Source organism: Idiotropiscis lumnitzeri, chromosome 3 (assembly GCF_059441095.1).
Source record: "Idiotropiscis lumnitzeri isolate Australia: NSW breed Sydney's pygmy pipehorse chromosome 3, RoL_Ilum_1.0, whole genome shotgun sequence".
Lineage (NCBI taxonomy): Eukaryota > Metazoa > Chordata > Actinopteri > Syngnathiformes > Syngnathidae > Idiotropiscis > Idiotropiscis lumnitzeri.
In genome coordinates, this window is record NC_142393.1 from 20861930 (window position 1) to 20983825 (window position 121896).

Consider the following 121896-nt stretch of genomic DNA (forward strand, 5'->3'; position numbering starts at 1 on the left):
TCCAGCTCTCTTTCCACACCCGACAAGGAGGACATTCATTTATTTATTATTCATATTTTTGCCAACTTTCTTCTGCCAGGATCTCCACATGGCCAGGGGCAATTTTAAATAATTGGCTAACTAGCAAGCTAGTGTAAGATTCAGAAATTGGTAAGAACGTGTATTGAGAAACAGAAAAGTGAATTCTAATTGAATTCATATATTTAAGTTGCAGAATTATTACTGACACATTCACTCATTTTAATATTACCGTTTGCGTCACGTAAGCGGTTGCGTTGATCAGTCGAATCTGCATTTTTCATTCACTTGCGTCAGCCTAAATTCTGCTCGCTCCTGATTGGGTAGTTTTAGTCAAGCGACGTGTCGGAAAGTGTTGTTGTAGCTACCATGGGAAGAGTTAAAGTATGGTTTAAGAAAAAAAAAGTATCTAACCTGTAATGACCGCAGTTATATCATTAGCCACTAGTTGGCAGTATTTCCTGGTGTGTGTTAGGTTACGAGACGAACAAGCGTATATGCAGAGTAGACGAGAATACGAGTTAGTAAAGAAAGAGACACCAGTTTGCAGCATCACTGTTGCTGCGTGACTTCTTGTATAATAGAAGGCAGAACATTACATAACCTGCTCTCTCAAGAGTGTCTCACCACTGTCATCAAACGTAACGTGGGTTCGTTGGTGGATCATTTCATTAACAGTGCTTTTACGCTTCACGCGGCAGCTACAACACCACTTCCTGGAACACCTGACTAAAACTAAGCAATCAAGAGCTAGCCGATTTTAGGCAGATGCAAGAGAATGAAAACTGCCGATTCAACACATCTACTCAGCTGCTTGCACAACACGAACGAGAATATTATAACGTATGAATGTGTAAATAATTAATTCTTTGTCATTTCTGAACCTTACTCTAGCAAGCTACTTACCTACCTACAGGTTATCAGTCCATGGTGTATCCATTCTCATGCTCAAACACTAAAATATGAGACACAAAATGAATGCTTCTCAATTCATATCAACTTTACTCCAGGAGTGCTTTGAAAAACAACCACAGATGTATAGTGCTGTGCATCATGAAGATAAAAGCAAAATATGACATTTTCTCCTAGTGTTTATGCTGTGACCACACATCAATAAAACCCCCAAACACTCACTTAATGTTCAGCAGTGAAAAATGGCAGGCTCAACTATTGCTTCCATGTTATACACTGCATGTATTATAAACCTGCCTGTCATATTTAAAATGCAGTATCCTGGGTACTCTGGCTTGGATCAAGTGAAAATTATCAATGCAAAACTGAAGACAGCAGAGCACTTAATACAGGTTCCCATTATTTATTGTATTTTTATTTTTTTATATATTTATTTTTTTGATAAAAAGATGGCTCTCCCTCCACTGTCCCATTGGTGTTCAATTTTTGAAAGAAAACTCAAACTATTCAGTGGACCCATTAGGAAGGAGCCAAATAGACAAACCTATCCCAAAAACCTTTCCACAGGGTTCATTTTCAACAAACATTGTAATTCATTGAGAGACCTGAAGCTGTTGTCATTTCTGACCATAAACCTGACAACACTTTTTCATACAACCATAAAGCAATGGATAAAAAAACAAAAAAACATTTGAAAGCAGCGGAGAAGGATGAGGATTTTTAGGACATTGTACACACATATTAATATTTTAATGGCCTAAGCGGGGGTCATTGCACATCGCGCCAGTGACAGCCACATAAATCAAGTGCCATATCAAGCAGGAAGATGCTCCTGAAGTGCGGCAGACTGTTAATGAGAGAGAAAATGTGACCCTCTATGCCGGCAACACACATAAAATATCACAGGAATTGCATTTGCATGGCCTTATTCTTTGCAACATTTATATGCAGATTTTTTTCCTTTTTGTGTTTTCATAAAATACCCAAAGGTCTGGACTTTCATGCATTTTGCAGAGCCAAAGCACCTGGGCTCTGATTTCAACGTTTTCTTCCTTACACAGAAAATAATCCATGGCTTTGCTCTTACCTATTTTGTTGGCTGAATGGTACGTTGTGTTCCATTCCGAGCTTTCGGAACATGCATTGTATTTGTGCTCCAGTACTCCACTTCAAGGGTTCTCCATTGAACTTCCCAACAGAATCTGAATAAGAACACTTCCCCCGTGCATCACTGAGGAAGATTCTGCAGCGACTGACCAGGATAGGTCCTGAGGATAACCACTTCCCTGGAGATGTTTACCTGCGGTGTGTTATTTCAATATATGCTGTTTTAAGAAACATTTTCAAACATCATATTTTGTGATAAATGTTGCCCATGCAGCAACCAAGGGGATGGGCCCACGGAGGCTTCATCTTTCTGTTAGCCATTTTCAAGGTTTCTTCCGCTTTTTTACCTCCCAAATATACCCTTGCTTGGATGGAGTGGCAAAACCAGGGGATGATGTTGATTTATTTATTATTTATTTTTTTTGCAACTAAGTGCGACATAAATAACGTTGAACTAACCAGACATTAAAGAAAGTGCCATTAGTTCAGCTAAACTATTTTTTCTTGGTTAAACTGAATTTGTTATTTGGCATTTTTTTTTTATTCTATATTATTTTTTTTTCTATATTAACAGATCCAATGATCAGATCCGAGAACAATATGCATGGCCACCATTCCCCTCTTGACAAGGTCAAAGAGAAGAACTTATTTTTAAATCGTATAAGGAATGTTTTATATTTACCTTGACGCTGTCTCCATTGTACAATACATAATTTTTATATCAGTGAATGTCAACCCCTTCAAATAAACGCTCTTTCCCACTAATCAACCTTGTAATTGAAAATGAAGATGTTACCGAATGAGAGCCATAATTACCACAGCTATCAGTCAGGGTGAGCTACTTCATAAAGCACTTGAGCTTCAAGTGCTCACAGCCTCCCTCTGGCTAATATGGCCCACCCCATGAACTAGGAAGAAGGTGTTCTTCATCAGAATACGGGTGCATTACAAAATAAAATGATCACCATCATCTTCATCCTCATGAGCGTCATCCCCATTGTACTGTGTAGCAATTTGCTCTGGTTTATTAAGATGTACTCCTACATACTCCAATATAACAAATTCATGATTACAGTCTAATTATTGCCAAATCATGGCCTCAATCATCTTGAGCATAATTTTCTATATAAGTCTGAGAAAAGCTTGTGATTAGTTGCTGTGTCTGTAACGCACAACCCTTTGGGGAGAGCAGGGACGGATGGAGGTAGAAAGTGTGCGCAGCATACAGATCATGATGCGGCAGCCTGCTTCCACCAGAGGGAAAAATACACCTGTAAACACAGACAGAACAGAAGTTGGAATTGCTATGACGCTCCATTGTGGGACCAAGTTCGGAAGAGTTTAACAGTCAAGTTGACAAAGCTTTCTGACCATAAATATCACTAAAACCGAAGCTCTGGCCGACTTTGTGAGTCGGTATTTTGAAGAACTCTCAACCCATCCCATTGCTGTGACTTTTAAAACCGGTGTTGTCACAGATTTCTCGAAAAAACAATCCGATTACTGATTATGCCTCAAAAAAGTTATCCAGTAACTTTACTGCTTACTTACTTGTCTAGGTATCTAAGTTACTTTAAAAGTAACTTATTTCTTACTTTTTACCGATTTCCTCCCTTTGCTGCCTCAACATAAGAATGACAGTCAGTTACTTTAATGATACTTTATTGCAAACTGAAATTCTACAGCAGACATTTTACATAGAAAGCATATATTGCATAAATTTTAAACCACCAGTGGTTGCATAATTCTACATGAATTGAGAAATGACATCATGGGAGTAATTTGGTGAGCACATCCGCCTCACAGTTCAAAGGTGCAGGGTTTGATTCCCACTCCGGCCTTCCTGTATGGAAAAACATGCATGGCAGGTTTAACGAACACTCTAAATTGGCCCTCCGTGTGGTTGAAAGTGTGAATGGTTGTCTACCTTTGTGTGCTTTGTGATTGGCTGGCAACCAGTGCATGGTGTACCCCGCCTTCTGCTCTAAGTCGGCTGGGATAGGCTCCAGCACCCCCTGCGACCCTCGTGAGGAGAAGCAGTGTACGTAATGAATGGATGTATGGAGTAATTTGCCACACTTAGTGTACTGTATATTTTGCTACAGAAGGCTCTTTATATTGTTTGGAACATGCAACAGGAAAATGTATGCCCCATCTACGAAGGAAAGATTAATAATTAATTTTAAAAAAAGCGGTGTTTCGATGGTAACAATATTATATCCACTTGGAGACATTTTCATTTTCACATTTTCAAACATAATTTTGGTTGTTGAAATCATAATATCAGCATTGCAACTTCTGGCATATGAATTCCACATCCAAAGCAACTTTCGTTTCAGAGTTTGCTGTCATGTCTTTGGTTCAGGTCTCAAGGACAGCACCGGCACTGTGTACTATGAGCTCTTCTTTACTTGATTTCTACAGGGGAACAGTATTGATCTTCGTTGCTGAATTAGCATTTCATATCAGTGTTCCTCATTTAAAATGGTGATTGCTGATATCTCACGCAGGACAAATGGTCGACTGGGGAATTGGAGCTGAGGGCGATACCAATCAGCAGCAGAGAGTTAACGAGCTTATCATCAAAATGTAAACAGCAGCCTGTGTGCGTGTGTGTGTGCGTGTGTTTTCGGTGTGTGTCACTTTCGGGCCTATCTTTCCTGGCTAAGTGTCATAGTTATTTATCAAAGGATCATCGGGAAGAGAATTACAAATGGCTGTATCGTCTCTTGATGTCAGAGTGTCTGCATTTAAGTATTATCGTCTGTCTGTCATACTGGAAAAACACAAAATTTGTCCTCAGAGCTCTGTGAATGCCACAAGGAAAGTACTTATTGATCAGCAGAAAAGCTAAATAAATTTGTTTCAAAGATCTGTTGTTCATTTAATTTAACTGAGAGGAATATAAAACATGGCTATAAGAAGTAAAGCCCATTTAATAGAGGCTTGTAAAGGTTGACACTTGTAAATAAATTGCCCATAATTTACATTTCTACATTTCACGGATTGTACCATTTAATGTAGTTCTGCAGCATGTTAATAAAATTAACTAAATGGCATCCATATTAACTATCATGCATTTTCTTACGACAGGGGAAGAGGGAACTAAATAAAAACAATCTGACAAGACAACTCGGAACACCTGGAGGTAGCTGATTGGGTAACACAAGGTATTGGGTAAACACACAGGTGGACACAGTAACCTAACAGAAAGACACACAAAGGAACCCAAGGAAAACATAAAATCAAATTCTAAAAAAAAAACAAAAAAACAAAATCAACAAAGCGAGACCATGACAACATACACTGAATTGAAAACCCTAAATTTCCTGAAAGTGCAGTGGTATAGTCTACTGCCTTGTATGCAAAAGAAGTTCAATTCCAAATCCGTAGCCACCGCCTGAACCAAGCCCAAGACCAAGAAAAACTGTGGGTTGGTTCAGGAGGGGCAGAGTTAAAACTGCCCCCCCAAAATATTCACATTACTTACTGTGATGACCCCTGATGGGATGAGTTGAAAATCCCACCAGTGAAAGTGACTGTGGAATGGTCATTTGTTCTTTGTGTACCCTGTGACTGATGCACGTCAACTGGGATAAGCTCCAGCTCAGCCGTGACCCTGCAGAAAATGGAGGGAAGGATTGAGGTTTGCATAAATTAATATGTAGAGAAACAGCATGTGCGCTTGACATTTTCCTTTCCTAGTCTGCGTGCGCCCCTGCCTGTTTTTCACAAGTTCACAAATGAAAGTTTATATATATATATATATATATATATATATAATATTAATAATACATAATATATTAATAACATATATATACTGAATTTCATAAGAGGCTCTTGAAGCACATCCTAAATCCATCACATCAAGACTGTGATAAAGATTAATTGAATAACATTATGTTAAATAAATATGCCCTGACCACAGGAGATGATATTAAGTAGGTGGTGTAATCAAGGGATAAACAAAGCAATGAGAGGGTTGATGGAGTGGGGGTGTGTGTGTGTGTGTGTGGGAATAAATGCTTAGAATTATTAGCTGTGAATCCTAGCATGAAAATACAATGTGTGCATAGATTTGGGCATTACAATTTATAAGGCAAAATGTTCTGATTTTCAAGCATTAATTCTTCACAAGGGGCTGGGGATCAAATCCCCAAACTCTGGGTTGGGAAACCATCACGCTACCATTGATCATCAGCCACCGCTCTGACTGAGCAGGGAAACTCACTTTGCTCCCAAGTTGAGGCTCTTTGGTGCCAGCGCTGGGCAGTGTGCGACGTGCCCCAGCACTCCACATCGATGGGAGCATCATCATGGTAGTATCACTCCAATCTTCTGTTCCGTGCGCTGGAGTTACCATGGCTGGGGTGCAGGGGTGGCTTGGCAGGCAACTCCCTCGTTGCCGTCATCCTCGCTGTTGCGCTTCTCCAACATTGTTTGTCTTTTTTCCAGCCAAAACACTCTCAACACATTCAGCTTCACTTAGAGTGCTTGCTGGGCTCTTGGGTCCTTGGCATTATTGGAGTATACGGAATGACTGAAACTAAATCGCCTTCCAATCAAAATACTCATGTGATCAGAACTCCATAAGGATCTGAAGACATTGGCTGAGAGGTCAATTTACTTGACCCGTTTTTTTAACGAGGATGGATGAAAACCCACGTTGGCCAGTGTTTAATCCGTCTTTTTTTTTTTCGTTTCCCATCTGTCACCAATCATCAGCAAATAGACGTCAGTCAATGAAGGACGGAGAGGACGGAATTCCCACCTCTGACTAAAGCTGTCTCGCCTTCTGAAAAGTAAGAAAATTCCATTAATAACTGCAAACTTTAGGGTCAGCAGTTGCTGAATGTTTCTGCATTGATTCCATCGGATAGTTCAACTTGCATGCATGTTGTATGGTTCTTGTGAGGTGATCTCATGTGGAATGTAAAAATAAAATAAAAAAAAACTACAGTGTCCTTGATTTGATGAATGCAACTATGCATTATTATTTATTCGGATTTCATAAACATTCAAATTTAGATATTGTACTCTGTCAATGGTTTTTAATTATCATTATTTTTTTAGGTCACTTGCACATAACTGACCTCAGACGAAGCACTAGAGTATCTTATGTCACTTAGTCACTTATGGCTGGTGATAAATGTGTACAGAACGGCTCAAGTCAGTCCAAAAAAATTGAAACGTGTTAAAATACACTTAAATAATAAAAATAATCCATAAGGTTAGTTGTGGTAGGGCTTTGCAGTGTGTATATAAGGGGATTATGGCACACATGAATTTGCTTCTAGAGCAGTTTGAGCCCAGCCCATGAGGGGACACAAGAGGGGATGCGGAGTCCTTCACTTTTCAAATAGCCTAGTGTTAGTACTCACTTTGTCTGACTTTGGCAGTCTTTCATTCCATAATAAGATATGAAAACTAACAGTGTTCAAGTCAATAATATCACCACATCACTATTTATATCTACAGACTTTCTGTCAGACATTGTCGCTGTGGGCTACATGTAGATATCTGTCGCTGTCATCTTTGTGTTATTTTGTATCGTATCATCTTTGTATTATGCTGATTTTTTTGGGAGGGTTGTGAAAGAAAAAGAAGAAAAAAAAATCAAGGATAGGTTTCCTTGGATTCCGACTGAAAGAACAGGTTTCATGTACCGACTTATTTTTCTATACTCACAGGCAGTCCAAATACTGTAATTCCCTGCTCGTTTGCGCTTGAAGTACCCTCCCTATTTCCATCTCAGCACATTTTAATTAGACATGGAATCCTTCATTTTTGGGACGTGAGAGGATTGAGAATTTGAAATGAAAGAGAATATTGTAGCTATTGGCATAGAGTAGCTCTAGCCAGCTATGAGCTATGAGTTCCCTGTGCACCTCTGTCATTCTCTCAGGCTGTTGTGTGCATACCGTACGCCAACAAAGAGATGTGGAATACGCCGACCAAATGTGACACATTCGTAACCGGTCCACAGAATAAGTTGTGATGTGACCGTTGCATAAATTAATCCGCTAACTAAAAATAACTCTGCTTTAAAGCAGAATTGCCCAGAGTCACGTTAGAAGTAAGATTGCCATTCATGGAAAAGTAAACCGGGAGTCGATGATTGTCAGGGGAAGTCCAGGGGACCAAACAAGGACACGCTTGAGGCTTCCAGCGGTCAGCTTGAGTGAGCTGACGCTTGGAAACGCCCCTGGAGAACGCCGACAGATGCTCAAAATGATAAAGGCCCTCCGGCAAATGGTCTGAGGCAAATTATGGGTCCACTCAAGTGGCTACGGCAAGAGTGGTGCAACAGTGCCAGACTAGTCCCATTTGAGCTGCTTTCATTCTTAGAATCATTCGGGACAATTAGCACCATTGTTTACTCGGTTACATTCCTCTTCTTTGTTGAATTTATTGGCGGCTTACACGGTGTCATGCTGGAATGATTTGGAAGCTATTTTTGTAACTGATGCAACTACTGTATCTGCATCCCGCCTACACACACCACGGTGGAAATGCAAGCCAAATACAGGTTTACTGCTCCCAAATGCAATTATGTTTTTATGTGGAAAAAACGGTGGGCACCACTTAAACAAAGAAAATTGTTGTCAGTTATTCTCTGGTGTGAACATTATAATCATTATTTTCCCCAATTTTATTTGTTACGAAATTCTTCTAAACGGCGCAGAAACCAAAGATCATTCGTGAAATAATTATTTCAGGTAGCAGGAAGGAGTCGTAATACGGATGAAATTGTTTGATTTTGTATTACACATTTGCGCAACCACTCGTAGCTAGGTGTGATTCATTATAACAGCTCATGTGGTAGATATTGTCGGGCAGGGCTCACCAATGTGGGATGGCAGGCACCGTGTAGTCCCCAAGGACCACATGAGCAGCCTGCGGGTCCGTTCGAAAAATTGCTGACCAATCACGGGGCATTGTGAGTTTCTATGTCGGTTTTCAGACTTGGATGCGTTATTACTCTCCGTCTATAGATAGAAGATGGTTCTGGCCTCTTGACTTTTCCTTATTCATTTTATATTTCATTTATGTGGTGTAATTGTACGCTATTAAACTATCTAAAATTGTTACAAATCATTACTACTTTAACTACAGCGTGCCAGTTAATTTGACGGCTCTACTTAAGTTTATGCACATTGCGCTGCCGGGTTTCCACAGCAAACAGTGGCTGCGTTAAGAAGCACTGCTGGTCACCATGATCTATAAAAAAAAAATAAAAATCTTTCAGAATAGAATTGGCATTACGTCTGCTTCAAAATATTGACAAGTCTGAAGATGAATTGCTTGACGGAGACACAACGAGTCAGAGTATTAAAGTCCCCTTACCCTGGCCAAGAAGAGGTGCTTGTTGACATCATTCCCCTATGGAAAAAAGTGTCGCGAAGTGCGCTCGGGAAGGAGTTGTTTTGTGTGCAGTACTGCCGATTTACTTCCTCTTTTTCAAAGTAAATTGCAGTAAAGTCATTTGTGACATGTGTCCCTTTTTGTTAGGCCCCAAATCAGCTGTATTTTATTACAGGTGATAGCGAGATAGAGCCGCACAGTGCAATAGGTGGTGGACCAACCATTTCTCATTCATATATATGATATCATTTATATTAATAGATACTCACAACTGGATTTAATAAACAAATTATCTTTATTAGACATTCGAGCAAGTAATAATCATTTTAGTTCAAAATGGATAATGAGTGGACTGACCCAGTTGTTGTTATGAGAAGTCCACAGACAGAGAGACATCGGAGACTCTGGTCCAGCCCTTTCTTAGAAAAAAAATGAAGAACAAAAGAGTTCATTCAGAGCCAAAGACTAATATTAAGTTGCTACTCAATAGCTATTTTCATGAAAAACAAACAAACACAAAACTTTCCATATTTTCTGCTGAAAGTTTTTGCTTTGCAGATATAATAGGCCTATGTATGGAACGTAATTATGAAAATGGTACAGAAATGTCAAATTATGGATCCTGGTCTCATCTGCTGATCAGAGTGATTTAAGGTTCAGATCATTTGTTTGCTTTCACAGAGAACTAAGACAATTCAAAAGTATTCACATTTGACTGAAAATCAGAGGATTTGGACATTTCAAAACATTTTCTTTCTTTCCCTAGAGTGCTATGAATGCATTGTTGAGTTTTTTTCTGTTATCGTAATACCAGAGGTACTTAAATGTTGAGTGTCTCACACATATAATCACAAAGTAATTGAGAGCAGAAAAGCAAGACTATGCTGTGAATGGAGAAAGTGACGTTGAACAATTTCTTACATCAAGATTTCCTCATTCATGTGTTTAATTGTAAAGAAAAGTATAACAACTCCATGGGAATAGATCCACTAAGATCTATGGTGCTTCAAACAAGACATGGGATTTCTATTTATTTAATTTTATGATCGTTCGAGGCTATATTATCTATACAACATGGACACAAAATCCTAATATTATAATGGGTGCACAAAATACTAATTTGTGGGGTTAATTCACATGAACAATCTGTGTACGGGTGACGCGCGGGTAAGCAAATGGCGCACGTCAAACGCTGGAGACGTCAACATCTTCGTCTTTAAAGACAAGTGTCTTTTTGTTTTATGTTCTCAACATTACCAACTTTTCCAAAATGTCTTTATAGTTTATCACAATCCTAAATGAAAACGCAATCTTACTACTGTCTTCCTGTTAAAGAAATTGTGTTTATTAATTCCAGCCTCTACCTTCGTACCTAACGGTCCAGTGGGAGCTACACATTTTTGTTGAAGGGCCACAAATGAGCATTTTTGTGCAAATTGCAAAATGCTATTTTGAACTATTATTTCCACAAGAAACAGTTCCATGTGTCTCATTTTCAATGTTGAGGATGTGCTTCTTCAAAGGTCTTATGTGCACCGATTTGCACCCAAACCTAGTCGTAGAAATCAGCCAATTGATTGCTAATTGAATTGATTGCTTTTGCTGCAATTCAGTAAACCTATTTGTCTATTGCACATTTCGCATTTGCTTGACTGTCGAGACAAACGCTTGTATTGAAACTTAATATATTTGTGTTTTGGCGCTTCTGACTCGCCGTATTTCCGCCGACGTGAACGCCTCACTCCAACACGGAAGTAAAAGTTCTAAACATGTCGGCGACAGGCAGCGTCTACAAACCTGTGAGCCATGTCATATTTGACATGGATGGATTGTTATTAGGTACTTTGCAAAACTCGTTCACACTCGAAGTATTTATTAGTTTTAGTAATACAGAAATGCACTGTCAGGGTTTAAGGAGTCATTTATTTGGAAGCATGCGCCTGTTGTCCAACCTTATAGTGTGACAATTGGTGACTTAATACGTATCACGTTTTTCCTTTAAGGAATGGATCAGCGCGCCGGTAATATTTCACAAAATCCTCTCAGTCGGGAAGTCAAACGTTCCTCATTCGAGCCATACGAATAAATAAAAAATACCTTATTTCATTTTTAATTATTCTAATGTTAACTGTAATTTTTATATACTTCAGTTCTAAAACTTTTGTGTCACAAATCCATACTATTTGTCGCGGTGGGTGTCATTTTTTTTTTTTTTTTTTACAAATTATTGACCAATATAAAGTGTTACAAAAGTCTTCTTTTCTATGAACCAATGTTAATGATTGAACAAGCATGCAATTTTTTGGGTCTGCTGAAAAGTGCTAATTTTTTATGTACAAAGATTCCGCTGGACATTAACAAAAAACTACTTGTTTCATTGTATTAGTTTTCATGTGTGTTGTTCAAAGTAAATACATTTCTTTTCATGTGTTCTGATTTCAGACACAGAGCGACTGTACTCTGTGTCCTTCCAGGAAGTGTGTGATCGTTTTGGAAAGAAATACACATGGGCAGTGAAGTCCAAAGTGATGGGTTCAAAAGCTTTGGATGCAGCACAAACAATCCGAGACGATCTTGAGCTTCCTATTGCAGCAGAGGAGCTTCTTACTGAAACCAGAAAAATCCAAGAGAGGATATTTCCTTCGGCCAAACTTATGCCAGGTTTGTTGAGTCTTTTTTTTTTCTTCTCCATTTTTTGCATTGGTTTTCTGATCGTGTATGTTCGCCTGACACTTAAGTAGGCAAAATTTTACATGATAATTTAGAGTTGCATCGATTAATTGACAACTAATAAATGATCAAATTAGTTCATTAGTGTTTTTGTAATCGATTAATCATTTAGACCTAAAATTGAAAAACAGGCAAACATGTTAACGGGTAATACAAAAATGCAACTTCTCCTTTGCTTTCATATTAGCTATTTTGATAGCAGTGCAAAATGCATCTTGTTTTTTTTTTTCCGAACCAAATTTTCACAAGTCACCAACCAGTTACATCGTTGGTTTAAGCTTGCAGACAAGAACAAATTCTGGTCGAGTTCTTGGTTTATGTGTACTTTCGAATTGGAAGAGGACTAGGGCCGAGAGTGATGACATTTCACAAGAAGACATGGACGTAAGAACGGACAAGAATGCAAATTGAGAAATCGCTATTATGTAAATTGTAAATTGTTGCGACTCAAAAGCAGAAGCTCTGTTGCAAGACAACACTAGAAAGCCTGGCAAGCCCCTGCTAGGCTTTTTCAATAGAGATTTTTCACTCTTGATTTAATATTCCAATATATGAATATTGTAACATTTCAATTTTAATTCATTGCACAATTTTAGACCTTTTTTTTAAAAATACAATGCCTTTTCAATGTTGATCTTATATGCACTTGCTGGAACTGATTAAATTACCTGATAGAATAATCCAATTCTTAATCTGAAAGTATTGTTGAATATTTGCTGGCATTCATTATGAAAGTTGTTATATTATTATATATTTTTTTTATTTTATTATGAGAGACATTTAAGTCTCAAGTTAATGAATAATGGAATTGTGTGTTCATAATTGCCAGTCCTAGAAAATATTCTGATGGTCTCCTTTTATGTTATTAATTATCTTTAAAAAATCTGTAAGATATGTGTTACCCCAAATTTCAGAACAGTAATTAAAATATGGTCGAATTTTAATTGATAATTTCTCAATGTTATTCGTATTTATTTCTTATGTTATGTTTCCTGAAAACCATATTGGCTGCCACATATTTCGCATTTAGTCAGAAATGAATCTAAGAATGTCATGGAACATTACTCGAGAATTTTTGAAAATTGGGGTAAAAATTAGGTGTTTTAATGTTAATTATTATTACTTGAATTGTTTAAAAAAGGGGATTACAATTGACTATTTCATACCTTCTGGTGTTATACCGTGGTGTAAAGTTTTATTGCAAGTGTCTGAAAACGGTCCAACCAAATGTGGCATTAAGTGTTTGATGAACTCCATATGAAATCCATCGTTGTCTTTTGAATTCTAACTTGGTTTGGTACAAATGATGCTGATGATTTCCTTCTCAGTTCCGGGGATACATTTCAGTTTTTCAAAAAAGATTACATTTTACTGCTGTGGTGTGATTTGTATGATTAGGACCTACTTTGGTACAAAAAAGAAAATAATTGAAACCATTTGCAACATTTCTTTCTTCAGTTAGCTTATGATAATCATTTTCCCCTTTTATGCTGCTTTTTAATAAGTTAAAGACCTTCCAGGTATCTTTGATGTGCATTTAGCATATCCTCCTATGCAGTTCCTAAGTAGTAACGTTAATTTTATTTTTGGGGAGTTTTCATCTAATTTCATCAGTGTCACAGAAGCATTCCTTCTCTGCTTGCAATGATGAGGTTGAGTAAGATGACTTTTCTCTTGAAAAGGAGTGGAGAGGCTGGTAAACCATTTGAAGAAGCATGGTATCCCTATCGCCGTTGCGACCAGCTCAGCAGGTGCGACGTTCAACTTGAAGACAAGCCAGCACAAAGATTTCTTTGCTTTGTTCAACCACATTGTACTGGGAGACGATCCTGAGGTGAAGAATTCCAAACCCCAGCCTGACTCCTTCCTGGTCTGTGCCAGCAGATTCAACCCCCCGGCTTCTCCAGATACTGTGAGCATTTATTTTCCAATTTTTATTCATCTAGGGGTGCTTGGATAGATCGACCACCTATCGTGATTGTCCGATTTTCATGGGAGTTAACGGTGATCGGCGATCAAATTCTTTTATGGCCTATCAATCACACTAAGTAACCAATTATTTTTAACCAATATGTACTGTAAACTTTTGCAGCAGTTTCAATTAACAATGATATCCTCATTTCTACAGAGAATTCAACACCATAACTTTGTTAATTGTAGATAACATGACTCAGTCAGAAATGCAACAAATAGCTGCCTCTACATATAACAGGTTTATTTAAACATCATTAGCTGGCTAATTTACTATTCAAATCCACTTACCTTATTGGGCTGATTCGTAGGCTGGACTAAAATACACCTCCAGCCTTTGTGAATAAAATCCTTTTTCTGGCCGGAGGTTCGGACCGTTCCTCCCCCGGGACAGACTGCCCATCTCTGCATCTGACTGTCTTGAAAAGCACTGCTGACATAAAATAAAAAAAAATGTATTATTAGTCTTGTTTTAGAGTGTATCCCTCCTATCACTGAATTATTCTGTGGCCAGCCGTGCCCCTTGTCTCTCCTGTACTCGTACTGCAAAACACTTGAGTCAGCTCTGCTGGTCACTAGACGATACATAACTTGAGTTCATGGGCTGGTTAAGATCTATTTTCAGAAACTGATTTTAGAGCTAGGAGGGGGGGGGGGGTGGCGGGCTTTCCACTTGACTTCCAGTGATCTCTCTTTAGGCATCAAATACTATTAAATAGTGTACACGAAAAGATTGACATTGCTAGTTTGATTGAGCACAACTTTGATTGTGACGGGGAAAATGACAACACAGGCTTGTGTGAAGGAAAAGATTATGGCATTCTTTTCATATCATCCTGACATTTGTGGTCTAATTGAAGAGGTAAATTTGTGGCATTTGGCAGCTCTGCTCTCACAGCCCTTCTTCATTCACTTTAAAGGATTTCTTCCTACTAATAGGTCTGCCTGTGGCACTGCACACCTGATTCTTTTTTTATCTGCAGACAGCCGTGGTTTGGGCTGGCATTTTTCTTGATGAGATATGAAACCACAGCTCAGAGGGGGAATCGACAGAGTGTTCAGTGGAATAATAAATGATGATGCGTCACTCCCTGGCTCAGACTATCTGACAAAACTAAGTGTGTTTCTGCGTGCGTGTCTGTGTGTGCGTCAGTGTGAGAGAACAAAGGTGCGGTGGGCACTCTTATTGGATTTTTCAAAAACTAACACGTTAAAGGAATGGAAAAATATGGTCGCTAATTGGAACAAACTACAGGTAAAAGCAAAGAATTTACAACTCTTCATCTCGTATGTACATGCGATGTTTTTAGTAGGTTTTTATTTACACTTAGGAATGTGTGTTGACTTGCGGGTATTGTTGCAATAAAAGAAATTGCCGAATACGTCTACAGTTTAAACATTTGTTTTATTTTATACTAATCAAAAGTAAATAGTAAAGCATTCAGTGACTGCATGTTTGATATTAATGTACTTTCCTACTTGACTCAATCAAGCATGTTTGAATGATTGAAAAGATCGGCAAATAAAAAACTCGATGAATTTTTAAGCAATTTTCATGCTTTGTTTTGTTGCAAACTACGTGATGCAAAAACTCTATACTCATGACCACTTCAACCACAACAAATATTAGAACGTGCCAATATTTGACATTTTATGGACGTTAAACGTCTTCCTTTCTATTGGCGCTCTCTCAGCTTCGATGAGGAAAATATTGGCATAATTGTTCTGATCATTTCAGAAGTTGGCGTGGTCATGACTATAGAGATCTGCTTGAATTTTGGTATTCTGAAGTTTAAATTGAATTGCACTGACCCAAACGTATGGACGTGAGTAGCTGTCATTCAGTCTGAACGGTTAGTCACAAATAATCAGCTCATACAGTGGCAGTTGCAATTTAGAAATATGCAATATTCCTCCGCGCAAAGCACATGTCACACAGTGCGATTTCATACATTAAAAAGCAGACAGGTGCAGGACAGAGAACCTCGCCCAACCCCCAGGCCACATCTCTCATTGAGTGCTGCACCTCAGTGGCCTCACAGATGAGTAACCTTGTGTAAGCGCTGCCATCTCAGTGAGAGAATAGAATGACAGGAAGAAATGAACTCTCTTCCCCTGATACCAACAGAGAGAGAGGGACATCTCAAATGCAGCATTGATGATGAGACAGGAGATTTTTTACCATAGCTCCACTTGGACGTCTGAGTAAGATTAATGAAACATAATAGCAAGTTCATGCTTACTCTGACACAGAGTGGAGCCAACTAGTTCTGCTCTTGTCATTAATCAACTTGGCGTTACCACTGGGAACACTGTTATAATCTAGCTGTTAAAATCAGGTACAATTAGTACAAGAACTTTTCTTTCCGAAAGACAAATTAGCCCATTATTGCTCGGGAAATCTCATCGTATTCACCTGCAATCTGCAGCTAATATACACTAGCGCTGACTGGTGTTACACAACCAATTAGGTTGGCTCTGTCACTATAGTAAAATGTAAGCCAAATCCATCAGTTTTTAAATCAGAAATAAAAGTTTGAATGCAAATGATTCATACATGAACACGTCATAATTCAGCATTTTACAAACGTAGGGGAAAAAAAATCTCATTTTAATCGAATGTCGGCCAATGGAACTACGCCATCAATAGACAGATTTGGATTTACTTTTTCAAATGTGAGCCCCGCTCCAGCGAAAATACACTGGCCAAATAAATTCTACACTCGTGGTGGACATGTCAGTCATCGTTCCGTCATTATTTCAGGCCGACCCAAACCGTCCGTCGGCTGTGGTGACAGCCACTCCGCCTTGCGAACGTTTTTCCACCAATCACCACACTCTGTATGTACTTGTCTTGTCGTTTTTTTTTTTTTTTTTTTTTTTTTTCTGTGTGTATTTGCGTGCGTGTGCATGTGACGAAAGTCCGTTCTCGATACCATTGCAACTGAGGAACTTAGACCTGCAGTATGATGCCAGCCTTAAAATGCAGCTGCCTTGTTTTGAAAAGCTTCGGTAAGAATGATCAAAAGGGCCTGATGAATTCACTTTTTTTTCTTTTTTTGCAACTCTCTAAAATATTCAAGAATGGGACGCCTTTGAAATAAGCTCTGACAAAATATTCTCTGTGAATGGCAAAGTGAAAATCCCGGCATTCCTCTCATCTGGTGCAAGTCAAGAATTGCGCCAGTGAGCTCGTTGTTTTCTACTATTTTTAAGAGGTATGAGAAGCTGAATGCAAGTAAACCACAATATATAAACTAGATTGTCAAACAAAACATTTCAAAATTCATGAATACAATTCAATCCAAATGTATTTTGAGAGAACATTAAAAACAGGTTTGACTAAAGTGCTGTTTGTTACAAATAAAAAAAAACAAAGGCTGTAGAATTAATGAAAATAAAATCATAGTGAAAATATTAAATATGATAAACTAAACTGAATAACAAAAGCAATAAATCGTAATAATAAATTGAAACTGGCAGCTCTTATGCATGGTCGAGGAATGCCAAGGAGAAGTGAGTTTTGAGCTTGGCTTTAGGCAACGCAAGACACTTTTATTTATATAGCTCATGTTAGACACAAGGGAACTCAATTTGCTTCACACAAGCTGAGACCCAACACTAACAAAAGTTGCTTGCAAAAATTAATCAAATGTACGTTGGCAGCATTTAAGCACATGAACAGAAAAGTGTAATCTTGGGAGCAGTTTGTTCCATATTCTGGATAAAAAAAAATGTAATTATGGTTTACCATTGAATTTATAATTTAGGTACTAGAGTTTCTACATACTCATAGAAACTTTAAACAAATAGTTTTTCCTCACAATATTGGTTTAATAAGCATGAGATTCCATTTGATGATATAAAGCCCCGCGAGTGGACACCTCCAGGGAATGTGATCCTCGCATGCAGCTGCACTTGGCTCATTGAGGGGAAGGAGAAAGAAGAGAAGACAGGCCAAAATTCAGATGTTAGGCGGTGAGGCAGGGAGACGCAATAGTTGCAGAATAGGTGAGGAATAACAAAATGCTTAAGTCTTAAATTGCGATTTAAACTTTGTTACAGAGATTGCTGCTCTAACTTGCTAACCTGCTTCAAACTTCTTTTTAGCGTAGCTCTTGGAGTCTCTAAAACAATGGTTATAAACCTTTTTTCAGTGATGTACCCCCTGTGAAATATTTTTTTTCAGCCAAGTACCCCTTAACCAGCACAAATCATTTTGGGGTAAAAAAGAAAAAATATGATGATGATAATGACAAGACGTAAACACGCCATCTGTGTCTGATTTATTAAAATTTAGAACTTTTCTAACTTCATTTGTATTGTTCCACAGAAAAAATAATCAACATAAAACGTCCTCTTTTGGATCATAGTAAGCATAAATCCAAATAAAACAATCTTCAACATACATCTGGAATTTTGCTCACTCTGGTCTGGCCTTCTTTTGCACTTGTGCCTGAGTTTTTTCAGAAAACTTATGCTTCCACCACAATTCCATTGTTTGCGACTTCAAGTTCAAGTTGGGTCAAATCATTCTAGTGTGGGTTGAATCTGAGTTTTTAAAATAATTAAATTGAATAACTTACTGAATATAAAATGTGTTTTATAAACTTTTATTTTCCTGAAACATTTAATTAATTCGATAATTATTTTTAAATAAATTTGTTTGTTTTCTTTACAATCTCGCGTACCCCCTGCAGTTCCTTCCAGTACCCCCAGGGGTGCTAGTACCCTCATTTGAGAACCACTGCTCTAAGAGAGCATCCCGTTGTGAGTGTAATGCCGGGGATGGCACATAAGGTCCTATTAAGTCAGCATGAGAGGAAAGTGATAAGCCGTGTAATATTATAAGATTAACAAAACCTTAAAGTCACATCTCAGGTTGTCCTGGTGCCAGTCAGTATAGGAGTCGTTTCATCAACATTTCTTGTCCAAATAAAGTTTTTGGTGGCAGCATTTTGTACCAATGACAGGATATTAACACTAGGACCAGAAAAGGAGCACAATGTAATAGTCAAGGAGATCAAATGCCTCTGCGTCAAAAAAAAAAAAAAAAAAAGCAGTCCATTAATGTTTTTAATATGTAGTTGAAGAGAGTGTGTTATCCATATTTTTGACTCCAGAACTTGCACTTGCTTGATTTTTGCCACAATCACTTTGGACTTGCATAAAACATGGAAGACTACGACTTGTAAATCGTGACTTATTCCTCCTCCCTACCCCCTCTTTATTGAGCCTATCATTAACGCTGGCTCTTACTGTATTTGTGGTCTCTGCAACAGAGAACAGCGATGGCGAAATGTTCCACACTCCTTGCGTGAGCCTATCCCCATGGCTTCAAAATCATTTACGGAATGTTGCGGACAATCTGTCACTGCCACTTACTTACCCGCCGCTGCTTGCGGTACACGCTTGATGCACGTAGTGTTTTCTTCAGTCTCAAACGGAACGACATAGTGGTGATTTATGTGCGTTAACACAGATGTAGGCGTCAGCTTGTTAACGTTTCAGTTCGTCAGCCGGGCAGGCTTAAGGTCGATAACTGCAATATTTTCTGCACCGATGAACAAGGCCGTTTTAGGCACAGTTTGAGTTGATTGTATTGACAGTGATATAACATAATGTATGTGATCTATCCATCTTAAAAAACTCACTTCATACTGAGAGGTGTTCTTAAAAATCCGTTTACCTAGATTAAACGTATCATTCTGATTATATTATTCCATCTATGACTATTTTTGGGTCTCTGAAGTACCTGCTTATATGAATGCACAAATGACGCTATTTTTTTTTTTAACTGTTCAGAGTTTTGCCAGATTGTGACATCACACTCTTATATCGAGTGGCATTTGTGTTGCACTATTCTTGTGCTTGCAACGTAATCAAAAGTGGAAAAGTTCAAGCAGTTTGAATGCTTTTGCATGCCTCTGTAGATAACATTGCCTCCTTGCAGTGTTGCTCTGCCCATAATTGGCTTCTCCCTGTGTGAAGATCCCTTTCTGCAAAATTTGGACTACACAAATCTACCGTATATGTCAAAGACAAAACCAAAGAGATGCAGTGTTGTTGGATGTACAGTACAGATCCAAGATGCGCACATCTCTCCAACACTTCCAAACCATAGAGGACATCACAGCAAATTGGCTTCATTGTATTTATTTTGTGATGGAAACATTCCAGCTTCCGTCTGCAAAACCGTCGTCGTCTGTGCCAGCCATTTCACGTGTGACTACCATAGCAATCTAGGTCAAGATAATGTTGGACTGCAAATGAGACTCTTGGTAAAAGATTGATCAATCCAAATTACCAGTGGCAAAGCTACAGATGATGGAACTGTAAGTATTAAAAATAATACCTGCAGTTTTTTTTACATGAGCTATTTAGCACTAGCTAACGCTAATAATTTGTCATATCAATGGCTGGAATTTCAACCCACACTGTCAGTTCTCCTATATATATATATATATGCATATATGTATATTTATATATTAATTTATTCATTCATAACTGACAGCCTCACGCTCCGCTCATGCCCGGGCGGAAGTTGTTCCTCTTCGGCTTAACTACCACGCACGCCGGCCGGTCTCCTCCAGAGCTCTCGCACGGTCCCGAACGGAGCGAAATGTCGCCCCGCTAGTGCCCGGGCGGAAGGTGCTACTATTCGGCTTAACTGTGACACACGCCCGCCCTCCTCCCCCGGAGCTTCCATTCGGTTAAACTTAGGGGCCGCTTGACACCGCCCGTGCCCGGGCGGGAGGTCCTCCTCTTCGGCTTAACTGCCACGCACGCCGGCCGGCCTCCTCCGGAGCTCTGGTACGGTCCGAACCGCGCGAAACGTCGCCCCAAATCGTGCCCGGGGGAACGTGCTCTTCTTCGTCCACTCTCCTCTTCGCCCACGCTCTTATTCGGCGCACGCCGGCCGCCTAACCGCTCCAGTGCCCCGTCGTGCCGCTCGGCGAAACTACAATGCCCCCGAATATTTTTTAAACCCGCGAAGCACTGAACCCGGGAAAGGTGAACCGCGAAGTAGCGAGGGTTCACTGTATATGTGTATATGTATATATGTATATATATATATATATGTATATGTATATGTATATATGTGTGTTTATATATATATATATATATATATATATATATCACTATTTGTATTAACAATAACTCCTCCTAGTGGCTGTTGACAATCTAATTCGACATACAAAGTGGGCTAAATAAATGGTTGCTATTCTGACGAATTTGTAAGTTTGCTCACCTCCCAAGAAATGAACAGTCTCTATGTTTAGAGCTGCTCATGGTAATAGTCCGTTGATGACTATCGCTCAAATATGCTTAAAAAGAAACACTATCCTAGTTGCAACCCCTGTGTATTTTATCAAGTGAAATATTTGATTCACAAGCAAAAATAATTGAGTTCTCGTGGTGAACCCGTGTTGGCGAGCACATTGCTATGGTATTTCTTTTAGTTGGTTCTCACATTTGCACAAAGCTCAGGAGAGCTTTTGGCTCACTCCACTTTGCCAAAATCTCTAAATCCGTCAAGTTTCTCAACTGCCGCTTGGAAAAATTCAGCTCCCTTCACAAGTTTTCTATTGACTTGGACTCTGTAGCGTGTGTGTTCTACTCCAGATGGTATGAGCTTTTTCTTGAACCATGACTTTGTTGCCCCGGTCGAATGTTATGCGGCATTGTCATGCTGGAAATCGTATCCACGAGCCAAAGGTTTTACTGTATATTGCTTAGTTCATCGGTTCCTCAATGCTGTGATGTCACTCAGTAACCTTTGCAGAAATAGCATGTTTCTAGTCGTCCACGCTTGATTATGGCCATTGTGTTCTTTGGATCATACTCTGTTTTTTCACCCGCCAAACACGGTGGGTTGCATGTTTGGCAAATACTATTCCTCTGTTTTTTTCTAATCACAGCACTTTCTCACAAGCCTTATGAGTCTTTTTAATGTTGACAGGCCAACCTCAGACAAGGCCTTTCCACATTCTTTCTTAAGCACGGCACTGAGAGCGCTCTGTCCATTTGGGCACCAACCACTTCCTTGTCCAGTTGCGATCAATTCAATGCCCTGAGAATATGATGGAGTGGATAAATGAAAATATTCCCAGGCAGGTTTAGCTGTTCCTGTCTTTTGCCATTTTCACATGTTCAAAAAAAATCATAAATTAATGAATTGATTGAGTCATTCATTCACTGATATTCCTAGACAACTGCTGTTGTGTTAGCTTAGGTCCCCATTTAATGGAGATCATTAAATGCTGTGTACTTTCTGATTTTTTTTTCTTTCGAATTTCTCATGCACAAAATCACTCCATTAGGCAAGGTCTTGCATTGAATTCCAGACCGAGGTCAGTGGAGGATTATTTTTTTGTTTTCTCACCAAGCTATAGATGTCATTCATTCCAGCCTTATAGAGGTATACAATATTATCCCATTATATTTTGTAAATTCTTTAGTATTGATTTCTTATTTCAATGGTTTTAGGAGTGATAGGACGATATGAAATTAATTATTAGAACATCTGCTCTTTGTAGACGTGATGAGTTGAAATCAGGAGCACCCACGTTTGTGTTTTATGTCAACCTCTCAGTTTATAGTGTTATGTATTTATTGCTTGTATAGAACTGTGGTGTATTTTTGACTGCTTTTGTCTATTACATTGATCACAAAAAAACATAAAAAAATGGAGGCTGTTTATTTGACTCATTTTTGTAACTGTGTAAACTCGGAAATCCAGCGGTGGCTCAAATAATTATATCCCCAACTGTAATAAGTGTTTGGCAACAAATGTTCACATTCAACATTTGTTAGTTTTATAAATGCCCCATCTTTCATTCAGCAATAATCCGTTAATCCCTCTCATTTAAGACAAAAAAAAAATTGCATCCAGTACAGTCGTTGGAGAGATTCCAGTCTGCAACCTGACTTTTATTGCGGTGCCTTTGAGCAAGAAAGCGAATGCATCATCTCAGCAAAGTTTGCATGACTCCATCATGCTGACATCTTGTGTTTGGGCTATACAATAGAATTGAAAATGAAATCATGCATTAAACATTTTGAATCAGAGAGCCTTTCTTGAGTTTGGTACCAAAAAGTCTTATACATTTTTTTTCCCTCCCACTATAGACTAGACTGACCTAAATAGAAAGTAAACTACAGTCGTGGACAATTTAATCTATCTGAAAGGCATGCTTTGGTCCGTGGGGGAAGCACGAGCACCTGGAGGACACTCACACAGTCTCGAGTTGAATTAAGCCGCGTAGTTTTTGCAGCAGGATGGCAACTAGAGTATGTGTATGAAATGGGCCGCAGTTCTGTTAGGCAGTTGGCAAAAACACTGAAAGCTAAAATACGTATATCGTGTCCGTCTCTGATCAGATGCATGATCGTACCGACCAAAAATTACAATAATTCCTGACAGAGTGACAGAGTGGCCTCGTTTCTGGAGAAGGTGCGTTCAGAGAACATTCCAAATGAACAATTTCCCGTCATTTCTGTGCTATGAACTTGATCATGGGTCAGGGACTGTAGATCAACTAGTAAATAAAAGTCAACTTTTAGCTCAGGTCTCACTAGACCTCAGTTTTGATACGGCACCCACAATATGCACCCTCCCTGAGTGCAGAAAACCATGTTGGCTGTTGGTGCCTCTAACTGGGCTTTAGAACCCTAGCTGGGAGTTCTAAATGTGATTTAATATCCGTGCTGGGAACCCAAACTGTGTTTCAAAACCTTAGCCATGCAGGAAACCTGGACTGTGTTCTTATGTATTCAAATGAATTTAGTTTTTCTTTTTTTAAGGCAATTATGTTTTTGGTTTACATCTGAAAGTTCCAGTTGACGTCGAAAATTGTAAAGGTAAAGCAAAAACCTCATTGCCTTCAGAAAAGAAAAAAAAATATTTTGAAAAGTGAAAGTTCTTGAGGGTTTATTTAATAATTAAAGCATTCGTTTAAAACTACATTTTGTGTTTATTTGTATTGTCCTGCTGTGACAAACATTCATAAAAAAATCAGGATGGGGCTAACACTGTTTTTCAGAAAATGGATGTCCTTCTTCGAAATTGAATAATGTGCAAAGTGCAATGGTAATTATCCAATAATACTCATTTTTACAAATTTTTCCAATAAAACTCATTGTTTAAAAAGCATACATTTAAAAGTTAAATCCAAAGGCTTCAGATATTTATGGGTGTACCGACCGTTTTATCATCTGAGTCATGGCTCTTGAAGTGCCCACAACGACTCCGATGAGTTTCCGTGCAGCGTATAAAAATGTAAACAAAGCCAATGGAGTCTGGCTGGTGGGGGCACCTTCCTTCAAATTGCATTTTTAATGGCTAGACCGCCTCCCCTAGGTCAACTGCACTCCTGTGAGAAATGTCAAGCTCATCAGATTGAAAATGGAAACGGTGCCTCTGTGTCCCATTTCCCTGCATTTGTTTTTGCTCTCAGCTCCGCCGTCTGCCTAATAGGCTTATGGAATAGTATAATTTGGTTGTCCTCCATCTTGTCTCCCCACACAGTGCTTGGTATTTGAGGACGCTCCCAATGGTGTGAGGGCGGCCTTGGCTGCGGGGATGCAGGTGGTGATGGTTCCGGATGAGAACTTGGACCCAGCTCTGACTCTGGAGGCTACGCTGAAGCTGAAGAGCATGGAGGAATTTCTACCGCAGCTCTTTGGCCTACCAGCGTTTAGCTGAACCTCAGGAACAACCCCCTCAAAAAAAACAAAACAAAACAAACATTGTCTCATCATGTCACTGTAAATCGTTGTGATATGTTTTGGCACTATCAGTTATATTTTATGTCATGTGGGAGATCTCAAATTTTAAGGGAACTCTTCAAAGCTGATGACATGACCCCCCCCAAAAAAAAATATTCGACTGAAGGTTATCAAGTGTTTATGCAGTTTAGCTTCTCCATACCCAAAGAGGAATAAACTTCTTTTGCCCTAAATACATTACACATAACTGATCCAATCCACAGCCCCGTTATAATTTGCACAACTATGTCACCCCGCCCTCTGGTTTCTAAGCCAGATACTTGAATCAGACATTATTGAAAATGACCCCTTTTTTTGTAGTTGCTTGAATACATCTATTTGGACTCTGGAGTGTCTGCTCACCTACCAAATGCCAAATTAAACCAAGTACATCTTTTGTGAGCTGCCTTTTTTATTTTTTATTTTTTTTGAAAAATGTGTCTGAGAGCAAGCCATTCAGATTTTTTTTTATTCGGATTTACATAAATTTGCTCACACCAACTTACTCTGCCCTTGATATGGCAGCTAGGCTGGGTTTACACGTATTTGGTCATCGTTCATCCACTAGTTTACAGCGCCAACGCAAATAGGTAAGCAGAGCTGCATTTAATATTGTTGGAGGCACACATTCGCTTAGAACTTCAAAGTAAGTCTCTGAAAAATAACATGTCCTTGTCAAGGGGAAAGAGTGAGGGCTATTTGTGTCTGGTGACGTGTACAATGCATACTTACACTAATTTGCAAGTGTAAATTGACGCTTTTGTGATGAAAATCTTATCCAAGCTGTATCAAGAGGCATGTGTGTTCCACAGTTTAGCCGCTTGTTTTGTTTCAGAGCTCAAAGTGCTGCCACCCTTAGTGACCTACGTGACTGGGTACGGTTATATCGGTGCTGTAGGAAAGCAACTCTGCTTTTATACATGTCAATTCAGAATATTTGAGTGTAGTCCCTGTAGTGCTGGCAACCAATAGTTGGGACATTTCCTTGCATGTGGGGTTAAAATGAAATGTCTCAATGTACTTTGCATGTCTCTTATCAGTTGTGCACATCCTCGTTTCTGACGCTTTTTGGCTCAACGGCAGGCTCATCTGGCATTCATTCGGAAGACCTAAGGCAAGTATGATTTCTTGTTTTATTTAACCATCATCGGAAAAAATATTTCTTTTTCAAACTTATTTGCATGTCCGCTTTTGACCTTGGCAGAGGTCTGCAGTTTGAGCTCAGGCTGTAATGCAGTCTGCCTCGCTCTTCGACACCGACTTGAAGTGGCCTTATTGAAATGCCAAAAACACAACTCCTGTCTTCAGTGTAATCCAGTAAAGAGACTGCAATTTGTCCTCAGCCTTTCATCTCTGCTTGTCCGGCCAGCCCCACGCCAAGCAGGCTTTTACAGTTCTGCCCGCTCCAGGAGCTTCCAAGGGCCACGGTGCCCTTCAGGCTGCTGAAATAGAATTTCGCCGCACTTCCATCCCTTTTCAACCTTTAATCCCCAAGGACGGCTAATAGTCTCTGCTGCTTTTTCACCTCATTCCCTGCTCACAAACACACACCAATACATAACACTCTGCATTTTTACTATGCTATTTGTCATGTATCTTTTGCTGCCAGCATCACACATCTTGGCCAGAGTACGTGTGAGTGATTTCAGAGCTAAAAGGGGTCTAATTTCGGAAGCTTTTAGTAAAGACATGACCTCATTGCATTTTCAATGCATTTATTTCCATGATCTTGCTTGGCATATTTCAGTGTAAAAAAAAAATAAAAAAATTCCACGCTACCCAAGACAAGGCACTGAAATAGCGTTTGTCTTATACACACCTTTGTTTTATAGCAATATTGTAAATACGATTGTTTAAAAGGGAAATTTCAAAAGCCAACAAATGCTGTTGACTGATCTGAAAGTTTCCCTGAAAACATAGAAATACAACAAACTCCAGGTTGTACACATTTATAACTGGACGTTTTGCATGAATTGCACATTGACAGTTTGAATTTAATGATGTGCTTTCGGCTTTAATGTAAGTAGTAATATGGCCTTCTCCACGTAGAAGTTACACCCAATGTACATGTTTGAGAGTCTTGACATAAAATATTAATATAATCCTCACTTTTGTGTACTTTAAAGAAAATCCAATCTCTTTTCATGCCATGTATCCTATCGGGCCGAATTTGAGCATAGAAGTCATTGATCTTGTCTTCTTGGTCAAAAGAATCGGATTCCAGAACAGGCCATGTATTTGCATTAATGAAGGCTTTTGAGTGAAGCTTGTGATAGTAAGATGGTCTTTTCCAGAGTATTCTTGATTTCTGTTAGTGCTGTGTAAGGTGTGTGTTTCTTCGCTAAGAAAAGCATTCCATGATCATTTGTCTTAGATGTCATGAAGGATGGGAATTCACGTAGGTCACTATCTTATACCTGTGTCTGCGGTGATGTGGACAAGAAAGGCAAAGCTCTCGATTTACAGGTTGATATATGTTCACTCACCTATGGTCATGAGCTGTGGGTCGTGACCGAAACAACAAGGTCGCAAATACAAGCGACTGTAATGAGTTTCCTCTATAGGGTGTCCAGTCTCTCTCGCCGATACTAAGTGAAAAGAATTGGTAATCCTGGAGGGGCTCTGAGCAGAGCCGCTGCTCCTCCACTTTGAGAGGAGCCAGATGAGGTGTCTCGGGCATCTGTTTGGGATCCCTTCTGGACACCTCCCTGGTGAGGTGTTCCTGGCACGTCTCCTGGCTGTCGTGGGAGTCCATCGGGATCCCCCCCTGGAAAGCCGAATGAAGTGACTGGGGAGAGGGAGATCTGGGCTTCCCTGCCAGGCTTCTGCCACAGCAATCCAACTTCAGATAAACAGGAGATTGATGGATGGATATTTTCCTGTAAAGACTTGCTGCCTTAAATGTTGCAAAAAAATCCAAAGAAACAAGCAAAATGCACACTAGAAATTAATCACACAATGCATGCTGAGCTGTCTGTATTTCCTGATTTTGAATGACAGGATCTGCACGTTCCAGTATAACAAATAAAGCTTTACAGTATTCACTAAACCAAAACACAAATTTCTGTCGTAAAAAGAAAGTACAAGCTCAAACGGCCATTTAACGGCAGTGAGTTGGAGGAGGACAATTTTAATTACTATTGATGCTTGCCTGGGTATATGGTATAATGTTTTCCAGCTGAGGGCACAAGCTTTGCTTTGTGTCAGCGCTTTTGAAAGTGGCCACAAGTGCATGCCCCCGCAGCACCGCATCTTGAAGCTACATGCTAAAAGTGCTGCTCCTTTTTTCTAAACAAAATTGGCATTCTGGGCCAACCATTCGACTCTTTTATCCCTAACTTAATTCTGCCTGACTGCAGGAAGGGCAGCCGAGGGTTGTGGTGTGGCAGAGATAGCTCCCTGACATGTTTCCCAGGCCCTTGTCCTTGCCTGTGCTTCGGACTGATAGCCAGGATTGGTTGTGGGACACATTCATCTTCAACGTCAGGTTTTTATATCCGCTTTTTATCAGCACTCAGACACTCTTCTTACAGGCAAAGTCGGAAAAAGCCCGGTCACCCCAAGACATTGTGTGCTTGACCTCGTTTTCAGATAGGAATACTTTTTTAGATGGGGGGGGGGGGGGGGCTTAAGGGTCTACGAAGCCCGTCCCCCTGACTATAAATGATTGGACAAGTTAAGATCAGATAACTTCGACAGGTCTCTTTCTTTACATTCCCATAAGTTGTGTCTTTTGTGCCCTATCAAAAGCTACTGTTACTTTATGAAAGAGGATGTCTCTTTTTGTACTTTTTCCCCCGCTACTTCCGTCGGCACCGGGGAACTCAGAGGGAGGTTATCACCTTACTAACGCAAATGAGGGATTAAGTATTCATTCTTTTTATTATAGCTGGGAACTCCACTGAAGCAATTGATGACACGAGTAATTTAACTGTGTTTGCAATGCAGTCAGTTCTTATTTCAATGACTTGAGCAAACTCCCAGAGATATCACTCTTCGTAACAGCAGAAGAAAAGCTAAAGTTTTGCATATCACAAACAGGCTTTTGTGGAGTTGACAAACTTTCTGTAAGAAGTTGCAGTGGATGCGTTTTATATACTGGATAAGGTACTTAAAGCAGGAAGGGATTTTATGGAGATAACGATGTCCGCAACATATTTTCACATTTTGAGATAAGACACTGCTATGCGTTTTGCATATCCTGCAAACATTCTCTTGTGACATAAATGGAACTCATTTCTCTGTTTCACTTATAAGAGAGTGCAGGGATATAAAGATTCATTTAAAATCGATTTAATGTCGATTTCAAATGCTTAAAACATGCAGCGATGTGAAAAAATAAACAAATCAATTCTCCACCACGTTAACCAGAGCCGCTCTCTCGGGTCCGCAGTAAACAAACCACACACATATATTGCATATATTACTTGACTTGGCAGTCGGGCTGCCAAGATTAGTGAACTAATCACGATGACATTGACCATCAAAACCGTCGACAATTTTGACAGACGATGCATCATTTATTTACATATTCAACTATTTGGCGCTAGGTTTTCCTCTGAAAAATGCCGCGTTTCCTGATGGCCGTAGAAGTAATCCGGGTCATCTGTGAAAAGGTATGTAGGTAATTGAGTTTCATGGCTAACCCGTGTTAGCGTTTGCACCAGAGTCTTGGTGTATTTCACAAAATTAGTTAATACGTAGTAAACCTCCCTTTCATAGCTGCATGGCGGTGATAAACGTGCATGTAAAAAGGAAGTACGTTGCGGTCGATGCCCGATTTAATTTCTGAGAGGAAAGAGGTGTCTGGAAGCTAGCTCGAGTTAGCACACACAGGCTCCCTTGTGCGTCTGATGGAACGTTACATGCATGTACTGTTTTGGAACACTAAAAATTGTAGTGAAATGAGTCGAGTTCACTGACACCATACAGCGCTTGTATCGCAAGCATTTGCTCACAAACAAAAAAATCATCCGAACAATGTGTCGTACCTTGAAAAACTCTTAAGTTGGGTCTCTGATATGTATCTTAAGGCACCACTTTATCTGTTCAGTTCACATCCAGTGCAGCGTGAGGAGCCGGGGTGGTGTGCACAACAGATTCCCCAAGGGCATTTCCACGCTGCCTGTGACTTCTGACACAATTTGCGCATTTTCATTCACAGACAGTTTTCAACGAACAACCAATCGAGCTAAAGAAATGAGCTTCTCTGTTCTAAAATTACCCCACCAAAAATTAATAATACAGTATGCTTTTTAATTTCAGCCCGTATAGGTCTGTTGAATTTGCAATGTTAGGCATTGACTCCTAACTTAATTTTTCATGTCTATATGATTTTTTATCTTACCTTCCTCTTATGACACCATTAGCTTTGTACAACAGAGTTCATATCACTAGATTGTTGTGAATTTGAAAGGGAGGGTGAAAACGAACACGAAATATTCCCTCACACTTTCAGCTATACTTCACTATCATTCATCTAATCACTTTGGATTTTTTTTTTTTTTTTTTTACATTTGTTTTTGTGGTTAATATGTACTATATTTATGTTTTTGTTCCACATACAGCAAAAAAATTAGGAATTATCTTGCGGTAAAAAAAATTTAATTGGATTTTCCTTAACATTGTTCTTCAAGAGATGCGTCTAATAACTGTAAACATAGCAATTAAAAGGGACTGGGTTGGAGAGGTACTTGTTGCTGTGTAGTCTTCGAAGAGTCCTGGTGTTGCTGTATTATTGAAAAAAAAAAATAAACACAAGTGTCAAATATATACAATAGGACTATCGGATCATTGTCCAATTGAGAGAAACTTCCCATTAAAATCCTTTTAAGTATGTTCGAGAGATTTCACAGTAAACAACTCTCCGCTTTAAGATCCACAAATTAAACAGCAAATTAAATTTGACATTCAGACATTTTTGAAAATGAATAAAAACTCCATTAATGATCTCTCACTGATATGGAAAACCTTTAAATGTTGACTCAACTTGGCATCTTCACAAATCAAAGAAGGCAGAAAGAGGAAAACAAATTAACAGGATTGAAGGGTTTGCAAATTTCACTATTGAATGAAAACAAAGACGGGACATTCGCCTGCCTCAAGATTTAAGAAAACAAGACGGAACGTTATCATACACCGTTGTCTTCAAAATAACACAATACCTTCTGATCCAGATTTAGTCAATCAATATTTTACAAAACTCTACAGTTCTGTAAAAAGTTGTAAATGTTCAAGGTTTTCTGTCATCAGCAAGCTTTGCCCATGTCATTTACTGTACCCTGAAAAAAACCTTCCCTCCCTTCTCTTCTCAATTTTTTTGTTTGCAGTTACCCCACTTCAATGCTGTTGATCCAGATTTATGACATAGCAATGATACTAAAAAACAGAGTGAATTGACTGAGATAGGGTTTGATAATGTGGAAGTTGGCTCCTAAAATGGATTATCGATATTTGTATTTTCAGACTGAATGGTGTAATTAAACTGTTCATCAGTGTCATAGTTTGCAATGGTTGGTCATAATACGGGAAAAAAATGTTGTCAATGTCTTGTATATGATTGTCTTTGTGTTGGCAAGTGACTAGATTGATGTCACATCATGTTCAGACGGCGTTTGCGTTAAAGTATTCTCTTCGGATATATGAGTGTTTGATGGGAAAAGCTGTCCTTGTACCGCAGCAGATTAACGATGATCTGCGTCTTTCTCCTCCCGGTTTCCTTGTACGATGGGCCCTCTCCAGCTTGATCACCTGTTTCGGATATAATTTTTCTCAACTTCATCCTCTTGCTCAGCCCAGGTCTCTCCTACTGCTGCCACTAATTTATCGATCACTAGTTTCTTGCATCTGGATTGTGCCTCTAGATATTTCATCAAATCTTCGACAGCATTCAGCTTTTTTGGCATTGTCAGGTTTTGTATCTTTTTGCACTTATTGTAGGCTTTTCATCATCTTCTGGTCTTTCTAATGAATCCCTTCTGGACTTTTAACCCATTATCACTTACGAAATCTTTTGAAGTTGTCATGCGGTTTTCGAGCATCACCTTGAACACAGCTCCGGGACAAAGTATTCACATCGGATTTCGCTGTCGCCTTTTGCACTTTTGGTGTCATTTTTTTGGGATCATTCCCTTACTCTCAACGTCTTGCTGATGAAGACCTCTTGCTAGTTACTGTAATTTGTTAGCTTGCTAGCTCGCTAGCTCTCACCGCATGGAAAGAAGAAAATGGGCAGATCTGCTCAAGCTGGGTCAACAGCAGGCATTGACAGTCTACTCTTTGAAAGAATGAAAGAGTGAAGTCCACGCTTGTGTGTGTGTGTGTGTGGCGTGATGCCGTGCACTTGAAAAAGCAATTCGAACAATTCTCTTCAGGCCATTTTTGTTTGTTCTCCGGCTCCAACTCTTGCGAGTTTGTGGAGTGTTAGGAAATTGTGAATTTTGACCTTCATACTTTGGCCGTCTCAAGTGTATCTTATTTCAAATTTAAAGCTTGTTCTGGAAAAGAGAATCATGTCCTTAACATCCAAATAAGACAAGTACAAAATTGTCAGACCACAAGAGCGGCGACTGGAAAGATATACTGATTTTACTTTTGACTTGTGCTGTACTCACCATCCTTGTCGGGTATCATTCAAAAAGGAAAACGACTCTTGCTCTGACAAGGAGATATCTTTCCTGCCACAATGACAGGACACACACTTCCACCTCCCAAAGAGTCACTTATCCTTGCTTTTAACTGGCCCTATCAGCTCTTTGCTGAGCAATCTAAAAAAGGCCCCATGGAGCTCTCTATCAGTCTGACCACACACTGAGCTGCACATCTGTGCTAGAGGGGCCTGCTCAGTCGATTGGAGTGTTTACGTTCAAGTCGATCTGCCAGAATGTCAATAGTAATCAAACCATAGCCACAGCCCGAATTTATCTCGAACATGTTTGTCATAGTTAGTTCTATAGCAGTCCAAATTAACAATGCTGGCCCTAAATTTGCCCTTTTGTATCTCAATGTCTCCATGGGCGAAAACATTTTATCCACTTGCACTTTGTGTTATTGCAAAAAAAAAAAAAATAAAAACACTCAGTGAAATTGCCATCAGTTCTACACAATGGCAGGACATTTTAAATTATAAATGTTTTGCTTTCCTTTTGTTCCAAAACAGAATTATTTTTGAAAGACTCAACTTTAAATTTGCACTAGCTCCCAAATGGGTAGAAAATTGAAAATACCGAAAGACCTTTTTTTTTATTGTCTCATGAAGCACTTTCCATTATTCTAGTTATGGTGGAAACAAAAGTATAAAAAAAATCATAATCCTTGGTTTGACTTGAATGGGAGATTTCCCTGGGACAGTCAAAAAGCCGCAAAACAGCAAAACTTAATCAAAAACACTGAATACAAAAACATCCACAATGAATAATACTGCTGTCTAATCCGTGGGGGCAAAAATGAAGTAATTTTTGTGGCAAGACAGAATTCAACCTATCCGTGTCACGTATCGCAAGAGACTTTGGTGAACCTGAAGCGCCCCCTTTTCCGTGGAGTCGAGTCAAATCAGTGTCAGTTTTGCATCGTCGATTAAAAAAAAAAAAAAAAAAAAAGGATGTCCCAGCCATCACTATGGGTGTTAAAGAACTATTCAGAAAGAGAAGAAACACACTAGAAGTTATGTGTAAAATGACTGCTTGTAAGAAGACTCCAGTTTAAATTTTTACATTTGACTGCCAATAGTGATTAACTTATTTATTTATCTGTTTGACAAATAAGAATGTTATAAAAAAAAAAAGAAGTGTTCCTCATAGTATCTGAATGTGTGCCTCCTTTCCATCTCATTCGCCTTCCTCTCATAAATTAGGAAGTGGTGTGGGAATGAGTGCTATAGAAAATGGATTGATGGATCTTTTTCATCAATATTAGTAATCAGAGATCATAAAGCCTGCTGTATTTTAGCGGCATACAATATTGAAATAGATTTTTTTGTGCAGTTTTTCTACAAACTTGGCCGCAATGTGAAAACGATCACTGACATTTGAAGACATCAGAACACAGACAACTTGACAATTTTCCTCATGTCTTTGTAGACAGAAGGCATTTCCTCTTTACTGTTCTTTACGATGTGAAGTATAATGTACTTCACGTCTGGGAGCTGCGTAGTGTAGCGTACAGGTGCCAATGTTCCTTCCAGCTCCTTAGATGCACACTCTGTGCTCCATTCTATCAAGTGTTCATTTGCAAGCTCGCCACTGCTCATGCATACCGGGAAATGCAGCGCGAGTTTGCTGAGCCAGCTGTCATGATAACTGGCCTCAGCGAATAACCTGACTATTCACTTGCAATCTTATTGATCACATAATCACTGCTGTACTTCTCCCTGACCTCACTTCTATACAGCCGGAATCTGTGATGCCATGTTCCCACGGGTGAAATTAGAACACATCTAATATTTTTATATGGACTCATAACTTTAGCCCCAATGTAGCCAACAACCTCCTACACACGCAACAACCTTCCCTCTGCCAGAACTTTATTTACCCGAGTAGGCCTGCTGAATTTTGATAAGAGCCTCTGCCTGGAAGAATTAATGCAATGCCTACCCAAGGAGAGAGTTTCAATTAGGGAATAACTTCGAATGGGCTGAATCCAAGCAAAATGCATCTCCACACTCTTTGATGCTTTCTGTATATTTCTGCTTGTGCTGGGCAATGGTCACATTTTTGAACAATTCTTCAGAAAAGAGGCTTGACACTGTTCAATGCCAATCACAGGTTAAGTTTACTATTAAAACAAAGAGAATTACACATTGCCCATTCAAAACAACCACATAGCTTTGCTTTAGATAAGTCCATTTAGATTAATTCTTCCGAACAATGCAAAACAACACAAACAAGCTAACGACTAGCATCAGTGCCGTGGTGTTATTGACAATTAAGGACTTGATATTGGAACACAAACAGTGGAGCAAAACATGTAAACACGTAATGTAAAAATATCCACTGGCATATATTCTTCATCCTGTGTGAAGAATGGCTAATTAATGCCTTATACTGAGAAGCTGAAGACCATCTCCACAGTAGATATGGATATGGATGTACAATCTGGCCCTCAGCCAAGGTGCGCTCACTAGAAGGAGCAGCACAATGTCCATTGCATTGAGAAACAACGAAATGTGCACTCTAAAAACGGTTGGGTAAAAACAAAAAAAAAAACACACTTTTGGGTCAAAAGTGGACCGACCTGCTAATCGGGTCAATTTGACCCACCTTCTTGTGTTGTTTTGTACGAAACTACCCATTTTTTTAAAGTTGGGTCAAAGTGACCCAAGTAGTGGATTTGTCCATTTTTTTACCCCAAATTGCGCTAATTCCACCATTTGTGTATGTTTTTATGAAGTACACATTTATAGAGTGCTATTTTCCTAATGAAAACACGTTACAAAAAAAAAAATGTTAGGGGATCTTGGAACAGATTAATGATTAATAATTCCATTTATTTCAGATGTAGATGCTGCAGTGCAGGATCATGGGAAATGGAGTCCTATAATCCTATAACCCCTTCATCTCACCATCGTCCGACTCCTTGAAGCGGCGTCTAATCACTCTAATTAAACCCCGACGATGCATGATGCTGTTAAAGATCTTCCCTGATTTATACATGAAGGCTCATTTCTGCCCAGCGCGACGGAACCGTTCAAGTGAGTTGCTCCCCCTGCATCAATTAAGCCGACATGGTTTCAGCATTAACGTGGAACACACACTTGTCATAGACACACAGAAAACTGCCGCTGATTGCTGCAAGGTGAAAATTAAGTCAATGAGTTGCATTCACTCTTCCAAACTTCTGTCTACTTTTTAGGAATTTCATGCGACCAGCAATTTGAGTTTATTAGGAGGACAAGCCTTAAAATTAACCAAATAGGTTGACACGTTTGTATGGACAGGAAATGAGCCACCAATATCCGAAATGATATGAAACATTTGCATCTCATAGACATTTTAAAGGAGTTGAAGACAAGCTTTTTAGGTCAGATTGTCGCTAAAGTTTAGGGACTTGTCTGGTGGAGGTTTCCTCATATGGGAAGCAAGAGAATATTCCACACTTCTTTAACTGGGTCAATTTTCAGTTGAAGTCAACCAGAGACCAAACTAGGCCGCTGGGAAGCCAGGAAAGTGTTCATGCTACAGCTAAGTGTGATGTATATTTCCCTATATTGCATTTGATTCTCACTTATAGTTCTGCTCTTTCCTGAACAGGAAGCAATTGCAAAATACAAAAAGTGAATTATCTGTTTAGAAGGCAATATTTGGCAAGTCCTGTGAGCGTGGTGATGTAGCAGAAGGTGTTTGTTCAAATTTAGTCACAGATAATGAACATTCACCAGCTGACTCTCTTTGTGGCCACAATTTAAAAGTTCTCCGGGGTCATAATAACATCTGTGATATGCTTGCCGAGACTTCTACACCTACATCTTTATGTGGAGCAACAACTGTTTTTACAGATCCTCAGAGAGCTTTTTGCCATGGGGTGTCATCTTGGACTTCTTGTGACTGGTATGAGAGTGATCACACCAAATTTAACACACCTGCTCCCCTTTACCACCTGGGAACATCTAACATTAACAAGGCACTTGACACTGGGGAAGGAAAATGGCTAATTGGACCCAAGTTTGGAAATTTTCACTTTCTTGTGTCAAGTGGTGACTTGAGATATGAGTTGAATTTGTCCTCAAATCATCCTTCCCTTTTGAAATGCATAATTCTCAGGAATGAAGTTGTAATCTTGTAAATAATGGCCTTGCAAACGCGGTCTGAGACCAAGCTGTGAATAAAAACTCTAAACTTGTCTTTGTATGTGAGCAACTGTGAGATGCTAGTTTGACAAAGGTCTTTTCCAAATCTTTAAGTCTTTGATGTACAGGTATCTTACGTTGTGATGTTGTGAAATGTCAAGCGTTGGAGGGTTCTGAAGTGCACTCAAGACCAGATATTGGTCAAGCCACCACCGTACTCTTTTGTAGTCAGTGATTTAGACATAAATGGCTGTGTTGAACTACGTTGATGGGAAAGTCGCTGTCCACTGATTTCATAGTAGCTAAGTGTCTTTTCTTTAGCGTTATTGCATAAAAAAAAGATTTAATAGGATAGTTACAAAAATGTGAGTTGAACTTTAGTCAGCTTCCATATAGAGTATCTAGCCGGCACCTGCCAACCTCACACTCCAACTCAGGCTTCTTGGTAGCCAGAGAGGTGACATTCCACATACCAAGAGCCAGCTTCATCTTTGGTCAGTGCTCAGCTCACTTTTTCTTTCTAGGCTGTGCTGGTTGGGAGCCCATGGCTGCTAGCTTTGCCAACCGGCTCTTGCCATCGAGTTTTCCCTGGGTCACTCTATTCGGGGCACAAAGCCCCACCAACTGAGAATCGAGGACCTTTAGGACACACACACCTCCACCATAATAAGGCGACGGCTCAAAGGGGGCGTAATACCAAGTGTAAGTTTTATTTGTTGTTGATTTATTTGACTTGTGGTTATTGGGATGTAAACATGACTGATGAATAATAAATAAATAGGCAATCTACTTTAGATGCTTTCCTGTGACATTCACAACCTTCGATGCATAAAACCTTTTAGTTTAACACTTTTTGTTTAACAACACTGTTTACAGACGACCATGCTAGTGGTTTAATTAGCCCTTACTTTGTATCCTTTGTAAAGACAAGCTATAAAATTATAAATGTTATTAAAAAAAAAAGGCAAGAGTGACATTTCTGATATACATCTGAACTGAAATTAATTAGGACTTAGCACGGGGTGGCCGCCAAATTAATTTTGCCTCGTTGGCACGAAATCAATAGTCATGTCATTGTTAATTCGCATGGAAAGATAAGATATTTGGAATGTTAGCTGCCAAAGGACAGTGGAATTGGAAATGGTAGACTTCATGCATGAGATTTACTGGTGTTATCCTCTGCCAAGGTTACCGGTCCAATTTTCTTTACACTCACCACCCATATGCAATGTGTAATGTGTCTTTCCTTTAAAAATATTAAGAAAAAAATAATAATTAAAAAAAGATTATATAAGGAACCGATTCGTCCCAAATTTACAAGTATATAATTTACTTTGCGTCACACAGAGGTAGTTTAGTCTTTGTTTAGTCACGGTAACTTAATACCATGAATTATGTGGAATGTCCATTGTTAAGGGAGAAATCTTAACACTTTAGTTGACACGAGAAAGGACCTGCACTTAATGAGACAGTTCAATTGCTACATAAATTTAAGAGACAGGAAAAAAGAAAAATCTTGGCTGTCATTATTGAGCATTTTGAAGTGAATCATTATGACTCTGTATGATAGTTAGCGGGAACAACAGACTCTACTCTTGTTTAGTCATGGACACGGTGGAGTATGATGAAATAATTCTTGTTCTGTGTACTGACACGATTACATCACTGTTTGTCTAATTCCATTCTAAACTAATATCAAAATAAATACCACGGTCCTGAACTCTGACACCTCGGGTTGCAGCTGGCAGAAAGGTACATTTAAAAGTGAGTCGTACTGTGAATCAGGCGGGCAACGTTGTCAAGGTGTCTGTTACACATTGTAATTATGATTCATAAAAAAAAAAAAAAAAAAAAAACGGACTATTTTCACTATGTTCCTCCACTACAAAAAAGCATTTCTATTTTTCTTCTGACCCTCCACCCCCACAGATGACAGGCATATAAAGTAACACATGCACTGAGGACATATTTCCAAAACCAACATTGATTTTAAAGCTATGAAAGCCGACTTTTTTTTCCCCTTCCAATACATGAATGAGGCCAAACACATTCTAATTATGATTCTGATGAAATTCTGCCCTGTCAAGTTGCATCTGTTCATTGGCAGCAAAAGCTTACATCATTGTTCACGTCGTGTTTATTTGCATTTCGCTTAGAATTGTTATGACTGACTGTCTCATTTGTAATTTTTCATTTTAATTCCAGTTATGAGCTAATGTAGGACTTGCAAATGTGCCGTGAAACCCTTGCACCATCACGCTACTACTAAGATCCGCCTGACATCCACTGAATACACACCAAAGTGTTTCTCTACCAAATATTTATTTTGGTGTTTTTGCAACAGCCCATTATGTATTTTGTGAGTTTCTGATTTACCAGGATAAGTGCTGGCAGACCTATATAAAAGGAAAATCATACAGGATATCAGTATGTTATATTAGTGACACATGATGATAAATTAAACATCAACATTATAGAAGAGGAAATTATGTAGATGGAATTGAATATGGCGACTAAGTAGAGCAGAAATAGAGATGTCGTGAAAAGTATGTATCTTCCACCATGTGTTTTCGAGGATGAAATGTCATCAAATGTCGCTCCTTGTTTTCTGCTACGTTTAGAGTCAACTCAGTTTCCGGTTTTAAGATGTTAACGACCAAAACTTAACATAATTTGACCTAGCGTAACAATTAATTTCTTTCTTAGGCATTTTAGCAGGCCAGCGTAGCTTAGGACATTACATGGGCGTCACATGCCGTTGCATTGGATTGCCTAAGCTTGTTTTAGTGACGTTGATTAATGCCTCTTAAATTGCCCTTGGCCGCCATTTTTTGTTATCTCATATGTATCCCAGCAAAGTCCAGAAGGATGGCGTCTGCCTGAGGCTGATTGGATACCTCCTGATATCACCTCCTGCTCTTCTGTCTTCAATGATAGATCAGCCAAACAAGGCCATTAACTTGATTTAAATTTCAAGAGCAACAGACTCACTCGCATCACATGTGGAGTTGGTTGCTCTTAGTGATCATTCAAATGACATGGAACTCAAATTAATGGTCCTTACACAATTTTAATTTGTTGGACTGTACCATAAAATGATATTTTGGCTCTACATTTGTCACCACCTCAGTTCTGATCGTGAAGTTGGGCTGTAAATATGGGCGAGGGTTCTGTAAATAACGGTAGCGATTGTTACAAATCTTCAGCATTAGAAACTTAACTGTCAGAAAAAAAATACAGCATAAAATATGTTCAGGACAATCGGATATAATTTATCACTTTTTATATGAGTAAAGGCTTCTTCACACTCCTGCAACGGCACGGGCGACAACGGCCGCATTGTATCACATGACCGAGTTGTTGTCCTGCAAAGCACGTTGGCAACACGTCTGCAACATGTGCCGTGTACAAATTGTTGCTGTGCGTAGGTTGCAAGCGTGCATTATGTCACGTACCGCCATGTTTAAAAACAGAAAACCTGGATCAGGTTGATGAGAGATTGTGCGAGGAGGTACGCAAATATATGCACCCATATGTACGCCATTGTTATTGCTTCGTTCCTTATTTTGCGAAAAAGAAATGGTTGGCCCTAACATTTAGAGGAAACGACTTGGAATGAAACTGCAGCAGATTTTCAGATTTGTGGCTGCGTAAGTGTGAAGGCAAACTGTGTGCGATATTGACGCAGTGACGTGCGCACTGGCATCACAGGCGAGAGTATAAAGAAGCCTGAATACCGTATTGGTGAGGCACTATTAAAACAAATAATACTGTGCGGAATTCTCCTGGTAGGCCAGGCTAACATAATTCCTTGTAAAGTGAAAATAAATCCAGTATGTCTTCCAAATTCAGTTAAGTCCTGCGGCATTATATTTATGCGATCACTCAAGTATCGTCATAAATAATTTAGTAGTTGTTCAGTTGGAGTAAAGAAAGAAAAAAAAATCAACAAGACAGGAAAAATTAAATCATATCAAAGCTATAAATATTTGCTCAACCCACAAAATGTGTTTTCATCCCAATTTCTCTGAAAGCGTGTCAGGTAGAATTGCCCTAAAAGCATGCTTGAATATCAGAACAAAACCGCTGACAAATTTAATAGCATTGTTGAATATATGTAAAAGAGAACATGCTGTATTTTTTCCACAATCTCAAACCATTTGATTGGCGCAACATCGATGCCTCGTGCAAATGCATGTTCCACATTTTTTACCATGAAAACTGAGGTCATTTTGATGTTGTGAGGGTTGTTTCATGTTGGTAATTTTGCATATTTGGCGCCCTATATAGCTACTTTTCTGACCATTTCTAGATGCTGTGTTTAAAAAAAAATGACAATGAAATAAAAGGAACACATTTTTGTACTCATATTGGAGACTTGTGGAAATTCTGAGAAACCCTACACACACTATTCCTGCAGCGCAAACAGATGCTGTGAAGCCAGACATGAATCGAAATAGGTGATTTTGGGTCGCATTATCCACATACTTATTTGTCTGGCGCTATTTATCACCCTGCTGTAATCTCATCATTGGAGCGGAAGCTACAACATAATAAAATAGTTACCTTTAAGCTTGAGATGCTGCATGGTTAGTGGGTCTCTGCTTGCTTTTTACAACTTTACCTCAGCATCTACATTTGATTGCTTATCGCCCGTTGCTTCCTGCGTCTCAGCTATAATGTTTTCATATCTCGACACCTAGCTTGCTTGTTCAAGACAAATTGTGAAAGGCTCTCTTTTATCTCAGGCTATATGAGGATGGTGTGAAGATGCTTCCTCTGTATTGTTACTCAACCTGTGCCCCCCCCCCTCGTATGTTTAATACAATTTTCAATGCAGCTTTTTAGAAAGAACTAACTACCTACCTACGGGTACTTTTCTCGACTGATTTGGATAAATTGACACCACATGGATAATATGGAGACCCCTGAGCTTAAGTAAATGATGATGCAGAGGAGATATTGCAATGGATGGCTAGTGATGGGTGTATTGATCGCAGCCCCAAACCCATCTAGCCATTCCAAGAAAACGTCCAATGGATCCAATAACCAGTCAACGAGGCCCATATAATTCCTTGGGTGGCTAATGACAAATCTACAGCCATATACTGCCTAGCCATGAGGCAGGCGATAGCATTTGTCACCAGCGCAAATTTTTATTATTTTTTTTTCAACCTGACTAAGATGCTCATGCCTTTCATCCGAAGTGCATATGGCTCCAATGTGCTTGTGCAGAAAAATGTCAGGACATATTACCATCAGATATGTGCTGGGTGACCATAAAGGTGCAAACCTCAGTGCAAACCATATATTTTTTTCTTTTCTATATTTCAAGTACAGTGACCAATGTACTGTCTTTATACTGGGTACATCAGTTAGCTATCAGATTTTGGGCAATTAAACACCCTCTATCTATCCACGCAGTAAATTTCCTAGAGTATATTTTACTTAAGATTATATTTGGTCCAAGTAAAATTTGAGTGTAAAATTTTTATCATAAAATTCAGCATAAAATTTACACTGAGAATTTTATGTTGATTATTTTACTCTCAAATTTTACTCAACTTACTGCGACCAAATATAGTCTTTTTGGAGTAGAATGTACTCTCCCAAATTTACTGTGCATCATGTATATATTATTCGTACAAGCCTTTGAGTTGATGCTTCATTAATGGATCGTCAAGTCTATTTTAAGTCATCCCCAAAATGTTTGATGGGTTTGAGTTCATGACGCTCTAGTTTTTCACAGCCAAGCATGCTTATTATTATGGAACATTTCAGTGTCTCTTCGACAACTAAAACAATAGCTTTCACTTATAAATACACAACACATCAAATGAGCACCGGACAGTCAGGACTCAGATTCAGAAGCCTTTAAATTCCTGGTGGCAATGTCTGTGTTACTGTAACAACAGTTTAATTATGTACGGCGATTGAGCATACACAAGCTGTCAGAAACACAATGGCATACAATCAAACACAATGAAATCCTAAATTATTTCTATAACAAAAACAGGATGGACTTTAGTCTGCCCTACAGTCAGTTGACACTCATTCACAATTTATTTACAGAACAAACGAAAACACCAACCCAATTTAAACTTGTGCCAGAGAAATGTCCACTGGACCAAGGCCAACACGGGCCCGCAACTATTGAGAACATAACTCGTTCTAATTCTGTCAGCGTCAGCAACAAAGACAATTTGAATATTCAACCGAGCTGAAGTTGAACAGCTCAGGCAGCGCCAGAGACAAAAGGAGAGGTGCGGCGACTGACTGCTCACATTACTAAATACCAGGCAGCCAGCACGAAAGGCAAGAGTGCAGCAGATTCACGGGATCCAATCATGCTTACAAGAACTGAAAAGTCGAAATTGTCAAATGCTAACGACATCACCTCTGTCTGAGTGATACCTGAAATGAAATAGAAAGAAAACATGTAAAGTGACTTTTGGGACTTCCTGCGGAAGACAATCTAAATCCATTAAGGTGACTCATTTCGTTCAGCACGTTAATGTTTCAGCAAGTGGCCAAAAGCACATATTTAGCGACGTCACTTGCGTAGTCATCGGGACACGTTCAAGTCAACAAAATTGGCTACTCTGTACAAGAAGACCACTGACGGCATGTTTTCTGACGGTTTAAAAAAGGGTAACGAGGGAGTTACCAAAGTTGGCCAAACAATGGATTTTCAACATGTACAAAATTTCCTTGCGACAAGAAAAATGGTTTGCGCTAAGGAAAACAAGATGCAAACGCGTATGCAATGTTTCACGAGTCTTGAGGAAAACAAAAAATCCGCTACCCTCGCAAGATTTCACTGCTCATTGAGAGCCTTTAGTTAAGTTAATTGTATCTTGGTAGTTTCATTACAATCCCACACCACTATGTGGCCATCAACAATTCCGAGGTGTGAATGTGAGTTTGAATGATTTGTGTCTCAGTGTGTCAGGCCTGTGATTGACTGGCGATCAATTCCCGGACCCTGCTAATCAAGCTAAATCTTCTGGGATACAGTCCAACATGTCAAAGCATTGTCTTTTCCTCTATTTACTGTTATACTCCGTCAAAACAACTGCTGTAAAAAAAAAAAAAAAAGTTCATTAAAACATCATTTGGCTAAGACAGTCAGGGCCTATAGTAGCAAAACTTATTGTATCGTTGCTGGAACACTATCGGAATTCTTTGATGATTCCAATTGGTTTTGTTTTACAAGAAAATTAACTTGTATCGCAAGGAACCACTAGAAATCAGAATACGCTGCGGAAAGGGCCCATCCATGGCAATGCCAGCGTTTTAGGAGGCAAGCCATGTTGTTAATGCGAGTGTACGTACATACACCACCTTAGCTTTGACCACGGCAGGCCGCTGTAGGAGCCCCAACTTAGTATTCTCCTATAACTCCTCTATTTGTCACTCTATCTATTTTTTCGTTTCACACTGATGATGCAGTTGTGACTTCGCGGACGCAGTGATATTCGCATCATTTTATGGTGTCGTCTCACTTCCCGCAATCATAGCATCTGCAAAGGCAGACCCGCGAGATGATTTTTGTCACTTTATGCGTCGTGGCCTGATTTCCCACGACTGTGGATTTCGTCTGAGACGGCCAAAATCACGCAGTGTAGAACAGGCTTTACTTGGGCTGTTTTATTCACACTTGGTCCACAAACCTAATGTCTGTTGACTATTTTTCCATAAACCCGCTTTACCTCCCGTTACATTTCACCATGTCAGCCACAGTTATATGCATCACGCTCCATGTGGCCAGCCTCCTCTCCCCTTGCCCTCCCTTGTTTCATAAGAGGCTTTCTGTGTCAGTGAATTCCGTGTGCTTCCAGTCCACGCACTAATCCCAGGAGTGCAGCCTTGTTTTATGCATGTCCTCTCCCAGTCACAATGCCCATAAATGGTCTCACGGTGAGGAGAATTGGGCCAGGCTGCTGCATGTCACTCACATGTGAAGCGCCGAGCAGCTGAATGGAACTGATGGTCTGCTGTGGGCTTCACCTAATGCCATTTATTATTCGCTCTCAAACCTGTTGAAATGAAATACATGTGACTATTTAAGCATAGTATGGAAAGTGTTTGCAAATTGTTGGAACGTGCTTTCTTAAAATATTACTTGTCGTTAATTCACAATCTTCCGCTACAGTTTGGCAATCACCACTAATTAACCCTTACAGTTTCGATACAAATGCTAAATTCAACAGCGGCACTCTCATTGTCCAGTGATAACAAATGGGAATCCATATCTAATTTCAATGGGCTATAGGTAACAGGGAACCTTCAGCATTCACATATTTCGCCTACTCTTAGATTTATTTTTTTCAAACACCTATCCTATTTGCAATTTTTGTGCTCAGATCAAAGCCTTGTCTAATATAGAAATATTGTTTTGGCTATTTAATGGCATCTTGATACCAAGCAACTATGTTGAACCAAGGGATGGTGCTTCATTTCGTCAGGCCACAACTTTATCTAATAAAAAATAAAAAAAACGTGTTTTGCCACAGAATTGTACCATTTATAAATTAACAATGGTTGGGTGTCCGTTACTTGCGGATTTTCGCTATTGGTGGCTGGAGGTGTCCCAATGCAACTTTTTCACTTCTGACGCCATACCAATATTGCAGCCTAGAATACTGTCCGATACCGATGCAAAATCAGACAATGAACAAACATGATAATGTACTGCACTTTGAATAAATGACTACAAAAAAATGAAAGGACCCTGAGAAATAATCCTAAAAAAGTCAATTCAAAACAATCGGATGAGATCAATATGGCCCCAAACACACTAGTCTAGACTTGCATTGGCAAGAAAATGAAGTTACGCCCATTTTTATGCCAAGCACATGATGTGCTAGTCTACCAAAATAGGCCCTCCTCCCTGAATTTATTTTCAACCAAGCTGTGTTTCATCTATTTAACGTATGTTTAGTGCGACTTTACTCGCAGACTGATCTTACTCCTGACATTAGTCTTTTTGCCCTGCTTGCGAGGCATACCTGCTATTTGCTAAATATATCAGCATTCTACACAATGTTCTGACACACACTGGATCATCTTGAGCGCTATCTTCCCTATTGAGGAAATTGCTCACTTTTGTGACAGGAAGACTGGCTGTGTTCAGAATCATATCCACTCTAACGTGCCCCATAGAAGGATTTCACCATTATCTAACGCTGTTCAAATTTGTACACAGTAAACCTGATCCCAATGATTCTCAACTTTTTTTAATCCAAGTACCACCCCATAAAATAATTAGTTCTCCATTTACCACTATAATGATTAGCAATATTTGAATTCATTAGTGTAATAGGCTCAAACATTTATCAAACTAGGTAAATAGGTTGTATTCTTAATGTTGTTCCAAGAAAAAATGTCAAAATGTAATGGTGAAAAATTATCCACTCAAATTTCACATCAACAAAGGCATACTATTACAAGGATGAGGAAAAAAATAACTAATTATATGACAGTTTTGATATTATGGGGTACTAAACAAAATATTACAAGTAAAAAACTAATGAGTAAATAAAAATTGTCAGGTAGAAATGATCTAATCCTGCAACAAATATGAAAAAAATACATGAGAAAAAAAAATCTGAAATAAACCACAATGCAATCATTTTACATGAAAAATGTTTAAAATGTATGAAAATCAACTCAAAATATGAGAAAAAACATTTTTCATTCGAAGAAATGCAAGAATTCAGGGTGTTAACTCTAGCTAAGTAATGATTTTATGTATTGCATATTCAAATGAATAACTGCAAGTTTAAAAAAGAAATGGTTCTTAAGGTTAAATGCAATTAAAATTTAAATATCACTGCACTGTACTTCGAAAGCGATTTATTTGCGTACCACGAGATGAAGCCCGCGGACCACACTTTGAGAATGACTGGGTTATCCAGTTTGCCTCATATTCGCTGAAACTGCTGCATTCATTAAAAGCGGCAATGTGAAGCGCCACTACGAAATAGCTCTCGGTTACCCCCTGAAGTCTGAGGTGAGAGTACGCAAAATCATCGAACGTCGAGCGCAGTATGACAGATCTACCCGAATCATCACGCACACTTTTACAACCCAGCAGCGTGCAAACGAATGTTCCCTGAAAGTATCATGGATTTTGGGGAAATGGGAAAAAAAACAGGAGATATTTAACTTTCATTTAATGGATTTAGCGCCCTTCAGTTCTTTAGGCCAGGGCCTTTTAAAAAGAAAATTGGCTTATAGTGCATCATTTACACTGGTTTCACTTTATTTTATTGTGAGCTTTACATTTTCTTGAAGCTGAAATAGACGTCTCATATTTATTTGACTGGGAAATCTGTTTAATGGGAAAATTGCTAAGTATTTAGGATATAAGTCCTCTCTATTGAAAATGACACTAAATATTGAAACTATATAAATGTGAACATTGGCTAAAAAAATAAGACACAAGGAGCTTTTAATTGGAGGAAATTTTAGTAATAGATCTTTTAATCGAATACCCCTGATATCTAGCTTTGAGCGATATTCAAATTTAGACCCTGTTTCCACGTCTCCTCATCACAACGGCAGTGTACGGTACTTTAGATTTATTTTCTAGCTTGCGTCGACCACCTTGAGTCTGTCTGGACTCGTAACCCAAATCCACCATCCATGCTCGTTTACCATGAGAAGGCCAAAGTCCCTTTGTATGCCGCGTGAGAGGCAAACAGCCAAAGGTGTTCATAAAGTGTCTAGCTGGGCTTCAGTGACTGCTTTAAGACTTGAATTTAATGCTTTTAAAATAATTTAATGCCGGCAACTCTGGGTTTGCTTGCTCTAAAGTCGCCACTAGCAGACTAGTTTGTTACAAACATCAGACATGCAGGATATATATCCAAGATACCGTGTCACCAAAATATCGCCCAACCTAATAACATATAAGTGGAGTGAGAAATCACAACACAGATGGAAAAAGTGCTTTGATTGTATTCATTTTGTAAAATAATAAGCATAAAATAACATACAATAATTAATTTATTTGTTCAAAACTTATTACGGAGGTCAACCAACTGACATTGATCTGTCATGTTGTAATTATGAGACCACAATGACACACTTAGCTTAGCATAACTGTGAAATTATAAAAAATATATTTTTTTATTTCACTGATATTGTCCACTATATAAAAATAAATATTGCAATTAGGGAGTAGGGAATAAATGAAGAATATCAAAAATTATTTCTCAAAAAGTGGCCTTCCTAACTTCCCGAGCCTTTTCATTTAATTTTATTTTACCTTTATTCATCCAGGTAAGGTGATTGAGAACAGATTTGTAATGCCGGCCTGGCAGATTTTTTTTTTTTTCCGCAGACTTTCAAACAAGGCTGCAAAAAGGACCCAAAAGCACGATTCACGTGTTTAAAAATATATATATAGATCAACAAGGATCTCAAAAGACAAAGTACAAACAAAAATCACTGCAGCAGAAGAAACAATAGTCTAAAGCAGAAATACCCTCCCTAAAAAAAAAAAAAAATCTCAACAAAACAGGTAAAAACAAAAAACAGAGGTAGTGATGATTATTCAATCTCAGCAAAGCAGAAAATAAAAATATGAACTCAGGAATCAAAAGCACGGACTCCAGTGACATGAAACAATATTTCTTACCACAACGGCTGATTCAGGATATGATCGAAGAAAAGACGATCTGACAAAGGCCAGGTCTATGTGCACGAGAGGGGGGAGTAAAACTTCTTGAAGCAAGGATTTCAGAACAACCGCTGCCAACGAAAACTAGACATGATGCTAAAAACCAGATACATTGATCCCTTCCAAATTCTTCTTCATTGATTTGAGGTATCTACGTATGGTATGATGCTATTGTAGTGTGAATTCATCTATGTTAGTTCTTCTGATGTGAAGGAAAATGTGTTTTTGTTTCACATGTCACACTGCAAAGGTCACAGTGTTGTCTTAAACAGTGCTGTGCTCAGAGGGCAAAAATATTGTGACGTGTCTCCACCAATAGCGAGCAAATTAATGGGCCGAATTAAAACGTTTAACGGGCCGCATGTGGCCCCCAGGCCGTAGTTTGCCCACACCTGTCCTAAGCGCCTGTGGTACATCTCACAGAAAGATAGGATAAAAAATGAGAGGTGTATGTCGAGCTACAAACATCAAGCGGTGTCAAAAATGTAGACGCAACGTGTTTGCCTCTTGATAACGCTAACCGTGAACCAACCAATAAGAAGACCGCATGAAATGATGGGAATAAAACCACATCCAATCCTAAATCCTCCTAAATCCTAATCCACTATCGTCATCGCCAAATACAAAGGAGATGAGAGCGAAATCAAGTCAGAACATTTCCGTGGGGCTTAAAGAAGGCCGGCATTCCAATGCGAACTTGCACTCAGGAGGTGATTCACCTCCCACTCAAGTTGCCCCTTTTCCCCAGCCACCAATAAGATCACACAGCTATATTTATCCCTTTTATTCCTTCTCTTTTCACCTAACATAAATACCACGATGGCAACATTGATGCTGTCTTGACAAACGCTAGAGGGTGAGTGTGAAATAAACTCCGTCAGACCCAAGATTGTGCTGTATGTTCGAAAGCAGTGCGAGCATTCAGCAAATTGATGAGCTAGCCATTTTAAGATAAGATGCCCTTTATTAGTCCCACAATGGGGAAATTCGAGATTCGAACCCAGGCCTCCTGGGGCTACTGGGACCTGAACGCGGCGCCTTAGACCACTCGGCCATCCTGGCACATCCAAGACTGGCAACATCAATCAGCACGGAACAGGTTTCTAGATCATGTTTTATTTTTGTCAACGGGGTCAGTTGGACCCTTTCGCTCCTGCACCTCATTTCCACCTAAACTATATGACCCAGCTATGCAAATACAGGTAATCCATTGAAATCATTGTATGGCTTGATGCAATTGCAGAAAAAAGAAAGATGATGCTGCTTGGGCAGATGGGAAGGGAATGTCACTGCAGGGCAGCTGGCAGGGCAGAGTTGTGACAGCCGGTGTTCCTTCCAGCTGGTGGTGACCCAAAGCAAACAAGACCTGGTCATCACAATTGTCATTTTCAATGTAAAAAAACAACAACAAGCCTAGTGGTTCATTCATTCCTAAAAAATATATATATATAATACAAGGGTTTTATTTGTTTTTACTGACAGCACTAATGAAAAGCATGTAACTGTTTGACCTTGTACAAGGTGACCCAAAATGTTTGCAAACCACACAAGTGCCAGTCATTTCTACATCTGATGATGGCCGGAAATTGCGACACAATTTCATTTGAGAACAATTCAATTCAGAGAATTTGAGCTCTTTAGTCCATGTGCTCTAAAAATTTGATTGACTTTCCAAAATGTGCTCCTAATGTCTACCTTGGCACGTGAAACACTCCTGGGTGAGTCACATTGTCAATAACATGACATCCTCCCTTGAAACAGTCCTGATCTTGGCTTTAATTTCTGCCTTCAAGTCTCTGATTGGCGACGGTTTGTTTTTAAACTCTTAACGATTTTTTTACCCATTCCATTCCAATAGATTCTTGATCCAGAATATGTTTCGTCTGTAGACACCACGAGTGACCTGCACGCCCGTTCTAAAATGTTTCACAAGTGATGGACATTGTGATTTCCTAGGAAAATTTCCCAAGCTGTCATTTAAAATTTCACTGCTGTAGGAAGTTATAGATATAATGTGTTGCAAATTGACATTCATTTTTTTTCAATCGTACTTTATAGTCTTTGCATAGGTTCACATGATTAATTATTGATAATAATTTTTTTTTTGCTCACTGAATACTGGTTCCATTTTAATAAGCACATTTGAACTGGCTCAAATAAAAAATTAATAAATCATGCTTGTGTATTAACCATTCTAGAAACGTCAAAAATAATTTTGTCAATTACCAGTGCTGTTAATTTAGGGTTGCTATTGCATTCGCCTTACATAAACTTGTGGTCTAATGCATTTTTCAGCGCTGTATATTTTGGGAGGGGTGCATTTTTCCATAGTTCAGCTCGGTTCATCTCCAAAGGTTGTTGTGCTTTTATTGACTCTCGTAATATTCTCGGCCTGTTAACAACCAGCCTGCCTAGTTGTCTTAGAAGTATTACTCTGTGCAGCAAACCAGAAGCATTTTCCTTGTTTTCTGAGGAAATGATCCTGCAAAGTGTGAAAGGGAAATCATTTCTGCCCTCAGTGCGTAATAAATAGACTATTCCCAACTGCTTTTAACTGCACGCACAATTTCACATCATCAATTCCATTCCAAACAGTGAATAGCAAATAAAAGCACCCTGTGAAAAGGTTTTGACGCCAGTTTACCAATGATCATGTCATTAACTTTGCTTTAAGATTAAATGCCGAGCATGTTCTTTAGTTTGAAAATCAATCAACTTCTTTGGGTTTCCTTCTTCTGATGTCTCTTTCACTCAACTTGCTTTGCACATATTTCATGTGCCATCTGCCAAAAATAGACGAGCCTCTTATCTTTAGCTGAGCATAGCAGAGAGTTACTCCTGGATCCCCTCAGATAATCTTGTGTGCCACAACACTGCGCAATTATGTATGCGAGTGTGTGTTTGTGTGTTTACATTAATTTGTTTCACTTGGAACAATAATCCATGTAAATTATTTTATTGCGTTCATTGACCTTCATAAGGGAGAGCATTATTTGGCCAAAAATGTGAATCACTGACCGCTACCATACCTGCCCAACAGTGAGCGTGGTCATGGCGACACTATCGTTCATTCTGGTGTCCATGCACGCAACATGCTTTGCATTAATGCGATACTGTAGGCTTTGGTGAAGTCTTTAATGCATTAAATGCACATGTTCTTCTCCATCCTTCCATCTGGCGCGATAAAATCATTTCCATCCAGTTGGCTAATCTATGTGCTTTCATCTTCAATCAAATCATTCGGCGAACGTCTGGTCTGCTGACTCAATAAACTCAATAAATTTGGGCACAGAGAAAAATTTTGAGTGGTCTGGCGTACAGAAAGATTTTGCTGGTTGATGCAGCATACAGACATTTGTTTGGTTTACTGCCCATCCCCTTAGGGTGGATGACCTGTCACCATCATCAATACATTTTTAAGGTAACTGATCACCCTTTTACTCATATTTAAAGGAATCGTCCAGGCAGGATGGTTCATTTTTCAACAATTTTTTTTTTTCAGGAAAGTTATATTAGTTTGCATATTTAATTTGATCAATTTGTTTTGGAGGAATCAATACAAAACCGTTGACCTTAAAACCGCCCTCAAGATATGAGGAATATGGCCACGCCCTCCTCGTCTCTCTCCCCAATGTCCTGGTGGCAGTCACTGTAGGGGCCGATCGCAATTTGTCCATTAAAAGTCATTGTAAATATGTCGCAAAGAATGTTAAAATAACGGGACCAAGCGTCCCCAAAATGTATGTGGACATCTCTACTTAGACACACTTTAAACTCTGAAAATATATCACAATGATTGGCCTTTCCATGACTGACTTAAAAAGAAAATGAGGAAATTAGCATCTTATGTTCAGTTTGTGTCATTTGAAATTGTACTAAGGCATGACAACCGGGGTTGTCGTGAAACTCGCTATCCTGACATAGATGCTCAAAGCAGCTGCACACCGCAACGCAAACGTTAATAAATAAATAAATAAATAACCTCCAAGGGTTGCCGATGAGATGTTCATCCGAAAATGAGGCCCACTCACACCGCGAGTGGCTGCAAGTGGTGGACGCGAACGGACTCAACGGCACAGAGCCGCATGGATGGTAAAAGGCTGAGTTTGTCACGCTCTCATCTCTCATCTCATCTGTTTAGTGGCCAAAAGCTAATTGCTGCCTTGAGCAGTGCAGTTAATTTTAACACCACAGCAACGGCTACTGTTATTTTGGTGGGGGGGTCAACATCCATGCCTCCTGAGACTTAACAAAACTTTAGCGTAGCTAAATGTCCGAAAACTACAACCAGTCACCACTGGGGTTCGTGTGCGCATTCATGCTCTTGTTCGCTTCAGGCTGTGTAAGTGAAAAAGCGAATGGCACAGTGTTTTTTATTTTGGGGAGTTGATCATGGTTTTTTCTCCTTTGAACTCATATTTGATCCAAAATATTGTGCAGAACACTTATATTTTCACAAGTTGAAGTGGACAAGAGTAGTAATGAGCATGTGAATTTTGGTGTTCATCAATCGTCGTTTTAGACGACAGAATAACCAAGGCAATATTTCAATCCTTTGAGGATCAAATGTGACATTTTCCTTAACATGTATGTTCCATTGGAACTGACCTTTTTCCTGTGAGGCTTTTGTTACGATTCAAAATCTCAACATTTTATGTAGCCTATAATTGTCACAAGGCTTACAGTTTTACATCAAAGTAAAAAAATATATGTTTGCGGTTAGTCAGACAGAACTAAAGTGCTCGTATTAGGACGAACGCGTGGTATTCTTATCACAGACGCCCAACTGCGGGACGGCTGAGGTACATTAGCTCGCGCAAAGTCCACTCAACTAGTTTTGCCTATCATTTTATTTACTGGACTGCTGATTAACTAAATTAAATTTTAAAAATTCAAGTTAATTTAAATGCAGGAAAAGAAACAACAGCGTAACATGAGTCCATGCATTATCAAATGCTGGCTCGCATCAGTGTCTTTTCCTGAGAAAAAAAAGAAATAAAGCTTGTTATTCTCTGAGGGAGAAACAACACCCAGGTGTTGAAATACTTTGACTTCCAGGCTAGGATGAAGCCACACGTTACATTTTGCATAATAACTGGGGTGGAATAAAGACAGGGATTTGAAGATAATTGCCCATATTTTGGTGATTGTTGCAAGATTCCTACCTATCTTTAGTGTGGCTATCACAATCAACAGGCAGAAGATTACCCCTCAGACAAATAGCGACTAATCCATTTTAATCCGGCACGGCATCTGTGCGACTGTGGCCTCCCACCTTGCCGTTTGCCATCCAACAGATCGAGCTCTAATGCTGCTCTAATGAACATTAGACATAGTTTGTTTCCTCACTCTGTTGACTCACACGGCCTGGAGACATGCGTGATTACATAGACTAATGCAGCTTATGATTTTATGTGATTAAACAGAATTCCTAAAACCAGCCAGTGAGAAGTGTGGTGCTTGTCGCAGCCTGCCAGCCGCTAATGGGCTCTCAGTGACCATCGCCAGTGAGCTGATTGCTAACGTTCATGACTGGCTTTTTGCATGTCAAGGTCATAGACTCTGCTGTTTTTCACTATCAACTGTACCAAATGTGTGTGAGAGAGATTAAGGAAGGCCGTATAAAACAGCTAAAAGCGCTTGAATCTCGTGAAATAATTTAAGTAATTTTTAATAGGTCAAGCTATCTGATCTATCTAATATGACCATCTGTAGGAATTGAAAAAAAAAATAGTATTGTGAGTTTTCAAAACATAGCTTGCAACTTTTGCAATTTTTTGTTTTGAAAAATGGCGGGTGGTGCCAGTGAACTCAATTCAATTTACTTCACAACAAGCAACAGTTTGGCAGATTAATCAAAAACGATGCCTCAAGACTTTTAATACAACTCCAAGTCAGTTCAAGTTTACTGTCATTATATTTAAATATATTTAAACCAACCGCATTACTCCGCTAGCTTTGCTCTAGTACGTAATAGGAAACACAGGCGGTACACTCTTGTTCCTCCTGAGGTCAATGACGATCTCCTTAGTTTTTTCTGTGTTCAGCTGTAGATTGTTTTCACACCAAGCCGTTAGTCTCTGGACTTCCTCCTTGTAAATTGTCTCATCTCCTTTTGTTCACATCGGTCCCTTGGTTGAATGCAGGAGCTTATGTTACTTTAGTCAACAAACTGTTTTGTCTTTGTCAAACTAATTGGTCGATGGTATTGCGACAAAGTCTTCCAACCCTGATTTGTATTACCCTTGGTGGTACATCCAACGATGACAGAGATGTTAAAAAACTCCCGTAGGTGGAAGAACTTTGAAAGCTGAAATCTGTGGTAAAAAGGGTGAAATGGAAGGGACGGCTGAGCTGTCCCAATGTTGCCAACTTAAGTGTCAGACGCATTGTTCTGTAGATGTACATGTACATGTACTTTGGCTGCCTGACAGGTAGAAAACAAGCCAGGATATCAGTGGCGCATCCACCTGCATTGCATTCAGCATCTCCCCAAAGAGCTTTACACAATAAAATGTAGGGAAGAAAAAAAAAGAAAAGAAAAGCAGACTCAGAATGAATTTATTATTTACGTTAGTACTGAAGCTGGACAGACAGATGCTTGAGGCAACGAGAGAATATGTGGTTGTACGGGTCCACACAGGGAACCTGCTTCGAGCATTTGCAACACTTTGGTTGATGACCACCATCCATCTATCAACCCCCCTCTTTTTAAAATTATTTTTATTTTTTTTTTCTTACTAGCTCTTACATTGTTCAGGGTTTTGGGTGAGCTGGAATGTTGTCAAGATTTGAATTTTGATATGAAGCACAGATGCAGTCCCACCAATGTGAGGGTTATGTTGAGGAGGTCTTAAGAACCATAAAGATTGGGCCAATTCGGGGGCCTCTGGTTCTGCCTCGTGAACCTGAGTCACACAATAGATGGACGGGCATCCAGGATAAGAAATGAGATGTCAACTTTAAATGCATTGGTGAGCTGTAAGTGCGGTGGCATCATTCACTTTGTGCTTGGACTTCAGAGATGCAGTCTCTCGGTGAGAATACTAGTGTGGAATTTTGTCTAATGTAATATACGGGGGAGGAGGAGGAATCATCACGGCTCAGGTCGTAACTCGACGGTTGATGGTTTGATGCTGAGCTCCTGTGACCATATTGAAGCGTCTTCAAGGAAGATACTGAGGCCACAGTTGCTCCTGAGGCCGATGTCATCAGTAAGTGAATAAGAAGACGCCGTTCAAGTGTTTTGAGTGCCACGTCGGTGGAAAAGTGCTACAAAAGTAAAAGCCCACAATGCCGTTTCCTGTTTACAGTACATTACTGTTCTGAAGCTGGCTTCTGGAGATCTGCCTGGTCATGGACTAGGGTTGGGCATTGTTTGAAACTGGATGAGCCAGATTCTGATTCCAGGTCTATGATTTGATTCTGGCTCCTAATGATTCTCGATTCTGTAAAAAAAAAAAAAAAAAAAACGTAGGCGCTTCCCAGAATGATTTTTGTGTAAAATCATGTGAATTTCTCAGTTGTTTAATTTCCTGTCCCAGCCACCCTTAGATGAGATACATTTTCGTTGCCCGTCAACTGTCACCTACTGTTTATATATATTTAGATATAGCCAACCCTATGAAGGGCGTGCCATCATGGGATCCATGCACACGTAGATTCGCCGTAGTGTTCTGCGCTTGCCGGGTGTTCTGCCAAAATGCATTTTGCATTATGCTACTTTACTTTGGCGTTGCTTTTGAAATACTAGCGCTGACTAGTGCCGAGTATCGAATATCAAATTCTGAGCTTAATTGAAACATCGATTCTGCAACCGAGTGCAAGCAAACACTCCTCACAATAATATACTTATAGACAGATATTTCTGTAGCCAAAAGCACACTCCACGGTCTTCCACACTCTGGATTAGCTATTTAGGAGAATTGCCTGGAGTACGATACACTATGATAGCTCTCCAGAGTCAAAATACATCCCCCGAAAAAAAAGAATAAATAAGACTACTTCCTCCACAAGAAGGCAGTACACCATCAAATTGAAATTGAAATGCAAAGCATCCATCCTTACGTTATCCATGGTGGCAGTCAAACGTTTTTTGCATTTCCTCGTAGTAGTGATATAAAACATCCTTTGATATTTTCTTTCTAAGAAGGAAGCCATCTGCTTCATCAACACTTGAGCTGCAATTTAGCCCAAAAATCTAGCAGAGGGAGACAAACGAGCACTTGTTGCAAAGCGCTCTGAAGCCTTCTCATTCATGTGTCAACATTACACTCCTGAATAATCTCGCGATCATGCCTCATTGGTCCTTTAGTGCCTTTTTGTGTCCTTTTACAGCCAGAGGCGATGGGAATCATCTGTGCCCAAATGCAGAGGAGAGAAAAGACCTCTTACCTTCTTTGCTTACTGCCACTGTTAGTCTTAATGGTCAGAGGCAAGCTTGTCGCTGGTGAAGTATTTAAGGCCACGCTGCCCTCATCCCCCGGCACTGCTGTAAGTCTGCAGGCCTGACAGCCTATTCAGTCAGCCACGAAGCGCATGGCTGCATCCTCCATCCATTCTTTCACAGCTGCTGGGTTCACCTGGGGCCTTCACTTTATCTCCATGAAGATGCAAGCTGACCATTGACGATAAGTTCTCATAATTGTTTTATTTGGAGGGGTTGTTTGTTTAATAATAATGTGGATACTCACATTCTCCCCTCGATTTTCGCAACTCTGAATAATCATGCCAAATGAAAATACGTTTTATCACCATCTGTGGCTCAAAGTACGCATCAAACAAATTTAGTAGGGAGCAAAAGTCCTTGCATGATTTTGTGGTTTGTTGTTCATGACCACATGCAGAGCTTTTACGACATGTTATGCATCCATTTTGATTATTCTGAGAATAATGGAATCCACATCAATGTAAAATTCTTAACGAGCTTTCATTTTATCCCTGGCTAAAAAGTGCGCTATTAAGAGTGAAGGAAGAGAGTGGAAATTAGTCATATTAGTATCTTGTGTTATTTTCTCAAAATTGTAGATGAAATATATTAGAACGGGCCTATTTTGTTGTCTTATTCTGTATTTTGTAAACACATATATTTGCTTCCTTATGTATATGTATATCCAAGCTTTAAACACTTTTAGGCTTCTGAGAAAAATTCAATCAGATTATTTTTATCATCCCCTCTACGTGAAAAGGGGGTACCACACTACTATCAAATGAAAAGTAAAAGACTTTTTATGGACAAAATTGCAGTTTAGCTATGCCTTTTTCTGCTACACAGCCATCTAAGGCATTACTAATACACTTATGATAATTTGATCCCATTAAAATATCAGGAACAATTACTTTTGACCTTGTGGTGGTGATGAGATGTTTTTTCACTCATGCCGGGGTGGATTGGACCTGTTTAGTTTTTATACGCTTCCCGCAGGCAGTATTATTCGAAAACATTTGGTTAATTTCCACTCTTAACACATTCCACACAACTTAAATTATCAATGAAACCTAATGAATCAGCTGTGCCCTAAAGAAATCGTGAATTGGATGACCGTCAGTTTCTTACTACCGCATTCCTGAAATAATAGTCCTTGGCTCCCAGGACCTGACAAAAAGTACTATAAACTCACCATCACAGTGAAGAACCTTGCCCTCGTCCTTTGATCATTTATTTCCCTCATAGTGGTGTTAATGAAATTGTTTTTGTTGTTTAATTTTTAATTTGAGTAACAAATTAAAAAAAACAAAATCTTAATGGTAACCGATGCTAAAGAAATTAGACCAATTACACGCATTTACTCCCCACGGCACATCTAGGGAAAAACTGTGTTGCACTCAGGACACATTTTGAGGCTCAGCACTGCGCTGGATAATTTTTCACTGACCCACAAACAACATAACGTGGCACAGTTGTCAAGATAAAAGCAGATTGCTCTGGATGCTGTAGTTATTTCATGCTACAACAAAGTAAAACAAATACTGTGGTGGCTATCGGTCGGATTGGGGATTTTTGACAAAAGTTTTAAATACTATAAAAGCGCAAAATCACACTCAATATAAAACTAATTCATTGGTCAAAAGGAACCGATTTCACGCATGATCATGTTATGCGACACCACATTTTTGATTGGCTGTCTTCTCCAATGTTGTGAACTACAACAAAATGAGTTGCTGAGCCTTTGTCACTCATGAAAACTAGTTGCCTGACCTTGCAAAATAATTGCGCCACAGTTCAGTCCCATTCAGTTACCTCGCTCCATGTGCAGTGGCAAGTGGTCTCGCTCCCTAATCAACATAGTAGAGCAGTAACTCCCAAGGTTCATATTTACTCGTGTTTCCCATAAGTAGAATGAGAGGCAAAACCTTCAAAGGCTCCTCTCCTGTGCAACCATATTTCAGATTTGGTCCAGGGGGCAGACAATCCCACCATTTAAGAGCAGACTTAAAACCTTGCTCTTTGATAAAGCTTTTATAGTCAAGGATGACTCAAGCTTGTCCTGAGTCATCCCTTAGTTATGCTGCCAAAGGCCAAGACTGCCGGGGGATCTTCTGTGATATGCTGAGCCCCTCTCACTTCCTCTCTTTTGCTACCTTTTCACATTCATATGCTGTCCATGGATGTCACTCAGCTCTCTCTGGAGTTATATGCTTTAAAGGCACAATATAAACTCAACCTGCATCTATTCTGCACATGTTGGGAATAATATGGTGTTGTAAGTTCAAAAGCAGCTGCCCTTTCGGGAAGGCGTTTGAGCATTTATTTGATATAGTAGTGCGCTTAATTGTCCACTATCTAAAACAAATAGAGAGCACTGGTTGTTACATATTACTGGTGAGGCATAACTGTGCTATAGTTGACATATTGGTGCTATTAGTACGATAAGTGACAGGAACAATTTATACTTGTTAACATCTGGAACTTCACTAATGGTTGTAGCGCGCAGATACAGCAAGTATATGGTTTTGCCTCACTAGTAACATGTCATTGTCCTACTGGTGCGGAGCGGTGGAAGGCAATGGTGGAAATAACATCACTTGTAAGACATTGTGGTGCCACTAGTGTGCCCTTGTAAACCTACTCATGTGCAGAAAAGTCATAATGTAGTGAAGGCAGTCATGAAAAACTGTCACTTGTAAGACGGTTCTTCTACTAGCGCACAGAAATGTCATGCAGAAGTGGAAAAAACATCAATACTAAGAGTTGTAATAGTGCACAGACTTGTCATACACTCCTGGGAAAACATGAGTACGACATGGAAAAAATACATGATTCCTTCACTTGGAAATTTGGCACAACCTAAAGGGACTCCAAATCCACAAAAATTAAAAGATTTTGTTTGTTTAATGGGCCAGCCGTAACAGTGCTCCAGATGTGTGAAGAATTTCTCCTTGTTCCCACCGCATTTACACAGGTTCTCACAAAAACATGAACATACTATTGAACATACTCTGCGTGCATGGAAATGAACAATGTGTAAGGGTTGATAAACTTCATTTGGTGTTGAGGGAGAGAGAGGGACAGGGAGAGAGGGAGCGAGAGGAGGAGAGGCAGAGAGAGAGAAGGGAGGAAGAGAGGAGAGAGAAGGAGAGAGAGAGAGACTAAGAGCGAGAGTGAGCAAGAGAGAGGGACAGAGCGAGAGAAAGAGAAAGAGAGTGAGAATGAGAGAGATAGAGAGAGAGAGATGATAGAGAGAGAGAGAGATGATAGAGAGAGAGAGAAATGATAGAGAGAGAGAGAGAGAGAGAGAGAGAGAGAGAAAGAGAGAGTGAGAGAGTGAGGAGAGAGAGCCAGAGAGCGAGAGACAGAGAGAGTGAGAAAGAGAGAGAGAGGGAGAGGGGGGAGAGATAGTGAGAGAGAGAGAGAGAGACATAGAAAGAGCGAGGGAGACAGAGAGGGTGAAAGCGAGAGCGAGAGAGACTTCTGCTTTCGCTATCGCTAATCTTGTCCCGCCAATGCACTGCCTGGCATCACAGTTGGCTCCATCAGTTTCCATTGCCGCTGCAGTGACTCACTGAAACATCATATCTGCGATAATAAAAGCGCGTGTATCTTCCATACGCACAAGAAAGCACGCCACAGGATTTATAAGAGTTGTGCTGTATCGTGCGCGCGCTTTCTCACTTTGGATTCGACAGCACCGATTTAGTGGACCTGGATTTAAATGCACGTCTGTCTGGACCTGCAGAAGGGAGTTAAAAGGGCTGAGGTAAGAATTTTCTGGACGAAGATGCGGAGCCTCGTTTTGACGCGCGTTGCCGTCATTTTCTGCGCTCCTCTTCTTTTCCTATGTCAAACTGATCTATTTACAGCACGCATATGCTCGTTGGGTAGCCTTTGGAATTGGCAAACGGAACAGTTTTCTCGAAGGCTTCACGCTGCGCTGGTGCACTTTGGTCGAAAACGCAGTTGCGGTCGCGCTCAAATCGTCCAGAAAACGGTGCATCGGCCAAATGATTGAATGACAGCGCAGGCGAGGAGACTCATCACGGGGGCGCGTACATTTATTGCTTGTGCGTCTCGCAGGACACGACGCGAGGTGCGTTGTTTTCTGTTTAAACCGGGCCAACGCAACAGCGCGTTGACTTTTTTTTTTTTTTTTGCATTGGAGGCGGAAGACAGAGACACATTTATGATCCCCCCTCCTCCCTCAAGTGTGTGATCAAAATGCAGGCTGGCACCCCTCTGCACGCACGCTTTTTGCCAAGCAACCACAAGATGGTGGTGTGTGAGAAGAGGGGTGATTATTTTTTGTCTTTTTTAGGGTGGGGGGCGTGTGTATATGATCTTTTTGATGCAGCACCCCGGAAAATGGGTTGAAGTTTCAAGTAGTTGAAATATTGGACCGCTGCCTCACCACCACTTTTCAAACGTTTATTTGTTGATTATAATTTGTCATGGGGAGATTCAATTTAGCACACTCTGCTGCGTATTTTGTGTTGCACACCATCGACAGAATCAAGGCACACAGATGCAGACATGCCAGGAGATAGAATTGAGGCGGCAGAGTGCTGCGCCTCTAGAGCTGGGTGTGGAGTCTTGATCAAGGACATCTCGACAGTTGCCAGGAAGCAACTTTAGCATCCCTCGAAAACATTTTTTTGTAAACATTTGTACACTGAATGTATAAAGTCCACACAAAATACGTATTTGTTGTTTAATCATTCCAGAGAACAACTTCAACAAGACTCTCGGTAATAATTATTCTTTACATTAGATGTCCGAATTTTCAGAATGTCTATGTAAACTCATCCCAAGCCTGGATTAAAATTCAATTATACTGTCCCTGTTCATTGTGTGGCGGCACGGTGGGCGACTAGTTAGCACGATGGCCTCACACTACTGAGGTCGTGGGTTTGATTCCGGCTCCGGCCTTCCTGTGTGGAGTTTGCATGTTCTCCCCGTGCCAGGGTCAACTGGATTCAATCATTTCGCCTCTGCATGACAAAAGTTCTTCATTTGACCAATTAGAATTTCCTTTAAATCACATTTCTCCCTGAACTCCACCTGATAGATGAGATCAGGGCCCAAATATCTCTTACAAAATTTTTCAGTTTGATTTATTTGAAGATAATTGTTGTAAACGTGCAGACTGCCAGCAATGTTGCGGTGATACAGCATAAAAACTTTTTTTTTTTTTTATTTGAGTGCAGATTTTTTTGGGAGTCTCTAAAACGGGGCCCAGTGACGCACTTCTGCCCGACAAAGGGTCAGTCCTCAATCCCTTCCCTCTATATATCAACTTGTGTAGTTATCGGCACAATTGTGACGTGCAGTTAGCTGGCCAGCTTTGGCTACATCCCGAAATGCATCTTCCTTTCTTTTGGGAATGTCAGCTTTAAAGATAATGATAAAGATGTCCTTTATTAGTCCCACAATGGGGAAATTTGAGGTGTTACAGCAGCAAAGATATAGATCACACCGAGTCGGCGGCGTAATGTAGCCGTTAATGTATGACATTAGCAGCAGACATTCATAAAAAGCATGCAAATATACACAGTATAAGCGTATCTAAGTGTCAGGAAACACTCCAAATGCCTAGTAAATAGTAAAAGTACTTGATCCGCCTCGTCGTCAGCCGCGAGTGCGCGCACATCAGAGTGAGAAAGACGGAAGAGCAAGAAAGGGAGTTATTTTTATTTTTCTAAAAAGTCCGACTTGACAACTGGAGTGCGAACTGGGGGCTTCGGACTGATTTGGCAGATTTAGAGTGCCTTGTTCTTGACCTTGAGTGCACGCACATCAGAGAGAGAAGACGGACGATCATCTGTTAGTGCAATTGCCCTGTTTTTGCAGTGTGGAAAAGCCACAAGACAATTTGGTGGGATATATTCCAGCCGCCAGAGATTTTTTTATATATATTTTGCAGCTCAAACATGTACGGATCCCCTCTGTATCAATGCCACACAATGAAAGTACCATTTCCGAGCGTGCCTGTCAGTCATGGTCCCTCAGAATCGGCTTCACTTTTCTACATGAGGGATTTTCATTGTATTTGAGAATAGGTGATGAGCTCAGATGCTAGTGAGCTTTGAGAAAAATTGATTTATGTGTTCTAACTTCCAGTGTTTAAAGCAAGAGGTAGTGTTTTTTTTTTTTATCACCATTATGGTTTACCTTTTTTTTTTTTTTTTAATTTGGAGAATCACACACAAACCATTTTCCCAATTTCCATTGTGGAGAGGTAGCGACAGTCAACGGATAAGCCAAGTAAAATTGCATATGATTTTTTTTCATTTTTCACTGTCCACTTACATTACTTATTGTCAGACCTTGAGTAGAATATTTTACTGCGTTCTATATTTAGTTAGCTTAGGGTTTAAGGGCATACAAAATCATCACCAGAGGTGGGCAAGTCACAAAATGTTACTGGGCCGTCATTCTTCATTTATCAGCGGCCTGGGACTGCGTCAGCCATCGTCTGTCCGTCATTATATGAGGGTGAACCAAACTGTCATCGACAGACCATCATGTTATTTTAAACGTGAGTCTGAAAAAAAAAAAAAATGAACGTGGCCATTTTCACGCTGAGCCAGTCTACTTTTTGTGACCAAATTAGCAGGTGATGCAGGGATGTGGCAGCTCTTTACGCTCAAACGGCCATAGAGGCGCATTGGTAGACTGCTGGACGTTCCGAGTGACGCAAAGTTTCTCTAAATTTTATTTAGGTTTGTAGACTAGATATTAGATGAACTAAAATGCAGATTGACCGGGACTCGGGTGAGTGTGAATGGTTGTCCGTCTATGTGTGGTCTGCAATTGGCTGGTAACCAGTTAAGGGTGTACCCCGCCAACTCCCTGAAGACAGCTGGGATAGGCTCCAGCACGCCTGCAACCCTCGTGAGGATACGCGGAAAGTAGAATGCTAAGAGTACTTATGTGCGTCAGGTGAATAATTGTGAATCAGTTGAACACAGAAAGAATTCTTAATACACTCAACCTCCCAGTTAAGTATTCATACTTGTACCACAATGCGGCATGATTTTAAGGTGGTTTCTAACGCAAAACGGAATTGATTGCAAAGGGAAAAACCATGTAGTCATAAAATGTCTCTTTTGTTTTAGTAGCTTTGTGATTGTGATTGCATGTGACAGACTTTCAAGATTACAGGGCTTTTTTTAATCATCTGTCTTCCATCTTCCTGGATTTAGCATGTCATTTTAAAAAGAACAACAAATCACTTGACCCATACTCAGTGCATCTGTCCAGACATTTGTGATTGTGCTCCCAGATTTGGAGGCAATTTAATTCTCTTTCGTTCGTCTTTCTTTCTTTCTTTCTTTGTCTTTATGTCTTTTGTTGAAATTAAATGAAAAAAAATGAAAAAGTCTGAATAAAAGAAAGTAAACTGGAAAACTCAGTTTGTGTTAAAATCCAAGTTAACCCGTGTGATTTCAGAAGTGGTTTATTTAAATCCACTTTTCAGACGCGTACAGATGTATTTTCATAAGCAATTTTAGTTGATGGTGTATGTAAAAGAAAAAATTGGGGGTGCGGGGGATTTTGCAAATAAAAGTAAATGCCAAGGCGCACATCTCACATGGCGTGGATTCACACGGAAATTTGAGATGGAGCTCATCACAACAAGTTGTGATTATAAGACATGATTGAAAACAAAGTCAATTTCAATCTCAAAAAAATATTGGCAGGAAAATCAACGGTAGCAACAGTTATATTTGTCCAGCAGCAAAGCACTCTTCCTTGGCTTAGCATTGCTTAGCTAGGGACAAGAAGTGTTGCAAACACCAGCTGGTCTTAACATTTTAAACAAGAGCTCATTCATTTAGTAGAATGCATCTTATAGCCACCCGTTCTTTTCTATTACTTCCGACAATACCAAAAGGTAAACACAGTCAAAATGAACCGTTGAATATCAGCTTCGAAATTCTAAATAAACACTACGCAGATCGTCTCGAGAGAATACCGTGACTCTTCATACAGTACTTGACTCCTGACTTTTTTCTGTCTTGGAAAATAACTCAGTGAAGTTGTTCCTCCTATGATGAGTGAAAATCTACCAAGGCTCTTCACCCAACCTCTGAATGCAGTGTAGCTGCACCTTTTTTGGGAGCCTGGAAAAAGCACAGTTATACTAAAGTCCATTACCTATGAGGTATGAGGTCGTGTGCAGTAGGGTTTATCAACTGGTCTCGAGCTGGAACCAAATTTTCCTACGTTCATTAAGTCTCGACCCATTTTTCTAAGTCAAAGCAAGCTAATGTATTATTCAAAAAGAACCTCATTTGACCACATTCTAGAAACCTCTGGTCATATTATACTCTCCCATTGCAAACATCAGAACGCGTTCATTTTTTGACCCGCTGTCTGTAAAACACAGAGAGCACACTCACATCCTAAAAGTGGGTCACGACCCGTCAATTAGAATTGCTGGTGTATAGCATAACCTGAGGGACGGAGGTTGCCTCCAATGGTAGCCTTCATTGTCTGGCACGTATCTAGCATGTTTATAAATGGAAATGTATCAACCAACACAATATGCTCAAACATAACGCCAGTGTCACAAAAGATATATTTCAAACCGGCAGGCAAAAATTAAAGAAGAATTAAATGTGAATAAATTCATTGTGGCTCCTTCTGGTCTGTTCGACTTGCCCACTGGGGGGCAGTGTAATACAGTCATGCAAACAAACTAAGACGAGTTCCACAACTACTGTATGTGACTTAGTACGCTGCAGTAACATTCGTCATTTTTTTCACAGGATCTATACAATATATGCCTGTGAGTAGTTGCCTGTCTACATGTGTTTCTCCACCGTTCATGTTCAAATATCCTTTGACACACGTGCCTTGTATGTATACCATGACATGTAAATGTGGGTAATTGTTAGCAGCTGTAGTTCAAAGTGTCAGTAACATTTTCCAGATAAGACCTGAGCAGCCTCAGGCGGGATCATGTTGTGATTGAAATGCAAATGACAATGCGCCCCTTCATTGGTATTCAGAAGACTCAGCTGTTATAATCAGTCAGAGTGAGAACAATGTACGCCATCCTCGTCCAAGGAGAGTTGCAGCAGTGGAGATGCGCACGCCTTGCATTCAGCCCCCTCACTCGCTCCAAAGGACAATTTATCATTATGTGCCACATTAACACAAATACTGTACAATGTCGGTTCATGAAAAAAACATTTACAAGCCTATTACCTTGCTTGGACAATGAGCAACAATTGCAACTGAGGAACGTGCCGCAGCATTCATCCTTTTTTTTACCTTTTGATGTGTTTGTGCCACCATGTGACACGCATGCAGATGTAGCAACCATCCTTCCTCTATATAGAGTCATCATTATATTCGCAAGGACTCAAATCAGCAGCAAATCATGGAAACTCAGTGGCTCAATCCAAACTACTTGAGGCAAGTAATCACCTGCTGTAAATATGCTAAAAGGAATAAAAACTCAAATAGTTACATACTCAAACATGTACGGACCAATAAATTGCCAATTAATCAATCCATAAGACATAAATATACGTTTTAAAAAATGTAGTCCCTGCCTCCCGAAGACGTGTTTATACGTCTTGGCCTTTTTTTTTTTTTTGCGTCCTAGCTCGGTCTTTTTATAGCATTATAGCATCGCAAAATCAGTCAAATTTCAGAAAAATGCTGGAATCGAGGGGTTTTCTCTAGTGAAAATTTCTGGGATTAAATGAGTCAAGTATGTAGGCACATTTTTCTTTCATCAAATGCTTCTAAATGTAGCGTGCTATCTGGATCACTTGTATGCTTCTTTGCGTGGAAAAGAGTAACATGACATTTTTTGCCAAAGTGACTCTAAACTGCGTACTGTAACAGTCTTATTACACTTCTGGCCCAGCCTGCCGAGAAAGCGCTTTTGGTGTTTACATGATTTGATTTTACTTGAATATCTGTCGTGGATTCCGCCTTTTGGAATTGGTCTACCAGGTAGCAACAAAAATTAGGATGGCAAGCTAATAAAGGGATGAAGGGATAGTTAAGTATTTGTTTTACAGCACATAACTGAGTCTGGAATGGACCTCAGGCTGAGTAAAAATTGTGTTCATTCATTCATTCATTGATTTGCAATACTGCGCAAATACAATGTCCATCGTGATGCAGGAGACAGCGCTTCCCATGTAAGCTTCAGGACAATCTCCAGACATCATATTTCATCAAGCCAAGTTCAAGCATGTTGAACCCTTTAGCCCCCGATGATGCTGTGGCTTTGTTCTTGCCTTCACACAGCTTTAAATCCCACTGGGAGGCTTTCAGAAGTGGAGCGTTTTGTCTGCCCATTAATGGTCTGCAGGGTTTTAGTAAAAAAAAAAACAAAAAAAAAACCCAGATGCTTTAACCCACACGCTCACGCTTAGTATGCCCCGTGCAGATTGACCAGGCGTCTGTCAAAAATAGAGCAGCTGCATATTTTTAGGGCAGAAGTGGTTGGTGGGGGTGGAGGGGGCTTCTGGGATTCTTTGCGAAGGCATCGTGCCACTTCTTGTGGATTCAAAGTAATTGTTTCGATTAGGCAAGGACAGTTGTGGTGACTGATGTTGATCTGATGTCAGACCCGGAATGATTCACCCAGCTGAATGGCTCTGTTTATCCTGGCATCCGTGTCAGGCACTAATCACATTCGGATCACGTTTGAAAAGGTACTGGCTTGTCCGCAAATGAAGTTGGATGTTAAATAGGATGTCCTGCCTACTTATGCAATGTCCTGCACTGACCTTGAAAATCACTTGTGAAGCATTTCATTAAAAAGTCAATGGTCTTTGGTGTGTGTGTGTGTGTGCTTATGGATTCTTACTCCCTTTTTTTCTTTTTTTTTTTCTTAATGAAGGAAACAAGAACGCCATTCATTTATCTCTGATAAGATGCCGATGCTGTTTTTTGTCCATTACTCATTTTTCCCTTCCTATTTCAGGCTCCCATCAAGTTGGAGCTGAGGCAACCACGTCCAAGATCTTCACCTCTTCTGGATGTCCGGACCTGAGCAACTCAGGATGGCAAATGCTGAGCAAGCCATGTCATATTGCCAGGACGCTGCCTCTGCCTTCCAGCTTTTAGCCTGAGGAAGAGAAGGAGACAAAAGGGACGTTGAGGAACCCAGCGTGGACTTCAACCACTACGGTCTTGGCTCAACACAGCGGGAGTATGTCTGCCAGCAGAGGCATTTCATGGATGTGCTCCATCATGGCTTTCCTGCTGCTCTGGATGGGATTCATGTCCATCTGTGCGGTCGCAATCCAGAGTCAACAGTTCCCCGTGGTCACCACCAACTATGGAAAGTTGCGGGGAGTGAAAGTCACATTACCCAATGAGATCCTGGGACCAGTGGAACAGTATTTGGGGATCCCGTATGCATTGGCCCCAACAGGGGAACGGCGATTTCAGGCACCCGAGCCCCCAATGTCCTGGCCCGGCATTAGGAATGCTACTCAGTTTGCTCCCGTTTGTCCTCAGTTTTTGGAAGATCGCTTCCTCCACAATGATATGCTCCCTGTGTGGTTCACAGCCAACTTGGATACACTAGTAACCTACGTGCAAGAGCAGAGCGAAGACTGTCTTTACCTGAATGTCTACGTGCCCACTGAGGATGGTAAGTGCAAATCTTTTTGGGGGGAGGGGTAGATGGTCCTTTAATGCTTGCATGTATTAGTTTAACTTCACCGAGTGGATCTTTTGCATCCACTATGCAAAAATGATGAACAGAATCCAGTTGTGCCCTGGAGCGATCACATTTCTTGGTGGAATTATCTTAAATTAGAGTTAATGTCAATACAAAAATAACCCACTTTTGAAGCCATAAAGCGAGGTGTCGGAACAACTGTGTGCTAGGGGCACATAAAGTAAATACTGCGCCGAGTTCCCTGTCCGCCCATTCCCATGAATTTAACAATGTTTGAGAAAGGGTTCAAAGGTTTACTAGACTAATTTACCAACTTCTCCACAAACAACTACACTCAAACTGGGTTACCCTCTTTGTCTGTTAAACAATCTTGTCATGTATGACCCTGGATTGTTAGTTTTCTGGTTGGAATGATTTTTTTATGCCACATGGAAGTCTGCCCGCTGGCATTTGTAGGAGGGCCTACAGGCAGAGACTATTAGCATAAAAACGAAGCCTGTCTGGTTGTGATGTTAAACAGATCTAGACATTTAAATATACAATCTAAAATGATGTCAGATAGTTTGCTATTGTTGCCTCAACCTTGTGGCAGGAAATTGTCAAATCAGATCAGCAGGGACTGAAAGGTCTATCCCAATATACAATAAGTGCTCCTTCACTTGCCATCATCTTTTATTTACCCCACCCCTCCCAGCGATTTGGCCTTTTGTAATAGCCTGTCAGTCAAGGTTCAGGGAACGAGTTCAGATGTGCCACATCTCAAGTGGCTTGACAGATTAAGTGACATATATTCTTTAACTGACTGGTGATTTGAAAGCTAAAGTCTACTGAAGAGCCAGTGCGGTGACCATGCTCAAATAACTGCTGTCACAGCCTGTCACACTAAAAGGCAAAAAAAAAGAAAAAAAAGAGCCGCCAAAGACAACATAAACTAGGAAATAATCGTTAAAGCTGGATTTACAATGAAGTTCTCGAGTTGCCAATTCCGATTACCGTAAGTGCCGATATCTGTCTACTTAGACTTCAAGTGACTCATATCCAACTAACCACGTGTGCAATTCATAATAATACAAATATGAAATGTTGCACACTGTTTAAATTCCCTGGACTTTCTCTTTCTCCCCACTGATCTAATGAGGGTAACCTCAGCATCACTCCACCAGCAATTATTTTCACAATTTAACGTAATAGATGCCCTGCAAGCAATTGTACACCTCACAATACAAAACCGCCAAAAACTCATTGGTTACATCAGTGGGAATGGCGAAATTTGAATGAATGACTGACTGCTTTTGAATATCATATGAACCTCTAGTGATTCACTCAATCAATTATGTGTCAAAAACAGCTTTAATACTAAAAAAGCAACACAAAGTGCTCCATAGAACAAGTCACCTTAGAAAAAAAAAACCCTCCTGTTCAACCTCAGTCTCTGATCCGTCATTCCCTGTGCCAACCTACACCCATTTGTCCCACGGGCAAGCAGTTACAAACTGAAATAATGATTAAAAGGCATAAACCCGACGAAACATGGCTGAGAACTCCACATTTGGAGCATATTTAATCTCTGTACTTTTGCTGTGGCTCAGATATAAAGAAGCAGCTTTTTCTTAAGGTATTCATGTGAGTTGTTTGAGCTGATGTACGCCTCGCTGAAAAGAGCAAACAGTCTTGAAGTGATCATATTTTGAGATACCATTTTGAGTTATTTGAGCAGACATGGATGTGAAGCTTCGGGGGTCAGTGTTGTCTCACTCTTTCGTGCTTCATTGTTTGCATCCACGCCGTTTCGCATTTTTCAAGGGATTTTTTTGGGGGGTGTTTTTACAGTAAACTCTCACTGTGCAATGCCCTCCCATGTGAGTAAGGAGACACAGTCAGGTTGCACTTTTTAGCTGTTTATTGAACATCAGGAAGCAATACATCTCACATGGACACACTCAGCCAGGAGTTGCGGTTTGTCACAGCTTACGCGTAGACATTCACACGATGCCCTCGCCTCTTTACCACGCGAACCTTTCTCATTTAATTTGACCTATTCTCGGGTCCTATGCCCGCTTTTTTACAGTGACATTAATGGTGATGAAGGCCTACCTTACTAATATAACGGTATCCCTGCGGAGGGCTTGGTCTTTATTTGACCACCGTCGAGTTGCGGCTTGTTTATTACCACGGTGACAAGTGGGGCAACTTGTTCAGGATATTAAAAAATAAAAATACGAGTATAATTGCTCAAACAGGTTGAAGACGAACAAAAATAGTTGCGATGCGTTTGACAACATGTCAATTAGAAACGGACGGAATGAATTGTGACGTTTATTGAACTCTAACTTAGTCATAAATAAAAACAACTCAGCAAATCGTCTTTGAGCAAACATCCTACTTGATTTGTTGTTCTAAAAATGTTATAATTTATATGTCAAAGTTGTTCCAATTTTGCCCCAAAAAATACAAGTTGTGTTTTCCACGGTGTGTACCTGGTTTTGGTACTCGCCCATCCCTAATTAGGGGGTATCAGATTTTTTGTTTTCCTCTTTCGACCATTTGACTCATTTCAGACCTCCTGAAATATGCTAATGTTTTGTGATCTTGTAATTCTGGTATGCTATTAGTTTAATTGAAGAGTCTCAATTGCTTATTTAAACGTAACCTACGATTAACTGGCGACAAGTTCAAGGTGTACCCTCTCGCCAAAAGTCTGCCAGAATAGACTCCAGCTTGATTGTGACGCGAGTGAGACGGATGGATGGAAGTAGCGTTAATAAAAATCTTAACACAATCTTGCTCAGGCTCGCCGCTTCACGAACAGCATCATGTTCCGGCCGCAATCGTGATTTGTTCAAATAAATCTCCTGAACCAAAATACGTTTTTTACAGGTGTTGAAGAAAGCTGTTCCTTCAATCAAAACAACCAACCTTTTTGCACTTTACGGGATATAGATAAAACACCACAGGAACCTCAGGGGAGCAAATTGAGATATATGAGTCACTGTATTTCTTTTCCGCTCATTTCTTTTTCTTTTTAGATAACCGCCACTTGAAGCAATTGGGTTGTTTTTTCGGGTTTAATGTCAGTGGGTCCAGGTTTCATTTTGCATTTAAATGCTCATTCCCAAACTCATGGTACTTCTGATTACAAATATGAAAAATGATACGTTGAATTTCTAGCCCATTGTCGTTCTTATATATGTTCTCTGTTCTAACAGTCAATGGGATGTAATGAAACAAAAATAAATCATACCGACATGGAAATAAGGTCAAACGGAGTAACACCCAAGTGCACCTTTGAATATGTCCGGTGACTCTATTGTTATTGTTCTTATAGTTATTGCTGACAATGACGCCAGATGTGCTTTGGACAAAATTGCAACTACAGGAAGCAGAAGAAAGAAGTTCAAATCTAGCCAGGGGTCCAGCCATCCCAGCCACTGATTGATTTGTTCATAGATTTTGTGGTGCCTCGTGAGACGTTTGTACATTGACGTGGATGAAAAGGGACTTACTTGATTTCAATATTTTCCAAAGGAATTCATCATACCAATTTTTGGTAATATTGGAAAAATGCTGCCAATCTGAACATGGGCACTGACAGGCCTCGTTGTTCTTTTCATAACTTAATCAACTTGCTGGCTCGGTGTGCAGCTATGACAGTCGCAACCTTTAAACACTGGACACATTAAACAAGAACGGTGGAACAATTGTTTTCTCATTTTAGTTTTGCATTGAACAAAGCAACGGAAAAATAAATCAGAGGGTTTTTTTTTTTGTTGTTTTTCCATCTGCACTTGGCTGCTCTCTCCCCTGCACAGCGCGGTAAACTGAAACATAATTTGTGCGTGAAGTGTCACAAATGCAATTGCACATTCAAATAACATCACAGCTTCATTATTGAAAATTACAGACATCTTGCTTTTTTTTTTTATCCTTTCATGTTTCTCCTCAACACTAGGAGTGAACTATCACACAAAATATGCAAATTTCAACAGTAATGATGGTGGCAGTGATCAAGGTATTTTTATTTTATCTTTTTGTCCAGCAAAAAAAAAAAAAAAAAGCCTAACAACATTGCATGGCAGAAAACCTCCTTCCTACTTCATGTTTTTTTTGTTTTTCATTCTTAACTTCAAGAAAGCAACATACCAGTGATCACATTCGACCTGTTTATGCTTCGTAAAATCCAAACTAAAACAGCTGTGCATGTTATTTTGCATTCTCGAATGGACAAAAGCAAAATTCTCATTTTCTAACCCAGCTCCACCTTGCATGATCGTAACACAAATTTCAGAGGTGTCTTTCTGCATTGTTCGGGGAGCAATTGAAGACGTTTTAGTTAAAGGTCACCCGCTACAGTAGGGAGATGGGCAAGTGCCCAGAAAAAGCCCTGACATTTCTGAATTGCATTATTACGGGCAGTTGTTGTTTATTTATTTTTCTTACTTTGGTCTGTAGAGACGATGCTCACTGCATATTTTTCTGCATGGGCTGGCACTACCAAGGAGACTCTGCAGGAAGTTGTCTACTAGAAACTAAACTTGCCTTGCATTTTTCGGGGGTCAGCTGAGCTAGCTCGCTAACGGCAATTTGCAACTCAAATGAAGGAACTTGATTGCACTGGAGAGGGGAGCTCTCTAATCTCGTTGCACACTTGAGTACAATGACAATAAAGGGATTTCTGATTCTGATTCTGATTCAGATTTTCGTGGCCAGCGGAAGACTAGTCTAACTGTGCATAGGTGAAGTTTTCCTACTTTTGGCCTCTACCCCGATCGTGTGTCTGTGTGGCAACCCCGCTGCCCGCCCATTAATTGTATTGTGTTTACATTTTGATTAACACACTCACACCATTTGTTCATGAAATCTACGTTATGTACGTTTATTACAACAGTACTGATTAGTATTACGCACAATTATTGACGTGTGCACACGTTTGCATGAACACATACAATTTGAAACAGTTCAAGGTTGCCTTTAAAAAATGTCAGCTATCAAAATATCCCCAAGGATCAAGAACTTAAGTACGCTTAACATCAAGCTTTAACACCTTTTCTTTTAAATCGCTTATGAGAGGTTGTCCTGGTACATCAAACTCCTGCAAAATTGCTTGCTTGTTTAAAGACACATTCAGAAATATTCTCAGGTTGATTTGCGTAATTTGACACAACAGGTTAACTAACACTTTAGAGAGCCAGCTTTGTATGCAGAAAATTCAAAATTCTTCCTTATTGTGTACTTTAACTGCCAAACGATTATTAAATATCACCCATTATTACATTGTAACTGACAAACTGCTTAAAAGCCTAAAAGAACATGAGTTTGTTTGAATACTTCATGTGAACCCCCCCCCGTGTGTTTTGAAGCAACCTCAAGGCACACAACACAAATAGATATTTAACAAATAGCTTCCGTGTTGCAGTGTTATAGCCCTTTCAGCAATGAATATTTTTACAAAAGTGGTGCGGGAACACATGAAGAAGGAGCCATTGATAATTCAATGGTCATAGATTTGAGGCAAAGTGCGACAAAAAAAATCTTTATTCTCTTTAATTCAATTTTAATATGTAATTACTTCATGTTTTTATAAAGTACAATCATAAAAAGTGCTATTTTCTCATTAAAAAGATAGAACTTCTTTGTAGTTTATGTTTGGGAGGGTGAAAGGGAATAATGGCATTTGAAATCATTTCAGTGGGGAAAGATGATTTGACAGACAAGTGGCGTTATGGGCTTGGTCACAGAACCGATTCCACCTCAAGGCTGTACAGTTATTCCATTATCACGAGAACAAGGAGAACAAAAGAACAAAATCTAAAATGAATGAAGACCATTTTGTTTTACTGATTATTTTGGATGACTTTTGACGTTGAAAATGTGAACATTTTGAAACCGGCATTACTGTTTCCGTTGAATTGAGCGGCGTTTGTGCCCACGTTATTCAGTGCCTTGACTTTTAATGCTTTTAATGAATGTAATTAAAGGTGAAGCCACAATTTTTTTGATTGTGATCCATGATATTTACAGTATTAAGCAAAATTCAGTCGTAATAAACATATCCATCCACAAAGGGTCCATATTCAGTCATCTTTTCATCTTACATCCATTAAATACACAACCGCTTTGATAGCCAAGGTCCATTTATGAGTGCTGGGTTACACCCAAGGCCCATTTAGCTGTGCGTGTTTTATTGCCTGTCAGTGGTAGAAGAACCAAATCAGCATAAATAGAAATGTCTCACTTATTGAAATACTCATGCACCTGACACAGGCCGGGCATAATGTTGATGTTATAGCCTCGGGCCTGTCATCAGATGAGGGATTTAGGACGATAAATTGAGCCTGTGTCTGCGGCGAGGAAAACAATTGAGTGATGTGCGTCTGTGATTATACAAGCATGTCACACAGAATGACAACAAATACTTTATACAGTGATTATGTTGGGAAATCCCTTTCATCCTTTATAGCAAAAGGCTTTGAAACAGTAGAAAGATGCGCTACATTTTTTTAATTGCGGACAATGACTTGCCACTTTCTCTTACATCTCTTAATAAAAAACTGGATCAATGAAGCGATGCCAGTGGTTGTTTTGCATACACAATGGCGAACGTCCGAACAGAGCTAGACTATGGACTATATGTCTAGCCTGAATGGAGAAGGAAGTTAAGCAAAAGGTTAATTTGCTGATCACTTGTGATATCGGAGGCACATCACGGACCTGTTGGACGTGGTCCAATACATCGATCGATGTTTGCGAGTAACCAGACGTGTGCGCATTGAGTGTCTGCATGCTACCGATGAAAACTCTGACAACGGCATTCGTTATGTATATAATGGAATGGAAATTTATTTTCGATCCGAAGAGCTTAGTGGAGGCTATTTAAATTCTGGGAGATGCACAGTGGAGAGCATCCTGACCAAGTGCATCACCAAAAAACCGCACAATACATCTGTGAAGGAGCCTTCACACCACAACACTACAGCCATGCCACAAAGGGGGCACAGAACATGATCAAAGGCAGCATGCATCCACAACACACGTCAAACCTCTCCCATCTGGAACAACGGCGTCACAGCCAGGACAAGACTAGAAAAATAGCTTCAACCCACACGACATCAGACTCCTGAACAAATGACACCACAATCTGTCAATCACACTGTGAAATTGTTTTCTTTTGTAATTGTGTTCATTTGAATCTTTACACTGTGCAAGCCTGCAATACTTGAATAGTTAAGTGCCTGCATCTCCATATAATATACATTTTTTTTTCTTTTGACGCCAACAAGGCTATATTACTGCCAAACCCAAATACACTATCCTTTTATTGGAATAGTCTTTGATTTTAAATTCTACTTATGTTCATTGCCCACCTCCCTTTTTCTTCTTAATATAGCAAATGACTCCTCTATATTCTTTCTGTAAATTGACAGAGACAACTAAAGTAATAATTTTATTGCTCAGTGCAATTGTTGTGTTATTATTGTATTATTATTATTTAGAATCTCTCTGTTTCAACTAACAACTTTAATGTTCTATCAAAATCATATTTCCCGCCATCGGATAGCCAGAAGCTTGACTGTACTCTGTTTGTTTACACAAGCTTGTAGGCACTTACACTTCTTGTCCCTACACTCATATGTTTGATTTGGGAACTCAAACAATCGCCCCAACATATTACTTCATTGCAGAACTCAAGGAATAATTGTGGCGGAAATCAAGTTGATTGTCAGATCTGGCTGGAGACCCTTCAGTTTGACAACTTTAGACTTAATGATTGCTGTCAAGGTAACTTATTGTAATTCAAAAACACAAGCCATACGGACTCAACCAACTCAGTTTGACAGAGGGTAGCACCACTTGATGGTACAGTCCACCTGACCTCTTGTCATGCACAGAGGCTGTACTGTCAGTCTCTTTTAGGGGAAAATTGCATTTATTTCCCTCCTGATCGACCCAAAAGTGAAGTGAAAGTGAAATGGCCCACTAGGGATTCCCCCCCGATTTTTCCCGTTTCCCACCTGCCACAAGTTGACACATAAGGAGGAACTGAAAGGAAATTCACACACAAGAATAAAAACCGGGGAAAGAAAAGAGACCTTATATGCGCCAGTTGAATGATAGCGGACAGGTTTGATTGACACTTGGCATCTTTCAAGTTTCACACCGCTTCGGCATTTCAGGAAAGTAGACCAATACAACCTAATGGCTGCTTTTTAAGGATTGTCTTTTTCTCTGTACGCGCACATGAATGCGCAACTGGCCCCTCCTCTATGAGCATTGTTTTTAAACTGTTGTTATTGATGCAGTCTGCGCTTAATTATTAATCTGTTTTTAGTATTATTTATTGATACATCTGTCTTTATTTTAGGTACTATATATTGATATGTCGGTGTTTTTTTTTTTTTTTACGGAGTTACATGAACTAATTTCTTTTTGTTCTGTTTCTTTCCTGCGCAATGACTATCAAGGTGATTCTGAATATGACATTTATCATGTGTACTTTTTCACCACCTGATGATGAAAAGACTTTTTTTTTCTGCCATAGTAGCCAACAGAAAGTAAACATCCCTAGGAATCTATCCACTAATGATGATGTTTTCAGACCTCAATTTATGAAAGGATTATTTTTTTTAATATTTTTTACATTGCAGCTGAACGCACTGATTGTGTTTTTTTCAACCACTTACTGATGGTACCACGCTCGGTGCGTGAAAATGGAAGCTCGGCCTTTGAGGGCTGAGGATGCTTGTTGAAAAACATACTGTGGTTGAGTATGAACAAAATACTGAAAACGATCAGCCTTTTCCTCTCCACTCGCAGCTGCCTGAGGCTTTGGGATCTTCTTCTTGGCATCTGCTCTCTCACTGGATACTGTCTCTTCTTCTCCTCTCAGCGTTTGACTCATCTGTATTGCACGTCATCGAAAAGAGTGTAGACACTGTGATGTCATGACTGCAGAGAGGCGCTCATCATCAAACAACTTAACACCATTATTTAGAATAGATGTTTGCGTTGCAATTATGCGGCTTAAAGAACTCTAGCATACTTCAGAATATATAACCGAATGTTGACGTCATTCTAAATACATTTCAGATAATGGATGGACGGATAGATGGATAAGTCCTTTGGTATTCACAGTGGATAGGGAGCAGCGGGGTAAAGCTGTAATTAATTGGTGCCCCTTCGAAAAATGTTTAGAGGGTTAGAGTTTTATATTTATAGTTAACACTGGATATGAGAAACTCCAAGTATATTAAAACTGACTAAAATCTACAAGCTAACAACCCAGGCAAAAGTTGACACCAATGTGCTACTTTCCCATTATCTGGATATTATTGTTGACTATCATCAAATGTTCTCCCATCTATGTGTTTTCTTGATGAAATAACTAAATGATTGTCTTCCTGTCCGCTATGCAGTCTTGGTTGTTTTTATTTTATTCAATTTTTTTTAGCAATGGCTGGGCCTGTCTTTTGCTCACACACACACACACACACAAAATCATTTTTAGGTTAAATGATTTTCATATACACTTGCTTGAAAAAAAAGTATGCTTGACGCGTATAGCAGCGGCCTCCTTCAATATTCTTTTTTTCTTCAGCCTGACATTTTCAACCTGTCCTGGCCTTTTCGTTCTGTCCATGCTCCCAGCTTCCAATTTTCACAGCTTCTTATTGGCTCTAACCAACTCTCGTTGAGATGGCAGAGTGCCAACTGATGGCACAATCCATCTGATTCAATGCCATACCGAGATGCTGCACTGTGAGTGTAACTCACTGCACAATTGTCTCTTTTTTTTTTTTTGTTCCATTTGCCCTAAAGTGCGAAGTGAAACTGAAAGGGCCCGCTGGGAATCCTCCTGATTCTTTCCATTTCCCACCTGGTAGAAGATGACATGAAAGGAAGAACTGAAACACTAGCACCAGACTCACGAGGAAAAGGTAGTAAAAGAGAAAAGAAAATAGGCCCTGCACAATGAAAAGCCTCTGAATGATTTTGGGCAAGCTGATCGAATGAAGGCTGGCGTCTCAAAGCCCTTCTGATCTTTTCTGGTTCCCTTCGAATTATATTGAAAATGCTGTCTTTATAATACAGTTCAAATATCCACATCGTGCGACAAAGACGACATCCATTGCGATGCTTCCAACAGGTTGTTTCTCAGAAAGAGTGGCCACTGAGTATTATCAGCAGGGTTCAAGAGATACATACTCGTAGAGAGACAACGGAAGAGCCAGAGAAAGGCAGAGAAATGGACGTCCTTGGAATATTATTGGCTATGTAAAAAGGGCATGTGCATTCAGACGTTGAGAGCTGGTCAAAATAAGTTCACCTTTAAAGGTTTTAGTGCATTTTAAGTTCTTTGTGAAATTTCACCCCAAAGCCTAATATCCCGTACTTTTGGTGAGCAGTGTAACCACCACATTTATAAAGTTTGGGTTGTGTAACATACTTCCTTTTCAATGAAGGTCACACTGACAGGATGAGAACATGATGTCCTAAGCCCAGCCACCTATTTTTTTCATAGCCATTAACATGTCTTAGATCAATAAACCATCATGAGACAAGCATAGTAACAGTCTGTTTGTCTTGTTTTTTTTTTCTTTTTTTTTCTCCACATGAGGAAGAGCTGGCCTTAACGGCCCGTGGCATGCATTAAACAGCTCGAGAAAATGACGACTCATTTTATTTTGTTTAATGCAAAGGACACGCTGTTTAATTCGTAATCACCACCAACCCATCAACTAATCACCAGGTTTAATCACAACTGGCCTAACTGCAAATTAAACAACAGGAACAAATGGGCCGAGCCGCAGAGGAGACAGATGTTGAGATTGTCGGCTTAAAGCGGTTGGGAATGCTTATCAGTCTGCAGAAGATTTTAAAGCCTCCGATCCACCCCATTGTTGTCATGTTGAAATTACTATTGTACAAAAGAAAAAAAAAAACGATTCAAACAAATGTTTTCTGTTCAGACTGCGTCGGTGTTGTTTTTTCCCCCTGCTGTTTACAACTGAATGCTATTACAATGGAATCCCAATTCTGCCAGTAAAAAAAAAAATAAACAAATGAAAAAAATACATTTTTAATGGCAGGAGCTCATTTATGCCACAGGAATTGTATTTTTTACTGACAGAAGCAGCAGGAAAACAAAATTAACTGCCTGTGGTCTTCAATGTCTAACTAACCTTAAATTTAGTTATGAGCTTCCTCAAGTTACACTGTTAGGAAATTATTATTATTAATATTGTTATTATAAGTAGTAAAATGGGTAAAAAAACAAACAAACGATAATCTTAGCTTTTCAGAGAAAAAGCAATGACGATGAAATATTTGAAGAAATTTGAAGAAATATGTCAACTTTGACAATTTCATTTTGTGTGTTACTGCTGTTTGCAATGGTGCATAAATTGTGTTTGCCCGTTTTTTCATGAACGTGTATCTTATTTGCAGATATTCACGACGAGAACGGGTTAAAGCCAGTCATGGTTTATATTCACGGTGGCTCCTTTATGGAGGGAACCGGCAACATGATTGACGGCAGCATCCTGGCGAGCTACGGCAACGTCATTGTCATCACAATCAACTACCGTCTCGGTGTTCTGGGTGAGTGCCCCATTTGGGACCTTTTAATTATTTTACTTATGCCTGATTGAGTCTTAACGTGACATTGGAAGATCAATTTAATGACTAATTCACTCTCACTATTTCACCAATGAGATGATCATTGAGTTGGAGGACGTTTATATGAGTGCAAGCAGTACAGACAAGAGACCCAACCCTGCTGTCAAGCTTTCTTTAATTACATTTTTCAAATATTTAATGACATCGTCAGGAATGGACTTTGAACTTCTGTGTTACTGCTGAATCAATGCCACTTATTTTACGATTAAAATTTACATTATTCACAGATGTCTGATGCACCTTTTATTGACTTAATTGTGTTAAGTCTGTGGTTTCTTTATACCGTAGCTGTTTACATGAGTGCAAGCATCTCACAGTTTAATGTATTGAAGTGAAAATCATTTCTCATTTTAGCCTAACGCCATCTTTATAAAAATGTTTTCGCTATCTTGAGGAGATTAGCATCTCTGTTGTGGCCATGGCAACCCTGCATCGCCCACTCGTTAACACCTCGCATGTTGTGTTAGCGGAAGTCTCATATTACGTTGAATGCCCATTGGCGTGATGTCAAATCTTCCATGGTGGCCCATGTGAGAAGCTTGCATTTTAAATGGCAAAAATCTACATTTTTTTTTTTTTTTTGTGCGAATGCTGATTTATACTCAAGCTATGCATTTATACTCATTCTGCACGACAATTCTGAAGGCGTAATTTACAAAGATCCCGAATAATAAATGCAAGATTACACTTACCTTTAAGGTTACACGTAAACAGATTGCACATGCTATTTGTGGGCATGATTTACTGAGATTACAATCTTTTAGTAGGTTCCCAAATAGCAGATGCTAAATTGCCTTTTCACTCACTTGCACTAAAAGGCTCCGCTGGAAACAGGTATCAAAAGGTCTGCAAGACTAAACAGTGGAGAATTAACAGTTGAATACTTCTTTGCAAACTACATCAGCACATTTCTCTGTTTATTATCCTCCTGCCGTTGTGAGTTTAAGTAAATGTAGTGCTTCAGACAAGCAACAAGTTGCTGCGGTATTTGGGAATTGTACGTGAGCACGGCTGCTCATCTCTCTCGGGAATTTTTCTGCTTTTGGTAGTGTTAGTTGTATTCACCATAAACATTTTAGGAGCGCACTACAAGTGCGAAATGAAATTTGAGGTAGTAGAATTGGAAGTGTTAGTGGAAAAGGCAAACCGGCATACTAATGAGTTACGGGAGTTGAATTTAAAAAAGAAAAATGAATTGTTTGATCATTCTTGGGAGGCCAGGAACTGCATGATGATGATATGAAATTCTCATTAGCATTAAAAAATGTTTTACATGAACGGAGAAGTTTTCCCGGTGCCTTTAATTTTGCCTGCGCTACAAACACGCAAAATCAGCCGGCCCAATTTGTCGCAGACTTGATCAATTGCATGCTGTACTATAATATATTCTGTATTTGCATATGCTCCTCCCACAACACATAAATTAACCTCATATTAGTTGACAGATGGAATCCTGGATTATCCCAGTTAGTTGATTAACTTCCATGTCAGTTTGCATTTGCAGCTGTCTTTGCATAGCAGGCCCGAAATGTGGCACATCACTGCATTGCCATTCCTCAACCAAGGCTCATCTCACTTTAATTCACTTACTAGTATTACAACACTTCTAGAATAATGAAAACTTTCTGCAAGAAGGATCATAGAATAAAATATATTAAAAAAAAAGCAATATGATTTGCCAGGATTGCAATATAAATGGTGTCAATTAAAAGATTACATTTTACTCAGATAATGTCCTCTTTTTCCCCCATCTGTGTCTGGCTGGCATTTACCCTTTCTTGTTGATGCAAGAGGTGTTCAGTCACAGTGACGCTAGTGTGCATCTCTGTGCGAATGCTAGTGCTGCTCTGCTCCGTTTTACTTGCCATTCATTACAAGGCAGAACCTGTCTGCACCACTCACTATATTTAGTTGCCTGGGAGCCAAGGGAAGAAGGTGTGCTGTGAGAGGTTTGCCGTGTGGAAATGGGGGAAAAAAGAGGAGAGATTGCAGATAAAAATACGGAAAGGAGGCACTGAAGAAAAAAGCAGAGAGGAAGACGGAATGCTGCAGGATAATGTGAAGCTTTGCATAACCTGCCGCTTAGACGCAATGCAAGCAGGGAGTAGATAAGCGGGCTTTATTGACTTTTAATTGACACTCAATTGAGCCACGGAGTGTGTTTCTCACTGGCTAGCATCATAGACAGGGACTGATGAGCATGGGTGGAGTTGATGCAGGGGATGTCAGTCACTGCACCTTGAATTCAGATCCAGTACATCTCGTGAAAGGCATCCTTTTTACCATACAAGGGATATGATGAAGGAACTAATGACTGTTGTCACAATTGAGCAATCTAGTGATTATTTACCAAATAAGTCAGGGGTGGGCAAACCTTTTGATTGGTGGGCCACAATGGGTTCTAAAATTTGACAGTGGGGCCGGACCAGGAGCAGATGAATGGAGTGTTTTGGTAACCTCACCTCATCAGAGAAATAAAAAATACATTTAATTTTAGATGAAAGTGAACAAAAGCATTAAAACAAAATATATGTCTTTGACACACCACAGTATTTAAAAAATAAAACATTAAACAAGGTTTATTCATTTCATTTCTTTCAAGTTAGGCGGGCCGGATTAAAGTTTAACGGGCCGCATGTGGCCCCCGGGCCGTAGTTTGCCCACGCCTGATATAAGTCAAGAATCGGTTGTGAAAAAACTTCCACTATTGCCAACGAGCAACACTTAGCATTCATAAGAAAAGAAAGAAAATCTCACACCTTCACGGCAACAAACAAACGGAGTAAGCCCCGCAGAGTCTTCTCCACAGGTGGCTAGCCCGCTAGCTAGTTGGTAATCATGCAGTAGGTCCTCGCCAGCAAGGACTTTTTGCAAAAAACAACCCTTTGGCCTCTGTATGGCAAGGGAGAGTTAAAGTGATTTGTTTTCAATTAAAAACTAACTTTACCGGAGTTGGAAGCGACAGACCAAACGCGCCAGCTTACTCTCCAGTTCAATTGGTAATTATTCAAATAAGTGAATGTGAGGTTTTGGGCAAGTTCAACAGCAAAATCATGAAGATAAATGCAGATATATACGCGCACTCTATTTTCTGTTTCGATCAATTGAATTTCATTTGTTGGTATGATGTCATGTCATTATTTGAGAAAAGTAAGAGGCGTAAACATTCAATTCTGTTCAGAAGTCCTTTGTTACGGGGGACGAATAGCAAATCGAGATTTAGATTGCGAGTCAGAGCTCTGCTGCCAGTGATTCTGAGTGTCAAATTTGCTTTTTTTGGTCACATTATGATAGTCCGAGTAAGCATAAATGAAGTATATCTAAAAAAATAATAAAAACAAGTGAATTTACAGTGAGATTGACTGGTGATTGGCAGCAAGAGGATGTGGTATGTTCATTCATCAAACAAACAGAAATTCTAAGACACCACACGCTTTTCAAAATTGATTGGGATCACACCTAGCTTTTTGCAAACCCTTTGTCAGAAGCAAAATGGCTGAGAAATCAGTCATCTTCAAAGTGCTTGCAACCAAAAACACTCGTGAAATTCATTTGCTTTGCAAGAAGTGGTCCATTTCCGTGCGCTATTCTTATCTTTTGGCCACTCAAAAAAAAACGTTGGCCTAAATGTGAGCAATGCCTCACCACACAGTGCCGAGGCATTACTCAGAAAAACGAGCAGTTCACGGGACAATCAACAATGCTGTTTAATGGTTGACTGCCACCTCTGCTTTCTTAAAATGACGAACCTCGCCGGAGATTGCCGAACATGAATTTTTGTTGTTAAGCACGTTGTTATGGGGTGAATCATGAATTTGGGTGGGTTGCGTTGAAAAAAACTTCAATCCTTAAAATAGTATTATTCAAGACGTAGTTGGACAAGTTTACTTCCAACTTGGTCTTTAAGATTGCTTGAGAAAACGATCCCTCGGCAGATATTAGAGACTCATTGTGCCATGGAGATTGTTAATGCTTTTGAAGATTATTGTAAGGGTAAAAACTCTAAACTTGCATGGGCAAAACTTCTCTCAGCTTTGGACAAGGGTACAAATATGATGTCATGCAGCTACTTCCATTCACAAGTTCTCTTGACAGTTCATTTTTAGTGCATGAGTAGATTGATTGAAGAAATTGACGTCTTTACATGGAGCGTCCAAGGGGCGCACATACTGTATTTTCAACACTGTTCAAAGTATTGCTCTGAAATATTATAAATGTGGAAGGTTTGAGTTCTCTTCACTCAAATTAATTAATTTATAAATGTAGAAGAGGAAGTATTGATTATGATGAGAATTCCTCTATCCCCTACTGGTGGTGGTCGCAAATTTTGCCATTTGTTTCAATTTAAGTTGTCCATCTGTGTTCTAAAGAATCATTACTTAAGTTACATTTTTGTTGTATGCAGTTCGAGCCTATGAAGATTCATTCTTCAGATATGTCAGGGACTCATGGCTCTCATTGCAGCACAACAGGCTTCAACTTGCTAGATAATGAAGAGCTATCACACTTCGCAATACTGTGATGCTGCAGGAACACCTTCGGATTCTGTCATTGTCAATGCATTCATTGACTTTATTTAATACGCATTGTCGTTTTTTTAGTGAGGACAAGCTGTAGGGAAGACAGATGGATGAACGAATGTTGCTGTGCACAGTGATTGACATCTCATTCAAACGAATGAAGGCAGCAGAGATTCAAAATCCAGTTCACTTCATTCAGGTGTGTAATCCGTAGTGCAGCGATGGTATAATTCAATTTTGCTACCATGTCCAAGGAAAACAGAATATCTGCTCACCCCTAATGTACAGAAGTGTACAGCTCAATTCTGAATTGTGTTCTGTGCTACTGTGACTATATCAAAATGCAAGAAAATGAAAACTGTAACTCAAAATTCAAAGAAAAAATACTGTAACTAAAAAAAATAAATAAAATGCAGCAGAGTGAACTGAACAAATTGATGGCGATTGGTTGTAGTTTGCAGGGAGAATATGCCCCCTAATGCTTGACTTTTTTTTAAATTTGATTTCATGTTTTGTTACGTTTGCCCTGTGTCCCTATTTTCACGTCATGTTACTCATGAGGTTTTAGTTTCCACCTATTGTCGTCAGCCTTGTTCCTTGTCTCTACCAATCCGTTACCTCCAGCTGCTTGTGTCTTGTCAAGGTGTGCCTCGTTGTCTCGTCAGTTTGCTTGTATTTAGTTCCCAGCCTGCCAGCACGCGTAATACGCCTTACCCTGTACAGGATACGCGGTGGCCAAGATGACAATGACATGACATGACATGACTGAATACTCTTGCTCCTCTGTCTTTCTTCCCTGCTTCCGTGTACTTGGGTCTACCTATTGCATCCACACCAACCCATCAAATATCCAACTTTGACTGAATTATAAAAGAAAGACTGAAGAAACCGGGGTACGAATACTGCATTCGAAAAAGGTGGGAAGCAAACCTTCATAATTTTCATTCATAATTTAAAAGCCGTTCCCAGCAGTCTTCGCGCAGTAGGAGCGGTACACCCTAAATTTGTTGCCGGCCAATCGCAAGGCACACACAGACAACAACTTTCTGACTCACAATCATACCAAGAGACAATTTGGAGTATTCAATTATCATACCATGCATGTTTTTGGAATGTGGGAGGAAACCGGAGTACAGTAAAAACCCACGCAGGCACGGGGAGGACATGCCAACTCCACACAGGAAGGCCGGAGCCCGGATTCAAACCCACGACTTCTGCACTGTGAGGCAGACGTGCAAACCTGGAGTTATCTTAAATAATTAAATTAATGTAATCATAAGTGAAGAAACATAAATTGTATGTCGATCATTAAATAATTAAATTGTGATTTGGCATTCACGTTCTGTGTCTCTATTGGGGTTGCCATTGTCGACTGATATCACATTGAAGTTGGTCAGTGAACTCAGAGTGACTGACTTCGAAACTCGGACATCCCAGTTCCTAGCGGGAAGACAAAATAAAGTCAGACTTCCTACCTTCATCTATTGCAGCATTAATCCAAGACGAGGAAATGAGGCACACCTGGCTAGAGGAACAGGGCTAAACGAGAACAGGTGGAAATGAAAAGCTAACAAGTAGACATGACATGAAAACAGGGACACATGGAAAGCATGACAAAACATGAAATAAAATTAAATCATACAAAACACAAATCATAACATTGTGATTTGGTTCAAAAAATATTTGTCTCTTTCGTGATCGGCTTATTTTGAGAGCACAAAATAGCAGCTGTTAAATACTTTTCACAGTCCAAGCACATACATACAATATTTGTATGAATAGCAATGATACATTACAAGATATGAATCAGCGTCATAGTCCCAATATGTTTTCTTCAATATTGCGAGGGAGTTCTGCTTTCTTGTACCGCACTACTCCCCAGCTAAACATGTTGTTTGCCTCCTTGTGATGTTTTCTTTTTCAAAGCATCTTCAGTCGCCACAGGGCAGGCACTCGGCCACCCCGCACTCTCTTCTTTCTGCTCCTTCATAGCTCCTCTGACTCTGCAAGGACAAAAGTGGCCGGCAGGAGGTCATGACCACTCCAACATTGTCTCTGCCTCACGGTGATGGACTGACAACAGCAGGAAATGTGCAGCCGTTGTCTCATGACAATTGTCACGGGCAGCTATCCACTGTGGTCATGATTCAGATGATGAGGTGATGCCTTGTGACATGACACAGAAAGGCTGCAGCTGCACTTCAGACTCGCCCTGTTTGGAGGGGAGAGCATGGCTGGCACACATGATTGGGATGAGGCTTGGTGCTTCTGCGGCTTTGGCAAAACAATCAATACTTCGACAAATGGATCTCAGTGTGTGCCTCAGACCACATGTGGTAAATCATGGCTCAGACTCCACACCTCTGACAGACCTTTTTCTTGTTTATGTTTGATTTTGTGATGCTTTCATTCGGCAAAAACACACTTATGTGCAGAGGATAGTTAACTGCTGCGGCAAATGAATTTCCTGCAATTGCGACATCTAACCACGGCAGGCTCATCTGTTGCCACAGGTACAAAGTGTTTCATCGCGTGTGTAATGAAAGGGAATAATAAATGGTTCTTGCAAATTCAACCTTTAAAAAAAATATCTACAAAAGGCAAAAGCATGTTTTACATAATTTGGGAATATTATTTATTGCCAAAAATTCAGCACAAGTACAATCCCTGTTTTACTTTTGAAGTTAGATCATTGACTTGGTTAGTCTAAAAATGCCTCAGCTTCTCTCCCCTGACGAATTTCGTCTTGGATGTGCACATGTTTTTTGGGTTGAAGGATCCCTCAATCAGTTTGGTTTCTTTCTTGGTTCCTTTAAACTTGCAGATAAAAGTTTTCACTAAACTTTTGATTTCATGTTGTCCATCAGTGGAGATTAATAGCAGAAGCGTGACCGTCTCTGAGTTTCAAACATGAGCTTGTTTGTTTGGAATCATGAGCAAGTCTTTCTTTCCTGAAGTGTTTGTCATTTCTATCACATTGGTCCTGGTTCATATTCTTCCTTTGAAAAGAGTGTTTTGCGTCTTCTGGTGTAGCCGCAAAAGGGCTGCGCCGATTCTCCCATCAACTTAAGTTTGTCATTTAAGCACCTTCATAAAATAAATGCAGTATGGGTGGAGCAACCCTGAAATGACAGCATCTCGTGTCAAATCTAACGGTATGTCCATTCTCTCAGAGACTTAAGCAGCTTTCCTCTTTACTAGCACCTATTGAAGGGGAAACATCATATTGCACGTTTTGATTCAATTTACTGCTTGCGTGCACATCCGGTGTATTTGAATAATCGTTGCTATTTTCTAAGTGTGTGTTTAATTTGTGTTCTAATTTCCCGCTAATTTATATCACACTATATGGCAAGCGCTTTGTTTCATCTCCAGCAGTTGTGAAATGAGCTATATAAATAAAGTTGTATTGTATTGTATTGTCAGTTGTTTATCCTATCCATATGTAAATGCGTGTAAATTCAATTGGAGATGTTGCTCCCCAGTACCAATGTTTTCAATCTACAGCAACAATAAAGGGATTGGCCTCGTTGTTCCAATGTGTTTAGAGGAGAGTGTGTGAATATGAGTATGAATGGGTTTATAGTCCCTCAGTGGCATATTTGCAGGACATCTGGGTTTTGCTATAATATGCTGTGATGTATCAGTTTTGTAGTCCTCACTTAGTTGCTTTCAGTGTCTGTTCAACTAAACAGTATCTCATCTGCAGTCTATAGCAGCTCAAATATTTTTCCGGACCCATTTTGTGTACTGCGTCTTTGGCCCTTAGCTCAGGTGTAATTGTGGAAAAAGCAAACTTAACTTCAATGCAAGTCTTCGTATTTTGCTTGTAATCAACTTTGATTTTTAGTACTTTTTGCATTCTCATTTAAGCATTACTGAGACCTCACTGCAAATACCACATTACCATTTTATTTTTCATAGCATACTCATCTGTGGCCTTTCAGCTGGGCAGTCTTAAATGACAGCTGAGGTAGGAGTGGTCATAAGAAACAGTAAACAGTACTGGGGCAAGATGACTGGCTTAGCGACTCAAGCGTGTCTGTGAATATGCAGATGTCATTGAGAGGCTTGAGGCTGGAAATTGCACTCCAGTTATGGCTGGAGAGTACATGAGCTCATGCGCACAAGCTCCTGCGATCCTTCAATGGACTTCCCGCAGACAAGATAGTACATCAACACAGCCAGGCCTTTATACTTGAAAAGAAGGATCTGTCATGAGAGGACGTTACAAATATTTCTGTCTGCGGGCTGTCACATCCTCTTTTTCTTCACCAGCCACTTCTCTCTACGCAGTCATAACTGCAGTTATCTCAGTTGCTCCAAGACCAGCGACTTAAATCTTTAATTAAATCCACACTTAATACATCTGAATACACGCCATCTGCCTTTCTTGTGGGTTCAGAGAAAAAAAAATGTCTCAAAATGACAATGTCATCATGTTTGCACACACTCATAAAAGCACTCATTGAAACGAACAATTTTCACAAAAATGGGGAAATTGAGTTCATACAGTGATAATTATCATAATAATAATAATCATAATAATAACATTTAAAAGGGGATTGTGCATTTCAAAAATTATTCAAAGTATTTTAGATCCCAAGATTGTCAATTCAAATATTTGTATTTAAGTTTTTTTTTTTTCTTTTTTGCACATTCTGGAATAATAACAACTGTCAAACAGTAGGAATGCCAGTTTCATTGTCCACAGTGGAATGAGTTTTACGTCGCCTTGGTTACAGAGCATGCCAATGACGAAAAAAGCTGCCGCTATCATCTTGACGGCTTCAAATCTAAGTGAAATTTTAAACTGGTGAAAAAGACGTGCCGTTTTATCTGTACAAGTGTTACAGTCAAAGTCAGACAAGACACAATTTGGCTTCAAGGACACGAAATATGATTGGAGGAGTGAAAGCAAGCATCCTCTATCAAGCATTTTGATGGTTGCATCGGCTCTGGCGCACATCTGCTTGGAGTGATATTTAATCAAATATTAGAGGCTGTGACTTTGTGTTGTTTGGCTGTCTAAGTTTCCAGTGGTTTCTGTGTCCTGCATGCTTTTGCTTTCTCTGAGACAGGTTAGACTCGCTAGCCGTTGCATGACCACTTAGGTTTCGATGAGCCAGTAAGGGGCTGCATGACCTTGGCCCATCACATTAGCAGTCAATTGTCAATTAGGCTGAGCCAATCCCACCGCTGTATTTTTCATACTGTGTGTGGTCTGTCTTGTGCTGTTTCACGGTCCACATCTCCAACCGAGACAAATGAGCATGAGCGGCTGTTGGCAATGCATGAGGCTCATAAACTGAAGCGCATCGACGTTCATTTGGCTGAAGAACGAATCCTGACCTCACAAACCTCTACTTTTTTTAACTTAATAAAATACTGTTTTCTCCCGATTCCAACATTTCTGTAATCATTTGCGGCACAATAAATGTGTTTGATGATCATGAAAAAGCCACGCTAATTAATGACTATTTTGCTTCACTATTTGTGCTGGATCACGGTGTCGCGTTAATGAATTCGCCAATTGCATCCAAATTTTGTGATGGTTTATTTCATTGAAATTATGGTGGCAGAAAATTTTTGTGAAATTTTCATTACAGTCTGGATTCATTTCCGCCGCCTGTTTATGGAATATTGTAAAGTGTTCATAAAGGTCTAAAAACCAAAATAAATATATTGTCCTGTGGCAATAGTTTGTGTAGGAAGTCATTTTCTGTTGTTGCTTGTACATTTCAGGGAGATAGACAGACAAAGGAAAAAGCAACAATATTCACGATTATTCCAAAAATGTAACTTGAATGTTGCGCCTTGATTGAACTCGAAAGGAGTAACAATAGTGATTGTGATGTGAAATAACTGTTCATGTAATTGCACAGTGTCCCGAATAGATCATTGTGCTAAGCAATCTGAAATGTATTTGTAATGAACTTTTTACAGATATTGCCAACCCTTTGGCTATTTTAGCCATTTTGACGTTTTCAGTGTCTAAATCCAATTCATCAGAGGTCTCAAAACAGGCCTTTGGAAATAGAAGCTGAACCATTCCTGTTTTTGGATTAAACGGATACTATACTAATTTAGCAATTTTAAACAGTAAAATGTTTATTTTGTCTACAATGAGTACACAATTAACACCATTTAGACATATTGCCACTTGCTATTGACTGATGATGACATCACATGTGTTCAGGGCACAGGTAACAACCAATCACGGCTCACCTATGAGCCGTGGGCAGAAGCCTGTCCTGATTTTGGGCCTTGTCGTCAGATTCTACCGCTTGGCCGCGCAGCCTAAAGGGAAGAGAAAAAAATGTATTGGAAAAAGAGGAAGCATGTGGAGGTAGAACAGAAGAGGAAAAAGAAGGCTCAGAACCCACAGGGTCCAGCCGCTGGCACGTTGCGGGAAGGAAAAAGGAGACGAGACTCAGAGGGTCTGGCATCTAGTCTGAGGAGGAAAGAACAAAAGAGTGAAGGAAGAGGTCTATTACTTTTTAATTTAGCAAGTTTCTAACCTGCCACTTCTACAGTCCCATGTGGAGGTGGAGAGGACGAGCTCATTAATTGGAAAATAATTTTGAAAATCAACGCTTGTAATGTATTTTTATTTTATTTATTTTATTATTCCTCAGTTATTCATAACGCTTTGAAAACTAACAAATTTTCAATCAATCAACCACAAATGATTCTGAAAGAAAATAACAAATTGTGATTCATCGGTGTGATTCTTCAACATGCAAACATTTTAATCTAGGCTGCAATGAGACATGTAACACAAACATGGAAAACATTTGCAATATTAAGTTCTTCTCAAAATTGCAAATGCTTGAGATTTTTAATGGTTTGGTTTGGTAACACACGAAGACATTTGCAGTTCTTGGTGACCTTGCGTGTAACGTGTCGCTGGAATGTGAGTCTCCCACAGTGGGGAATGGTCACACAAGCCAGTGTCCTCTTTGGAGATGATGACAAATGATTCTTGAGGCTTGAGGAAATGTTCAAACTGGCGAACTGGTGTATATACTCTAAGGAGTGTGGTGACCAGTGAAGTCCCTCCCCTGACGTTGTCTAGTAGACTATTGCTAATGCTAGCGCGAGCCTGCTCGGGCGAGCAGCCGAGGCTCGGTATAGCGCGAGGCAGTTGCGCGAGCAGCTAGAGCGAGGCAGTTGAACTAGCACGAGCTGAGCTAGCGCCTTGGAGTGCGGCGCTTCTAGTATATGCATTAAAATTGGAAATAGCACCCTCACCTGGTGTTGCGCCCTTCGATGCAGCACGTCTTATGACCGTAAAAATACGGTGTATATATATATATATATATATATATATATATATATATATAGTAGAGTGAAATTATGGAAAAATCTGTATGCATGTGATTTGTGTTTGATGTTGTTGAGTTGTCTGTAATTCTTGTTAAATACTCCATAACTGTGACATCACAATACACACATGGGACCCAAATAGATTTCATATCAAATTTACAGTCTCTGAGATTACATTTCTGAGTTCGTTTTGTTGTTTTATTGCACAATGATTTTTATGCCGTAATGGCAAATTGAGGCAGTTTGATATTTTATCGCAATTTAGACATCCACATCATTCATCATGGCTGGTTTTGTGTCAAATTACAAGGCCGAGTGGGTTCATCAAATTACTGACAGAAGGTGGACCAAACCCAGCGGAAACCTGGCATTGGTTGGAGCACATCACAGATGTGATGTGATTTTTCTTTTTCTTCTGGATATTGTCACTGCCATGAGTACACACTTTAAGAGTTAAGACTGTGCATGAGCGTTGTAAAAGTCATACAAGAACAAAAGAACTGAACTGAAGGAAAACCTTTTACTCCATCAGATGTCAAATAAGTCATGCTTGCTGCTCACACTCCTCTCCATAAGTATTGGAACAATGAGGTCAGTGAGGGTGGGATGACTCCATTCAATTCCTTATTTGGCAAGTAAAATTAGATTTTCAAGATCCTAAATCAATCTCATATGATAATTTAATAAGAAACAAACCCATTGACCTCACATTCATCTTTACACGAATTACAGCGACAACTTAGCCTTGATGTTTTTCATACTATTGATGTCAATGTTTGCTCTATGTCAACATGATACCATAAGATTGAAGTGCGTCTGTGATGACTAAAGTCTTTCTTACAGGATTTGTTAACAACACAAAAGAGCATGAGCACTCTTGTAACCAAGTCACTTTGTCTTTTGTTGTGTGCACGTTTTTCTCCAAGTGCCATTACAAAGAGCAAAACTTTTGTCCCACAGCAGATGTGAATACTCACTTCCAAACATATAAAGAGTACTTCGAGTAGAACCATCACAAGAAGTCTCGCAGAATTAAACATAGAATTGCTGACTACTGACATTTATTTTTAAGCAAAAGGCATAAGCTAGGGCGCCGTGCCTGTGTGGGTTTTCTCCCGGTTGTCCGGTTTCCTCCCGCATTCCAAAAACATGCATGGTAGGTTAATCGGACACTCTAAATTGGCCCGAGGTGTGAGTGTGAGCGCAAGTGGTTGTTTGTCTTTGTGTGTCCTCTGATTGTTTGGCAACCAGTCCAGCTTGTACCTGGAAGTGGCTCAAGCATGCTAAATGCTAACAAAACTTTTAAATCTGAAATAAATGTTCTCTTGTGATAATCAGCATATAAGACTAAATTTGTACACATACCGCACGCAACTCTGAAGATTAGCATTAACCTTGATGCATTTGCTGACACTAATGACCTGGATGGGCCCAAATGTTTTGGGTTTTTTTTGTCCTGGAGACAGACCTGACCCTCAATATCTTGACCATGCACACCTATTAGTAAATGTCAATCTGTGGTCACAAAGCAGTTTCTGAGATCATCAACTTTGCCATTTGACCACCTTCTGAACTGCCAGGTTGGAACGGGCTCCCACATGCGTGGACTGTACTTGGTGTAGTTCAGATTTCCCAAAATTAGTGAGAGTATCCTTCCTTAGCATAAGCAAAAAGCAACTCAATAGTCCTAATCTTCCTTGTTGGACATTTTGCATATTGGTGGAGGGTGGCAGGTGTGGAGTCCAGGGTAACATGATTATAATCCTCAGCGATTGCATTAACTGCTTCAGGATGCTGGGTTTATAGTGCTGCAATGAAAGTGTAGAATGAACTCAGCCCTCGTTGGAATATAAATACAGACGTTGATGACGTGTGAGCACATCACAGACAATGTGATGTGGCCTGATGCCAACAGCTAGCGTACCGCATTGCGACAGCATATCACGGTTTTTACAGTCAAATGTCCACAGTTGAGCTATCTCCCGTTTACAAAGAGAATTAGACCCCCACCTTGCCACGGCAGTAAAAGCCTCACAAGTTCATGTTAGCATCTTCTGAGTGTAATTCCTGTGAGGATGACTGATCTGCTCTTCTGGTCAGGCTGCTTGTTCAATGCTGTCAGTCTATGCATCTTGTTTACAAGGCATTAAGGGAGGCAATGAGGGATAGTGGTGCACGCTTGTTTTTTAATAACATATTATACTGATTATGATCCCTCGAGGTAAATTGAGCCCAAAGCATAGCTTTGCGTCTTTGACCGGTTCCATTAACTCCTGCTTCAGCTCCAGAAGAATTAAGTGACAAATACTGCCGTTTATTTTTCTCCTTAATGCCAGAGATTCTACTCGAGATGCTGGATGCATTAGAACACACTCTCTTGGTGACCTGTCAGTGGTGAGGATGGTAGTCGGGTTCTCGCTTTGTGTGAATACGAAGGTGGTAGTCTTGATTTTCCTTCCGCAGTGAGATCAGGTTGTTCCATTTGAAAGGTTGGCTCGAGGGTATTGTTTTTTTCTTCCTTCCTTCTTCTTCTTTTTTCCCCCAGGTACGCACAGCCGTTGGCTTCAAAGGTAGATGCTCCCTCTGTGGTGGTCTACCTCCCCGTTGGCTTGTCATTGGCTTGGGTCTTCTTGGGTGTTCATGTTGATGTTGCAATTCTTCACCTTGACTTTCAGAAGATCGTTTCTTTTTTTTCTCCTTGACTGTACTTCCTTTCTTGGAGCTGACCATAGAAGATTTATTCTACAGTCTATAGTCCGGCATCATGATGATTTGGACACTCAACTGGTTCTCAAAGGGGAAGTCAACCCCAAAAAATTATTTTCAATAAAATGCTCTATGCGCCTTTACTAGTATAAACATGGCATTCTGATTAATATTGCTCTTGTGGAATATGATTTAAGCAGCAAAATTCACCCTTTTTTTTAGCGAGTTCCGTCGACTGAAAATGACATCACAGTTGCTCAGGACACATGTTTTTCTGAAGCTGAGCCAATCAGAATGCCATGTTTCGACTAATGGGCCTGCATAGAACATATTCTTGTCAAGAAAATCTTGGGGTCTGACTTGCCCTTTAATGATGAAGGCTTCAACGATGTTAGTCTTTGCCTCATGAAGGACGCTGAGATTGATGCGGTAGTCCTCCCAGAACATTGAACTCGGTACGTTGCCCAGGTCTCTGAGGCGCAGAGAAGCCTCGGGCTCATGACAGCTTTGTGTCCATCCGAATGCCTCTGTCTTGCAAGACGTGGGTCCGAAGGCGGCCTTAGGCAGCTTTGGCACAATTAATTATTATTAATAATTATTATTAATTAACAATAAAATTACTAGACTTCATCTTGGATGTCAAGCACACTATGGTAAATTGTCCATAACAGGAAAAAATGTAAATGCAGATGCACCATCACTGAGCACTTGTAATTTCACAGGTACAGTCCCTACAAAACCATGCCTTTGGTTATAGTTATGTTAAGTCGAAGCTATATAGAGTATTGTATGAGGCTAAGCCTCTTATCTGATGCATGATCAGTGAACTGAGGTTTAATATTAAAAAAAGATGTTGGTTTAGCATTCAATACTTTCTCCTTTCTTTGAACTGCGTCTTGTTTCCTTCTTTTGGTCACGTCCATCTGCATAGTCATGGCCAAGAATGGTAATGCTAATCTTCAGCTATCCCTCTGGTGTTGAAGTAATCCAATGTTTATATATACTATACTACAATGTAAAACGGGAAAAGGGCAATACATTTAGTAGCTGGGTTGTTGTCTACAGCTCTTCAAGCAAGAGGAACTTCTACCGCAGAGAAATAGTGAAAGGAAGTGACATATTTTGCAGTTTAACTCGTGGATAACTGAGTCATCACAGTAAAATGGGAAAATGTGTGTGTAATCACAGCGCTCCGACTCAAATACAAAACGCTACTAACTGTCCATCATCACAGAAGTCAAACAGATGAGAAATGTCATCGCTTCCCATAATCAGTGGAAAAGAATGAGTTTAAATGAAGGAATGAAAAAATATCGGAGTCATTCATCATTGCAGATGAAAACAAGAAAATGTCATCACTGTCCATCATCAGAGAAGTGAAACATGAATGCATTATAACTGTCTATCACGAGAGAAATAAAACAAGAAAGTGTTATCCAACTTCACAAAGTACTTTACTGTTGCTGCTTGAGGCAAGAACAAAGTAATGTAGAGCAGATATTTCTTGGGAGACGTTGCCCTGGGAGCCAAGGACTATTATTTTGCTTTTATCTGAAGTCAGTAGTCATAAATTCAAGTCCTTGAAATCTTCCATTCATGCTTGAAGTTGGGATAACAGAAATACTTCTTTACGTTTTGTTAATACATTAATTGAGTGTCATCTGCTTTACGGATGAAGCGAACAGGGTGAAATAATACCGCGTCAGGGAAGCATTTAAGAGTATACGCCGGTGCAAGCGTAGATCCTTGTGAGACGCAATGACAAAATTTTACTTTGGCAATGAGGTCTATTTCACTAATGCTGTAAAAGTATTGTGATGCATTCTAAATTTGGACTGAAACAATGATTTTTTTTTTTAAAGAACAGGTTTGCTTAAAGCCGCTTTAAAATCACTGTGGCACATAGCCTGTCAATAAAGACAAACTGCTCAAGTTAAGTATTCCAGGAGTAGCCATTAAGTGGAGTGGCTATAACGAAAGAGCCTCGTGAGGAGTTCGAGAAGTACATTATTTAGGACAATTTTGATATAGTGTTGCAAAGAAGGAATTAAAGGACTCATGACTAAATGACAGCCCGATGACGCGAGTGGCCTCAAGGCTAGAGTTTCCCATTGAGGTGTTAGTCCTCCGACATGTGAATGCTCGCTTCTCATGTATTTAGCCCGGTTTTCTCCCCGAAGTCTAATTGAAGCTGGCGTTCTTGAACAAAAATGAACTGTTGTTCAAAAAACATTCAGAGATACCAAAATGAGTGCGTTCACAAAAAAATTCATCAAGCAGAAATACACTGCGTTCAATTCACGTTCACCCAAAAGATAGGCGAGTTCATGAACTTTCCTTCACTGAACTTGTTGAAGTACAACGCTGTCTGCTGAAGAGAAATTTGTTGTTTTTTTAAAGATGAGTAATATGCTAATCTTGCACGACTGTAGGCCTCTCTCTAGATGATATGACTCTCTAGGTAAGTCATTTTCTAACAAAGGACCTCAACAACTTGTCCTTTCTATATTTAGTGATCTTTGTTACAGTTCACGACTTTGAGGATTAACCACAGAGCTGTCGTAGTTTGGTTTCTTTGTTTTAGACTTAGTGGCACAATTGAATCCATAGTAGCTTTCAGGAAGTTAGGTCAATAAATCAAAAGCAAAATATTCACTCTGGGTGCTCTACATAAAATCAATCTGATGTTCAAAAGTCTATATCTGTTCAAATTCGATGCAATGATGATTTGGTTAAGTACGGAATAGAAGAAGAAGTGAAGGAGAGGGTGGCAGACACGTTTTCCAAAACTGCCAATTAACATGATTTTATCTTGACATGCTATAAATGGATTGCTCCACCAGTCCAAATCTCCGATCCTATCTCTCATGTTAGAGATTGGCAGAGTAGATAAGATGGCTCCTCTCTGGAGAGGTGGTCTAGGCACGCTGCTAGTTATCTGCCAGCACACAGCTGCCACAATTTCTGGGGTGAAGTATGGCCAACCAGTAGAAAGTATGACATACACTCAATCAGACGTGGTTTCATAGTTGCTTGTATGTCTTCTCGCGTTGATTTCAATTCATCTATCCATTATCCGAACGGCTTGTCCTCACAAAGTTTGCGGGCGTGCTGGTTTCTCTCTCAACCGTCCTCAGGTATTCATTTACAACCACATGGACCACGAGATTGAATACAAGACTTGAAGCAAATGACGTCAACAACGCTGTTATTTGAACTCTTCTATCAGCAAATGCAACATGATACATGAAAAACTGTCTCTATCGCTAAAGGTTTGAGCGCTAGCACGACTGAAGATAACCAAGAGAGATGCAGAACATTTAGCGTTTAATTTTTTTAAGAATTTGAGTACTACGTCAATGTATTGTTGTGTGAATCTCCAAGAACCTTAGTGATAATGAGCAGGCATAATGTCTGTGCAAACGGCCTTTTTAGCAGGCTGCTTCAAGTACATCCTGTTTGACCTGTTGTACCTCCAATGGATTTGATAACACAGATTTTGGAGGACAGATGGTATGCAGTGAGGGTGACACAGTAGTGGCTTGTTCTGTGTGTGAGCGTGTGTCGTGCGTGCATGTGTGTAAGGGCAGCTGTTGAACAAGAGGATTTAATAATGCCTTGTGACCTAGATCTAGCCTAAGCAGTTCCACTCAATGCTGTTGTAGAAGAGAGAATAGGAGATGAAACACTTGGACTAAAAAAATGGTGAGAAGATAAAGATAAGATAAAGATAAAGATGTCCTTTATTAGTCCCACAATGGGGAAATTTGAGAAAATATATCTATTAAAATTGAAGAACGTTCGCGTATGAGAGGGATAGTTGAGGAGTTCCAACGCAAATGCTGGCATGCGACATTTAGCCGAAAAAAGAAACCATGAGTATTAGCAATGTTTATCACAACATTTTTCATTGTTGCACTTACTAATCCTGCAATCATATACAATTCCTATGTAAAACTTCATCAAAAATAACAATTTTATTTCAGAAACTGACAGCTTCCAAATGCATTTCACTACTGATTTAGGTCATGCTCAAAAATACCAGCGCCAATACAAATCTTCTCCAAAGTTGGTAAGAGTCAAATGGGTCGACAGGATCTTGATCAGGGGTCTCAAATTCCGGTCCCTGTAGTCCACTTTCCTGCATGTTTTCCATATCTCGGTGCTGAAACACACCTGATTCAGAATCAGAATGAGAATGCCCTTTATTGTCAACGAGATTAGCGAGCGCTATAAGGCTCCAGCAGAACTTGCGGATGAGCTGATCATTTAAATCAGGTGTGTTGCAGCAGGAAGAGAAGGAAAATATTGGAGGAAAGCAACCATTCAGGACCAAAGTTTGAGACCCCTGATCTTGACAATAGCAGATGGTTGACTCTCTGCAATGTGAGTGTGTACCTCGCGTATGAAAGGGGGAAAAGGAACTTGAAATCCCTCCCCCAAAATTGGATTCCAAATTTCAAGTTCTCCTTCAGCTTCTTGTATCTGATCATGAGACACTATTTCTCCAAAGCTGCAATGGATTAAATTCATCCGGGTGATCAGACGCAGAACAGTCGTGAATAGGAATAATTTCACCGAGATTAAACAGAAAACCACAACCAGAAATGTTTATATGCAAATAAATACATATACGTGTGTAATTTTATAGTTGAGTGAAGATCTGTTTTTGAAGAAAATAATTTTCTTGTAGTTGTCTGCTTTTGTGATGAAATGAAATCAAAGATCGCTTTGTAAGACTTTTTCAGTAATCGTAAATGTCTTTGAATTTCTTAATGTATATTTATTTAGATTATTTAAAATAGAAATTATTAGCTTTATCCTGGAAATTTGAAATCCTGGAACTCATTGTAGTGCATCCACAAAAAAAAGTGTGATGTTTGCTTTTGTGTTTAAATCCTTCAGTTGTGTCTTTTGATTTCTCTCATCTGGCGTGAAGAGATTAGCAGAAAAGGATGAAGATGAAAAAAAATTGTTGCATCTCTGATCACTGGTGCTGTTGTTTTTGAAATTTTGAACAGCGTTTGTGGGTTCCTCTTTGTGCGAATGTTTGTTGATGTTTGCAGTTGTTGCTTTTTCTTTATTTTTTCCCAATTAAAACATGTTGCCTTGCATTAGGTACAAATATTGTGATAATGTTCACATCATTTTGATCAGTGCATTCGTGATCTGAAATGTTCATAGTGTTTCATGTTCAAGAGTGAATGAGTGTAAAGTGATTCATCCCGTCCACAGTTACCGCGTTATCGCTTGTTGCAGCACAAATCTGCAAACACTCCTGGGTTTGCGGCACGAAATCTGCCTAGAATACAAATGACTGCTCGGACGTGACGGCAATGTGTGTCGAAGCTGCTCACACTCCATCACTGTCCCCTAGCTGTCCCCTACTAAGACCAAATGTCACTCTCGAGAGCCCCCCCTCCCACCCAACCTTACAACCCTTGTAGGAATGTCACCTTAAAGTAACACATTCTAAATCGTTTGGATGCTGCACTGGTTTGGAATTGGGAAAATGCAATCTCCACAAGTCGTGCTCTTTGTGGGCTGAATCTGCAACACCAAAGCTTACAAACAATATTACACATTTCCTTTTAGGATGGTTTTTGTCCTTTGGGAGATTGTAGTGCCCATGAATGTAATATCCTACAATGGATCTTAAGGTTTTTGTTCTCCACACTGGCATCAAAGGCTTTTTTTTTTTTTACTACTCGGAATGTGCTAACTGGAAAAGATATTGTTAATCCTAAAATCTGATTAAATATTTGACTCAAGGGTTAAAAACATCACGCCCTACTTTCTGCAGGTGTGAATGTTAATGGTTGTATGCGTCAGGCATGTGACTTGACAAATGAACAGTACAGGGTGATGTCTGGGATCGGCTCGTGGGCTCCAAGTTGAGGATAAGCAATACATAAAAAATGAATGAATGCATTGTAAAAGGAAGGAGCAGGAAAAGTTAAAAAAAAAAAAAAAGATGGTCGGAAAAAAAGTAGACATAATAATTTCTGTCCTTGCAAAGGTGGCCTTGCTGTTGGTATGCATCCATTGCCAAGACTCTGTTGTAAAAAGCTTACTTTCAGAAGACATGATTCACCGAAACGTTTCATTTTGGAAACCTATACCTCTGCGGTTGCCCTCATTCCGTCCTCTGCTCAGTGCAAATCTGCCATGGCTGGCTAAGTTTCGGAAGCAATTTGGAAATGTAAGTAGGGGGCTGCCATTCCAGTTCTACTCAGTGATGGAGAAAGGCTATGTGTGGAGAGAGTGAGAGAGAGAGAGAGCAGGGGAAGACACACTTGCAGGCTTGCTTGCGATTCCTTCATTCTGAATATTTAGTAGGCGCTTTGTCAGATATTCTTTGCCAGGCTTGTCAGTTCCTAACAGGCTGTGTTTGAATGCGTGCCATCACATGTCCATGATGATAACACTTTAATGAAGTGGGTGTTGGAGCAGCAGCAGGCCTGCCCCGGGCCGGCCCATCATGGTTGCAAATGAAAGAGCGGAGGCGGAAGATGCTATTTGGAAATGACACATGGTCAGATCTGACAACTGCTCTGACGTTAATGGACACTCGCTGAATCTCCCGCCTCAGGAGCGTTGCCTCCTTTTTTATTCTTAATAATGCGTTTGATATTTGTAAAGTTACATATTTGACAGTGTAGAGCAAACATTTTGTCTTGATTGCTCTTCTTATTTACACACACACACACATAAAAACACACTTGCCCATTCTAAAAGTATGCTCGGCACAAATGCAACACTGCTAACCACCAAAAGAGCTCCATGTCTACCTACTGTGAAGCATGGTGGTAGCAGTAGCATGCGTTGTTTGAGGACTTTTCTTTTTTACATTTATTATACATACCTAGTGAGGATAAGCGGTTCAGGAAATGGATGGATTATATCCAATCTAGGGGAAATACAATTCACATGCGATGTATATGGGCAGCTGGGTTAGCGCATATGAGTTGCGGGGTTCGATTCTGACTCTGGCTTACCCATGCATGGTAGATTGAGGGGACACTCTTAATTGGCCCTTGGTGCATGGCTGGCTACCAGACCAGGGTGTACCCCGCTTACTGCCCAAAGACAGCTGGGATCGGCTCCAGCACCCCCGCAACCCTTGTCAGGAGAAGCGGCTCAAATAATGGATGGATGTGTTGTATACTTCGTGTCTTGCTCAAAGGCACCTTGGGAGTAGCCAACAAGCAGACGAGCATCTCTCCAACAATTACAAGGACCCCAACTTTCCACTGCTTGTCAGCCATTTTGGAAATGCTGTCCGCATTGGATGTCCGTCAGAAGCAAAGAGCTGTGATTAAATTCCTTATTATGGGAGAGGAACCACCAATAAACAATTTCAAAAGATTGACAACCAAATTCTCTGCCCAGCCCAAATCCACTCAAACGGCAAACATCTGTAAAATCCATCAGAAACTCCCTTCCAGCAGTTCTCCTCACTCCCACTCTGATACTCAACACTCTCCTCTGTCACTTTTTGTCCCTCTACCTCAGTCATCATCCGTGAAGTAAAAACTTGTACCTGTCAGCTCGAGCCCCTCTCGACAGCCTTGCTTCAAACCTGCCTTCACGTCCTGCCTCCATAAGCTACAATCTCACTATTCGAGTTGCCCCAACCATGAAGAAAAATGCTACAATAACCCTCATAATGGTGCAGTCCCACAACAACGTGGTGCCCTATGTCCTATGGCTCCTCTTCTACATCACATACAATCAGCAATTTCTTACCCAAAATACTTTTGAAGCGCCACGTTTGTCAAACTCAACAGCGACAAAACTGAAATAGTGAAATCCTTCTTTTTGAGTTTCTCTCTTGCCACCAGCTATTCCTCCATTTCCCCCTCTATCCTAGAATCATCTTCGACAGTGACTGATCATTTCGGGCTCTCATAAATAACATTACACGATCTGCATACTTTCATCTCCGTAATGTTAATCGCCACCGCGCCTCCTTCACTCCTCTTTCTTCTGTCATTCTCGTTCACCGTCTCGTCGCCTCTGATTTATTATTGCAATTTCCTTCTTTTTGAGCTCCCTCATGATCCCTCCAAGCACAACCGCTCCACCCCCCCAACGCACTGGCCAAAAAAAAAATAAATAAAAAATCCTTCCACCACATTACCAGAATTTTACCACAGCTCCACTGACTTGCGGTTCCATTCAGAATTTATTTAATCATGCTCCTGCAGAACAGTTTAAGGATTACGCAAAAAGTAGTTGATAAAACGTGAATTAATTGACACAATATTATATCACCACACGTTTGGAATAGTCACAAATCACATGGGATGATACCTATGTACCAAATGTATTATGAAACTCTGACACTATAATTATACATCATTATTAAGATGTTAATGATTACAGTGTAATTTAAATGAAAGAGCAGGATACTATCGGACATAAAGGTATTATGAGGTTTGCTGGGAACGTCTGGCAGAATCGCCTGTCAGAACGAGCTTCAACTCCCACCACACGCCCACATCTCGGGGGAGGCAAGGGTCCCTGCCTCCATTGTTGAGGCAGGTAATTGGCGAGTGGCCGTAACGTGGCCAGTGCCTATCATGACGGCAATCGCCGAACCCACTGGTGGACTTTGGTGGTCAGGGATGCCGTGATGCTGAAGAAAGACTCCTCCTATCTCTCCGGTTGAAGTTACCAAGGTGGTTAAAAAGCTCCTCTGTGGCCAAGTCCCCCGGGGTAGATGAGATCCGCCTGGATTTTCTAAAGGCTCTGTATGTGGTGGGGCTGTCATGGTTGATACGACGCTGCAACATCGCGTGGACACCGGGGGACAGTACCTCTGGATTAGCAGACAGGGGTGGCGGTCCCCCCGCAGGGTGCGTTCCAACTGCAGAGGAATCACACTCCTCAGCCACCCTGGTAAGAGCTATTCAAGGGTGCTGGAGAGAAGTGTCCATCGGGAGGTCGAATCTCGGATTCAGGATTAGCAATGTGGATTTTTGTTCGGGGCGTGGAACAGTGGACCAGATCTACACTCTCGCCAGGGTACTTGAAAGGGCCTAGTTCAAATAATAGAAAAGGGCGCAATTAATCGATATCTGCATTAACATGATAGAATAAAATCTGTTGTTTACTTCCGGCCAACAATATACGTGATGTGCTGTAACAGCATCTTTGCCGATGTAAAATGGTTGCAGTGCACATGGCTGCTTGTGCCTGTGAGTTGTTTGTGCAGCTCTGCAAGCTGTGCAAATGTCTCCCCACGGATGTCAAATAGATTCTAATTAGCTCTGCAGAATTTAATTACCATACGCTGGTGGATCACTAGGGTAGCGTCCCGGCTGAATGGATGTGTAACCAATCACACTTTGCCACAGTTGAGTGCGGCTCACTGCGGAGAAATATGTCCCTGGCACATGAATGCTCTCTTTTTTGTGTGGATGACCTTCCTTTATTTATATATTTTTGCCCCTGTTTCAAAAACCGCAAACACACATACCTGTAAAATGGATCAACTAGCAAAGCAATTTGAGGCATTTCTTCATCCCCAGCACTCAATAGATCACATTGGAAGCAAAAGGCCAACCTTAATGAAAGGCCCCCTCCGAGATATTTACATCCGCCCGAACAGGATAGAAATGATTTTTTTCCCCATGATTGAATGGCCTTCAATGTTTATTTCCGAGCAGACCATATGAACTCATAATTAATCCTGCCGTCAGCGTTGCTTCCTTTGTAAATACACCTGCATTATTACCCGGGATTATTTGCCAAACAAGAAGCATATTGATTTTGATGGAGTCTCAACAAAAGATTGCAAGGAATGTTGCTGACTCTGTGCGACCGACGCTTTCAAAATGTTTCAGCTAGATTGTATGTCTCAAAAAAAATAACCTGATGGGACAGTTATGTCATACAAGGTTACTTCCCTATGAAGTCAAGCTTTAATAATGGTGTCGTTCGCCTATTTCCGGGGGGTTATTCATTTTCATTTTTAATTATATTTATTTGTTCAATAGGAAATTATTGTAAATATTCACCAAACTTATTATTATTCCTTTACATAATGTGAATCTACGGCTTTCCCTTTACTTCAGGTAGACTTCCCTTGCCGTGTGTTGTCATTCAATCCGTTCCACTTAATCATATTGAGAGTATCGCTCTAATTAAAAATCCTATTATTGAAAGTTTGTATTTTCCCGGCAACCTTGCTTACAGTGGTACTTGTTGATCTGAGCGTCTGGATAACACAAAGAGCTGACTCAAAGCTGTGAAAGGTAAAGAATTGGAAGAAGACTAATATTATTGAATTAAATCTAAACCATAAATCTGTGGGCTTCCTTCACTTCAGAGTCTAAGGAAGAGAGCCCTCATTACGTGTCGGTATCTAATCTGTTCCACTTGATTGACTCGACTACATGATTTGCTTGCAACCTTGTTTGCACTTTTCCGACACTATTGCTAACCCTTTTGCAAAGATAGAAAAAAAAACATAAGGGATGGAGAGAATATTTTTTTAAAGAAAATATTGAATTACTACTGGTAGTGACAATTAGCTTGCTCCTGCCTAGCAACATAAAGTGCCATACTACTACTAACTAGCCTGTCAATTAGTCTGAAATGCATCATGAAGCTCCTGGCTGTTTATATGAAGATGAAGGAGGTTATAGAACTTCACACCATGAAAAGGGAACTGAGCAAATTCACTTGTGGTTGTCATCAGTGAGTCACGATGACATAAAGAATAGACTAATAATATCTCTCATCAGCCCATTTGTCATATAAACTGTATAAGAATCATATCAAACTCAAAATGCAATATGAAATATTAAATATTTCAGGCAAGGTGAATTATATAAGACCTTTTATTTCGGAATGTAATGATTTGACTGTGGAGGGAGCAGAGATAAAAATAAGCTAAATTAACCAGTCCCTGATATTTCAAGAAAACTACTCCAGCATTACATTTATTGAATTCAAACATGATTGAAGTATATTTTTGTTCAACCATTATGGCAAAAACACGCCAAAATGTACAAATTCTCTGTAATTTCAGTTGTGTTTTGGTGCGGTAATGTTATTTTATTTATTTTTTTGCTAAAGTCGTGTCATTAGCCTTTTTTTTTGGACCCTCAAAAACAGATGGCATTCTTTGATGCTTACACATACGAGGTCAATAGAATTGCAAAAAATTATTTCATTTTTTTTGGGGGGGAAAATGATGGCCTGAGTTTTCATTGTGACAACACAATGACCTGATATTACAGCCCAACCAAAATCACTGTACATGTACTCACGTCACTCTGGACACCATACTTTGCATTAAACTCTATTATCTAAAATTTCCCGAATGCTTCCAAATGCTCCCCCCTTGACAGAGCAAGGTTCATCAGAGACTGGTTCTAGAATTTGAGAGTGGAGAGAATGGAACATTTGTGGGATCAGCTTGGGCGTGCTGTGCGTGTTGTTGGCTGACGCGCAACAAGTGCCGGTGGAATGGGATGCCGTCCCACAACTGTGTGTGGTCATGCTGGTGAGCAGCAAGACGAGGAGATGCCACGCTGTTGTGGCTGTTCCACAAATGTCTGAGGCTGCCGTTTAGTAAATGAGGAAATGATGAAATTGCCAATATGTCTTGTTGCATCCACCAAAGACGTGTCAACTGCAACAGCGAAATAAGTTTGGCATTGGCAGAGAAGAGTAGTCAATCTTTGCATGTTACTTACAAATGTGGTACAATTTAGCGGTTAATAAACAGCCTTTCCAACACTCTCAAGTTTTCTTCTGGTTTCCCTCAAATTGTGGCAGATGAAAATATCGAAAATGAATGAAACATCCAAATCGACCGTGATCTGTTTTTTTTTTTCCATTTTCCATTTGTAAATAAAAACTAAAATGGGAAATTAAGTCATCATTGGCTTTTCATTTTGGCTTTTGGGACGAATACATTTTTTTTCGGTTTTGTTTTGATAAATAAATGAGCAAATGGCAAACACGTTCATCCTTCATTGAAGTAATCGCACTCATTCTGGATCATTCAATCCAACATGCTCGTGGTAACATCAGTACATATTTTTGTCATTGTGTTGTTTCACTCTTTGGAGATTTAAAGTAGAAGACACAGAGCTTTTTTTAAGTTACAAAAAGAGAACATAATGAGATCCCGACCTAGTTTTGGTCTTAGTTTATTGTGTATGCCGGGTTCATACATACTGTAGATGTGTGTGCATGTGGAAAACAGGCTTGCCTTCGATCAGTAGATGAACTTGTTGTTTCCTCTCATCTGGTGCAGAACATCCAGTGCTGTCAAAAGAAAAAAAACAATTTTCCCTTGTTGCTGGAACAAAAGTGATACATCAAAGTTGTTCACATTAAAACAGAGACTCACACAAAATCTTTGTGTATTGATTATCTATTCAAGAGAACACCCAAGCTATTATATTCAGCAATATTGACATGTACCCTTGCATTGTTTTAGACATAACGTGCAGAATTGACTTTTTAAATTTTTTTCCTCGCCCAGAGGGCTTCTATTTATTCGCGATAACTTTGGAATTTGTGTCACTGCTCTTATTTTACCACATCTCCGTACCTCTGCAGTCTTGTCAGGTAGCCCCAGGCAGGTGTCTAGCTACTACATCACGGGGGGGGACCCAAAAATATTTGCAGTATGTTGACAACAATTGGCTGTAAAAAGAGGTGAATTCAGAACAGCGAAAAGTATTGACCAAGATAAATCATTATGAAACTTTGTACACCTCAAATCGGACCAAGCACCAAAATGTGGACTCCAATGCTGACTCGACAAAAGTAAAGCAAAAATAAATATAGAAGTTCATAATTAAACCAAGGGAGCACGTCTGGCTACGAATTGGAATCTATGACGACAATAGGTTAACGTTAATTGGGTGTACACAAAAAAAAAATAAAAATCAACTTAAACCAAAACGTAATGAGTGCAAGAAAATCATTGGGACAATAGAGAAAAGCAAAAAATCTGGCGTCTTCCCTTTGGCTTCGGCTTCCTTTAAGGGATACTTCCCCCCAAAATGTGAATTTGGCCTTCTGTCTACTGATTTGACAAGCAGTTCTCCAGGCAATGCCCCCTTTGAGCGCCATTTTCAAATATTAGTGAGAGGTAGAGCAAAACGCTGGTCGGGGGATGAGTTACCCTTTAAATACACACTACATACATAGACAGCCGGTGCGATGCAGCAGGCACCGCCCAGCAACGCTCAGCCGGTAGACTGGAAACAAAAAAAAGAAATAACAGCAGACAGGCTGGCAGGCAGAGAAACAGGAACATGACACACAGGAGATTATGTTATATAAAAACAGGCATGTCCCGAGGTCTCTTGCGGGTATCAACGCGTCCGAATTGCAGCTAAGCTCGGCTGCTCACTGGCATAGATGCTAGGTGACTGTTGGAGCTGAGCTGGCTTTGTTCAGCGTATCTCCAACTTCCCTTCCCTGTCGTTCCCTTCGTTAATTAACATCTCAACTTTCAGCTATGGGGGAAATGATCTTCTGGACACAGAGCACAATTAACTAGTATGAGCGTCATGTTGTCAGAGTGTGCTGTCTCTCAGTAGAATAGTGTGATGGATGAAGGACTCTGCACGGATGATGTCAGGTTCACTTTTCCCTTCCCGCTAAATTAAAATGATGCTCAGATGAAGATGCTATTTTCTGAGGGGTTTTTTTCAGTGTCACATAGTTAAAGAAGTAAAAGGAAATTATCGGTGGACTGTGAACAATTGTTAGGACCTGTCAAAGATAGAGGGATGGACACTGTGCGGAAGAAGAAAGAAAGCTCTCTGCAAGTTTTGTCTGATAATTGATGTTTTTTGTTCATTACCATTTAGAAGCAAAGTGCAAATGACAGTTGTTGGGTTTTTTTTGTCGCTTTGTGTGGGTTACAAAAAATGCTAACAATGATTTTCCATCACTGGTGCCACATCATAGGCAAAGCGCCGTTATCTTCAATGTTATTTACATCTCATTACTGTCACAGGGGCACTTTGGTAGTTTGGGAGAATAAATAACCCCAGCTGCACAATTGGGCTGGAATCGTGCAATGTGAATTGAGCCAAGTCTCTTGCTCCGAATCTCATTTACTAGAGCTGTGTATCAACATTATTTTTCTGTACACAGAACAGAATGAAATGAATTCTCTAAAATTCTCAATATACTGTGCAAAAAAGGGATTGGATTGAAATGGGTTCTGTTAATGGAGGATGGACAAAACACAGATTGCTGTGCTCATCCATTCCGTTCCCATTTTCACATTTCTGTCAAATAAATTGATTGCTTTGTGTCAAGTTGAGGCAGGGGGTGCAGACTCCTACGGTCGCTCCCCTCCACGGCTTTTGTTCAGTCGACTCTAATGCGACGGAAGTCCAGTGGAACTTGATTCATTTCAAATCTGTTAAGTGATCTTGGGAAAGGTCTAATTTGTCGTATAATAATTCCACACGATTGTCTGTTTGGCCGATGTCGTGCGAGAAATGTTGTGATGTTGATGCATGATGCACAATGAAGGAAGTTACAGAGTTAACTTTTGGTGCCAAAGATGCAGTTTCACTTCGCGCTGCTATCGTGTTCTCCCACCACCAGTCCCGCTGGTATGAATCGTTTCAGACTAGCGGCAACCTAACTAGCCAAAACCAGTGACCCGAGGTTAACCGTTATGCTTATCCACAACCATCTTATTTTTACTCCTGGAATTGCACAGACATGAAGTCAGTCCGCTCCATGGAACGTTTCAGTCTGTTGATGGCAGCAGACGGGTGAGTGCAAAGTCCCACTTTTGACCAACTGGATGGCAGGATGCCAAGAACAAGTGACTAGCAGTTAGTTAAGGCAGTTTTGAAAGCAAACTCATGAAAATACAATGTTGATTAGTACTTACATATTTACTATTATAAATTTACAAAAAACGTGTTTTAAACTTACAAAAAATGTGTATGCACTCATTTTTCCTCATCCAATGTTTGTTTTATTGTCGTACATACCTATATCAACATAAATATTTCATTTTATTAATATTTATTATACTGTTGGTCCGGCAAAGGGAAAATCAACAACCTAGAACAAACAAATACATACATTTTCAACATTTTTTACATTTTTCATTTGCCTGGATTCTGGGAAAACACTGGCCAGACCGCATGTTTCCCGAAAATCAATTTTCAGCATTCGGTTGGTCATACCCGCATCCATCCATTTTCTACACTGTTTTACCTCACTGCCTTTTTTTTAACCCATTATTTTATGAACTAAAGTGACCAAATCTACACATTCGGTTAGGCCCCAGAATTCTTGTTTAATTCCATTTTAAATTTTTTTACACCATCTTGGTACCAACCCTACATAGACAAAAACATCCCCATGTAGACGTTTTCGTTTGTTTTTTTGTTTGCTTATTGATTTGATACTTAAACTTTATCATGAAGTATGATATCAAGGAAGAAATGACTCAAGTTGTTTTGGCATACCGAGCCTCCAAATGAGTTTTCATGGAGGCAATAATATTTGCCGAACTCTATTGCAGAAATGAATACACAGGTTAATTTGTGACCCAGGAGATTGGATAAAATGTTGAAAAAAAATGGTGTGATGTTTTTTTTTTTATCTTTATAAAAGAGTTTTATTTCAAGTGATGGCGTTTCGACAACACTGAGAAATAATTTGGATCAAAAAGATCAAAGTAAATAGAATGATGTTTGCAAACGGCTGAAAACTGAACAAAGAACTCCTCACCGGTCTCCAGCTTTGCTTTATTTGCCACAGTCTATTTTTGCTTTTTTTAAATGCATCTTTACACATTTCCAGAAGTGCCTTGTGGGCATACGTCTTAACATTTTTGTGAAAAGGTGAGAGAGGAAGTTGAGAAAGTAGAGAACATAAATCCCAAAAGCAGGCGGTTCAAACGAGTGGAGATGGAAGACAAGAGCACAGTCAGGATTGGAGGTCGCCCGGCAGGCTGTAGAAGGCGCCAGAGGCTATGTAATTCTCACCCGCCCATTTGCTATCATCCCTGAACCTTGCTATGACAAACGTGAAGCTGCTCTCTATCAGTGAGCCACAGGCTACCTCTCTGCTGCCTTGTTTCATCTCTCGCTCCAACCCGGTGGCCCTTTCATTTTTAATTGACACTGGAGTTTTGGTAGGCTGGCCGGGAAAGACTTTTGTTGCCAGGCATTGGCAGCCAAGCCTGTGGGCCAGCATGGCGAGGAGGGGCCAACAGTTAGCCCTGCATGGGCATCCTTTTTAATTGTTTTGGGAAAGTTTGCAATTTTGTCTATTGGTTATGAAATATTGTGGTTGAGCTTGCTGCCAGACAACCTGATTTGTCATCGCTTTGTCACTGCACAAATTTGGACTGAGTCACTTATACACGAGTTATATATTGATCAATACTTACATCTTTGCTCTCAGGACACCGAGTGCTGTACATGTATATCCAAAGTTGCTTGGCTGAGGGGTGAATTACACCCTCAAACTGAACTGCAATAACGCTTTGTCAATTTTCCGTAACAAATTGAAATTTAGATGCGATTACTTAAACCTGTGATTGACTATAGCCTGCCGTTCAGCCAGAAAGTTGATGTATTTGCTTCACAAATTCAAAGAAAAATGCCAGTTGTAAAGCTGGCGTCTGCTTATCTCCTGCTTGTATTCATTACTGCAGGTTTTCTGAGCACTGGAGACCAGGCGGCCAAGGGCAACTATGGCCTGCTTGATCAAATTCAAGCTCTCAGGTGGATCAAGGAAAACATCCAGGCCTTCAAAGGAGACCCAAAACGAGTGACCATTTTCGGCTCCGGTGCTGGGGCCTCATGCGTCAGCCTGCTGACTCTCTCGCATTACTCAGAAGGTACATCTTTTCACTCACGCACACTTTGACAAGATTTGCCCACATGTGGACATGTTTCATCATTTTGTCATGTCTGATCTTATTTTAGGGTGTTTTGTAGTCTCCTGTAGAAGTTCAAATAAAGTCATCACAATACATTAAAGCTGCAAGCAGCCATGAAAAGGGCTTCTCGTTTTTTTTTTTCTTGTTGAAGGAAATGAAACGAAAAGATCTGACCACTTGGAGGGAAGTTATGACAGCGTCATATTTCAAAGGTTCTTCTAAGGTTTCTTTTGTGCCAATTTAGTGGCATGAGATTTTGGTTAAACCCGGAGTTACCGAAAGTTATAGCAATCTATTTAACTTCCATTTACTCCGAGACCAAAGTTTTAAGTGGAATCAAAGGATGCTAAACCCTGCGAGCGTGCATTAACTACAGGAGGAATCTTTAGTTATGGTGAGTCTGATTAGATCAAAGACTAAGTTTTGCATGTGGACCATATTCCTTAAATGTGCCCTCAAATTCATCCTTCCTTTTAATTATTCCCCTTTTATGTTTGACAGATCCAAAATGACTGGTTTTGATAAGTCCTCATACTCTAGAGGGAACTAAATATGGCCGGGACCCGACATCTTAATTAACAGTGGCAGCAGCAAAAGCTTGGATGTTGCTTAACAGGCCGAGAGGGTGGGATGGGAATGGGAGGGTGGGGGGTTGGGGGAGGGGAGGTTGGGGGTTGTCTAATCTGAGGCCAAAACCTCCTTTTGAAGTAAACCTCGTTGAGTCATCATTTTAACTCGTCTGCCTGAGAATAAATAGTGCTCCAAAAATACAAATAGTGAATCTGCAGTAGTAGTGAGACTTGGTCCAATAGTTAACGTTTCGGAAATTGGCTTGATGTCAATATTGTTTATGGTGTTATGAAATTGTTATGTGTGTATTTAGTCATTGTATGATTCCATTAAAGTCAGGCGATACACTGCATTATAGTCTGACGTTTATTGCAGTGATTTGTTTGCATACTCCGTCAATTCTATTTCGAGCATGTTCAGTGTTTACATGTGTGCTTTTAGATATCAGTAGAAGAGAACAGATTTCATAGTAAGTGTAAATTTTCCTCATAGAATCAATATCATGCCCGGTGGGACACGTTGTCATCTACGACCATGCATTTCCCGTTAGAGTTCAATCTCAAATTCAATTTATTTCTTTGATACAACTCGAGTTTTTTCTTAATCCGACAGCACGAATGATTGTCTGTCATTCAGCTCCATCCATTGCTCATATAATACCACTCCTTGATTAAAAGAGCAAATATGATATTAGTTTAGCCAATAGGATTGATACTTTCTTTAAAGGATGTCTTGATAAAAGGGTTAGAAACATTTGTTTTCAACAGATGACCTGCTCTTCAGGTAATTCATCATGCCATTAGGAAAACGGCCAGGATGAAATTTGTCAATTATCACATCAAATAGCACATAATGTACCTGAAAATGACATTGCGGTCACTTTACATATTCTTCTTTGTTTATATTTTTGGGATCATAATCAGTCCAGAGGTGCCTTGAAATATTTCTAAAAATTATCAATCTGTTCCAGCATCCATTTTTTGTAGTGCGTTTTTAACTCCCTGTAATGACTCCGCAAGGAGCTGTAATATTGGCCATTTTATGCAGAGGATAAAGAATATATGCCAATGAGTTCTGTTACACTATCTAAATGTCACATTATGTCCACAGACTCATGGATATTGCTTGTTGGCAATTTACATTGTTAGCTTTGACCACACAGAGAAGGCAAATCGGCCGTATGTTTAGTTGGACAGTCGATGGGGAGTGTATTTAAACAGCTTGAGGCCTCTCCTTAGAAGAATTGTTTACGATCTGTCAGCATGCTGCTTGTTGTGAATTGACTTGACATCACTACCAGTATACAGGGTTCATATCGCAAATGTTCTGCTCACAAGTCAAAGCAAAGAATTAATCGAATGACGGCTTGTTGTGTCTTGAAAAGCCTGAAAGGCGGGTCAGTCGTATCTCAAGGCTCAGTCTGTTTTTTTCGAACCTCTTCACCTAAAGCCCAAACAGATCACTTTCATATAACCCTTTAATAGTAAGCTGAAACAAACAAATTAAACAATCCAACTCCAACTGGCGATGTATTATTGTACTTTTGATATGCATATCTTAAAGGGTGACTTGCATGAATTGCACTAATTCTTGATGCCGTTTTCAGATATGTTCCAGAAAGCCATCATACAGAGCGGCACAGCGCTTTCTAGCTGGGCAGTCAACTACCAGCCCGCTAAGTACACTCGAGCCCTTGCTGAGAAGGTGGGCTGCAACATGCTGGACACCATAGACCTGGTGGAGTGCCTGCAGAACAAGAACTACAAAGAGCTGATTGAGCAGTATGTGACGCCGGCAAAGTACCACATCGCCTTCGGTCCTGTGATTGATGGCGACGTGATACCTGACGATCCCCAAATCCTCATGGAACAAGGCGAATTCCTCAACTACGACATTATGCTGGGTGTCAATCAAGGCGAGGGATTCAAGTTTGTCGACGGGATCGTGGACAGTGAGGACGGCGTGTCGGCCAATGATTTTGACTTTGCTGTGTCTGACTTTGTGGACCATCTATATGGCTACCCCGAGGGCAAAGACACACTACGTGAGACCATCAAGTTCATGTACACCGACTGGGCAGACAAAGAGAATCCAGAGAACCGGCGCAAGACCTTAGTGGCGCTGTTCACAGACCACCAATGGGTGGCGCCAGCAGTGGCTACAGCTGATCTCCATGCCCAGTATGGCTCCCCCACCTACTTTTATGCTTTTTACCACCACTGTCAGAGCGACATGAAGCCCAGCTGGGCCGACTCAGCCCACGGTGATGAAGTACCCTATGTATTCGGGATCCCAATGATTGGCCCGACGGATCTCTTTAACTGCAACTTCTCCAAAAATGATGTGATGCTGAGTGCTGTTGTCATGACCTACTGGACTAACTTTGCCAAAACAGGGTAAATATAACTTTATATAATATGTCTAACACGAGATTCATTGTTTCACAAGAAACAGAGGATTTGAGATTTGACACGACAAATGAATTACAACAACCAATGAAAGTGTTTGCTAATGATAGTCATGCCACTGCTATTACATACTTGAAAGAAATCTTAATGGGACCATATGTGCGAAAAGTTCACAGTCCAGTGCACAGTGAAGAGAAGGCCTTTAGCGGTGTGTTAATGTTTGCTAATTCATCCACCAAAGAGTGGCATATTGTCGGAGCATATGTTCGGGCTGCGATGGCAGGCGTTGTGTAGAATCCCACCACATGCTAGCAGCCCTATCTGTATGGTCCCGAATGCCGCCGCCACTTGGAGAGCAGACACTGTATTTTGCAACATTCCACACTGATCGCAAAGCAACAATAGATGGTAGTTTTATCCTTCAACCATTTAGATCAGGGGTGGGCAAACTTTTTGATTGGCAGGCCACAATGGGTTCTAAAATTTGATCATCAGATGGATGGAGTGTTTTGGTGACTTCACCTCATCTAAGAAAATTCTATTTTAAAAGTGAACAAAAGCATTACAACAATATTAGATAGAAATAGAAAATTAAACATTTAACAAGATTTATTCATTTAATTATTTTCAAGTTTGGCGGGCCGGATTAAAACGTTTAACGGGCCGCATGTGACCCCCGGGCCGTAGTTTGCCCACACCCGCTTTAGATGATGCACTTGTTGTTGCTGGTTTGCAAACTCATGATGAGGCTGTAATATTGCCAGCGCATTATGAAAATGGAAGTGCTCGCGCTGTACTCGAGAGCTTCTATTCCACCCAGCCAATTGCACGTTCAGTTTGGTGCTGTTCCACTTAACTTCCATAGATGACGGTCCTTCTGCAACAAATCAAGCAGAATAAGGCAGATCCCCGCTGGACTCGGAATGTAAATGCTAATGTTGTGCTAGGCCCCTTTACTGCCAAACAATTTTCCGACCTCAGATATATTCATCCAATCAAGAGATTTCAAGGGCTCTTTGTACTATCTTGAACACAGCATGACAAAACAATCTTTGGTGAGTGTGGGCTGGCGTGCTCACTTTACAACTCATTTCCGTGCTAATGCTACTGTTCTCTCCATCCGAGTGACCTCCAGAAACGAATACGATTCTCTGGTGGCCTCCAAAATATCACAATAGAGAAGCAAAAAATAACATTTTCTAACTGACTGCATTCCACAATCTATAAAATGTGTTCTAACGATTATGCTAATAAGACTTAAGTAAAATAAGCATGTGGGGGTGGGGGGGTGTATTTTTGTTTTGTTTTATTTTATTTTATATGGTTTTGCACGTTGTTTCTCTTCTCTGTTAAGATCACCCATACAAATTTGATCATTAGTTCCCTTGGTCTGCCTAACTAATGGGAAATTGCTGAAGGAGGTTGTTCTGCATTAGTAAATCACAACTTTTATGAACTATGGGGAAGAACCATGCCTGAGTGTGCTAGTTGCCACACTTGTGAACTAAGTGAGAAAAAATCATGGTGTGTCCATCATTATCACCAAATCTCAACCCTTTTGAAAATGGCTATTCTTGAATCTTCTATTGAGATACAGACAGGAACTATCAGTGGAAATACTGAAGTTTCATGGGATGAGGGAGTTGAAGTAATGTTGAATTCCATAATGTATAACTAGATTGTCGATGTTTTGGGGGGGGGTTACAACATCTTATTTTACGATGTCATGAAAATAATTCAAATTTTTTCAGAGTTGTTTACAAGTCATTTGATTTTTTTTTTTTCACTGCTGTGCATAATGGTTTAGAACTGTGATTCTGAAATGGGGGTACGTGTACCCCTGGGAGATTTAAAAACATTTAAAAATTGCCCCAATGCCAAAAAAAAGAGCTTGATCACAGCAGTTGCCTCCCTGCTGCCAAGAATGACAAAAATCCTCAGCAAAGCACAAGCTCAAGTGGCTCACTAAAATGTCTCACTGAATGCAAAAAGACTCAATTCCGTGCAACAATGCACTATTCAGTGCTGACATTTGGTGATACTGCTAGTCTTCTTTTTAATTATTAATTGAAATTTTAAGATGTTTTGCAGTTTCTTGCCTTTCTTTTTGAGAACAGATCTTTACTATGATCTCAAAGGAGGGCTCTTTATGTTGCTAATTATTTTTACATGCGCAAATGTTTATTTATAATTAAGTTGAAATTTTTTCCCTTTTTTTTTTTTTTTTTTTTAAATTTCTGTCTTTTTGTTTTCAAACAGTTTTAGGAATACCACTACAAAAGGATCTTATCCCAGCTCTCTTCAGGCAGTAGGCGGGGGGACACCCTGAACTGGTTGCCAGCCAATCGCAGGGCACACAAAGATGAACAACCATCCGCCCTCACACTCATACCGAGGGGCGAGAGTGGTCAATCAAACTTCCATGCATGTCTTTGGAATGTGAGAGGAAACCGGAGTACCCTGAGAAACCCACGCAGGCACGGGGAGCGCATGCAAACTCCACACGACCTCCGTCCGCACTGTCTGGCCGACGTGCTTACCAGTCGGCCACCGTGCTGCCCATGTTGATGATTAAAATAATGTAAATCACAGTGACCTTTTAGGCCAGGAAAAAGCATTTGTCGAATTATTTGAAAATTATAGGGCACTATTTCCATATATGGGCGTGCATACACTCGGTTTAAAAACTGGTGCATCTTCATTTTTGTGCCCAGACAAGTCTTGTTTCCCCTGTTTGGAAATTTTGTAGACCGCGCTACGCCATGCTGAGTGTCCCCAGGGACCGGGGCAGTTTTCTATTAGACCCACAAGGCATACCCCACAATTTGGTGACAGGAAAAAGACTAGCTTTTAGACCAGGTGAAACCAGGTCTAAGTTGTTGTGCAGATGGTGTAATGTAATTTTGGTGGGCGTAGGCAGACAGATTCTGCTCTCTGTTGATATGTGTGATGGATGTCATCGTATTTTATTTATAAATATGACAAAGGTGTGCATGGAACCCCCCTGAATCACTCGAGACATAAAATCATTGAATGCATTATTAACTCATATACTGCCATTGACGGCTTAAGACGTCAAATATCCATTTTTTTCTTTTTTTTTTTTTACTCCGCTGGTAGTGAATGAATTCATCTTTAAAATATTTTTAATAACAGTTCCAGCAGCCAATTTAACATCATCCACAAGTGGAGATCTTCTCGCCGGTCCTTATAAGCGCACTTCGCACACACAGATCTTCTGCACAGACTCCAATTAGTCCCCTTCTGCCATGTCGGCTGCGCTATCAAGCCTGTGTTTTGTCATGTGGTCTGTGTTCCGTCCCACAATGGCGCAAACCCCCGTTTGTAACTGCACCTATGCTATGCTACGTCTATGAAAATAGCAAAAGAAAGAAAACACCACCGATGCACACAGTTAGACTGCCGTTTGCGGTAGACTTGTGATGGATGTGAAAATAGGGCCCACAGTCAACAATCATTCTATTTGCATCTATGTTGATTAGTTTTGCTCATTTTTAAATTTTTTTGCCTCCCTGCTACTGTACCTTTTTACTAGCCATTTGTGTTACCACCGTGGTAAATTTAAATCATAGCCCTGGAGTCAAGTACCATTATTTAATAATTTAGTCTCGCCTGTTTCTTTTTTCAGGGACCCAAATCAACCCGTCCCACAGGATACAAAGTTCATACACACAAAGCCCAACAGGTTCGAAGAGGTAGCCTGGACCAAGTATAACCCCAAAGACCAGCTCTACCTTCATATTGGTCTCAAACCTCGAGTACGAGACCACTATCGCGCCACCAAGGTTGCCTTCTGGCTGGAGCTGGTGCCGCATCTTCACAATATTAATGAATTCTTCCAGTACGTGTCAACCACAACCAAAATACCTCCGCAAGACACCACACCATACCCTTACACCAAACGCTTCCCAGGCAAAAACAATTGGCCCTCTACCACTCGCCATCCGGGCGTGCCATCCGGCAACACCAAGCACACCACGGACCAGCGCAAAAGCGACGATTTCATCGACGAGTCGACCGTGATGATCGAGACCAAGCGGGATTACTCCACCGAGTTGAGCGTCACCATCGCTGTGGGCGCCTCCCTCCTGTTCTTGAACATCCTGGCCTTCGCCGCGCTATACTACAAAAAAGACAAACGACGTGCCGATTCAACCCGCCACGTCCCCACCCCACAGCATAACTCCACGCCGATCAACGCGCCCTCCGCCGCCAACGACGTGGCCCACCTGCAGAGCGAGGAGATGATGACGCTGCAGATGAAGCAGCAGCAACTGGAGCACGAGCACCAGCGCGAAGCCATGCAAGTCCACGACACGCTGCGCCTCACCTGCCCGCCCGACTACACCCTCACGTTGCGCCGCTCACCCGACGACTTACCGCTGATGACGCCGAGCACCATCACCATGATCCCAAACTCACTGGCTGGCATGCAGCCTCTGCACAACTTCAATACTTTTGGTGGCAGCCAGAACAGTACCAACCTGCCGCACGGCCACTCCACCACACGGGTATAGCTCTGTTGGGATCGGGCTGGGAATTGATTTGACAAAGGCAAATGGAAGTGATGGACTATGTGAAGCACAGACTCCCAAATTTCAGATAGTTATTTTGCTACGCTGCCTTCTTGACAAAGCAAATATAGGAAAAAGTGATGTCTTTTTAACAAAGGAAATATTAATTGTGAATGTCACTATAGAAATAACTTTTTGGAGCTGAGCTTCATGGAGTTTTATGAACAGAAAAACAAAGACAGTGAACGACTGAGTTGCTTTTCATCTTATATAAAAAAAAATTTAAAAAAGTAAACTAATGCATTGCAACTTGGGACAGACCGTTTGGAATCTCCTTGTCATGATTATAAATGTTTCAGACTCCTTCCTGGGTAACGGGAAAATATTGACATCAAAAGTAACCTCCTTGTGACAATTAAAAAAGAAAGGAAAATACTTTTAAGAAGTGTCCTGTTGGTATTTTTAGTTAGGCTGTTTCATTCTGAAGTTTTTCTGTTCAGGTGTAAATACTGTGTATATATATAAAGGCAAGGTATCTTTTCCCCTTCATTCAGTATTTTTTCCTGCACAGGCCAAATAAATTCAGCCTCCGGGAGTTGTACGTTTTGGGCCTCGAAATATTGTTTTGTTGGATTATTTTCTGTCTACAAGGAACTTTTGTCTTTATCAGTTCCAGACGTCTAAGAAAATGGACTCATTTGATCTTTGACTTCCATTCTTTTCCAGAGGTGATTTTTAATTGTATTAATATTATTTATATCTGTCTGCAACAACAATTTGGCCAGAAATGTATAATTACATTTGTTTTTTTTCCCAATAAGTATCAATATTAGTTGTAATGGAATAAATGTTGGAATATATGTTACAAATTTTATTCATATGCTAGCAATATGTAAAGTATTGTGCGAGGCTTGTGATATATTTTGGGTTACGAGGCAAGTGAATGAATGTAAATAGTATTCTATTTATTATGATGAAATGACAACAAAAGATCAGTTGATTTTGTTTTGCATCTGTTTTGCTCCAACTGGGAAGAAAGGACATCTGCTCAATCTATTTAAGAAAAAAAAAAAAAAAACTTGTGACTATAAGTACATTTCAAAATTGTTACTTTATTTTAAAGTATTTGTTTGCTATTTTGCCTTAAGTGATGATAGAAATACTATTTCTGGCTGGACACATGTATAAATTTTTTTCTGCAATGTTTTTTAATAAAATATCAAAGTATTTTCTATAAAGAGAGAGATGGGGGAACTCAAAGTGGGTTTATACTTAAAGGAGGCACAGTTTTATCACGCGTTAGAACAGGTCGCAGGTCTCTTAAAGTGTGACATGCTTTGGTCAAAATATCCCTTGGATCAAGAATAACAACACACGTTTCACCCTCTATTTTTATAGTGTTCTTAAAAGCTGCCTGTTTTGGTGGGACCATGAATTACAACGGGGTGTGCCAATGAAAGTACGCTTTGCATTTCCAAGAGAGGATCGACGATGTTTTCATCTGTGCAGATCACCAAGCTGGTTAACGTGCAGCTATGTGCATGTCATACATGCAGCAAACACAAACACCGAGTTCCAGAGAATGTGCCGATTGACGGAAGCTAATGCTGCTGACTCTTTTGGCTAACACTATTATATGCATGCAATGACAGCTCATCTTATAGTCAGACGCATACTGAGCGTGACGCGACTGAAGCCACTGAGTTGGAAATTATTGTTTGGCTCGAAATGTCCAATTGGAAGAGGATAGCATCGCAACAGCCAATCAAAATGGTGGCTTATACGTCATGTGATCGATCACAAAAGCGGCAGTATTGTTTGCGTTAATGATATAATACATTGTAGAATGCCCGTTATTTACGTACATTTTGTTGATGCCACCTTTTGTCACGATGAGTGAGCGTGCAAATTTAAAATCGGTGAAATGATTTATAAACTCGGATGAGTTGTAACGAGTTTTTAGCGCCCTTTCACCAGCCTGTAAGAGAGCGGGAACTGCGTTGATTGTTGACCGGTCTGGCAGGTGGCGGAGGTCAAGGAAAGTGGTGCTGCCGAGACGGGCTATGACTAGGCTTAGGTAAATGCTCCACTTCCAAGCCTGTTCCATAATAACAGACACAATGGGTGATCTGAAACAACTACTAGTAAGAAAGCTCAGAATTATTCCATTTATTAATCATGGAAAAATGGCTACACACGCAGATTCCCCACGCTTCAGCGCAACTGTGCTTGAGGCTAACCGCGGCACAAAGTGAAGTTTCATCGGCAGATTATGATGACCAGTAATGCATAAACTACAACTAACGACAACTTCATTGCACACTTGCGACCCTGGTGAGGAGAAGTGTTTCCGAAAATGGATGGCTGGATAGCAAAAGCTGTGACACTGCACGGCACCGTTACTGTCAAAATAGTAATTAGGCAGCGGCCGGGGCTGTTCGAGACGGTTTTACCTGGGGTTGCAGGAGGTTCAACTGGGAAGGCAGAGGTTATAATCCCCTCACATGCACACAAATAAGCAACTGATGTCATTTTTAGTCAACACAATTTGACCGTGTCCTGAGACGGATAATAATGTGTTTTTGTTTAATTCATATTCCACAAACGCAATATTTATCAGAATGTTGTTTTTTGGACTGGTGGGGCCATATAGAACATAATATTGCAAAGAATTTGTTTTTCATCAATAAATGCATAAATAAAGGAATATAAAATTGATGTTTCACTATACATTAGGATAAGTCCAGCTTGGAAACTAGATTTTATAAATATTTACTTAGAAACGATCCACTGTTTTCGGCCTCCATTA

The 121896-nt window shown here is 40.0% G+C and overlaps 2 protein-coding genes across 2 annotated transcripts; both read left to right on the forward strand.

Annotated features, from left to right (window-relative positions):
- The first annotated feature begins 11119 nt into the window (after positions 1–11119).
- pudp (pseudouridine 5'-phosphatase) lies at positions 11120–25270 on the forward strand. Its single transcript, XM_088290910.1, has 4 exons — positions 11120–11241; positions 11845–12063; positions 13815–14044; positions 24635–25270. The coding sequence occupies exons 1-4, from the start codon at positions 11172–11174 to the stop codon at positions 24809–24811; spliced, it is 696 nt and encodes a 231-aa protein (XP_088147036.1). The 5' UTR covers positions 11120–11171; the 3' UTR covers positions 24812–25270.
- A 34976-nt stretch (positions 25271–60246) lies between these two features.
- Positions 60247–120967, forward strand: nlgn4xa (neuroligin 4 X-linked a). The gene is made up of 6 exons (XM_088291013.1): positions 60247–60541; positions 67736–68410; positions 79883–80035; positions 111347–111532; positions 113751–114540; positions 118202–120967. Exons 2-6 carry the CDS (start codon positions 67966–67968, stop codon positions 119088–119090), a joined length of 2463 nt encoding a protein of 820 aa, XP_088147139.1. The 5' UTR covers positions 60247–60541; positions 67736–67965; the 3' UTR covers positions 119091–120967.
- The last annotated feature ends 929 nt before the right edge of the window (positions 120968–121896 follow it).

Bases quoted from the DNA above. Each gene is read 5' to 3' on its own strand.
- pudp (XM_088290910.1), top strand. From the start codon at position 11,172: ATGTCGGCGACAGGCAGCGTCTACAAACCTGTGAGCCATGTCATATTT. The intron at 11,242-11,844 runs GTACTTTGCAAA...TTCTGATTTCAG, and splicing joins CATGGATGGATTGTTATTAG to ACACAGAGCGACTGTACTCT. The intron at 14,045-24,634 runs GTGAGCATTTAT...CTCCCCACACAG, and splicing joins CCCCGGCTTCTCCAGATACT to TGCTTGGTATTTGAGGACGC.
- nlgn4xa (XM_088291013.1), top strand. From the start codon at position 67,966: ATGTCTGCCAGCAGAGGCATTTCATGGATGTGCTCCATCATGGCTTTC. The intron at 80,036-111,346 runs GTGAGTGCCCCA...TCATTACTGCAG, and splicing joins CTACCGTCTCGGTGTTCTGG to GTTTTCTGAGCACTGGAGAC. The intron at 111,533-113,750 runs GTACATCTTTTC...TGCCGTTTTCAG, and splicing joins TCTCTCGCATTACTCAGAAG to ATATGTTCCAGAAAGCCATC.